This window comes from Spermophilus citellus (genome assembly GCF_964194105.1).
Source record: "Spermophilus citellus genome assembly, chromosome: 3".
Lineage (NCBI taxonomy): Eukaryota > Metazoa > Chordata > Mammalia > Rodentia > Sciuridae > Spermophilus > Spermophilus citellus.
The window spans coordinates 175,992,761-176,114,656 of NC_138184.1; the positions used below are offsets into that span (position 1 = coordinate 175,992,761).

Genomic DNA, 121,896 nt, shown 5'->3' on the forward strand with positions numbered 1-121,896 from the left:
CATGCATGAGGCCCTGAGTTTGATCCCCAGCACCACACGCATGCATGCAGACACACAATGTTTATAATATATATCAATATTTAAAGGGAAGTAATAAAGATCTCTTTTATGTGCAAATCATCATGGATAGAGGAACTTAGGTATTTCCTGGTGGAGCAGAAGGAAACTAATAGTTCCTGAGCCAACTTTGTACTTTTAACATATTGTTTAATATAATATACACATGTCATTGCAAGGTATAGAATATTACATTTTACAGACAGAAAACTGAGGCTTACAGCAGTTGAATAATTTGCTCAAGTTCCGAAAAGGAACCAACCAAGTCTAGCTCTTCCTTAACTCTGGGATTTTCATGTTACACCTGACTGCAGTGGAGGTTATATATCTGGCTTTGCCAACAATTTTCCTTCTGACCTTTGTGATGATCACTTCACCCATTCATCAAACATAAATAGCTACATACATCTCAGAGATCTGGAAGCATTCATGAATGCTGCCAGGCACAGCACATAGCACCACCCTGCACTCAATAAATATCTGCTGAATTTGTATTTGTTGAACTCGTGATTTGGCTGACACTAAGGGAAAGGAGTATAGGGAAGAAATGCTTAATTTATCACCCCCTACGTGACTACAAGAGAGAGAGAAAATAAAGTATGAAATGCAATTACATGATTATGTAGTTGGGTATATAAATACGGGCAAAATAGGATGCAAAGCAGGATTTAGAGATTAGAAGAAGTTGGGCTTCTGGAAGAACTAACGTAAGCATTATGTCAATCATTTCCAAAGAATTTTTGTTTTTGCTTTTGTTAGCAACAGAGCCTTTCTTCAGAAACCTTATTTTGAAGCCCAGTATAGAAAACAAATACAGAGTTATTCTTAGCCTTGCTTTTTGGTTTCCATGGTGTCCCCTAAGGAACTTTCATGGAACCCTTTAGGCCAGCTCAGGGCATGGTTTGAAACTTCCTGCTCTTTATGAGCCTCCTTCTCAACACCCAAATCACCTGCAGTTGGTAGGGGGGGAGGGTGAGATATTGAGGATCACACCTGAGGCCTCCTGAATGCTGGGCAAGTGCCTTATCTCTGAGCTATATCCCCAGCCCCAGATATGTTGACATTTAAGGAAGAGTTGGTGTCCTCTTTCTCTTCATAACAGAGATCTACTCTGTAGTGTGCTTTCCAGTTGATGACTGTCACATTCTGAGGCCCAGGTGACTTTAGCATGGTTTGATCCAGGCATTAATTTACGAAGTCAGGAGTATTTATCTCTCTATTCATTGAGACTGCATTCTCTGTGAAGTTCTCATGCTCAAGCAGATTCTTCCCACCTGTGGCAAAAATAGCTATGGGCATCTTCAATATTCTCAATAATAGGACACATAGACAAGAGCCAAAACCAATTATTTTGGCATTTTGTCCAACAAGGAGAGAAGGGAGGATCTGCAGACTTCTATCATCCTTGGTACCTGCAATTTCAGGATAGAGTAACTCCCTTGGTAGCACAAGTCCTTAAAAGGACTTGAAAGGCTCATCATCAGTCATGTGCCCATCCGGACCCAATTGCTGGTGTTGGAGTAATTCCCAATTATAATTGGCCAGGCCTGGTTCATGTGCTCACCCATGGAGCAGGGGCTTAGACTAGTTAGATATGGATCATAATCCCAAAAGACATAATTCCAAAGACCATAATCCTGAATGTTGAAATTCCAAAAGATTAAAATCCCTAAAGTCTAAAATCCTGAAAATTGTAATTCTGAAAGATTAAAATCCTAACTGTTGAAATCCTGAAAGCTGAAAATCCCCAAACCATTAAATCCATGGGGGAAAATAAGCTCTATGAGAGGTGTATAAGTCAAATGCCAGGAAAGGGATTGACCAGGTAATAGAGCAATGAAGAAAACATCAGTTTAGAAATGCATCATTTGTCGGCACCAACGTTCCTTCTAGCTGACAAAATTCAAGGGGTTTTTAATGAATTAAAATTGCATTTGCCTGAATACATCAGAGAAACCACTGACTGGTTCAAAAATAATTATGTGCATAGTGGCATAAGAACAGTGCTGCTGATCAGTCACCAGCAAATCTTTCATCTTCACATGATGCATAGGTTCCTGCATACCCAGAATATAGAGCATGACACAGAAGGTGGGAAAATTTAATAGAGAATGTTCTTGTCTGTGTATATCAAATCACATAAGAAGTTCAAAAAGAAAATAATTGTGAATATATTCTCTGAGGACAGCCATGCCTTAAAAGTAAAAATTAGCTTTTTTTTTTTCCTTGTGCTGGGAATTGACCTGAAAAAGTAGCAATTCACTGCAATTCAAGACTTCAAAATATTATTAATGATCATAAATGCTGGCCAGTTCTTATAGACTATTATTGCCAATAATCTAGTCTTATAATACACATTTTCATATGTCAGGTTAGTGTTTTGGGGGAGAAGTTCTTTTTCTTCCTTTTTAAATTTTAGGTTTTTTAAATTTTTCTAACAATTTTAATTGTCAGCCTTACTTTTTACAGTTCAATGTGTTATGTTATTTTATCTCCATATCACTTCCAATTTGGAAGGAATAAATTGTGCAAAGTTGGACTGCTAGTTTGTTTTGTGCACCTTGTTTTTTTCTTTCTTTTGCAAATTTGACTTAGTGAAAATGCATATCACAACAATGGTTTTGTGTGTAAGCATTGTTCATATTCATAAAGTGTTGAAACTTCCTCAGTAAGTGAAGAGATGTCCTTTTTGTACATCTGCATTTGCAAAAGATAAAATTTCTCACTGGGTACAATGGTAGATGCCTGTAATCCTAGGGACTCAGGAGGCTGAGGCCACAGGGTCACAAGTTCAAGGTCAGCCTCGGCAATTTAGCAAGGCCCTAAAGTTCCTGTCTAAAAATTAAAAATTGAAAAGGGCTGGGGATGTGGATCAGTGGTTGAATGCCTCTAGGTTCAATCCCCAGTACCAAAAATAAAAAGTAAAAATAAAATTCCTTGAGATGTTGGTACATTTATGTACCTTTACAAAAATGTCATTTAAATAATTATGAAATTATCTTACCAAAATTTTATTTTGTGCATTGTGATTTGGGGAGCATGTTAAACTTTAGCAATTTTGGCTTTTACAGATTTGAACCTTTGAGATTATGGCATTTGAGATTGCATCCTTTTGGATTATGGCCCTAATCTAGGCCAGTTCCACCATGACATATGGATTGACAATGGCAAGCATGAAGGGTAATGTCCCAAAATAATCCTGAGCAGGCCAGTGATTAGGACATGAAGTGGTAAGCAAGCCCAAGACAGGAAGATTTGAAGACCAGGTGGGCTAACAGGGTAGGACAAGAAAAAGGCAGAAGAAGTCAAGAAAGAGGAAGAGATAAAAGATGCGTCCTGTCCATGGTGTGGACTGTGCTTCCACAGCAGTCCCTACGGGAAAGCAGAAGAGATCATAAAGCCACCCAAAGGACTATTTGTCATCAGGAAAAGATGAAAAGTAGTCAACAAGTGCCTGCATGCGGATGTTGTGTGGGAACCCAGATTATCAAGTCACTAGGGAAGACTTCAAGAGACATTTTTTGCAGTGATTTGGTTGCCAAGGGTGAAAGAGCAGAGCAAGACTTAAGCTTTACGAGTACAGCGATTTCTCGTTTATTTTCTTATTTATTTTGGATAAAGTAGCTAAAGGGCAGGATTTAGAGCTTTTGGCTGGATGCAAATAGCACTTATCCAACCCAAGAGGAAAACCACTTCCATGGCAGTAAGTTAGTAAGCACAGTGGGTAGATGTACTAGTTCTGGAATCAAATATATCTAAATATTTGACTCCTTTACACATTTGTGATATGATCTTGACAAGTTGCTTATTTTCCCTGGACCTTAGCATCCTCATCTAGAAAATGAGGATAATAGTAGTTTCTAGCTCCTGGGATTTTGTGATTTAGAGTAACAGAAAATGTCTGCAAAGACTCTGTACAGTGGCTAACATTTAAGTGCTATCTAAATGTTGATATTTGTCTCAGTCTGTTTTGTCTTGCTATAATAAAATACCTGAGACTGGGTACTTTACCAAAGAAAAGAGCTCTAAACTGATGACTGGAAAGTCCAAATGGTAGCACACTAGTGTCTGGCTAGGGCCACTGTGGTTGCATTATACCATAACAGGAGAGCAGAAGAAGAAGTGGGTTTGAGCTAAAAGAGCTAAAGGATGTGCCAGCCTTGCTTATGACCACCCATTATCAAGGTAACCAACTCAAAGCAAGAACACTTTTGAGAGAGGAGAATTAATCCCTTCTGAGGCTGGTGTCCCCTGAATAGCCACTTACAAAACAAACAACGTTAAAGGTCTCACCTTCATACTAGGGACCAATAATCCAGCATAGGAGCTTTTGAAGGACAAACCATATCTAAACCCTAATAGTGATCACATTATTTAGAAATAAAATGGTTGCAATGTGCAATATAGATATCTCATAAATTATGACATCAGAACAAGTAAGAAACTACATTGTCTCAGAGGAAATAAATTGACATTATAGATAAGGAATAATAGACTAGAAAAGAAACGAGCAGAATAGTTGAATTTTTAACTTGAAATGGAGATGTTATTACAGTATATTTTTTCATTCATTCATCCATTCAAGAACTTTTTTGTTAAGAGCCATTAAGTGCTTTTGTATAATAATGAGGGTCTCCCTCCATTTCCATGCAATTTCCCTTTTTTCTCCCTTTCCCTCCCACCTCATGTCTCTGTTTAATGTTAATCTTTTCTTCCTGCTCTTCCTCCCTGCTCTGTTCTTAGTTGCTCTCATTATATCAAAGAAGACATTTGGTATTTGTTTTTTAGGGATTGGCTAGCTTCACTAAGCATAATCTGCTCTAGTGCCATCCATTTCCCTGCAAATTCCATGATTTTGTCATTTTTTAGTGCTGCGTAATACTCCATGGTGTATAAATGCCACATTTTTTTTTATCCATTCATCTATTGAAGGGCATCTGGGTTGATTCCACAGTCTAGCAATTGTGAATTGTCCTGCTATGAACATCGATGTGGCAGTATCCCTGTAGTGCGCTCTTTTAAGGGAAATGAATTAAAGTAGATGGGGTAGAGAGAGAAGATGGGAGGGGAGGGGACGGGGGATAGTAGGGGATAGGAAAGGTAGCAGAATACAACAGTCACTAATATGGCAATATGTAAAAATGTGGATGTGTAACCGATGTGATTCTGCAATCTGTATTTGGGGTAAAAATGGGAGTTCATAACCCACTTGATTCTAATGTATGAAATATGATATGTCAAGAGCTTTGTAATGTTGTGAACAACCAATAAAAAAAAGAGCCATTAAGTGCTAGGCAATATGTGCAAGCTGCTAGGCATACAAAGATAAAGAAGATAAAACTCCCTCCCTTAAGGAGCTCATAGGCTAGAGGAGGAGAGAGGGAGATAAAATCACATAGTGGTGTCAGCAGCATCTCAGTGGGGAGCGCTACATTGAGGTGTGCTCAGAGTGTGTGCTGGGAGCAGAGTGGTGGGCAGTCAGGTCCACCTGGACTTTCTGTGTCTCAAGAGAATATTTGAATATGACCTGCTTCATACTCGCAGGTCAAAGGTATAGAGAACAGCTCAGTAATACATAGCCTTAGATTGCCACATCCAGAAACAAAACTAGCAAATGTTAACAATGGCCAAAGCTGATAGGATTTTTTCCTATTATTCTCCTTACTCTTATGTGCCTTCCAAAATTTACATTATAAAACTATTTTTAATAGCAGGTCCAATCTAATTTCTCAGAGCCAGAAAAGAGCCGTCAGGCAAAGAAGTGGTTGGCAGTAGCCACCACCAGGAACGTACAGGTATATTGTGCCTCCCTGAACAGGGGTGGCAGGGTGGATGGAAGAAAGGGAAGGAGGAGTGAGGACTTGAGAAAACAGTGCAAGGGAAAAGATGAAAAGACAAATGGAAGCCAGAATGGAAAAGCTAATTGCCAATGTCTTGGCTGGGCACAAGATCACGAGCCACTCACAGCTTTGTAGATTCAAACAGCAATTCTTTATTCCCGAACTCACACCGGCCTCTACACACGTTCTGGGGAAATCCAAGTTCTGCCACTGCCCAATTCACCTACTCCACGAGGCTTTTTTCCCAAAATACTTTCTGAATCTCACAAGAACTCAATGGGAGCTCAGGTAGCAGGAACGCCCTATTTCCAGCAGCAATAATCTTCAACCTCCAACTTCCCTAAAACCCATATTGTCTTAAACCGGGATGCCTTAAACTTGTCTTAAACCAGGAACGCCCTAAACCCAAGGACCGGGATACTTCCTCAAACCTGATCAGCTCTAAACCCGGATCCGCCCTGGTCCTTGAGCAAGGTCACCTTACATGCAATGTCAACAGCGAAATTCCAAGGCAAGTCTATTTAACATGGGGTACGCTGGCAAGGAAATTTCGATGCATCATTCCTAGTTGGCAATGGCCCTCAGCAGCTAATAGAAACCAGAAAACCTGAATAGCCACTTACAAAACAAACAAACAAAAATAATAACCAAGAAGAAAGAAGAAGGAGAACACGTGATCAAAGCAGCCCTGGATAAGAGCATTTCGGTGAAGCTAAATGAAAAGGCAGAGGCACAAGCAAAAATTATGAGATGAAAAGGGATTAGGATTCCACTTCAAACAGTGGAGCAGTGACAGATAACACAGAAGGGTGCTCCCTAAGGTAACCCAGTACAGAAGAATAAGAGTTCCAAATAAGCTTCACTGCAGAATATTGATTTAAAGAGCTTTTGCCGAGTGAGGATAATTTTGGAAAGATCCGCATACACACTTTGACAAGTTGATTCATTCATTCATTCATTTTCATGCACAGTTATTAAGATGTCTTAATAACAGAGCTTAGAGCCTAGCGATGGAGATGGAAAATTCAACAAGCAATTATAAAGAACTGTTGCCAGGACAGGGTAATTGCGGGGTCTGGGAGGCACGTGGTAGCTCCTCACAGGCCATTTTCATTCCCATGCACAGTGTCCTCCAATCCAGAGGCTGTTCCTGGGGCTCTGTAGGTACAGAAATCTAGCTTGTTCCTACCTCTACATCCATTTCTTGAAAATGGATGTAACTTAACCAAGCTAACAGACATAATCTCCAGAAGACCAACGTATTAATTTGTAGTAAGCAAAACAAATGTAAAAGATCTGGATATTTAGGTACTCTGATCAGTACATTATTTCATGACAGACAAATCTAGGCAGGACAGATTACCATCAAAGGATTGCTCAGATCGAAGGAAGTGAGCTAGATGATCCTAACGCCCAGCATCAGCAAGCAGTGATAGCCCAGTGTGTGCACCTGCACTCTATGGCCATTATCTGCCTCCCAGAAGACATCTGTGATCCTGAGTCAGAGCCATCTCCTTCTGGATACTTCTGGAGAACCTGTCTTCCTCAATATCCCTTGATAGAGCACCTGATTGTTATTCACACATTAGACAGAGTACAATAGAATTAACTGAATAGAACTTTCCCTCAACATAATTGCAACTCAGTTTCACCCTCCCGAGGTGATACACAGATAATTCAGATTATACTGGGCACTCACAACCTGTTGGGTCCTCTACCTAGGTCTGACTGCATCCATCATGTTTTAATAATCTCTATGTTCATGTTTGAAGTGTAATTTCAACCTCATTTTGGGAGTGTGCTACCTCTTTTCTACTTATGAGATTTATTCTGTAGTCAGTTGTGGTTGGGTTGGGCCAACAAATGGGATGGCAGAAGGAAAAGGAAAGAGAGAAACAAAGTTGGAATATATACTCCCTCAGCTCTCTCCCATGGGGTCACTGCAAATAGGCTCCATCTTTAGGTAAAAGGATGCAGCCCTTGTCAGTAGTTCTCTCCCTGTGACTGAATTTCGGTGACCTCTCCCTTTTCCTATTTTGGGCTCAGAATGGTAACAGTTCCTTGATATTGCAGTTTGCAAGACATTGCAGTCCTTATAGGTCTCCTTAAATCTTGACCCCACCATTGTAGATAGTGTCTTTATTAAACCATCCTGGATTATCCACCTTAGACATGTTGTCTCTTTTCTGTTGGGACCCTGATGCAGGTGGGACATTCATTTTAAGCCCGCATATACTAGTGGGAGAGAAAAGTAAATAAGGCTTGAACAAAAATCTATGGGTAACTAGCTTTTATACTGGTTGAGACCCGCCAAAATTAAGAATTTCATCTTTAGAGCTCCGAAAGAACAACTGTTAAGCAATATTTTTTTCTGAAAAATGAATATAGGAAATGAAATCAAATTGTGAATTTAAAAGGAAACTTGAAGAATTTCTGCAGTTTAACAATGAGTAAAATTGAGACAAATAAGTGTTTAACCCAGGAATACAAACTTTCTTAAGTATGGAATTGAGAGTAAATTTGGTTTTTCTGGTTCCTAGACCTCTGCTGCTGTCTTTCTACTAAGGTATTATTTGGATGCCTTGGATAAGAGAGCAAACTGCTGCTTTACAGTTCTCTTTCATCAAATGAAAATTTCTATAAAAGGAGGGAGAAGGAAATACGTGCAATTCCTTAAGATGTTCACAATTCTTTAATTGAACATTTTTCAGATGTTCACAATTTCTTTAATAATTCTTTCTCTAAGAGGAAAAGCAAGGTTCTTCTTCTGGATATGAGTGGGATTTATCGAGTTGCTTCTAGTGAACAGTACATGGCAGGGCAGTTGGTTTGTCACTTCCAAAACCAGGTCATAAAAGGAAACGTGACTTCCTCCTTGCTCTCTCTTGGACACTTTATGGGGAAACTCGGCTGCCATGTTATGAAGGAATGAAGAGGAATGAAGGCTTTCTGTGTCCACCAGCAGCCCTCTGAGTGAGTCCACCTGGAACCTGACCTTCAGTCTCCACTCTGCTTTCAGATAAATATAGCCTGGGAGAACCATTTAACTAATCCGGAACCAGAACCACCACCCCTAGCTGCTCCTAAATTCCTAACCCCCATAAGTGTGAGATCATAAATGTTAGTTGTTTTAAACTGGTAAACTTGAAAATAATTTGTTACAGGGCAATAGTTAATTCATTTAATAGGGAAGAGGGAAGAAGAAAGAAGACAGAAAAAGACCAACAAAGAGGGGAAAAAGTTAGAAAAAAATTGCTGCTTGTTAAACATTCTTATACACAACCAGTAAAAATTGTTCAGAAAATAGGGCTGGGGATATAGTTCCGTTGGTAGAGTGCTTGCTTCACATGCATGAGGCCCTGGGTTCAATCACCACACACACAAAAAAAAAATTGTTCAGAAAATAACTAATATAGAAAGTTGATGAGTTGGGGAGATGCTGGATCAACATATTTGGAGCACAGAATATCATGGTTTCTGGAAGAAGAAAGGAAAAAAATGCTTCACAGTTGAAAAACTTGCACAATGGCACTCGGGTCAAACCATGGTCTATATAGGTTCAATATTCTATCTATGATAGTAGAACAAGATTTTGTAGAAGAATATGCTTGCTAGTTATAGCACTGATCTCCAAAATCAAGAGAATACTTGCACCATTATTAATTTCACTACACACACACACACACACACACACACACACACACACACACCTTTCTTCTTACTAAGTACAGATGCCTCCCTATGATGAGCCTCTCTTTGTGGGCTTGATGTTATATTTAATAATGGGTGAGGAGATCCACTGAAATTTTTGCCTAAAGGTCCCTAGTTCATTCTGATATTTTGTGAAAAATATTCATTCTAACTATAGGTTAAAATTTTTTTTGATTCATTTTCTTTCTACTTTCTTCTTCTCAGACTCATCAACAACAGACAAAGATTTTAGGAGAATATCAAAACTAAAGAAGTACAAATATCATAAAAAGAAAAAAAACTGTGAACACTGTAGTGTGAAAGAAAATAGTTTGCTCAAGACAAGCAGGGGTAGGTGGTAAAGAGTAGCTGCACTTTGTGCTTGAATCAGAGTCGTGTGGAAAATGCCTGATAGATTAAGTGAGATTGTGGGGAGAGGTCAGACCATGAGAAAAAGATGGCAAGGAGGGGGAAGGCAGGGTCTGGAGTGGAATCTGTAGAGCACAACAGTCAAAAGGGTGGGAATCTATCAGGGAGAAGATGAATTCACTGATAATGAGGAAGAGAGGAGTAGGCACGTTTATGAAAGGTGAAAAATGGCACAGTCAGAAGTAGAACTTTTACTCAAAGGCATACTCAAATATGTACGTCAGATAAAGGAGAAAATAATCTTTGGATGGATAAATAATGAATATCAGTAAAAACTAAAGAAAAAAAACAGTAGGAGACGTTGCCTCATTTTGAAGGGGAGGGACAGGGGACTGAACTCAGGGGGCACTCAACCACTGAGCCACATCCCAACCCTATTTTGTATTTTATTTAGAGACAGGGTCTCGCTGAGTTGCTTAGCACCTCGCTTTTGCTGAGGCTGACTTTGAACTTGAGATCCTCCTGCCTCCACCTCGTGAGCCACACCTCATTATTCTTTTTGCCCCTGGAGAAAATAAAGCTCTGCAAGAGCTGAGAGTGACACCAAGACCCCTATAGCATGGCCATGTCCAACAGTCCAGCTCTGCAGAGAGCCTCTTAGGCCTATACAAGGAATAGGGATGAAATAGGACGCCTTCTAATGCTCTGGGATTATGCCATTTATTTTCCTAACGAGAGACTGGATTTTAAGTGGCAGAGGCAAACGTCTGAGAGTTAGAAAGCATAATAAAGTTCATGAGGAAAAAAGAGAGTTCCTGGAACAGGCTGGCTTATCACAGCATTTGCAAATAATTTTCCCCCTGTTAAATAAGGATTCAGCAGACAAATCAGTTAGATTCTGGGGAAAAGGGAAATAATAAAATCCATTATACTAGTGCTTTTTACAATCTCATTTTAAAGAAACTCATAAGAATAGCAGTAATTGGAGACGCTTGATGGGCTTGAATTTAGATTAAATTATTTCTATAATTTCATTGCAAAGACTAATGGTAGCCAGGGACAGGAAAATACCTCTGGTCTAAAATTATGCTATGAAAGAAAGATGACAGACTAGACTTTCTGTCATCTAAAAACTAAAAAGTACAAAGCTAATAACAGAATGACTAAAAAGAGCTTGAACTACTGTTTTTGTATTAGAAGACATCAACACAATGAGGCATATGTCTTTTAAAAATAGGGCCAGCATATGGGTTATCTTCTAACTGTGTGAAATGTACAAAACTGCTAGGCCAAATGTGATTAGAATTCCGATAATTCTAAATGGATAAAGCTGAAAATAAGGCAAGAATATTCATGCAACCCTCGGCAATATGCATAACAATAGAAACTGAAAATACACTGCACGGGAAATGCTAATGAAACATTAATAAGCAAAAATTTCTATGCAGAATCAGTGAAAGTAGAGGGTTACTGGAGATGAGAAATCTATTGTTTATGGAAAAGTGAAGCTTATAAATAAAAAGAGGAGAGAACGAGAAATGACAGAGGTAATCTTTTATTTTAGCAAAACATTAGGAAAAAGAAATAAATAAGGTATGACCCAAATTTTATTTTAAAAAATAATAGTGTTTTCCCTAGATACTGGGAATATGCAAATTTCTGTATTTTTCTTTGTACTGTTTTATTTTTCAAATGTCAACTCTTATTGTTTAAAATATTCTTATTTAAATATCCACTCTATTGTCATCAACTCTTATTGTTTAAAATATTATTTTTAAATTTTTACTTCAGATTTAAGGTTAGTATTGTGTATAAACAAAGGAAAGAGCATATGTAAGTTGTAGCCTATAAAAATAATTTTATAAGGATGACAGGAACAGGTAGATTCTGTTTCCATTTTGGTGACAAATATGTAGTTCTAGATTTAGTTATGAACAACTATAGAGAGATTGAGCAGAAAAAAATGGGAACCATAAAAGGACTGAGAAAAGAAAAAAATAAATCTTCATTAGAATCAGAAGAGTGTAGTTTTTTAGATAGTAAAATGGTACAAAACAAAAACTAAAAAGGCTATTAAATAAAGAGTATTGAGAGAACAGAGTTGACTTCCTGCAGAGTTTTAAATTATAATATGCATATGCACTGTATAGGCTTTAAGGTGTTTATATTAAGAAATAAGTAGAATCAAGAACTCTAGTGCTAAAAGCAATCTTAGAGACTTTCTGGTATCCAGTTCCTTCACTTTATAGGACTAGATGACCCCAGAGAAGCAAAGTGACCCAAACCTAGTAAAAGTGAGTTTGAAATCTGAACACAAGACCTCAGTATTCAGAACTCCTTTCATCTGATTTTATTGTAGTTTATGTTGTATGTGAACAAAATAATCATCCACCTACAACTTCCAATAAAGAGAAGGAGCTGCATTTAGGTTGGGCCACGATGCCATAAGTACAGTCTTCCATCCTTCCTCATGTTCAACCTTTCTAAAACTGAAAAGTATTGGGTAACTAGAGGGGGAAATAAATACTCAGAAACCAGTGTTTTGTTGTTGTGTTGTGATTTGTTTTGTTTTGAGGTGGGTTTTTTGTTTTTTTTTTTGTACTGTGGATTAAACCCAGGAGTGCTTCACTACTGAGCTACATCCCCAGATCTTTTTATTTTTTCTTCTGAGACAGGGTCTCACTAAGTTGCTTAGGGCCTTGCTAAGTTGCTGAGGCTGGCCTTGAACTTGCCATCCACCTGCCTCAGCCTCCCAAGTCTCTGGGATTACAGGTATATACCATTGCCCCTGATCAGAGCTAGTTCTTTATGGAAAGCCAAATAGCAGAGTTTTCTGGAAGCTTCAAACTGAAAACAGAGGGTTAATAAGAGTCCTTTTGCTCAGGAAACAGTTACTTAAATAAAAAGTAGGAAGTAGACAGAGGAGAGGCAAGCGGGATACATGTGACAAAGAACATAACACAAGAGCACAGACATGATCTGGAATGTTTAAGGATTATTTGACTCCCATAGTGCAACCAGATTTCAGGGAGAAAATCCTTTTTAGTGAATAGAAATAAAAATTCATAATTAAGAATGTGTAACAAGTAGGTTGGGATATTTATATCTAGGTTTCGCTCTATTGACAATAAACGTGAACTACAAACAAGAAAGAAACTCATTGAAAATGCTTATATGTATTTTTTTTAAAAGAGAAAAGAATGGTATTTGATCAATACAATGGTTATGTTTTACATTTCCTCTTTTTTATATCACCCAGAAAAAAGCATTTTAAATGAAATACATTTATGAATTTTTATGAATAAAGCCTTGACAACTTAAAAGTTAAAAAAGAAAATTGTTAAGTATATTTTGTCAGGACTCATGCTGACCTGTGGCCTACTTCCTGTTGGAATCATAGGCTCCTCCAATTATGCAATAAAGCCAGCTGGGAGGAACAGACAGCAGCCCTGCAAGCTGTGGAGAGGATAGATGTGTTTCAAGGGAGGCAGCCTATGGAGAATGGCTGCATTTTGCTAAACTGCTTTCTTGGCGGGGTGGGGTGGATCTGAGCCAAGGATCTGTTAAATGGTATCAGCTTTTCTCCCTATGGCAGCCCTGCCCATAACATTCTTGTGTTCTACTGAATAGCAAATGATGGACCCAAGACCAGCAATCAACAAAGAGGAAGCATTTCCAATTTATACTCTCTCAGCCTGTCCTATATTTCTTCATAATTATGGGATTTGCTCCCTATTTATTTATTTCATGCTCATCTCCCCAACCTCAATATAGGGATGGGAGCATTTTATCTCTATCCTAATCATCCCTTTTGGTAACCACAACTACTTGCCTGGCACCTTGCACAGAGTAGGTGCTATAAATAATGTTGACTTCATGTGTGAATTCTTTCTTGAAGAACCACTGCAAGCTATTAAAGGAAATGTTCCATAATCTACATCTAACAGGTAAATTTCCACATTTTTAAACCCTGGAAAATGGTTGCATTTAAAATATCTATTCTCATTCATTTGCTTAGTACTACTCTCAGCATTAATATTTCTGATTCATTGGGATATGCATCAGAAATAGGAAGTCTAATCTAAATACATAAATTGGCAAAGGAAGTAGCATCCCAGACATATAACTATTCCTATTGATGATAAACTCAGGTTTCAGCTCTCTACCCGGTAGCTTCCCATCCTCCCTGGATTACTTCATGCCAAAAAAGGCATGCTTCACAGAGCTCTTTAAGTGGCAGATTCTATTTAAATACGTAGATAAGCATTGTCAGACTGTGTTGCTATTAAGAGTAAACTACTAGTGTAAATTAACATTGAGGGAAAAAAATCAATATTTTTGCTAGCATTCTGTTTCTTTCATTCCTCCTCATTTTGTTGGAGACCTTGTGAACTTACTGCCTGACTTATAAGAAATTAAAAAAAAAGGAATCAAGAACTAGCAACAGCTAGAAATGACATCTTAACATTAATTTTTATCACACATGCAAGTGTACCCAAGCAGTGAATATATTTGATATTCTAAAATATTGCATGATCTTGCTTTGATATAGTCCTTGAGAAATCCTGGGAAATACTATTTATGTGGGTTTTTCTAAATCTTCTGTCAATCCCTTTAAAATAAGACTTTGGTGAATAACACATTTCCTGAGAAAATGAAATCTTTCACAGTTTTGTACCAACAGTACCTACAGGAAAGAACTCATCGAGATTCAACCTCAGGTGTCCTCCCTGATTTATTGTAATTCCCTTCAGAGCTTCATTTTCCCAGTGACAGAGTAATGTCTTAGGAAAGGATGAGGTCACTAAGCTGCTCTGTAAATACGTCTTTCCAATTGATACTGATTACGTATAATCTGCTGATTCTGTTTCTGCTACCAAACAGTTGGGAAACCTTGGGGAAGTAATTATAAACCCCTCTTTGTTCTTTCTCTTTTTCTCATCTAGAAAATGAAGATGTCGAATGAAAGTGATGGCTTAAAATATCTAGCAACAAAACCCTTTCTTCAAGTAAAATATTGATGAAACCTGAGGCGTGGAATAAAATACAACTCCAATCAACATAGCCTGAAAAACACTAATATAAACACTATGTTATATCCATTTGACTAGGATATATTATAATTTCCATTTATAGATTCATGGTTCATATTAACAATATACTCACTGGATGCTTGCAGTTATTAGACTCTGTAAGTCTCCTGCAATATTTTGTGAGTAAACCAGACCATGACATTTCTTCCATAAGATTATTTTTCCGAGACAGACTAAATGATTCCACACACACACACACACACAAAAAAAAAAAAACAAAATAAAAAGTTATAATATGCTCAGTGCGGTGGTGCATGCCTGTAATCTCAGCTACTTGGGAGGCTGAGGTAGGAGGATTGAAAGTTTAGGCCAGCCTGGGCAATTTGATGAGAACTCATGTCAAAAGTAAAATAAAATAAAATAAAAATTGCAAGTATAAAAATAAGTGGTTTGCTTCTGGCCAGAAGATCAAAGAAGTCTTTATGAGGATGTGGCATGTGACAAGGACCTAGGATGTTTGATTGGGGAAGGTGATGGTTTCCAGTGGGGTAAACATGGTAAGTAACGGTTTGGAGGTGGGAAGTTTGAAGGCACTGTTCAGAGGAAGGCAAGGGAGTGATCCAGTGTGGTTGTGGTATAAATGACATGATGGGATTTTGAATTAAAGCAGAGAAATTGGTTGTAATCAGATTATAAAAGTCCTCAGATTTCATCATTATAGGGTTTGTCTTTATTCTGCAGGAAATAAAAAGCTATTGGAGGTTTTATTGTTTTGATTTTTTTTAAAGCAGAAAGTGACATAAGCAAAAATGTTCCTAGAAAAGATAATGCATAACTAGAAATGGGAGAGACCGGAGACAGGAGGGTTTATTAGGAGCCAGCAGTCCTGGCAAGAAGTGACTAAGACCCATTCTAGGACAGTGTTACAGACTGAATTGTGTCTTCCACCCCCAAATTCCTATGTTGAAGCCCTAATCCCCAATGTAAGCGCATTTGGAAACAAAGCTGTGGGGAGGGGTTATATTAAATGAGAACATAAGGGAAAGGTCCTAATCCAATAGAATTGGTGGCCTCAGGACAAGAGGAACAGACACCAGAGCTCTTTCTCCCTGTGCATATGCCAAGAAAAAGTTAAGTGAATATGAGCCAGGAAGAGAGCCCTTACGCAAACCTGACCATGCTGACTCCCTGATCTTGGACTTTTTTCCTTCAAAATGTTAAGAAAATAGATTTCCGTTGTTTAAGCCACCCAGTCTGTGGTCCTTTGTTCTGTCAGCCCAAGCTAAGATGCACAGTGACATTAGGAAGGCAGGGATAGGAGAAATGTCAGCAAGACGCCATAGTGTTTGGATCAACAGGACTGGACGGCTTGTCCACTTAGGTATGTGAGAGACAAAAGTCAATGGTGGCTTTGAGAGTCTAGACCACAACCTAGATGATGTTATAAGCAAATAATAGAGGGGACAGAGCTTGATGTTTGTTTCTAATGCATTTTGTTGTTGAATTTGAGGTGTTGGAACTTAATTATAGTCCTCCAGATGAATGGAGTTGTGGCCTTTGTGATTAAGAGAGGAAGACTGACCTAAAAGTCTTGTGAATTTTGGAATCATCTGTCAAGGAATAACACCACAGTCTTCTCATGGATGAACAAACAATGTATAATGTATAGCAGATGGAAAGATCTAAATGTCCAGGTAAAAATGGTACCTATTTGTATGAGTGCTCATGTAGCTTGGCTTATGCATGTTTTCACAAGCTCCAGAACTCAAGCACTAAAGGAGAATTGGAAAAGGTAGATCTGCCTTCAAAATAGTAAATAAAAGATAACTTAGACACTCTAAGTATCCCCTTCTATTCTGACACATGTGTAATTTGTTTCTGTGCAAGAGAAAGACCAAACAGAATTTAGTAGAGCCTGCATTTCAGCAAACAAGAGATAGCATGACCCTGAAGCAGGGTAAATGGCAAACTGTTCTTCAAATAAAGCACACATTTGCTCTAAGAAGACTGAAAGTAAAAAAGGGAACATTCTACTCCGTAGGGATACAGATTAGCAAGAGAATTCTACACCTGGGAATCTTGAGTTTTGACTTTCACAAGTGCAATGGAGTTTAAGTTGAAGAGGGGAAATGAGGAACAGAAAAAGAAACCACTGAAATAGAACAGGATATTATAAAACAAAGGAAAGCTTCATAAGCATTCAACTAAGTAAGACAATAAATAGGATAGTTAGAGAATACCTTGAAGACCTGGCCTGTACAAAGTGGTTCTCTATTTAAAAGCCTCTGATTTATTGAACTCAAAGAGCTTGAAGATGCAGATTTGGAACTTTCCACTAAACATTTAGCCCACTAAATATAGAAACTGAAAAAAATCTCAGCTATATGATCCCCTAAACCCAGAAATAAAGGAAAGCATTGCATGAAAGGTGGGAATCCTGGTAACCTGCCATAGAAATTCAGACTCTTTAATTTAATCAAAGTAGTATATTTTTTCTATTTCTCAGAAGCACTTTGAATTATGTATGCTACATCTCTTGCTACTTAATGTCATTTTTTCTAGATGATATATATGTTGTTATTCTTGATTCTCTGATTTTGTATTTCCATTGACTGTTATGGAAGAGGATTTAGTGTTCTTTTCCAAGTTCCCACAAATATGCATGGACACACATACACATACAGATACGGACCAACACAGGCACAACCCATATATACTCTTCCCTTTTTTTCTTCCCAAAAAAGTCATACCACACTTTCTGGTTAGATCAGTACTCTTTTTTCCCTCTATTATTATGACTACATAAATACTGTTTATGGCTAAGCCATACCGTATTCTATGATTTTTTTTTTCTTTTTATTTAACCTGTTTTCCCTGGAGTGAACTGCTCTGTTTTCAATTGTCTAGTTTTCTCAGAAACTATCATTTATCATTTATTCATTTCCCAAATGCTCTAACAGAGTTTTTCTCAGTATAATCAAGCACTTTAGATCATTCATTGCTTCCTTTCCTGTTTCCTTGGGGACTTCCTTTGATGTGTTTTTGATTTCCTGCTCCATTGAACCCAGATGATCTCTAGACTTGCTGAGCCTCAGCTATACCATGGCTTCTTCACCATTATTCTAAGAATCATCTGCATATAAATGGTATTAAAGTCACTGAATTAGAGGAGATTGCTAGGTAGTGAGTTCAGAGAAAGAGGATGTCTAGATGCTTCAGTGTTTAGAGCTCAGGAGGATAAGACATGCCACCAAAGGAGACTAAAAAGATGTGGACAAGGAGGTAGAGGGAGGCAGGAGTGTAGCCTCCACTTGGGCACTGTTAAAGAAAAAGACTACATAGGTACTCAAAGCTTGAGATAAATGACAGGAGGACCTTCCTCAACACATCCATTGTTAAACAAGGAAATACAGCACTGGTGCAAGCAGATCTAACCACAACTGCATACCCAAAGTAGCCAAGACTCTCATTTAAATGCATTTACATACTAAAAGATACACCCAGGAAGGAGAAAAGCACAATGCTAGGCACATTTTGAATCATGTGCAAACATTTTTGGCAGAGTCCGAAATGACCCAGGCACGATAATAACAACATAGCTTATGGATATGTTAATTTCTAGCTCCCAAACATATACAGCCTAGGTGGTAGCCATCTTTGCTTGCTATTCTGCCTAGGGGATAGCCACCTTGCTATGTAAAGAAATGCAATAAATCATTCTTACTTATCCTCTTTTTGTCAGTCATGTCTGATTTCTATTCTGCATAACTCACTAAGCCAGTGATAGGAGGAAAATAAGGAAAAAGTGGCAACTTGAAAGCTAAGGGGAAAAAATGTTTCACTTGGGCTTCCTCAGCATGGCTGCTTACATCAGCAAGCCAGCAAGGAAAACCGCTTTCTTCTGTAGCTGCTTTCCCTGATTAAGTCAGGCCCTGGATAATCTCCTTTTTGATTAACTCCAAAACAACTGCTTTGGGACCTTAATTCATCTGCAAAATCCCTTTCTTTTGTCATATTCTATTAGTAGAAGAAAGTCTCAGTTACTACCGCACTCAGGGAAAGGAATTAGACAGGGCTTGAATAGCAGTGGGTTGGAAGCAGATCACCCTGGATCTGCTTATCACAGAACAGCTCAGTTGCAGAACAAACAATGATGTAAGGTGAGAGAGGTGACACTAGCAGGAACAATTTCTCAAGAGGGTCAGGGAAAATGGGAAGCAGCATTTGCTTATATAGGGTAGATAGGGGTCTGAAAGTGAAGAGTGTTACCAGCACCTGGTACATTTAGCCAATCCTCTCCCCTTCGCATCCCTTCAGAGGCACCCAGTGTCTTCAGATTCCATGCTTCTGCACTCTGTGAGACAGATGTGATCTTGCTTCTTGTTGGCTTCCTCTCACTGACCCCTCACCCAGGCTTAGGTTTCAGCATTCTCTGGTTTGCTAAACTTGTTCCAAAGCTTTAGCAGATAACTTTCATCAGCTGTTGTCTTTTTTCTTGATCTTTTTTAAAAAATAAACATTTCTTTAAAATTTTAAAATTTTTGATAAAATATACATAATATAAATTTTGCCATCTTATCCATTTTCAAGGGGACAATTCAGTAACATTTAAATATATTCACATTGTTGTGCAACCAGTTCCAAAACTTTTTCATCTTACAAAACCGAAACTCTTTACCCATTAAGCAACAATTCTCCATTCCTCCATTGCCAGCCCTGGCAACCACCGTCAACTTTCTGTTTCTATGACATTTGGCTCTTTTAAATGCCTCATAAAAGTGGAATCATACAGGATCGATCTTTTTGTAACTGACTTATTTCACTTAGCATAATGTCTTCAAGCACATGTAAGAATTTCCTTCCTTTTAAGATTTAAATTTTTTAAAAAGTATTTTAATTTTTATTGTGGCTTTCCTTTTGTTTTAACTTATGAATTTCCCCTATTCCTTTAGTTATTATTTTGGTGAGCTTTCAGGAAGTAGAGATTTTAAAAAGTGTGTATCCAATTTGGTCTTCAAAAAGAAATCCATATTCTATTTGCAAAATCTGGTGTTTAAGGAGATATTCTTTGATGCTTTTTAAAAAATGTCTTTAACTTTTAAAAACCCCTTAAAGGAGAATAAAGAATGAATTTGCATTGTCTTCATTTAGCCAGAGGAAAGTTTATGCTTTGATGTTAAGCAAAATGTTACTTCTAGATGCTCCCTTTTCATCATGAGTATAAACTCCTTCATAGGGAATCTAGCACCACTTTGGTTCTCAAAGTGGTTTTTTCAGACCCACAGTGTACACATCACCTGGGTATGTAATAGAATTCCCAATTTTGGGGTCCTACCTCACACTTACTGAATCTAGGGGTGGGGCTTAGCAACTATATTTTAACCAGTCTTCCAGGTGTTTCAGATGTTTGCCACAATCTGGGAACTACTTGTCTTCTGGAGGTACTTCTTTAAAAGCTAAATCTAGAGATTAAACATTTTAATCCAAATGTTTAGTCTAAATGTTTATAAGATATTCAAGCTATGAAACTGACCATTCTTTAGCAGACATTTTGTTAGGTACATTACCATTCTGGTCCCAATGTTTGGGGCTTTTCTCTGCTGAAGAGGTAGATCTTGCTAAGTCTATACTACCTGACTGATTTCTCATCCTACACTCCAATGGCCTCCCTGGACTACCCCAGTCAAGGCAAGGCAATCCTTAGGATAGTCAAGACCAGCTTACTGGACTTACTCTCTTGAGAATATTAGAGACACCAAAACTGTAGTCAATGTTGAACTGTATATAAAATATAAAGTACATAAACTTACCGTGATGGCTTCAGTGAGCCTTAGGCAAACATAGCCCCTGTATCCTGTCAACTACTTTTTTTTTCTTTTTGCCTTGAGTGGGTATATATTTCTTGCACCAGAAAGACTTTATCAGAACACATCTTAACTATTGATAGGGAATGCTGCATGATTGACAGGTTGTAGTTATTATTCTGCATTGTAAACTTGTCCAAACTGTTGGCTTGTTTTTGGTTTGGCAGCCACATACATGCAAATTGATATCTCTGTCCAATATGTTTAATTTCTCTGAGTGAAAACACATTTGTTAGAACTCTTATTTCACTGTTGAGCTCTTTCACAGTCTGATTCTCTGAGAAACTAACACAAATTGCTTTGTAAATCAACAACCAAAGAATCAATACCAGGGATGTTCTTTTAAAGAACTCAGGATAAACAGTACCACTAAGTCACCATCACTGCACTCTAGGGTTCAAAAGAAAATATTTTGAAAATGAAAGCAAAGAAAATCATACAATATTACCAAAAGGTTATGTGATAGTAAATAAAATCCAGAACATGATTTGAGAAGTGTTTGTTCTGGAAACAATACTAACATAATGTGAACATCAGGATCAAACTTTACCTTTTCAGGTCATGGTTATTGATTTAAGAATTGATGCAAATAAAATCTTTTTTTTTTTTAGAGAGAGTGAGGGGGGAAGAGAGAGAGAGAGAGAGAGAGAGAGAGAGAGAGAGAGAGAATTTTTAATATTTATTTTTTAGTTCTCGGCGGACACAACATCTTTGTTGGTATGTGGTGCTGAGGATCGAACCTGGGCCGCACGCATGCCAGGCGAGCTCGATACCGCTTGAGCCACATCCCCAGCCCCGCAAATAAAATCTTTAGAGAAGTGTTTGTGAAGATATTTTTCAATGTAACATATCTTCTTTTTAATATTACACTATTGTAAATCTCCTGGGATGCCAGAGACCAGTAGGTCTTCTAGTCCAATTATACATTTCATGCTTGGTTCATTTCTACATTCCTAAAGAAATGAGAGTCTCTGTGGCATTGTGGTTGATGACAGAGGGCCATCTACCACGTCTTATAAATCTACCAAAAGAAATTAAATGAATTTGGAAACAAGATGTAGAATGGCACTTTAAAATAATGTTTGGAAGATTATTGTTAATGTTTGGAAGATTAATGCCTTCTTTCTTGTGTCCTTCCTTGGGAAGAGGTGTTAAACGTTGTGGCAGAGACTGACAATTGCCCCAACTCAGTTCTAATCCTCAAATAAATCTTTTCTTGGCACCTAACAGCTCAAAATAAAAAGTTACATTCCCAAACTTTCCCTATAATCATGTGTTTCTGATACTATTGTTGAGTAACCAATTACCCCCAAACCTAGAGGCTTAAAATAACCTTTTCTTTATGTTCATGGAATCTGTGGGTCAGGCCTTTAATAAGGCAAACATCACAGTGTGATTTCCAGCATGTTCTGTTGTTCGAAGCAGTACACAATCCCATTTTGAGGAAGTAAGACTTTAGCTCATCATGGGAGACTTGCAAGGTCACACTGTAGAAGAACATATGCAACAGGAGATATTGTTGCTGTCAACTTTGGAAAATGCAATCTGTTACACTTACAGGTGTGGTCATGTTGACTAAATTCTGGCCAAGGGAATAGATGAGGACTTGGCAAGAAAGTGTTCTTAAAGGGTATATGTTGAGGAGAAGGGGAGGTTCTCTTCTCTTTTTCACTTTTCTCTTAGCTGACATATGGACAGGGTAACTAGCACACAACCATTTTGGACCACAAGCCAAGGATTACAGAGCAATAAGATCAAAGGAATCTGAGTCCCTGATGATCATGGAGTAATCTACCAGCCTAAATGGCCTACATTTACATTACAGAGAAATAAGTCTCTCTTGTTTAGTTACGATATTTTGTGCCATAGGTGGACGAAATAATCATAACTAATATAAATATCAACTAATATTGTGTCAAAGAAGTCATTTGTGAGGATTATCATATTTTATAAAAGTTTACTTCTTTAAAGTGCTTCACTATTACAGTCAGAAGGACTTTAAAAACAACAGAACATCAATATTATGAGGTTATTAGGAAACCAAACTAGAGAAATACATTCATTCATGGGATAAATACAAGATGCATCTTAAACACAAGATTAATATCAAGATGCACTTTTAGAAAAGGGAGTAGTTATATTTCTGATTTATAGTTTTTGAGTTTCTTATGTCATGTATTTTCTCATTTGTGTGGGTGAAAAGAAATCAATATAACTAAGTGAATAAAATAAAACTAAAAAAAGAAAAAGGAGTGGCTGGGGATATAGCTTAGTTGGTAGAGTGCTTACCTCACACACACACAAGGCCCTGAGTTCAATTCCCAGCACTGCAAAATTATAATAATAATAGTTAAAAAAAAAAGAAAAAGGAACAAGTGAGCTTGCACTTGAACTACTTTATTTACAATGATATGGTCACTGTAGAAAATTAAGTATGTGTGTATTTAAATAGTGTTTAATTGACAAAAGACAATTTTCACTACTCCAAAAATGTAAACACTTGCAGAATTAGCCTCATTGCTGTCAAGGTGACTTTAAAGCACAAATTTGCAATTTTATTTCTCTTTATATTGAAATATTCAGGGTTTTTTTTAGTTCTAATTGAAAATTACTCAAATCATAAGGAAAGGTTTTAAAATAAACAATTAGAGACTAATCAGGCAAAGCTCTTTTTTGCTTTAGGACCATCTGCCCTGACATTGTACACAAATTGTACTGTCCTGTTTGAAGGATATCAACTAACTTTGATAAGTGACTCCCACTAAATGGTGCCTTTGTCTCAGTAATAGTGCATCCAAGGCACAATGGAAGAGCATCAGCAAGACAAACCATAATACATAGGATGATTAGGGAAAGGTTGGATGAAACGTGAAAGAAAAATGAAGATGTCACGAAGATGGGATAGGATTTCTTTGACCAAAAGAGAACCAGTACCACTACCTGACTTTAGACAAAAGACGTCACCATCTCTCAGTGCAACTAGATTCTGAGAGGAAAATAAAATGTCCCTACTGAGGTGGTGGCTGCTTTCAGGACAAATCGCAAGGCACCAGCTCTGAGTGGGTTTCCCCTGGTGAATGACGTATAGGAATTCGGATCACTGTCCCACGGCTCCCAGACTTGCAGACAGGTGGACAGCGGGGCTGCTTCCCGGCGCCTCACGCGGGAGTCCCACTCCCTGTTAGAGCGCCAGCGCCTGTCAGCGTCCTCCGCCCTGCAGCAGTCTAAGCGGCGCGTGCACAGCGCTCGCCGGCGGGGGTTGCCATGGTTTCTGGGGGTCACGTGGGCGCGCCGCGGCGGGGCGGGGGCGGGGCGCCGGGCGGAGGAGAGGCGCGGCCGCGGTAGGAGCGGGAGGAGCTGGAGATGCTGCCAGCCCTCCCGGGGCCGCGCTCGCTCACCCTCCGCCGCCGCACGGAGCAGCCGCGCGCCGGGAGCCGCGGGCCGGGCCAGCCGGGCCGCCGGGGCCCAGTGCGCCGCGCTCGCTGCGGGTAGCGCCTCCTGCACCCTCGGCGCTTGCTTCGTGGCCGCGGGGCCCGAGATCGGATCAGGGAAAGGGGCGAGGGCGGAGCCCAGGTGCCCGCCCGCCCGGAGGCAGGATGAGTATCGAGATCCCGGCGGGGCTGACGGAGCTGCTGCAGGGCTTCACCGTGGAGGTGCTGAGGCACCAGCCCGCGGACCTGCTGGAGTTCGCGCTGCAGCACTTCACGCGCCTGCAGCAGGAGAACGAGCGCAAAGGCGCCGCACGCTTCGGCCATGAGGGCAGGACCTGGGGGGACGCGGGCGCAGCCGCCGGGGGCGGCACCCCCAGCAAGGGGGTCAACTTCGCCGAGGAGCCCATGCGCTCCGACTCCGAGAACGGCGAGGAGGAGGAGGAGGCCGCGGACGCAGGAGCGTTCAACGGTGAGGACCAGACACCTCCACGCCCCCGGGTCCCCTTGCTGCCCACTAGCATTCCCCGCCTTTGCTCTTGAATCATGCAGCTTCGCTCACCCACCTCACCCCGCGTTCTCCACCTTCCCTACCTTCCCATCTCGCCCACCCCCTCCGCATCCATTTCTGTCTCTCCCACTCGCCCACCTTCCTACTCTGCTCTCTTGTCATGCCCTCCCCGTCTTCCCCGCCTCTGGAAGTGCGAGAGCTGAAAGGTTATGGTTCCCTCGGCCCATCTGCCTGCTCTCTTCCTGGTCCGGTTTAGGGTGGGCATCCGTTGGGAGGACAACTTTCACTGTGGTTGGAGATATTTCGCGTGGAGGACACCATTGTGAATAAAGGAACCTGGCCCACTGGGCATCCTCTTTCAGCCCTTGAATTTACTATTGGGGTGTCCAAAGAGAAAAGGCAGAGAGAGTGTTCAATGTGATTGGTTTTGCTGTTGTCAGGACTGTAGATTCACTAAAAGGAGCGTGGAATAGGACTCACTGGGGTAATTCAAAATTTGTGGTAATATTTGTGACATTCTTGGAAACAGTAATATATTATTTTCCAATTTACCAGTATCGTCTTATGTTATTTTTGGACACACAACAAAGGATTATTTTTAGCCTGTAACCCAAGGGGTCTTTGGAATGAGGAAATGGACTAATGGCTTGTTGTTTTAATATAAAACACATATTGAATGATTTGGTGCTTTTTTAAAAAATGAAAAGTGTGTGAAAAACACTGTAGGAAGTTCTGAAAGCTTGTTGGTTGTCTTTAGAATGAAAAGCCAGTGAGTAATTGTAAGGACTGTGCCAGACACTGAAGCTAGAAAGAATGAATGGGAAAGAAAAGGAATTTTCTCAAATAGCTGCTTTTGGCAAGTCCCACCCCTTCTGCTTACAACCCTCTTTGCCTAACACACGCAGACACACACGCACCTTCACAGCCTCCTGTATTTAAACAATATGCCTAAATTCCATTTTTATGGTATCCCAAGCTAAAATAAAATACTTGTGCAAATGTGCAAGTGTTTTCTCTTTGTGGTGTAAGGCAAACATACATGTAGCATTGCACCAGCTTTTATTTATTTATACTGTTGTGGTTTGTGCATCCACAGTGCATTTTGTATAATGAAAACATTTTCAAGTGTCATTTCATTTTCTCATGTCCCTTCCTAGGAAGATGTTTCTTTTCTTTGCAGAATTAATCACACATTTAAATGAGTTATAAAATTCATGCTTTTTTTTAGCTTGTCTAAAAGAATCACAGAAACCTGGAAATTAGTCCACTATGAAGATAAAAGGGAAGATTGTTACTTAAATTTTAAATTGTGGGTACTTTTTAGTGTTTCCCAGGATAGGGTAATCATAGTCTTAATTGTTCTTTTTGTGTGTACACACACAAAATTAATCAAATGCTTTTCTTATTAGAAGCAAGAGAAAGAGTACTATTTTATGTAGATGAAAAGGAGAAGCCAATAATGGATGCCATAAAAAAGACAGAGGCATCTAATATTTCTTTTATGCTCCCGACACATCTGTGCACATGCAGGCATGCACACACAGACATGCACACACACAAAGAAAAGGAAAGGACCTGTTTCCCAGATAAGAAGGAGCTAGGAACTAAGAGTCTTGAACCTGTATTCCTATAGTATTGTTAATGTAACTAAAATATTTTGTTTGTATAATGCTCTTGAAGTACTGTGCATTGATGATTCCATATTCTCCCTATAACAGTGGGTATTTGTGCACAGAAAAGATGTAATTTTCATTTTGTAATGTAAGAAACAAGCTGTTAACTTGTAAGCAGCAGGATATTTTATTTGGCTTTATATTTTCCAAGATACTTTTACTGAAAAATTATTCAACTGGAGTTTTAGTAAATACTTGTTAACTGGTTGTGCTATTTATTCCCCCTGCCTGACCCTCAAGGACTTTGAAAACTTTTGACTGCAACCAAGTACAGTTTGATCATTATGCTGTGGACATACATGTTTACATGTATTCCTGAAGCTTTGGCAACAGTATTCCTTCTAGGTGCACTGCTTTGTGATATTTTCTTTTCTAATCATTTTTTTAAAAAAGTAAATTGTTGGCTAAAATCACTTAATTGTAAGCTACAAAATATCTGGTACACTTTTTTGTAAAGTTCCAAATAATGAATATTTTAGACTTTGCTCTGTCAAATCAGTATCTCCCCCCACCCACCTTAACAACCTTTTAAACACACACTCCCTCTGGAGGTTGAGGTCTGCAGACCAATCTTGCCCACTGGGAGTTGGTGGATACACTGTGGAGGGAGTCAAAATACTTCCACTAGAGAAAAAAAAAAACATGTCAGGACTGAACCTAGACAACACAAAGCCATCAGTTTAATATCTGCATCCAGAACAGTGCCAAAGAAAACCCATCAGAGACTGGGGCAATTTTCTTGGCGTAGTAAAGAATAAATGTTGGGGAAAAAAGTCTTAATTTACTGACACAGCACAAGACCAGCTGGATCAATAAGTTTTGCATTTTCATGCGCATCTCAAGGAAGTTTGATTCAGAAATGAATATTACTTGGTACTATTCTTGGAGAGCTTTTGCAAATAAGTGAATAGGCTAGGGTGGGACATAGTTTTGGGGGTGTTTGTTTGTTTATTGATCACCAGACATCTCCAGGCATACTGAAACCTATAGTTCCTGACCATACTTTGAAAACCATTGAACACAGATGGTGATAATAATGCCTCCTTAATAATATTTATAAAGAATGCTGTTTGTTAACATATGCTGTGTACTAGGCACTATCTGAATGCTTTCGTTCATTCTCTTAGTTCCGTGAAAAAGATGAGACACCAGTTGACTAGTGTTTCATAGGTAGTGTGCTGTAAAACCAGGATTGGGACACAGGTGAGCCTGGTTTCATCCATGTGCTTTTGACTTGCCAGGCTTATCTACAAAGGGGGCTGGGGCTATCATAACCTGTGCTAGCCCCTTATATATCAAGCTCTTCTTGAGATTTTGAATGTGTTTTGTCTTTTTGGCTTTGGAAAATTAACTTGTCCAAGATGGTGTACAGAACCAGTAAGTAGCAGATACTTGTTCCATAACATCTGTCTTACCTTGAAGCCCAAGACATCAAGGAGTTCTTAAATGAAATTTGTTCCATGGGCTGACTCACAGGTCAAGTTTTCCTAGGTATTTTTCCAGTATTCATAATGGGTTTGCATTGTTGGTTCACATCTTCTCTCACGAATCCCTTTAGTATAAGTGATGGTATTTATAACACGTTATGTTGAGATTAAAAGAAGAGTTGTTGACCATGAAACTGGTGCTCATTGACTAGCATAAGGATCAAGCCTCTGACTTTGGCCTCATAATGTAGAGGTAGAATCAGAAAGCCAGGCACCTACAGTTCACTGGAAAAATCAGGTCTAGTCTACAGTTCAATCGATGGTCTTTGAGGGTCCAGTGCTGTGGCTGTAGGTGGCGCCAAGCCAGCTAGCTAGTCAGGTAGGTAAAAGTAGGCTTTACTTCTTTCCTGCCTTTCCAAAGGAATCTTTTATCTTAACTATATTGCTTCTCTATTCCAATCCTGTTCTCTTCTAATTTTATCAGTTCATATTATTACTTTCTGGTTACTATCATTCTAAAACCTAAAGGTCAACACATTGGCTTATGGCGATCCTCTTTAGGAAAACTCCTGATACTGGAAAGAAGCTATCATGGAGACTGCTTGGCATCTTCTCTGCGTCTTGCTTCCTTATCCTACAGGAAGCACATAAAGCTTGACATGGAAAGACCAGTGTCCTTAAGCCTAGACCTTATTAGAGAATTTATAGTAGCCCAAAGAGTTAAATCACTATTAATTTGAAGTAAAATCTATGGTGATTAGTAGTTTCATATAGACTTTATTGTGAGATCTTGTGTGGTTCACCCATTTCCTCAATGAAAAATGCCAAAATTAAAAATGAAGTACATACATTCAGATTATTCCTATAAATTGACAAGTATTAAACAAAATAAACTACATAGGGGTACATGCAGAGCAGTCAGTCTGGGAAATAATGTGGAAGAACTGATTTTTCTGTCTTGTGTATATATACAAATATTTGGAACCATACCAACAAGCACATCAAAGATATTTAAGTTGAGATTTACCAGAGAGTAACCGTGACCTAACCTTTTTAACTCTTACCAATATTTTGCACAATCTGAAGGATCACTTCTAAAGTCTCTATGTGTGTATGTATATATAGTTAGAGCTTGTGGTGGTGGGAGACTAAGAGAATAAAGTTATTTATCATGAAAAAAAAATCGTTGAAGAAGAGCTGAGAATATTCATGTGTCTAAGTTTCCTTAGGTGACTATGAGCAAATGTTCTTCATTTCTGTTAGATGCAGAATTAGGACCAAGTTTCACTGTAACTTGAATAAAAGTCAGAAATCTGTCTGAATGGTTTACATGGTTTCCCTGAAATTAGGTGGCAGAAGCTATTGCTTCTGATTGGCAATAGACTGATTGACTGCTCAAGAATTTGCTGTGAAAATGATCTTAACTGGCTCATTCTGTTAACTAACTATTGAGTTCATGGTCTGGTAGTAGGAAATTGTAGACAGTAGGTGTAACTTCAAAAATTGTTGGCCAATTTATTAGGCTCACCTCCTTATGCCCTTTTAAGAATTTGCTCTTTATGGTCACTAGAAGCTTTTATGAGACTAAGCAGCCAATTGTTAGCTCTTGCCTCCTGCAGACTGTGGCAATCAACATCTGTCTAAAAAAAGATTACTTTAGTAGTTATAGTTACCTTGTACCAACCAAAAGCTAAATATCTTTTTAATGTGTTATGAACCTCTCAAATACACTTAATTAGGCTGAGAAATGTCCATGAACGTTAGCTTTTTGGATAAACTATAAACATTCAGACATTAGTGTATGAATCACTGTGCTAAACACATTGGCATGTTATTGCATTAATATACCTACCTCATCAGGTGTGGTGGTGCACATCTGTGATCTCAGGACTCAGGGGGCTGAGGCAGGACAATGACAAGTGATACCTTAAGCCACTTAGCAAGACCCTGTCTCAAAAGGTCTAGGGATGTAGCTCAGTGACAAAGTGTCCCTGGGTTTGATCTCCAGTACCCATCCCACCACCACCACCCAAAAAAAAACCTACCTCAAGGTTGTCACAAGGATAAAAGGATTGATATTTGTAAGACCATTTAGACAGTAGACATAGCAAGCATTGAATACATTCAAAGAAATTGTTTAATTGGTATGAAACCTTGCAAAAGTTCAAACTTTTGTAGAATAGCAATTTCATAGTGTTTTATGGATGTAAATCTAATATTTGTACTTTTCGGAGAGCTGAAGTAGGAAATGTTCTCAAGCAGCAGCTCCATTTAGAATTTAATGTGAAATTCTGTTGCATAGTAATAAATTCCACATCCTTTCAACTTATAATTTGTAGCTAAGAGCTCCAGGGTTTTGTTATTAATGACACTGTGTAGTCTTCGGCTATTAGAGATTTACGTGATAGTTTCAAATCCTCTTGAAATGGATTACATCATTCATGACAATAGCTGAAATATTGAAGCCATTCTTTTAGTTATGAGCATAACACAGTAGTATTAGAGAAGATTTAAAAAATATTTTGAGTTAGAGATGGTAATTTCTGAAGTAGAATAGTTAAGAACATTATTCATTTAAATAGCAGTATTAAGTGGATTGCTTTAGGGTTGAAATTGGGACATCAAAGGACTTGAAATCGTGTTCTGTTCTTAACCACCTATTACTTTGGATTTTGGAGAAGGAAAGTAAAAGAAGAAAAGCCAGAAGGGGCTGGGAGAGAGAGAAATCCAGAGAAGCCACAGAAAGGGAGAAGGAAAATCACCGGAGACATGTGAAGGCTTCCTTAAGTCACTCATACTTTGTCTGAAGAGAGTGCATACTATAAAATCACCTAGGCAAAAATGGAAGCATTAGATACTTTAATTTTTTCTGCCTGTGTTAAAAAACCAAACTTATTTCATGCAAGACAGTAATAGCTTTTCATTTGAGGTCGCACATAGTGATGTGCTTGCTGTGTCTTGGTAGAACAGAAGTAAATACTGAATGGTTATTTATTGTTATAAATCTCACTGCATGGATTCCAGTAAATTTCCAGCTGTCAAGGTTGTGTTCCTAGCTGTGTTAAAAAAAAAAAAAAACAAGTATGTTTCTTTTTCACCTGCGCAAATACCAACAGGAGACCATTGAATCTGTCAATTAGGAGTTTGTTTATGACCCCTTAAGAAAGACATTTATCAGAGTAGTAACAATAAGAGAAGGCCTATGGTGGGAATTGTGGAATATTTTAGAGTGAGGAACTCAGTGAAGGAGATTGAAGTGGTTGACCACAGTGTCTGTGTTAGAAGTGTACAGAGTCACAATACCAGAAGGGGGCCAGGACCTGGAGTGGCCAATTAGGAGAAGGAATATGTAGAAGTCACTCACATTTACTCACAGTACAAATGTTTATTGAATGTCAACCTCCTTTTTTATTTTTATTTTTTTAAGAAAAAAATTATTAAGTTTGCTCTGTAGAATTAAGAAACAATTTCACAGAGTGTAGATATGATCTGTGAGACAGGTAAGAGACAGAAAAGTTCCTTCCTTAAATTTAGTAGGTCTTGGTCTTATAAATTTTGTTTTGCTCATAGAACTGTCACTAACATTTTGTGTTCTGTTTACATTAGCTTACATATTATGAATTTTTCCTGCCTTCTATTCAGGTGCTAGGTATGGTTTGAACAGCTGGGCTCAAGAAAAGTACTTTTGGATTTTGCCTTCAAAATTCCTGTTTTTTATTTTATCCCCCCCCCCCCCCCACTCTTCGATTCTTTTTTCAGGACAGTGAAACTTTGAATTAGACGGTATTTGACAGTGGAAAAGAATGGAGAGTGCAGCAGTTTTTCCAAGTTGGATGAATTACTGTTGTTGGGTCTTGTTCTTGTCTTTGCCGTCTTATCCACAAGCCCACTGCAAAAACCTCACTATGATGCTGATCATTATCTTTATTTTATGGAAGTGAATTTTGTGTCTCAGAAATTCAAAATGACTCAGACCATTCCATTATGTAATTATTTTGTGGAAAGAATTTGAGCTAAAATTTTCAGGTCATGGCTTACAAGAAAACAAAACAATCTAAAAAAAATCAGAAATATAAACACAGTTGGTGTAACATTTATAAATGTCTCAGCAATAGGTTCTGCCATTTGTAGCTTAATAATGTTTGAAAACAAAACAAAAAAAAATCATTCCAGTTGCTGCTACTTAAATGTTTCCTAATTTTTGAAAAAGACAAAAAGGTCAAAATATAAACACATGTTCCACATAAAAGCCAAGCCAAGAAGATATACTGTATACAGTTATTCCTGTATCCGTTTGGCTAGGGACTGACATTATTTAATTTACATTAGCTGTTCCAAGTTGAAACAGTTCATGGGAGTGATATTAAGGGGATGTGGGGGTTACAAAAAAGCACGCAAAAAAACCCCATATTTGCTTAAATACATTTTAGACTCAAAAAAGCATTTTTTTTTCAAAAGGTCATGTTGAATTAAAACATGACTCAGCCATTTCATTCCCATCTTTATAGAATGCTAATGTTTGTTAAATTGTGTTTTGTTTCTTTAGTAATAATTACTGTTAACATTTTTGGCTGCATATCCTCCAGATGTTGAACAAGGCCTGTTATGTACATCATTTAGTCTTTCCCAAAGTAAGTGCTGGAATCGGGATTTGAACCTGGCATCCTGATTTCAGAGCCCAGTTCCTGAACCATACATAAAGTACATACACTTCATTTTCAGTAACTCTTATAGCAATAACATGATTGAAAAGAACATACCAAAAAATAAGCTACATATTTTTTCCTCTAAAAACGTGTGGCCCAACCCTTTTACAACTGGCTTTTTCTGTCTATTCCACCTAGATTACTACTTCATGTACTTTAGAAATGCAGTAAAATATTTTAGAAGTAAACACCTCATATACTGTTTATTTCTCTAAACTTGTTTATTTTACATCCTTGTTAGCAAATATAAGTGTGGAATACACTCCCAATGTACTTGTAAATTTTATACATGTACCGGTTTATTACTTTATTGTTTATATATAAGCTTCCCACAATATTAATTTTGAAAGGAAGAAGCAAAAATTAATTGTGAGCAAGTACTAAATGTTGTCCTGGGCCTCAAAAGATTGCCTTATACAGTGGCTCAGGATTTATGAACTCCATTTTGGAAACCATAACTTACAATACAACTTAACTTGATCTCAATGTGTAAGATGTGATCAACTTTTGGTTGGTTTCCAGATTTAAGTTTCTAGATTATGAAGGACTTGCAGGTAGGCAGGGATCTAGTTGTATGTGTACACGCTCCTTTTTTAATAAACATTCATTAGATAAGTTAATGGACTCAACAGAAAATTTTGGTGGAATATAGAGGAAAATTCTCTAATGAGAAGGAAATAAATCATGTTACCTAAAAAAGGAAGATCCAGGATTTTTCTTTTTATTTTTTAAATGTCTTATTTATTTATTATTATTTTTTGCATTACAATTCTTAATACACCTTTATACTGCAGTTTATCATGTCTCTGATTGTATATAAGGTATGTTGACACCAAATTCACATCTTCATACATGTATTTTGTATAATGATGAGGGTCTCCTTCCACCATCCATGTTATTCCCCTTCTCCGTTCCATTTCCTTCCACCCCTATTCCCTATCTAGAGATAATCTTCTCCCTTGCTCTCTCTCCCAACCCCATTTTGAGTCACCCCCCTTATATCAGAGAAGACATTCGGCATTTGTTTTTTTGGAATTGGCTAACTTCACTTAACATAATCTTCTCTAATGCCATCCATTTCCCTGCAAATGCCATGATCTTATTCTTTTTTATTGCTGAGTAATATTCCATTGTATATAAATGCCACATTCTTTTATCCATTCATCCACTGAAGGACATCTAGGTTGGCTCCACAGTTTAGCTATTGTGAATTGTGCTGCTATAAACATTGATGTGGCTGTGTCCTGTAGTGTGCTGTTTTTAGGTCCATCATTTGACCCAGCTATTCCTCTTAGGATTTTTCTTTAAACTCGATTCCTGTATGCATCTTGGACTGTGTCCTAGACTGTAGATTACTAATGTTCTTGGTGCAAATTTTGTAGGTGGAGCCGGCCATTGTGGCACACTTGTAATCCCAGTGACTTGGGAGGCTAAGGCAGGAGGATTGAAAGTTTGAGACCACCCTCAGTAACTCAGTGGGACTCTAAGCAACTTTGCAAGACCCTACCTCAAAAAAAGGGGGGGGGCTGGGAATATGGCTCAGTTTTGTGGTACAGCCCCCATGAGTTCAGTCTCCATTAATGGGGAAAAAATGTGGATGGGACAAAGAGAATTATACAGTGTAATAAGTGCTATAGATGTTTAGGAATCACTAAATTGTGGGTTGGGGTTGTAACTCAGTGGAAGAGTGCTTGCCTAGCATGTATAAGGCATTGGGTTCAATTCTCAGCACCACATAGAAATGAATAAAATAAAGGTCCATTGACAACTAAGAAAAATCATTAAATTGTGGAAATGCCATTCAGAATTAGAAGAAAGTGTAAAGTTTAAAAGAATAGTTCTTTTAGTGTCTTAGGAATATCTCAGGAAGGACACCTTTGGGGATGGTACTTGTTAGGAGGAAAAGAGTTCACTATTTTCTGTTTTGTAACTTTCAAAGAAATGTTTATCATTCATTATATTACCTATTATAGTAATGTTAAGTGTAAAAAGACCTGCTATAAAAGCAATTCTTTTGTAAAGGTTCACTAAATGGCAAATAAAACACAATTTATAGAGACACATGACATGATTGTAAGTTAATATAGCCAAATATTCTCACTTAAGTTTTTCTCTTGGTCCCAAGTGTTGTTTTACTAAATCTCACTCTTTCTCCAGAAGTTAGTTTACAAACCACACCAAAAATTTTCCCAAGTTTCCCTTATTGATGTTAATAGTGCCGGTGTGGTAGGGTGAATAGACACTGTTGTCACAGTAAGCTTTGCAGATTAGGGGTCTTCACTGCAGGCAGGCAGGAATGTGGGTGCTCAAATCTTTTTACATGTAAAACTCATTTGAAAATTAAATGCCTAATAGTAAATGTTTATAAATGTACAGTGGTTGAAGCCTTTAGTCACACATATATTTTAAAATGCTAGTCTAGTAATCCTTTAATTAGAATGCATTTTAAAATGTTTTCATGAGATTTAAAATGCTTAGTCTTCAGTTACAGAGAAGTAAACTTCATTTTATCAAAAATGAGGCTTATTTTTAGACCTGACATGTGATCACTGTACGGAATGCAGAGAATAAAGGCACACAGGCTTGTCTTCCCTTTAAATTTCTCCCATTCCAATTGAGGTGACATTCTGACCCCATGTGAGCCTCTGATGCTATATGTCACTGCTTCTGCTTATGTGAACCCTGTGCTAAATCTAGTTTGGGGTTGTGTCCCAAACCTGCTTTGTCCACTCTCATCTCCGCCCTTGCGCGCTGCCTTCCTCCTTTTACTGCTCGGCTCTTTGGGACCCCAGTGTTTCCCACTAGCTCTAGCGTTGACCTCCCTCTGAGGATCACATTGACACATCCATCAGTTCTTCATTTGCATGTTCTTCAGTGACCTGCAGATAATTTTGTCCTAAACTGCATGTTATCGTCTTCCTCCTATCTTTTCTGTACTGTTATTTCATTCTTTTATTTTTTTCCTCTACTGATTTGAGAAATGTGTCTCACAATTCTCACATGCAGTAGTTCACTGTTACGGAAATGCACACAAAACAAGATTGCTTTTAGTTGCCAAAAATTTAAGTTTCCTGGCATGAAAAATCTGAAATAATGGAAAGTTGTTTTTTTTTTAAAGTTTGACTTTAATTTTGGCATGGACTCTGGGTTTGAATCCTAGTAGTGCCATTTATAACTTTTGGGACCTTTGGCAAGGTACCTTATGATCTGTGCCTCAGTTTCCTCATTTATGAAATAGGAGTAATGACAGTATCTATGCCAGAAGACTGTTGTAGTAATTAAATGAGCTAACAGGGCCTGGAATGCAGTAAGCATCACTTGTGGGTCGATTTAAAAAAGAAAGAAAGAAAAGAAACAAGTCACACGTTTTAGAAGTTAGTGAGAATGTGACAGTTTTTTTTTTTTTAAATGAGGTTTGATTGGAAACATAATAAGCTTGCTCTTAAGGCACTGTAGTAGTAGTACTTTAAAAAATTATTAATGGAAATATAAAAATAAAATCTTTGAGTCTTATAGTTGTCTCAATTTTTAAAACATCCATTGTTCTGAAAACTCAGGGCCTCCTTTAATTCCATTTCAAATTCAAGGTAGTTTGACTTAAAAAAAATTTAAAAAGCGATGGATTAAAGCTTTGCTTTGTTTTCACACTGTTTTTTCCCTTGAGAATAACTGTTAAACTGGTAGAATAAATAAAGTTGTATGTATACAGTCTCCAAATTTATGGTCTTATTTAACTTCTACGAGTCAGTTTTAAACAACTTAGGACAGAGTAGGTAGGAACACTGAAAATAGTGCTCTATTTAAATGAGGCAGATGCTTGCAGTAGAAACATGACCATGTGCCTGAAATATAAATTAATTGGAAAAAATTAGTTGCATTAAATTGACAGCTTGTTGCCTTTTCCTCAAGTCATAATATTTATAAAAGTAAGCTCTTGTGGGGCAAATTTATACCTCTCCAAGTTTTACTTTAGTTTGTTGCTTAATTTCTATAAAACCAAAATTCTGTACTTATTTAACTACAAATTGCTAATGTAATTTTTTTTAGATGGCAAAAAAAAGACAATCCTTTTGTATATTTATTTTCACATTGAATTGTTCAAAGGTCTTCAATTTTTTTTTTGTTTGACTATCATTAACAAGTTTACCGACTAAGCAGTTTTAGGACTTTTTGTCATATTTTAAAATAATAATTACCTTATAATTGTTTACAAAGAATATAAAAGGTATTTTAGTGTTTGTATTTTAACAAAAACTCATTTGTAAAAAGGATATGGTGTGAGGGCTGGAGTTGTAGGTCGATGGTTGAGCACTTGCCCCGCCTGCGTGAGGTGCTGGGTTCAATTCTCAGCACCACATAAAAATAAATAAGTAAAATAAAGGTATTGTGTCCATCTACAACTAAAAAATATCTTAAAGAAAGATAATATATGAAAAATACTTTAGAAGCACATTTAGCATACAAATACAATGTGAACTAATCTCCTTGAACTGATTTTACCCGCCCATACTAAATAGAGCAGAGAATTATTTTTTCTCTTTTTAAAACTATGAGGTATTTCCAGTATACAAAGAGATACAAAGACTAAATAACACTTATGAAAGCCATCCCCTAGCTCCAACAAAGTTTGACACCCTTCAGTTTTTTTGTGTTTTTTCTTTTAAGAATATACCACATATACAGTATTTGGTATTTATATTTCCTGTGCATTATTTTGCACAAGTACTTCTTAGGCATTTATTCATTAGTTAGAAATAGTGTTATTTTAAATTTAGTCCAAGTTTGTATAAATTTCCCCTATGGAAATTTATTTTATGTATAGTATTATCCTTTAACTACTTTTAATTTTATTTTTTACACAAATAGAGCACAACTTTTCATTTCTCTGGTTGTACCTGACGGAGAGTCACACCATTTGTGCAATCATACCCATACATAGGGTAAGAATATCCATCTCATTCTACCATCCACCCCTTACACCCCACTCCTCCCTCTCCTCTGCTCAATCCAGAGTTCCTCCATTCTCCCCTTGCCCATTATGGATCAGTATCCACTTATCAGAGAAAACATTTGGCCTTTAACTTGTTTTTGAGAACAGTATTTGAGATGCTAAATTGATTCATGCAGCTCCAGTTTATTTATTTTAAACTGCTAGGTAGTATTCTCATATAAATAAATACTTTATTCATTCTCTGGTAAATATTTTGGTTGTTTCCAATTTCTTATTCTTATAGTGCTGTAGTGAACAGTGTGTGTGTGTGTGTGTGTGTGTGTGTGTGTGTGTGTGTTATGAAATTATACTAGTTTTTGAAGACTGTTTTCAAAGTATGGTATAGAGACCCCAGAGGGCTATTTGTCTCCCACCCCTAGACCTTTTGAGGAGGCTATAGGATAAAAAGTAAAATAATACTAACTTGATTTTTTCTGTCATGCTTTTAAAAATATACAGCATAATTTTCTGGAGGGTACATGAGGTATGACTGCACAGATTGAATGCAGGTGCAGATATGAGAACCTGGCTGTCTTCTAGCAGATTTGGAAAATGTAAAACAAAGGCATTCTAAATATAACTAACTTTTGTTTCATTTGGAAAATGTAATTGTTTCTATCAAAGTATGTTATTTGTGATAACAGGCAACTTTTATTGTTAGATTTAAATTAAATATTATTTAAACATTTATCAGTTTTTAACTTTGAATACAGTAAATATTAATGAATACAATTCACATAAGCAAATAGTTCCCAAAAGTGTAAAGAACTTTTGAGACTTACCAATTTAGGATACACTTAAATTTTGTGGAAAATATTTTACTGGGAGTTTTATTAAAGTTACATTGCATATATGAACCAAGTTGGAGAGAAAAGACATTTAATAATTTTTTTTAGTTGTAGATGGACAAAATACCTTTATTTTTTATTTATTTATTTTTATGTTGTGCTGAGGATTAAACCCAGTGCCTCACACATGCGAGGCAAGCACTCTGCCACTGAGCCACAACCCCAGCCCAGAACAGACATTTTTAATTATATTCAACCTTCTATTCATGAATGTGGTCTCTTTTCTTTTTCTTCAATAAGGTTTTGTAATTTTGTCTTCACAAAGAATTTTTGTATCCTCTCAGTTTCATTCCTAAGTAACTTTTCATTTTTATTGTTATTATATCTGGGACTTCTTTCTATTATATTTTGTAATTTATTATGTATAAAAGGAACTAGTAAAACTCAATAATAAAAAACCCTAATCAAATTGAACACTATTAGGGGCATGTCAGTAAAGAAGAAAGAAGAAAAGCATGGCTGATAGCACAGGGAATGATGTTTTGTATTTTAGATATCAGGAAAGTGAAACTTGGTACTACAGAGACACTATTAATATGAGAATGGCTAAAATAAGACATGCCTTATGTTGGCAAAGATGTGGAACAACTAGAACTCTTCTAAGTGACTAGTAAGAGCATAAAATGATACTAATGCTTGGGAAAACTGTGGACTTATTTTAAACATTCATCTACTGTAACCAAGCAATTTCACTCCTAGGCATTAAACCAAAAATAAAAGCATATGTTTACAAAACTTCTTGTGTAAGAATATTTATAGAAGGCTTATTCAAAATAGTCCAAATTAGAAACAAGTCAAATGTCCATCAACATTTGATGAATAAATAAGTTAAAGCATATTCATGCAAAAGGATGCCACTTATCAGTAAAAATGAACAAGCGGTTGATCCTTTTAACAGCAAGAAAGAACCTCATATTTACCTGAAGCTCAAAGACAGTCAAAAGTAAACCATTATGGTAGAAATTGTCTCAGTAATTGCTTATAGGATAGTGGGAATTGACTGAAGGGGGCTTACAGAAACTTTCCAAGATGTTGGAGTGTTTTTTATCTTCATTGGAGTGTTGCATATGTGAGTGTCAAAATTCACTGAATTTTGTATCTCATTATATGTCAATTCCACTCAGTTAAGAAGAATTGGAAACATGAATGCTATTGAAGTCCTCTTTTCCATACTTTTGAGAAATACTGTTGCTTTCTACTCTCTTGTGAAATCTTTTTTTTTAATAACTTTTATTTATTTTTTTTTATGTGGTGCTGAGGATTGACCCCAGTGCCTCATCTGTGCTAGGCAAGTGCTCCACCACTGAGCCCCAGCCCCAGCCCTTCTTGTGAAATCTTTTATCATCATCATCATCATCATTTGGAGATTAAAGTCCAGGTTATATTTTCATGATTTTTAAGCACAAATGAGATTGCTTTTTTTTTTTTAGTATTAGTCCATTTTTTATTGTGAAACAGACTTAAAATATAATTGGTTACAACTGCACATACTTTCTCATGAGTCTGTGGTTGGTTGTGATTTGGGTGATTTCAGATGGACATGGCTCCAGGCTGTAGACCTGAGTTCTGCTCTGCCCCTCATGTAGCCTCCTTTTGGAATAAGTGATAACTGGAGACTTCCATTTCCCGGTGATGTTAGAAACACAAGCAGCCTGGCTAGAATTATCCAAGCACATTTGAAGAAGACTATGTGTTTTTTGTCTTGCTAACTTTCTCCTGGCCTGAGGGTCACATGCAAAACACAGTAACTGTGGGGAGGGAAATGCACTCTACCTCTGGAAGTGGGAGGTACTGCAAAGGGTATAACATATACTTCCAGAGCAGGAAAAATGTGAGAAATTGAGAACAGTAATACGAAGTGGTTGCTTTTTGCTACTTGGGGGGAAAAAGCCAAAGGCTAGTCAATCTCTACTATTTTAAAATCAGTTGTATGTTTTCATCCAATACTGTATTTTAATTGATGAGTTTCACAAACTTAATACTTGTGTGAATATCACATTTGTCCAAATGATTTTAGGTGTCAGGGAGTATCCCCTATTACATTAGTTTTTCATTAGCACTGCTCGTGTATTTAAACTACTATATGTAATTGCATGTAGTGTTCTAAGTACTGGGGTAGTGTAGTGAAGCACACTGACAAGGAAACCCTACCTTCTTGGAGCTTGTAGTCTAGCATGAAAGGAAATAGAGGATAAGTGTAAAACACTAGAAATTTTTAGATAGCTGATCACCCTGGAGAGAAGGAAACAGGATGGTCGGTTTGAGAGGGACTGGAGGGGCTACTTGTTAGTTACACAGGTTGTTCAAGAAAGGGCTTCCTGAGGAGAGGACCTGTGAGCCAAGGCTGGAATGGCAGGAAATTTTTCATTCTGGGAAAATACAGGGAAGGTTTTGTATACTATTTTCTATAACTACTTTTATGAGTAGAGTGACTCTTATCACATCCCCTAATTGTTGTCTAAGTTGATCTTCATTTCAAAGCTTTCATATTATTCTAAATTTATCCTTGTCTGGAAAGTTTTGTTGTGATTTTGTAATGTGTGGCAGAACATTGGCCTCTAACAAATCTGTCTTTCATGTGTTGTATCTGACAATATAGTTTTGGAAGAGACACTTTATCATTTGGAGAAATAGATACTGAGTTTGTGTAGTTTTGGCAATATCCCTTTCCTATTTCCTTCTGTATTTAAAAATCCAAAAAATATTTAGGAACCTTTCTCTAGGCATCGTTATTGCTTCACTCTGTGTGTGGTTAGCCACTGTGGGACTATTTTTTTTTTTTCTAGCTGTAACTGTATTTTTCTTTCTGTTTGGAAGAGAGCATCATGGGTAAAATCCTCATGAATTAAAAAGTGAAGCATCACATTCATTCATAAATAAAAGTAAATGTGTTGTTTCTGGTTTAATCATTACACTTTATTACCCTAATATTTTAAAATATCAGTTACATTTTGGGGAGTTTGGTTTATAAATTGAACAAAAATATGTATCTTTATAGTGATCATTAAAAATGATACTTTGTAAAAGTCAGAACATCTATACTTTGTGTCACTGTGGCCCATCTCAAGCCCTGATCCATGTGAATAGGTGGGTTGGACATGATCTCAGTTCCTCAGGTTGTGTAATCAAAAAGGCAATAGAAAATTGTCCCCTCCTCCAAGCCTGCCTTTCACACAGTTGCCATTATGTCCAGTGAAGTGCTTTGAGCTACATACATGTTTTACTTCCAGAGTCTCCTTAGCACCAACACCTGGAAGCTCTGGAGTATATTCTCCAATTAATTCTGTCCTCCAGAATTAAACCATAGCTCGGATTCTTAGGTGTCGTGTATCTGGAATACAGCTCAAGGTACTGCAGGACAGTAATGAATATCTCCAGTTGTTTCTGAAAGCAGTTAAGGCTCACCATCCTTTAACAAAAATGTAGAAAATAAGTGGTGTTTTCAATACCAATAATTGAACGTGTATAAAAATGTGTGCAAATTGTGTGTTAGGTTAATTAGCAAAACAGTTAAAATTTTATTTTGTTATTTGCTTATTTGCTGTTGATCTATTTTAAAAAGTTAATTCTTTCTTGGGTCAGGGGTGATCTTCATTTCAATTTTTGAAGCATAGGCATAGGAAAAATTAATTTATTCTGAGATTAGCATTTATTTACTCTGTCAAAAATAATTAGCTTACATGGTTTCAATTTACAGTTTCTACAGTCTTTTATTTAGGCAGCTAACAGATTCAGAAAGTGTTTATTGCTTGTAAAGCCAGCTGATAGGAGGACAGGGATGCTAATTATTTGGTTGAAACTAAGGTTGTTGTATGTATTTAACTTCAGGACATATGAACACCTTTCTGTAAAAGGCCATTTAGCTAAGGTGACTCCAGTAGAGATAGGGTATATTCTTTTAATGGATTTTGTTTGTTTTTAATTGTGTGTGTGTGTTCATGACTTCAGATCACCACTCAGAGCTCTTATTTCTTCAACTTGTGATTTCTCTCCCCATTGTGCTCAAAGATACAAACTACTTACATGTACTGCTGTCCCCTGGGCTTCCTTTTAAAAGGCCAGACTTACTGCTTCATGCTTTCAATTGATTGCTTTTATTTTTATGAACTAGCTTAAATTTTTTTAGTCTTCTGAAATTCTCTTTCACCTAATTTATTTATTTATTTATTTTAAATTTAGGTGGCCACTTGCCAGGGTAAGCCCTGAGTCCTTTCTTTCGTAAATAGGACCAGGCTTGGTTAAGCCCTTCTGTGTTGCGGTTCCAGTGCTGTCCTCCTCACTCAATATGGCCAGAAAATAAGTGGGGACAGGAGGCTTGCTCTGTGTACTTTTCAATGTTTATTGATTCACTCTGTGGTTATTAACTCAGAACCTGCATGAAGAGGTGAAAGATAAGCAGTTCCTGTTGGCACTGTGGGGAGCTCAGTGCAAACAGGTGTGGGAGGCTGTTTTCACCGATAGGTATTGAGAGACTCCTTCAGTTTATCCAAAATAAAGGAGTCTTTTTCTTCTAAGGATCCTCAAGGATTAATGAGGACTTGAATTATACTTCCAGTCTTTCAGGAGCTCAGCAAGTAAAACCAATCTACTTGGATATACTTTGGCAACTGAATGGATCTCTGCTCATACGGTGTGAAAATACTCCTAGTAGCACACAGGACTCTCAGGTATTTGGGAGAAAGTCAAACCTACATAAATATTTCTGTATTTGTCCTCAGGGATTCCCTAAGATCTTAGGTTATAGCTTTTGAAAATGTAGGAGTTTGGTATATCTTTAAATCATATTTGTTTCTCTGGACATGTCCTGTTCTCTAATATTCTCTTTCTCCTTCCCCAATATATGTGTGTGTATGTGTTTTTGGTGAATATATGTATATATTTGTATGACACATGTGCATATTCACAGAATATCCATGAGTGAGAAAATCTGAAGGTAAAACCAAGATTCCTAAGAAAACTTAATTTGACTTGTCACATTTTAGAACATCTTTATTTGTAAACTTTCTTTTATGACAATTTATATTGTTGTTTACTTAGTATGCTTTAAAAATGGTAATGTTGGTGCTGGAGTTTTGGCTTAATAGTAGAGCACTAATTCGATCCTCAGCACCACATAAAAATAAATAAAGGCATTGTGTCCATCTACAACTAAAAATATTTTTTTTAAAAAATGGTATTGTTAGTTCACAGTAAATAAGCATCAGTCCTTTACATTCAAATAGGAGTTTATAGTTGACAGGCACTTTAAAAAATATGTTTTCTTTTTTCTTTTTTTCCAAAAAAATCCTCTGAAGAAGAAAGACAGGTCTTAGTATCCGTATTTCATGAACTGAGAATTTAAGTTACATGCACTATCCTCAGTTTCATGGGAGGCTATGGGGCCAGTAGTGGCACCCACGGCTCTTGCCTGCTGTCCTACCCACCCTCACCACCACCACCAGTGATGTGGAGGGTCAGAAAGGTGGCAGTACTGACCTTACCTCACCCCTGGCTCCCTTCCCTGACTTAGGTCCCTGAGGGAGAAAATGACAGTGTGGACAGATGCACATATCTTTATTTCCAGCAAGGCCTCTACCCTGAATCAACCTTAATTCCTGTTTGACTAGCTAGACTAAAAAGCTATAAAAATTGTGTAGGTTTGTATTCTTAATAGTTGCCATTCTGACTGGAGTGAGATGAAATCATACAGTAGTTTTGATTTGCATTTCTCTAAGTGCTAGAGATGTTGAACATTTTTTCATATATTTGTGGATTGATTGTATATCTTCTTCTGAGAAGTGTCTGTTCAGTTCCTTGGCCCATTTATTGATTGGGTTATTTGTTCTTTTGGTGTTAAGATTTTTGAGTTCTTTATATATCCCAGAGATTAGTGCTCTAACTGACGTGCTTGTGGTAAAAATTTGTCCCTAAAATATAGGATCTCTATTCATCTCACTCATTGTTTCTTTTGCTGAGAAGAAGCTTTTTAGTTTGAATTCATCCCATTTATTGATTCTTGATTTTAATTTTTGTGCTATAGGAGTCATATTAAGGTAGTTGGGGCCTAATCCAACATGATGGAGATTTGGGCCTACTTTTTCTTCTATTAGGCGCAAGGTCTCTGGTTTAATTCCTAGGTCCTTGATCTACTTTGAGTTGAATTTTGTGCATGGTGAGAGATAAGGGTTTAATTTCATTTTGTTGCATATGGATTTCCAGTTTTCCCAGCACCATTTGTTGAAGAGGCTATCTTTTCTCCAATGTATGTGTTGGCGAGGATGTGGGGAAAAAGTCACACTCATACATTGCTGGTGGGACTGCAAATTGGTGCAGCCAGTATGGAAAGCAGTTTGGAGATTCCTTGAAAACTGGGAATAGAACCACCATTTGACCCAACTATCCCACTCCTCAGTCTATACCCAAAGGACTTAAAAACAGCATACTCCAGGGACACAGCCACATCAATGTTTATAGCAACACAATTCACAATAGCTAAACTGTCTAGGAACCAACCTAGATGCCCTTCAGAGGATGAATGGATAATGAAAATGTTGTATATATACACAATTAAATACTATTCATCATTAAAAGAGAATAAAATTATGGCATTTGCAGGTAAATGAATGGAGTTGGAGAATATAATGCTAAGTCAAGTTAGCCAATCTCCCCAAAAAACAAATGAAGAGTATTTTTCTGATATAAGGATGCTGATTCATAATGGGATGCGGTGGGTGGGTGGGGGAGCATGGGAGGATTAGAGGAACTCTAGATAGAGCAGAGGGGTGAGAGGGGAAGGGAGGGGCATAGGGATAGGAAAGATGGTGGAATGAGATGGACATCATTATCCTAAGTACATATATGAAGACACGAATGGTGTGACTCTACTTTGTGTACAGAGATATGAAAAATTGTGTATGTATAATATGAATTGTAATGCATTCCGCTATCATATATAACAAATTAAAACTTAAAAAATTTAAGAAAATGTCTAGGTGACCAAACATACTGTACTGGTATTCAAATAGCCCAAATGACAAATGATGTTGCAAGTGGCATAGACTTCCTGAAAGAGTGAACATCTAGTAAAGTGTAATTCCAATCAGATTATAAAAAAGAAAATGTAATTCCTTTGATTTACATAGTTTTGTTTGAGAAAATTTGATATGTATATATATTAAAACAGCATAAAGTAATCAAGTACATATGTAAAGCAGTGTTAGAATCAGGAATGCCCTGTGGGGTATTTGAAAGTCATATGGGATGAAAGCTAGGAATGTAGGACAGTTCTTTCTAGTGTAGGACTGTTCTGGAGTTTGCCTGCCAAATGCCAAGGGTGTTTTCTGAATTAGTATGACAATCGGAATTATCCCTAAAAATTTAAAGAGCTGGGGGCCTAGGATATAGCTCAGTAGTAAAGTACTTGCCTGGCATGCATGAAGCCCTGGGTTCAATCCCCAGCACTACCAAAAAGAACAAAAAGAACAAAAAAAAAAAAAAAAAAAACAAGGGAAAAGAAGGAGAAGAAGAAGGAAAAAAAGATGTTTTAGATGACAGGGCCATTGGTGCAGGAAGTCCTCTTCTTCAACCACTTCAGATAGATGCATAAACCTAAGGACTCAGGAGAACAGAGATTTCCCACCATGTCTAGCCTGAAGCTCATAGTCCTGTGGTTTCATCTGGACAGGAGGGCAGCGAATATCTACTTTTATTTTTTGCCCCAAGCTCTAGATAGGGTTTTAGCCCTCATCTTTCTTTATCTGAGGTACTCTGTTCTGCATTCTATGGTTGAATGTCTTTGTACATTGTCTTTTGTCACTGTCCTTATATTCTGCAGGGGAGACTCTCTTTAGGTTCCAAAAGAGTTATGAAAAGGGGGATTAAAAGCATCCAAGGAAACTGAAGGACCTTTGTGTTTTAAAATACTTGCAGTATTGAACTTTTTTTGATATAAGTAATTTTTGACTGTGCAAATACATGGCTAAATTATTTTGGTATGTAAATAATAAGAATTTTTTCTCTATCAGTCTGGAGGATATATTTTGCTGCAAACTCTATGCTATTTTAATAATTGGATTTGTGGATTATTTAATGAAGTTAATCTTTAATGACAGTGAAGATCAGTATGAAAGAAAGTATTTACTTCCTATGATGTGATTTCGGGAATCAGTGTTTTCACTTCTGTTCTTTCTAAGGGATTGTTTTGGTTCTAGATACTCCTAGGTTCAAATTCTCCAGATTTGCTACAGGGTGGTTATTTGATTTAAAACAAATTAATCAGTTTCTCTAAGCCTTACTATAAAACTTAATCATCAGTAATATGATGATGCTGATGTTTAATAGCATGTTTGCAAAGATGAAGGTAAAAATCTGATGCGGTTTTCTCCTGGTACTTACTCTTATATATTCGTCATGCAGTGTGACCACAGTACTGTTAAAAATTATGTCTTTTCCTTGACCCAAGTGAGTACATAGTGTAAACAACTTTCATAGTTGTTCTTTTGAAAGTATTGGAGTACTTTAGTAGACCCATGACATTCTGCAAATAAAATATACAGTATAATATGTGAGGTCTTGTCTTATATAATATGAACCATAAATTTACTTACTTGTCTCAAGAAAAAAAAAAAAAAAGAGCCCTCCACTTGCGATAACTGTGTCAGCAAACCTAAGCAGCAGCACAGAGCTGAGTTGAGTCAGGCATGTGGGCAGACGGTAGGCTTGCCAGCTGGGTGATGCACGCAGCAGCCGGGAGTTGCAGCTTTCAGTGTACACATTTGCATGTCATGGACATTTGGGTTGCACAAAAATATCAAAACCACAAATATTAAATCAGAAATGTTCAAGGATATACTATCCTTCACCTAAAAATGATCTCTGTATACATGAACACTTTTAGCTTTGTTTCCTATTTTTTTCAATTTTAAAATGATAATGCGAAAAGTGTTCACATATTGTTTTCCTCTTCTCTTGTAGCTTTTTTAAGAATAAATCTCTAAAAGTAGAATTACTCTATCCACAAACATAAACCTTTTTTGGTACTTGATGTAATTGTCAGATTTTCTATAGGTAATATATAGATTTACACTGTCCCAGTTAAGTAGTTTCAGCTCTCTCTAACCAGGTGAATTTTCCTTAAAGTGTTTGGGGAAACTAATTTAATAGGTAAAATATTGATTTAAATTGCATTTCTTTTGTATTTCTTATATTTATTCATTCATATTTTCTCTGTTTACATTATAAGATTACTTACTAATCTGAGCCTTTGTAGGGGTTTGGAAAAATCAGATTTTTAATCTAATTATATTTTTCTGCACTTTTCTTTTAGCTCCAGTAATAAATCGATTCACAAGGCGTGCCTCAGGTAAGTCTGATTCTACTATGGCTTTTGCTTACTTATGGGGACATTTACAAAATGGGCAAGAAGTTACAAAGAATAATTGCTGTAGATTAATAACTTCTTTGTCATTTTCCCAGAAATCAAAACCATCTGACATAATCATGAATTAGGAAATAATTGAAAATGTTCTCTGAGTAACTAAATATATAAGTTATGCTGTAGCCTAAGCTGATGTACCTTTTAAATGGAGATTCTCATCCCAGTGTGTTACTTCTACATTTTGGTAAAATTACTACTTGCATGGTTCTCTGATTTACCAGCTACAGTTTAGAAGCAGTGATTTTAGAAGATGGGTGAAGGAGACCTAGCAACAGTGATGAGTGAGAGTTTTTAATTAGGGGCAGGAAGACTCTTAAAATGCAAATTGAAGAACTTATCATTATGGAGTCATATAGGATAGGAATATATTACTTTATATTTGTTAATGTCCTGAGGCTATTGCTGTCTTTAAATTTGCCACAGTAACCTTATAGATAGTCATGGGACAGCCCTATAACAAGTGCTTAAATTAGGTTCATTATAGTGTTCTACCTGAACTGGTAGGGAAGTATGGGATGTAATTAAGAACAATTTCTGTCCAAAATAGTTTAAGTAAAGTGAATTTGGTCATTGAAATGAATAAGCTATTATTTGAGAAGTCATACTGTGGAATCCCTTCTTCTCTGAAGATGGGGGACAAATGATGTACTATTATATTTGGTTTGAGAAAAATCATGTTCCCTTGTAAATATAAGTAGAATTATTCTTTTGAAAAACTAAAGGTAAACATTTCAAACAGGTGACCTTTGGAGCTTGAATATTATATATGAATAACTTATTTCATAAAATTACCTTATTTTCACCTGTGCTATAATAAAGATGCTTTTAGGTTGAATTTTATTTTTAATTTGTTAGCAGTTTCTGGTTCAATTTAATCTTGCTATATAGTGATCAGGTCTATAAAGACAGGAATGAGGAAAATTTGCTACATTGGTATGGTATGTACATTGCCATTCTGAGGTTTTTGTAATATCAAAGTGTATTTATTTTAAATGGTAAAGAAAAAGTATCGATTGTAATGCCTTTTGTGGAATGAGTTATTTTATATCAGTAAGGCATCAAATTTATCTCAAGCAGAGATACCAAACTTGACCTTTATGAACAGTGATGGAAACATGGAAGGAAAAATAAGAATCAGTATCATTGTGTCTTAATGATGTGAAATCCTTTCAACAGAAACTTAGGAGTCTTAAAATAAGTAATCTCCCTTTCTGCCTCAAACTGTATGACATGTGACTTTTATTTCTGGGTAAACTCCATTAGTATTTGTATAATATATTTATCATTAATTGATAGATCAGGGCTCCAGTGTATAGGTTAGTTTCAAAAAACCATTATTCCATTATTTTACATCCCTCTTCCACCAAATATGTTTTCAGTATATCTCATCAAAACTTAGCTGATAATGTAAAGATGATGGGATACTAGAAAAAAAATTAAAATTAAAAATCAAATGTTGCATTTATTCCTAGAGTGACATATATTTAGAAATATTAATTAAATACAATAGGATACAGTTTGATATAAATCAGGTGATACAAATTCAGGGGTCTTGTTATACTTAAAAATAAGCCTTTGGGGCTGGGGTTGTGGCTCAAGTGGTAGCTTGCTCGCCTGGCAAGTGCGGGGCACTGGGTTCGATCCTCAGCACCACATAAAAATAAAATAAAGATGTTGTGTCCACCGAAAATTTAAAAAAAATTAAAAAAACTTTCTCTCTTTTAAAAAAAATAAGCCTTAATGGGTAAAATTGTTATCTAATAATGCAGAATGTTGGGAACCATAATGAAAATGATTTTTGACAGTATTGGAAGGAAAAGAGAACCAATTTATGGAGAATACCTATGCTAAGCATTTTAAATACATTATAAATCTTTGGTTATAGGAGAGGAAATTATATTTAGTATCTTAGATAAAAAGAACAGTGGTATAAAAAGCAAAAAACTAAATGGGACCTACTTAATTATCTACACATCTAAAATTTATATTGGCTTTCTTATTTTTCTTATGAAAGTTTGTCTACAATTATTATTATTATTATTATTATTGGCAAAGAAGGATATAGGAGCCATCTTAAGACATCCTAAAGAGGATATTCTACAGCTCTCTTTGAAAATTTGATCTAGTGGCTAAAAGTGAGGTTTAGTAGAGGAGATATACATCAGCTTCTTTGAAAGTAACATTTCCAGAAAATTTTAAAAATAAGTGATTTCTCAATTGTGATAACTAAGAATATTTCTTAAGATATCTTTTACTCATCAAGTTTTATTTGAGAAATATTTTCTTTTCCAAAGTAAATTATAAAACTGTAATATAAGAAGTAAAATTTAGGGGAAAAAAGTCAGATAAATCAACCAGAAGTCTGTATGTAAATTTGTTTCTTATTCATCTATTTAAAAATAATAATTCAAAAAAATAAATGCTAGATTGCCTGTATTACATAGTACATAATATATGCTACATATCACAATAATAACTTTGTGGTGCTGAGTATTCAGTTACTGCTGAAAGAATGAAAAAATGTTCTAAGTTTCCTGAGTCTTTGAATTTTTGGCTTTTGATAGTTGTACTGCATCTATTAAAATTTTCAAACCTGAATAATTTCAATAAAACATTCCCCACCTTTTTGTTCCTTTTTCTTTTGTTAGCTTCATGAAGAAGAATCTTTTAGTTAGGAGATATTTACCAAATACATTATTTAGGATTGCAGTACTAATAGTACTATTTGTCCTAAACTCTCCTGTCTTTATGCATTTTCAGTGTCTGCCCATAAACCTGTCAGTCATCATTTTTATAAGTAAAAAGATCAGTTTCTCTCAATATTTCCAAACAGAACTTCTAGAATCTTTAAGAATGTGTAGAGGTGTTAGGGTTTCATGAGCTAGTTTTCCATTTTGTGCAGGGATGAGAGGCATGGGGTGGAGTGATTAGTGAAGAAAGGTGCTGGGAAAACAGGGCCCCACCCCCCAGGTTAGGTCAGGCAGGTTCTGCAAAACTTGAAGAATAGCAGCTGGACGCCTTCTGAGATGCAGCTGTATACATCCTCCTGTGTCTTCCGACAGCATCTCATAACCTTAGTTTTGAACAGCACTCCAGAACCCCATTGTTAAGAAGAAATACTGCTTTTGCTCCCTTAAACCTATTTCAAGTCTTAGTAATCATTTCTTTAAAAATACAGAGAAATATAAACATAAAGTTATTTACCTCACTGAGGTTTCTTTTCATTTTCCCCCCTCAGTTTGGGACCTTAACACCTATATTCAAGCTTGCCCTGAGAGCTAAGTTAAATGGTTTCAATAAAGTTCCCAGCCGAGTGTTGAGTCTCTCAAAAATGTTCGGGCTCAGCTCTCTTCTCCTGAAAATGGTTTAAAACAAAACAATAAAACCCTTAGTTTTGTATGTGAGCCTGTCAGAGAAAAGCCTTGGAGAGTTATAACATGATTTGATATTAATCTTTAATAAGGGCATCTCTTTTATATTGTTTGTCTACTACCAATTTTTAAAATGTCTACAGAATGGTTTCCCTCTGGTTTTGTCTCTTTGAACTAACAAAAAAGAGAAAGAAAGAAAGGCCTGATCAGTCTGGAGACAATGCCTTGCATCACAAGGTCAGGCCTCTCTGAAATTTTTTTATTACAAGGTTTCATTTTGATCACAGTCAGTCTTGTAGAAAGCTTTAAAGAAGAGCTCAGGGAGCACCTTTACCTAGGTTCCCCAGTCGTTAATGTTTTGCCACATCTTTCCCCTCCTTTTTTACACACACACTTTTATTTTTTTATTGAGCCTTTATGGAATCCTAAATACTGGAGAATATAACTCCTGAGAACAATATAACGTAACACTCAGGGAATTGAAACTTGCTATGATAAGGTTGGCTAATATACAGTTTAGAGTTAGATTTCCCTAGTTGTCCTAATTGTTCTCTTCCCCTATTTTTATTAAGTCCATTCATGTATTTATTATTTATATTGCATTTAATTTTCATAACTCAGTTTTTCTCGTCTTTCAGAGATTGACTTCCTAAAATTTGCTTTTTCAAAGTTTTTATCCCTAACAGTGGAACAGTTTCCTGTATTGCTTGGCATGGGCCCAGCCACTGCCTAGTCAGTGTGCCCCATTGGCATCTATGAATCTTTCCATTGGCATTTAGTATTGCCTTTATGGACTACTGTTGAGCATTACTTGCTCTAAAGTAATTATTTCTTAGAAGTGAAAACGGAATTCCAAATTATGAATTGCGTGTTTTCATGTGGGAATAATTAATCCACTCATCAAAGTTTTACCATGAACAATGGATTTTAGAGAGAGAGAGAGAGTGTGTGTGTGTGTGTGTGTGTGTGTGTGTGTGTGTGTGTTTAAGATGGGCACAATGCCTTTATTTTATTTGTTTATTTTTTTATGTGGTGCTGAGAAACAAACCCAGTGCCTCACACGTGCTAGGCAAGTGCTCTGTACCACTGAGCCACGATCCCAGCCCTAGAGTATATTTTTAACAAAGTTGTAATTTTGTCTAAACTAGCCTTCAGAAAAACTCAGAGGTGAAATTAAAGCCTTTAAATCACACACTCACTGTGAAACATATTAAGAATCTCAGTAAAATCACCCCAAACAGAAAATGATTAGTCTCTGAGAAAGTAGTCAAATAGGAGAAGTTCAGATTTGTCTTGAATCTGATTCGGAGACCATATGCTTCCTTGATTCAGGGAACATATGCTTCCTTTTGTTTTGTTTTGGAAATATTTTGTAGCCTTGGTGTTCACTGTTTCTACTTTAAAGTTTCTTGATGATAAGAGCTTTTAATTCTCAAATTATCATCTCCCCCCTAGAGGTGATTCTCATATCATCAAACCAATTTGCCAGTATGATTATAGTTATGTTTATATTTTATTTTTTGAAATCAGCCTCATTTTGTATAACATTTTGAGCTTGGTGATCACCAGTACTTGACAATGCATGCTGGGAGCATACTACTTTCACCAGTGAGATTACTAATTGATTCTGCAAATGTTTACTGAGAACTGACTCCTTTGTGCCAGGTGTAGTTCTAGGGATGCAACAAGAAAAAGTTTGCAGCCCTTAAGAAGTTCACAGTTCAGCTGGAAGGCTGGCCATGACTCATATTGTGGTAGATACCATAATATCCATGAAGTGAAAGGAAAATAGCATGGTTCTCCCTGGACATGGCTCACAGAAAGGGTACTACTTGAGCTGGTCTTTAAGCTTTTAACATGCATTTCACTGGGAAAATAAGAGAAGGGAATATTTGTGCTTTATTGCTAATAGCTAGCTATTTTTATTAAGTATTATTGTATAAACTCCATTTGCACAGTACGTTGCTAGGCATTTTACCTCTGCTGTCAGGCACCTCTCACATGCAGTGAGTAGATAGATGACTGTGGCCATTGACAGCAGGGACTTAAGGCCTGGAATGATTTCTGCCTTTAATTCACCATCACATCAAAGTGTTAGCGTCTGCTTTGCCAAGGGAGGCCATATAGGCTCTGGATCCAGGTAGACCAAGCTCTCTTACTTAATATATCTACTTACTAAAAACGTGTGTGTTTGTCCTTAGTGACCTTTCTAAGCTTAGTTGCATTATAAAATGAAGATAATACACAACTCACAAGATTTTTTAAATTAATTGAGCAGTAGATAATCTGTGAAAAACATGTAACACAGTATTCTTTCCAGCTTAGTTTGACACTATTGGCCTGTTGTCTAAATATGTCTCACAGATAGGCAGGGGCCTCTAAGAACCCTGGGCTGGATGTGATCGTGGGTTAGAAGCAGCTTGTGTACTTCAGAGTTTGACATGAAGAATTAGATGGAAAGATGACACCCAAGGTAAGGGTCAGTTCCACTGAGGCAATGGATAAAACCAGAGCTGCCAGTATTGGGCAAGGGAGTTGAAAAGAGAAGTCAGAGGGTGGGGCCTGGAGAGGTTCTTTGAGATGCCAGAGTCCAGGTGCCTGGGTCCAGGCCTCTTCCTCATTGGGGATAGAAGTCCATTAAGGGCTCCCAGCCATTTCCTGCACCTGTTAATTCTATTTCCCCAGATTAATGTTAAAACATATTCTTCCTTGTAGTCTTGTTGCAACTAAAAGAAAGTGAACGGAGCAGGTGCTGCTCCCATCTCATCTCCAGCCACTTGTCTGTCCTCCATACCCTTGCAGCCCCGATTTACTCTCTAGCCAGCCTATCTGCCTGCCTGCCTGCCTTTCTACTTTCTTTCCACTGAGTATTGAACCCAGAGGCACTTTCCCATTGAGCCACATCTCCAACCCTTTTTATTTTAATTTTTTTAAAATTTTGAGACAGGGTATCCCCTAAGTTGCTTAGGGCCTTGCTAAATTTCTTTGGCTGATCTGAACTTGGGATCCTCCTATTTTACCTCTTGAGTTGCTGGGATTACAGGTATGCGCCATTGCGCCTGGCTGATATTTCTTAAGCATATTGTGTTCTTCTGCATCTTAGCATGCTGGGGGTCTTGGAGCCCGGTGGAATGTATGGAAGTGTTGAGTCTCTGGTTCATTTTTGTTAGGCCTAGAAATGCTGATTAACTTTTCCAAGGCTAATGAGGAATTAGACTATCTCTTTAACTTCCCAGTATTTCTCCCAGAATTCTCCTTGAGCCTCCAGGGCAGGGAGAGAGAAGGTTAAACAACTGGATCACTAGTTGAGGTGGCACAGGTGGGATGGGGAGTATCTTTCTATCCTATAGCCTCCTCAGAGCATTCTCACTAGTAGCTGTGCCAGGGGATGCCAAGGGGCTTAGAAGATGGCCTGGGACATATGTAACCCACTGAAACCCTGTCATTATTCCACTGCCGCTGGAGCTGGGGGAGAAAGTCAGGCAGTCAGGTAGGTATATAAAACAGACATGAGTAGACAGAATGGAAATTTGGACTTAATTCAACCATTCTTCAGTTATTATTGAGTTTAGGTTTCTACTTCACAAACTCTCTGTGTAAAGGACCAGATTTTTTCTTTTTTCTGAGTTTGTTATAGACCAGCATTGTTATAAGATATAAAATTGCCACAGATATCAAATTGCCGTAATAATTTCTCAGTAGTCTTAATCTCTGACTTTTATGGACTTCCATGGCTTAAGTGACTTGACCTTGATATGATCTACATGAAATATGACAATTCTCATGAAAACCTTTTATAAATTACAAATTAATGTAAAACAACTGCTTTAAAAAAAAAGATAAACATTTATTTTTACCTTCTTGGCATTTTGGTAGAATAGGCTGCAGTGTGTGAATGGAGCCCCTTGGAAGAGTAGGTGATGGCATGTGGCAGCTCTGCTGCAGGTGTGCAATGCACGCGCCATTTCGAAAGCCTGGCATATGTGCCTCTTCCTGTTTGGAACACTCCACAGGCTTCTCTTGCCTGGTCTTAATACAGTTTAATTTGCAACTATATTCCCTATCTTTAGCATTTTTTCTTTTTGGCTGCCATCAATATATGGAGCCTGTACTTATTTTACTGTTACACATTATTGATACTATAGTTTGTTCACATGTCTCTTTCCCTCTACTAAACTGTGAGGTTTATCATTAATGAGGTGAGAAAGATATATTTCTGAATTAAGTCCAAATAAAAATGGAGGGCTGGGAGTGTAACTCTGTGGTAGAATGCTCACCTAGCTGTGTGAGGCCCTGGATATTCCATCCTGAGCACTGTGAGATTAAAAAAAAAGAAGGGAGGGGTAAGGAAATGAGAGTACTAGTAGGATGGGAAAATTTGGTCAGGTGCCTGTGTAGTAAGATTTCTGAGGAAGAATGTTATGGCATAAGGACAGATGTGACAGTAGTTACAGAATAAGGATGCTGAAGCGGAGGTTGGATGAAGTTTTATTGGAATATCAGAAGATGAAAAAAATGAAGGGGCTGGGGCTGTAGCTCCATGGCAGAGTGCTTGCCTACCATGTGTAATGCACCGTGTTTGATCCCTAGCACCACACAAAAATAAACATATAAAAAAATAAAGGCATGCTGTCCATCTACAACTACAAATTTTTTTTTTTTTTAAATTGAAGATGGGCTCTCAAATTGTTTACCAACTTGGACATCAGAGTCTTAGGTAATGATGGCAAAATTGGAGTGGAAAGACAACTAGATACTATCAGGAAGGGTACCTGAATGACACAAATCTCAGAGGAACACAGTGTTTACATGGGAATACCAGGTCGTAGACTGGATGCCAGTGGGAGAGCCGCAAGGTGCCCTTACTGCCTTGCAGATTCACTGTGTACAGGAGTGGTGGCCTCCAAGGGAAATAATGTTCTTGGAGCAGAACCATTTCTCAGCTAAGGCAGAGAAATGTCAGAAATGTTTTATGAACGAATTTGAGAATGAGGGGAATATGTTGAAAAGAAGGGTAGCAGTGGACAGGAGGAATCATGGTCAGCAGTTCAACTGAGCAAGTTACTAAGCAATACCATTCCCAGGGGCTGTATTAATGCCCAGCAATAAGTACTCTGAGTTCTTGAGAAACTTAAGTCTAACTGGGAAGCTTAATGAGTGGGGAGATGAAATGGGCAAAAACATGGTTGTCTGGAGGGTCTGTATTTTGTGGATGATCAATGGCGACAGAACAGAGGACATAGTTAGATCTAATGAGGTTTAGGTTATAATTTATTCACCATAAATGCTTATTAAATTTAAGCTTTCCTTAAAACTATCTTTGTCAGCCTCCCAAGCAGCCCTTCAGCCTTCTGACACTTCCTTTAATTTAGCTTACGAAAGAAGTTTGATGTAGAGTGAAGAGGTTGGATTGGGGGCCATTTTTTCATTTATTGAGTAAATAATTCATGAGGGCCTAGACTGGGCTCTGAGGAAGACAGACATAGTTTATGATCTTAGGTTCATTGTTTATTAGCTGTGTGACTTGGACAAATTGCCTAAAGTGTCTTCTATAAAACTAGGTGGTTGTAGTAATTCATGAGGAGAACACACAAAACTTTTAGCATAATACCTGACACATAGTGAGTGCTAAATAAACTGTTATGGGTTATTCAGCTCAGTTAATCAAATTTTAATTTAATAAAATGCCCTAATATTAACATCCCTGTTTTTTTTCTCCTGTAATTTACCATACTCAATTTTAATTGGCCAAAATACATAATTTTGTGTGTATTTTACCATGAACTCCCCTACCCCAAATGTGGATTGGCTTATCATTATATTAGTATCTTTGGGGCAGCAGGGATTTCTCTTAAATCTAAAAACAACCATTAGATGTTTTTAGATAAGAACAAAAGTACAATCTCATTCTCCTTTAATTTATCAGCTGGATCCACATTTTGATTATTTTGAAAATAAATTGATCTTCCTTTTAAAATTTAGCCTGTTACTACGAACAGGTATATATAGATACAGCCACCCCCTTAATCAGTGTGAACCAACTGCTGCTTTGGAGCTAATTCTTGGAGAATGTTACCATTACTGGGCCCTGAGTCCCTGAGGCTCAACATGTATTTTATGCTAATTAATCATTTGATCATGTTTTCCAATATTTAAAAAATTAATAATACAACTGAAAAGCAAAATATGTGTTCAGGTCTTCCCTTTTATTTCCGGGTATGAAATCAAGTTATTCCTACTTCCAGCTACTGCAACCCCAGTATTTTCCCCTACCTTCAGTCAGGTGTTACTAAAACCAGAGAACATTGATTTCTTGATGTTTTATGGAAGACAGTGTAACACTGCCAAAAACCTGAAATATAAATTTAATGGTATATGTTTTCAAAATGATGGAAATGAGGGGCTTTTTATCAGAAAGACTAGTGAGCTTAAAAAAAAATATATATTGTTAGACCTGTTTCAAGAAATTCTGAATGTTTTCTTTACTGACGTTCACCAGAAAAGGAAGAACTGACATTCAAAAATATTTTAAAGCAGAATTCCAAGTTATATCTTTTTTACAAACAGATGTAGATGGTTTAATATTCTTGTCATATAAGTTAGAGTCATAGGGGACACCCGGCATGTGTATGTGGCTTCTTGTTGTGAGGGCGTTTTCTGAACTGAGACTCCCCAGTTTCTGTGCTGAGTTTCAGCCGCTTGCTGAGTGGTAATCTGTAGCAAAAACTGAAAGCTTGTACTTCCTGTATCTATTCAGTGGCTTTCTGAAAACTAGCTACTTTCAAATTGCCTTTCCATTTGGCATTTTCTCTCTATTCAGATTTTGTGAACTTGCTAGAATATATTTTTTCCCCAGCACATTTCTATGAGGGGCTCTACTTAACATACTTTAAACATATTCAAGTAGATTTGAAAGCTTGTTTTGGAGTTGGAATGATGAAAAAGAGTTAAGATCCAGAATTACATGTTATTGATTAAAAAACATGACGTATTACACAGACCACTACTTAGGAGTTAAATAAAATTAGAAGTTTCCTTTAATGAAGTGATACTTTTAGAAGGGATCCTTGAGGTCAAACTGCATGGTTGGTGAGAGAGAAGTCCTCTGGATGGAGGTTGTAGCTGCAGGAGTAATGCATAATGTACTTTCTTCTTCATGACACATTTTGAGCAGAGATCCTTAGGAGATTTTTATTTATTTTATTTAAAAAAATTTTAAGTTGTAGATGGATACAATACCTTTATTTTATTTATTTTTATGTAGTGCTGAGAATTGAACCCAGTGCCTCACATGTGCTGGGCAAGTGCTCTTCCACTGAGCTACAGCCCCAGCCCAAGATCCTTATGAGGTTTGAAGGTGGCCTGTGAGTTCCATATGTTTTTTCCTGCACTTTTGTCAAAGAGTAAAATTCTCTAATGGCGTAGCTCAAAAGTTTGAGTAACGATGGTTGTTTTGATTATGAACCTGAGCACACAATTTGTGAAAATAGTTTCTCAGCTGTTTTCCCCATGATAATGTAGGAGAACCTCTGCCACAACATTTGAAGGAGGATCTCTTCACTTTATAGGTGTAGAAACTGAGGCAAAGAGTTTAACTTGCCCAAAGTCATGTTTTTATTTTTAAAATCATTAGCCGGTTTTTTAGTGTTATTAAAACTAGTTTTAAAATATTAAGTGAAAGTATGGACTAGTGAACTCTAACCATCTTGGATACCTCGAAGTCAAATCAGACAGGTATTTGTAAATATTTTACAGGACATCAAATCAAATCATTTCTAGATGTTTTTATTGGTTCTTTTTAGTTGTACATAATAATAGGATTCATTTTGACATTAATTATAAAAGCATGGAATGTAATTTGTATGAATTCAGTTCCTAGTACTTCCCCTCCCCTCCCTTTCTTCCAACCTCTGTTGTCTTCCCTATACTTTATTGCTCTTTCTGTTATTTATAGTTTTTTTAAAATTAGTGTCCTATGGATGTACATGATGGTGAAATCCACTGTGGTACATTCATATATGTACTTAGCAATGTTGGGTCAGTTTCATTCCTCTGTTTTTTCCCTATTCCATCTTTCCTCCCTACCCTTCATTTCCCTTTGTCTACTCCAATGATCTTTCCTCTTTTGGGGACTGGTTTATTTCTCTTAGCATGATAGTCTCTAATTCTATCCATTTACCAGCAAATGCTGTAAAGTTATTCTTCTTTATGCCTGAGTAATACTCCATTGTGTATATATATCACATTTTCTTTACCCATTCATCTGTTCAGAGGCTCCTAGCTTGGCTATTGTGAATTATTCTAGCTATTTTTGCTATGATTTTTCCTGAATTTTGAAACTATTACACTAAATTCAAATAAAAAAGCAATTGAGTACTTTCTAGTGCTAGCATTGTTTTTCTGCACATCTTATAGGTGAGACATTTAAATTATGTTATTGTTTAGTGTTTTAAAGATGTTCTCTATATTTTAATCAACTCATTATTCAAAATTTCTGTATCCAAAATTATAAAATAGTTTACATTTTATTCTTTTAGCAATCGATTTGAGTGATTCAGATTAATTTTGATCTAAATTTAAGTGTCATTCCTTTCCCTTTACAGTCAGAAGTCTGAAAATATCATGTTGCTACCCAAATTAATGGATGCATATCTAGAAATACTTAGAACTACAATATTGTTTGTTGACACATGGACTTAAGTATATTTCTAGAAATGATTTGCTTGTAATTTATTCAGGTTTGTAATTGCTCTTTGTTTCTCCTTGGAGAGGGAGAAAAACTTTTAATATCGGGAAAATTCATTTAAATTGATATAGTGACTACCATCTCTATAGTTTTCAAATGTCTGAAAATCAAACAGGTTGATACAGGTACACTGAAGGATAATGCTAGGACCTGCATTAGTCAGCTTTGCTTGGTTTGTAGCATTGTAATTATTAAATATTATATTCCTTTGTAGTTACAGAGCCTATAAAAAATGAAAAGATCCAGTTGTATCTGTTGGTATAACCTAGAAACAGATAAGACCAGCCCCCTAAGCACTCTAAAAGCCATATGTGCTAAGTGCTCTCTGGTGATTTGGAAGGAAGAAGAGGAGGTGAGGAGGAAGGGCATGGAGGTGGACCTGATGGAGGGAGGGATGAGAGGGGATGATGGTTGTGTTCAATTTCTCCATTTTAATTTGAAATCATTTCCAGCTTCCATATCTTAAGCAATAATAAGTCAGGATCTTTTTAAAAAAATTTTTAATGATGAAATCATATTTCTAACTATAAAGTTAAACTATCAAAATTATTCCAGCTGAAATCTTTATGAATCAGTATCCATGTTTTTTATAGTTGTGATCAGTATATAAATATATCTTTTATGTCATTTAAAAATTTAAATATTCAGTCAGTATGTATTTTGTAGTTCAGAAGGGTATAAAATGAAAACAAAGGGTGCTTGTCTCCCATTATTCCCAGTCGTGGTCCTGGAAATAACCACAGCTAACAGTTTCTTGTGTACCTTCTTAGACATTTTTATGCACATACATATTTAGTTGGAACTTACATGTCCTTGTTCATTTAACTGTGTTTTGTGAACTGCTTTGCATATCCTCCCTTCTAGAGCTACCTCATTCTTCTTGGGAACTGAGCAGTGTTTCATTACATGGATGCTTTATAGTATCTATATAATCATAGTATCGTCATAGTATCTATATAATCATTTGGCTTTTCTCTAACAGGGGTGTTGAGTTTAGCCACTATATTTTTGTGTAATTGTGCAAGTGTATCTATAGGATATATTTTTAGAAGTAAAACTGCTTAGTCAAAGGCATAAGCATGTGAAATTTGTGTAAACATTGTCAAATTGACCTTTAAAATAGCATACTAATTTATATTCCTGTCTTATGTTTAACACAGTGTAAAACACTCAGCATTACAGAAGTTTTAAATGTTTCTCAGTTTTATAGGTCAATTATGTTTGAGTTGGCATTTCCTTATTTATGGGTGCAGCTTAGTTTCTCTTCATTATTGTTGAGCATTTTTTTATGTGTATGTATGAACTGCCTGTTCCATTTGAGTGTGTTTTTTTGTTTTGTTTGCCTTTCTAATTTGTAAGTGTTTGTGCTCTGAGATTAGAAGGCTGTGAGTTCAGATTTAGGCTTTGCTATTCACTAGTTGATTGACTTTGAGAGGGAAATTCAGTTTATTATCTGTAAAATATAGTGATAAAAGTCCTTAAACTCATGGATATTATTAATTGATTAATAAGATAGTGAATGTAAAGTACTTAACATATTTCTAAAGTATGGGGAGAATATTATATATGTTTGTTTAGTATTAAGTTTTTTTTAGAAATTAAAAATAGAATTTGTGAAATGTCTTCATTGTATCTGTATAATCATTTGGTTTTCTCTTTTAACATCATAAAACAGTAAGTTGTATTAATATATTTTGTGGTATTGAACTATCCTCATAATTCCTGGAAAGAACTCTGCTTGGTCAAACATTGATTATTAATCATGTTCTTTAAAATATGATCATTATTATCCAAAGTACATGTATGAAGACAAATTCACACAAATTGTATATTATGTGAATATAGTTTGTATACAACCAGAGATATGAGAAATTGTGCTCTATATGTGTAACAAGAATTGTAATACATTCAATTCTTAATAATAAAAGAATTGAATACATTACATAAATAAATAAATAATTAAAAAAACTAGGAAATTAAAAAATGTAACTAGCATGTAACAACTATTGTTCAGCACAAATCAAAACATATTTAAACACAGAATTCAGTTTTGAATTTTAGGCAATTTCAGAAAGTATTGTTAAATGAGCTTTCCTATTTTAAGTGAATAATTAGTGATCAGAGCTAAGAGTTATCCTGCTAGAAACTGTTGAAGCACCTACTGATTACCATAAGGGGTATTTATCATATGTCAGATGTGCTAATTAGTGTGTATAACGAGCAGCCATTGTTTCATTCATACTGTGCAGCAGGAAGCTGCACAGATAAGTGACACTTTGTGTCTGCCTCATTTTTAAGCATATGAAGATTATACCTACATCATGGCTTTTAAAATAATAATCATGGTATAGTTTTATAAAACTGCAGAAGAGTTTTTTTTTTGAAACAGAAAGTGTTACATGTTCTAATTTGCACCTTTTAAGAGCATACGCTCCTCTGAAGTAGTATATTATTTTGATGAAACGAGTTCTATTAAGATTAATTTTAGATTGGGAGAGTGGCAGAAAAGTGAAATACAATGAAAGTATTTGTGCAGGTCACGCCTTATGATTTTCTTTCCTAAAAGCATTTTCCTCCATCAGATACTCTTATTTCCTCCTTTTTTAACTTCAAAAGTACTAAGAACATTGGAAATAGTAGTGCACAGGATAAAAGGTATTTTATAGTTTCCACGCTATGAGTTCCTTTTGCACACAAACTTGTATATGATTAGAACCTGGCATTCCAAATAAACACAAAATGGGAAATACTTTGAATAACTGCAAACTATTTAACTATTCAGTACTTTCCATGAGAACATTTCTAACTGCTTTGCATGTATAATTCATTTTGTTCTTTAAAGCAGTTCTGTGCAACAGGAACTAATATTCTGCTAATAACATGTAAGGAAACTGATTCACAGAGAGGATAAGTTCTTGCTCAAGGCACTGCCACTAAAGACAGAGATAGAATTCTAATGCAGGCAGTGTACAGAGCCTGAGCTCTTTTAAAAAAAAGTATAACAAAGTTTGTGTCAACATCAAAAACTTAACAAAGGTGGTCCCTTACTTTATAGGTGAGAAAAATTGATATTCATAATGTTTAGTTATATGCAAAGGTCACAGTTATTAAGTGGCAGAGGAAAAAATGACACAGCTGAGATAAATCTCAGTCTGTCTGATCCTGTGCTGTTTTCCCATATTGTAAATCAGTCACTTTAAATATTATTAGGAATAATGATAGTTGTCCTTAATATTATTATTAATAATAAATTTTTCTCCTGCCCTAATAAATGAGTTTATCTTTGTAGCCAAATTGTAAGTGGGTAAGAGCCCAGGGACCCTATGGTACTGGCCTCCTTCATAAACATCAACCACAGCTTTACACCAAGTGGTCAGTAAATGTAAGCAAAAGTAACCAAAAATGGAAGCAGACCTCAGATCAGCAAGCTGTCTTTATTGAGCAGCAGTGGCACATTTTCAGTGGAGAAAATGGCAACTGGTTACAAGAGGGGTCTGTTTTTAATAGGTATTAATGAGAGTTAATCATAGCAGAATGTTTAGTGTGACTTAATCATTAGAGACTTGGGACATGCTGGCTGGGAAGTCAGGAAACTAGTTGTGCAGGTTAAAAAATCTAACCCAGGGATACAGTTATAAAAGCCTGAAACTCATTGTTACTGGGATAAAGCCCAGAGCCCATTTGTTTTCCTTCCCCTCCAGAACTCAGTGTTACTAGGAAAGGATGACAGACCAGAGCCCAGAACCTAATGTTTACCTTCTCCCTCCCAGAACCCATTGTCCTCCCTCCTCCCTGGGGGGTGTCTTCCCTTTTTCTTGAGGGATGTTATTTTCCATATCCTTTAGTAAATAAAAGTTGTTTTCATGTATTAGTTTTGCTAGAGGCATTTCAGAGCGTTTTACATATGGCAAACAAAATCTTATTAGGTCAAAATTGAATTATTTGCAGGTTACATTCATTTACTAAAAGTAAATGGGGATGCTGGGGTTGTGGCTCAGTGGTAGAGCGCTTACCTAGCACAGGCAAGGCCCTGGGTTTGATCCTCAGCACCACATAAAAATAAATAAGTTAATTGAAGATATTATATCCAACTACAACTAAATATATATGTGTGTATAGATAGATAGATAAATAGAATGGTTCTGAAATCCACGGGACACAAAAACTAAATCGAAGACATAAGACCAGTCTTATTTGCTTGGCAAATTTCTTCATTTGTTTAGCAAAATTTGATAGAATTTTTGATAGATAATATTGCCCATTATCTTTATATTCTTATATTAAAATCATTGAAAAACAGATTGTGGTGGGTACTCTCAACAGAACACACATGCACCTTGGGTCATGCATTATCCAATTTTTGTGGTTTTAATTCCATTGAATGGTCACTGGAGTTTAAATTTGTTATTTTGCAATACTACTTCCTCATTAATGACTGTTATGTGATTTTATTCTTGGTTATTGTGCATAATTTGTTGAACCTTTATTATCTGTTTTCTTTCTTGTCTTGCTCTTTGTCAACTAGTGTTCTTTTTAACTCTTGAATTCTTTCTAACTTTAAGTGAATCTCATATTAATTCAATTAATGAAGCAAAGTCTATTGAGATGTAGTGGGTGTGTGGGTCTCACAAAAACACCAAGCTGGAGTACCACTGGACTTCGGGAGCCACTGGAACTGGTTTTTTAACACTTTCCATCTCTGGCCTGATTCTCTCTTGCTTTAGGCTGCCGTGGGAATAATGACCAGCACAGCTCTGCATTTTATAGTAGTAGCTGCCAGAAAGAACTAGACCTCACCTTCCCTCTGATTCAGGCACCCCAGTATCCCAGGAAGAGGTCTAGCCATCCTGAATTGATCTGGAGTTGTTGTATTTACCCATCTGGGGTCTGCTTTGGGACAGGGCTCAGAAATCCTGACTGTGCCTGGGACTAATTTTGGCTGACCAGTGTGTGATTATTAGAATCATGTCTGCTAGCTGATTATTAGTTCAGATTGGCTGCCCTGAAGAAGCCCTGAATCTATCTTTGTCATTGGTAGTTATGTCTCTTGGCCTACTGAATTTCCAGCCTGAGGGGACATCTGCAGTCTACTCAGCATATTTGCAAATAAAAGATAGCTGATGAGTCCTGAGCTCCTTCTGCAGGAAAACTCAAGTCACCTGTTTGACCACCTGCCCTGTACTACTGTAGGTGACCCATTTGGATGTCTTTTTCTATTAAGAAACATTACTGTTTATGAGAGAACAGTACTTCACATAGAATGACAAATGTCACTTCGCTTTAAAGAATGGGGCAGTTATCTTACATATGTGTTCATCTAGTTACTGATGGAAAATTTCTCAAATAATACTTTACATTTATACCACAAGTTTTAAAGACATAAAGTCAGATGCTGAAGGTCACTGTCATCTTACATGTTACAAAGTATTTCTTTTAATATTTTTAGTTCTAGAGGGATACTTTATTTTTTTTAAATAGTGTTATTTCTGTTTTTTTTTTTTTTATGTGGTTCTGAGGATCAAACCCAGTGCCTCACACATTCTAGGCAAGAACTCCACCACTGAGTCACAACCCCAGCTCTTTATTTATTCATTTTTATGTTGTGCTGAGGATCAAACACCGTGCCTCATACGTGCTAGGCAAGCACTCCACCACTGAACTATAATCCTAGCCTCCACCTGGTTTCTTAATATTAGGTATTGGGGATTGAACCCAGTGGTGTTTTACCCCTGAGCAGCATCCCCGGTCCATTAGTGTTTTGTTTTTTTTTTTTTTTTTAATTTTTAAGAGAAGTTCTTCCTAAGTGGCTCAGGCTGGCTTTGAATTTGCGATCCTCTTGTCTCAGCCTCCAGAGGGTAGCTGGGATTACATGTGTGCACCACTATTCCTGGCCAAACAATTGCATCTTAAAAATCAGATTGCATGATTTTTCTGGAATTGTGAGAGTTTCTCATTTGTAAGATGTCAGATCTTCAGGCAAAAATGTTTGTTTGTAAAATGATGGTACTTTATAACTGTAGAAGAGATGTCTTTATCTCTCTTGGATTGTGCTATCATTTCAGTTAAATTAAGAAACATTTACTTCTCACTCACTATTTGCAAGACACCATTGTATGCACTCTTTGAGATTGTTAGAGGTAAGGAAGATACAGCTTGTGCCCTAGCCCTCAGGAACAGCATGGCAGAGTCACATCATGAATGTCAGCTACCTGCTTCACCTGTAAATACTCCACACACAGCACAAGTGCAGAGGAGCCATGTCTGAATTCTGCTTAGTTGACTTGTGAGGTGGGGTGTGAAACAACCTTTCCTGCAGGCTTGCTAGGTTCCTGCTTGACTCTTGGAGCGTGAGTGTTCTTGGGTTTCAAGATGCCCATTTTCCATACAGTGAGACTGCTAAATGTAAGCTAGCAGTTATCTCTAGTGCTCAATAGGAGAAAAATTACTTTTATGGTGAAGAGAAAAGTCCACTTTTTTAGACGTCTGGGACCACATGTCCATCTCCAGTAACCTATGGGATTTTTCAGGAATAAAATTGGCCATAGAGATTTTTGTTTCATATCATGTTTAGAATTTAGACCCTCACAGAATATGAGATTCCACGGAAATAGAGAGATAAATAAGGTGCATTCTGTTTCAGCCTAGAAGGGAGTATTTAATCCTAACTGGTGTATTTGGGGGAAAGTGTCAGGTAGGATATGGCATTTGAGCAGAGCTTTGAGGGAAGGGTAGGTTTAATAGTGGAAAGAATAGATTTCCAGAAGAGTAAGTCATGTAAGGTGCTATGGTGCTCAGGGAGTAGTGAATGGTCTAACAAGGCTCAAGTACCTGGGCTGTCTTATGAGATAGTAAGAGGAGACATACTAAATTGAGGTCTGGATCAGATCTCTGGGGAGGGACCTGTGAAAGCCACAATGGTTAGTTTTTATTCTGCATTGGGAGCCAATAGTTTTTTTTTTTTTCCAGAGAGTGAAATTAGTAGATGTATCATCTTCAGGATGATCAGGATGGGATCGTAAAGTTTCAAAATAGGTCCTTATAGTCCTTCCTGTCCCTTGTCTCTGGATTATTTTCCAGGAAGCAGTTGAGAGGAGAGGATCTCTTCCAGAGCATAGATGCATACAGTGATCAGACTCTTCCATTGTATGGTTACTGACTGTACGTTACCTATGTTAAAAACCAACTATTTAATGTCATAATTATTGTTGATGAATATTGTCTTTTAAAGAGAGTAGCAAAAATACATTTATAGAGCCTCATATTTATTCACGTATTTATCACTTAAAACATCTTAAAAAATTATTACTTTTTAACATAATATAAAATTTACCATTTTAACCATTTTTTAAAGTTTCCAGTTGTGTGGTAACTACATACATTCACCTTGTTGTGCAACAGCCATCACCATGCATCCACAGTTTTTCACCTTCACAAAGTGAAACTCTGCACCCATTCAAAGTCAACTCCTCAAGCTGGGACGTGGCTCAGCGGTAGCACACTTACCTGGCATGTGTGAGGCACTGGGTTCTATTCTCAGCACCACAAATAATTAAATAAAATAAAGATCTATCAACAACTAAGAAAAAAAACAAAACACTTAACTCCTCATTCCCTTTGACCCCTGGCAGCACCACCATTCCACTTTCTGTCTCTACATTCGAGTACTTTAGGTACCTCGTATAAGTGGACTTGTACAATATTTGTCCCATCGTGACTGGCTTATTTTAGTTTATTGTCTTCAAGGTTCACATGTGGTAGAATTTCCTTCCTCTTGAGGAGTGAATAGTATGCCCTTGTGAGTACATACTGCATTTTGTTTATCCATTCATCTGTTGATTTTGCACTTGGAATTCTTCTACCTTTTGACTATTGTGAATAGTGCTGCTATGAAAATGGATGTACAAATGCCTTTTGGGGCCCTGTTTTCAGTTCTTTGGGGTATATATATCCATAACCGGAATTATTGGATCATATGGTAATTCTGTGCTTAAGTTTCTGAGGGAATGTCATACTGTTTTCCACTGTACCTGTATGGTTTTATATCCTTACCAGCAATGCACAAGGATTCCAGTTTTTCCACATCCTAACTAGCACTTATTATTTTTCTGGATTTTTAAATAGTAACCAACCTAAGGAATGTGAGGTGGTGTTGCAATGTTGTTTTGATTTGCATTTCCCTAATGATTAGTGATGTGCTAAATATCTTTTCATGTGCTTATTGACAATTTATATATCTTTGGAAAAATATTGATTTAAGTCCTATGCTCATTTTTTAATTAGGTTGCTTGTTTTTCTATTGTTGAGTTATAGGAGTTCTTTTCTCTGGCTGTTAGTCCCTCATTAGATACATAAGCTGCAAATATTTTCTACCATATTTACCCTTTCTGGTGTTTTTCATTTTTTCCTGTTGATTTGAGTTTCTATCAGGTGTCATTTCCTTTTAGCTTGAAAGACTTTTAAAATTTTCTCTTTAGGTACATCTCTCAGTGTTCGTTTACCTGGGAATGAGTTCATTTCACCTTCATTTTAAAGGATAGTTTTGTTAGATATAAAATTCGCGGATGGTGTTTTTTTCTGTCAGCTGTTTGTAGACATCATCTCACTGCCTTCTGAGGTCCCTTGTTTCTGATGAGATTAGTTACTGTTCTGTTGTTCTGTGTTGGAGATATATCATCTTTTCTGCTTTGAAGATTTTCTCTGGATTTGATGAATGGCAGTTAGACTAAAACATGTTTAGATATGGATTTCATTGTCTTTATTCTATGCTGAGGTTCATTGAGCTTCTTGGATTTGTAGAGTAATATTTTCATATAATTTGAAATGTTGTTGGCTAACATCTATGACAATTTTTTTTCTGCCCATTTCCTCTTTTTGTGCAACTGCTATCACACACCGGCTAGTGTGCTCGATGTTGTTTCACAGGTCTCTGAAATGCTTTATTATTATTCTTTTTCTCTTTGTTGATCAAATTGAATAATTTCTACTGAACTGTCTTCAGGTTCCTTGGTTCTTTCTTCTGCCAACTCAAATCTGTTGAGCCAACGTAGTCAATTTTTTTTTATCTTGGTTGTACTCTTTAAACTTCAGAATTTCCATTTGATTCTTTTTTTCATAATTTTTGTCTCTTTGTTGAGTCTTATTTGTTGAGTCATGATCATTATTCTTAATTGATTAAACATGGTTTCCTTTACCTCTTTCAACATGTTGTAATACTCTTTTTGAAACAAACAATCAAAAAAGACTAGACAAGTCTAGTTAGAGACAATTTATGCTGGCTGCTTTTTTCCTGAGTATGAGTCGCACTTCTTGTTTCTTTGTGTGTCTTATAAGTTTGCTGAGAATTGGACATTTTGGATATATATGGTAGCAGTTCTAGATTCTGAATTCCTTCCTGTTCAAATCATTGCATTTTTTTTCTTTTTTTGGTAATTTGCCTGTTCTGTATCTGTGTGCTGTGTGTCTCTGCCATGGTATACGGCTGCTGATGTCTCTGATTTTTGTTGGTTTGTTTTTCTTAATTCTGGCTTCTCTGGGTTCACTGTGTCTGTCTGACTTGGCAGTCAGTGATTGGTCAGAGGTTATACTATATCTAGAGCTGATGGATTTTGTGTGAATTTGGAGACATTGAAATTTCAGGCAGATTTCAAGTATGCCCTTGCTGTTACTTTCTGCCAAGCCATCTCATAACTCCTGTGCATATGCTATAGCCTCATGGACAGCTGGAGAAAGGAATGACTTGGGTCCTGGCCAGTCTCTCCTGCATATACTGCACAGCCTTCCAGGCAACCATGGATGCTTGCAGAATTTATCAAGCATCCATGACTCTCTCAATTTCTGTTAAATTTCTGGTTAGTTTTGGGGTCTTGTTTGCTGTAGCCAGGAGCACAGCAGTAGGCTGTCTGAGCTCCTAGCCTCCCTGCTTGTCTTTGACCCAGGTCACTATAACCAGCAGTGCTGCAGGGCAGGGTGGTTGTTGTTGAGTGTGTGGTGTTCTCTGAACACAGTTAGCCTCCTCTGCAGCAGAGCTAGTAGAACCACCATGCTGGCCAAGCTCGAGATGAAGGATAGCAGCCCTGGGCAGGAATGCCATAGGCTCCTGATATTCTAACTTGAAAGTTGGTGGGTTTTCATGATTAATTTCTTCTTAATTTGTTGTATGCCTTTGGTTGATTTCCAGAGCCCTGATTTTTTTTTTTTTTGGGGGGGGGTGTAGTTTTGTCTTTGTTTTTGGTAGAAAGGATTTACCATACTCTTCACCCTGTGGTACTAGTATACTTCTGAAGATGGTTTTTAAGAGCTGGATGTGGTGATGGATGTCCATAATCCCAGTTACTGAGGAGGCCAGAGCAGGAAGATTTCACGTTCAAGCCCAGCCTGGGCAATTTCATGAGACCTTCTCAAATAAAAAATAAAAAGGACTCAGTGGTTCAATCCCTGAACCAAAAGCGGGGTGGAGGTGTGGATGTGGGGTGGGGGGAGATGGTTTTTAAGTCTGCAAGGTAGAGAAAAGGCCACACATTATTACAAGATTGAGATAGACATTTTGTCTTTTTGTTACTGAAGATTGAGCCCAGAGCTTTGCACATGCTAAGCGCACACTCTACTGATGAGCTATAACCTCACCCCTTATTCTCTTTTATGTGAATTTTTTTTTACTATAAGTGGAGTTTTTAGTTTTACCCATAGCATTGCTAATGAGATATTTTTCAGAACTGTTTTTAAGAAATTTTAACATCTTGATTTTGTTAGTAATGAATTGTTTTTAGGAAATATTAAATTTAAGCTAATTTTGAAAAAGGATTAGATAGATTTTCTTCAAAGATTGATTATTAGCAAGAAGCCCTTTTTATGCTTTTAATCCCTTTTAGCATTTGAGATGTGAATGTTTCAGGGAATTTTACAACCATTCTCCCTTTGAGATATGAATGTTTAAGGAGTTTTGTGATCATCTCTCTTTTTTTTAATTCCTTTATTTCTGATTATAAGCATAGTACATTCTTGATGAAAATGAGGAAAACTGTGGAAGGCACAAAAAGAAAGCAAGAGTAATCACAGTCTTACTATCCTGCAGCAGCTAACTGTGTAAATATCTGCATCTATTCTGTCAGGCTTTTTTCATGCATATTTTCTGTGTTCATATCATGCACCTATCTTGAAAACTGCTTTAAACAAGAAAGAAAAACTTAGCATGATTTGATAACATTTTCTTTATTATTATATATTCCTGTGGAAATTATTTTTGAATGGTTGCATAAATATCAATAGTATATGTGGCTATATATCTTTATATATTGTTGGAAATTTAGATTTCTTTCTTTTTCAGCTGTCATTTCTTCAGACAAAATTACTTGAAAAACACTTGATGAATTAAACATGAAAATTTCCAGAGCTTTTAATAACATTTCCAAACTGATCTCTCCATTTCTACCCCCATCCTGTTTAGAGTTTTACCAGCAGTTATGACAAAGTACATTTAAACAATGCATCTTCTCAGGGCGTGGTGGCACAGGCCTGTAATCCTAGCAGTTTAGCACCTCACCATTACTGAGGCTGGCTTTGAGGATGGAGTTCAAAGCCAGCCTCAGTAATGGTGAGGCACTAAGCAACTCAGTGAGACCTTGTCTCTAAATAAAATACAAAATAGGGCTGGGGATGTGGCTCTGTGGTCAAGTGTACCTGAGTTCAATCTATGATTACCCACCCCCCCAAAAAAATAACAAGTTTGCTAATTTATTAGACTTAAAAAGTGTTTAGTATTTTGGGCTGGGGATGTGGCTCAAGCGGTAGCGCGCTCGTCTGGCATGCGTGCGGCCCGGGTTCGAACCTCAGCACCACATACCAACAAAGATGTTGTGTCCGCCGAGAACTAAAAAATAAATATTAAAAAAAATTCTCTCTCTCTCTCCCTCTATCACTCTCTCTCTCTTTAAAAAAAAAAGTGTTTAGTATTTTAGTTTACTTTTATATCTCATCTTGTTAATCATTATATAACTTTAAATTCAAATCTCATTTGTCATTTACCACCTGACAAATCTTGATTCAGACCCTGATCAGAAGAAATAATAGTGTAAAGAAAATCTGAATTATCAACAAGGGATAATTAAAATAAATCTATTAATATTTAATATATATTAATAATTAATATATCTATCAATAATTAAAATAAATATTCATATTTATATCTATAGATTTCAGTGTGACTATTTGAAAATTATGTTTTAGATAAATAATCTAATAACAGAGAAAATGTTCACCAAATCTTATAAGTTTAAAGCGTTTTTCAAGAGATTGTGTGGTTTAAATTCAAAGAAAATATGCACGAGAAAAGTCTGATGTGTTCTCCTTTAAATAATGGAAGTATGTCTTTTCTTCAGGAAGAAAATCCTATTATTTAGATGGATTTATTTCTTTTGATTTTAAATAATGAATAAACCAGACTGAACTGCATTTTCTTTTCAATGTGTTCTATATTGTGAGTCTTTGGAAATTAATATGCTGCCTACTGTCATAATTGGGTAATAATTTAATAGCATCAAAATTCTTACTAGACTTCTAATAATCACATGGAAACATATTTCCCTAATACACATATCTGGTAGTTTTATTTCTCACTTTGAAAGCTAGGAATTTACTAAACTATTAAGCCCATAATCCTGGTTATGTTTCAGTCCAAATTTCCTATCCTAGAACAATCCAGTTAAATGATACTTGTTCTGAAAATTTATTAGTAAATTATAAGAATATCTGTAGTGTTTCTGTTCCTATAATTCTCTCATTACATGTATGTTAGGCACTGTTAGTCTCACAAACACTAAATAAATAAAATATTTCAAAAGCCTTAAGTGTAACTTTACTATATATTTGAAGGGCAAAATTGTATTTTGGTGAATGTGGCTATATTGTTTACTATTAGATAATATTTATATGTAATTTAATTAAAAGTTTCAGACCCAACAAAATAAATGCCATGAGATGATCACAGCATTTGAATATTCAGAGTATTTGCACATACTCTTGGAAAACTGTCTGTTGGTATTTAAACCAAAGAATCAGAATTCATTTTTATTTGTCCTTGGCTATTAATTTCTTAAAATGCACAATATTCATCCAATACAATGCTCAGAAATCTTCATTGGACCATTTTCAGAAAGATGCAAATACAATTCCTATTGCAGTACTGTTCCCCAGTACAAATTGATCCATTTGCTCTGTCTGCTGCTTAACCATGTTCTGGAGAATATCATTCTTGAATTCTGATGATTAGTAGCAAATACATAACATAGGCTTTAAAAAATTAATGCTTCTCTGAATATAATCTCCTCATTTGTTCTTCAGGCTCTTTTTGCTATATTATTTATCTTACTCTTGATCATTTGTGTGTTTTTACTCTAAAACAATGTTTGCTTTACTTTGAAGAGTACTTACAACATACCCAGAAATTAGGTTCCCAGATTACATGCATCTGTCTTTTCTTGTGGTTAATTTTCTTACAGCTTTTTATAAAGAGCACTGGGAGTTACAGAGCCCTGTTTCATTGTGAAAGGAAGTGAAGGTCCTTCTGTCCTTTCCTCTTGTAATCCCCAAAGCTTTTCATGATATTTGAACATTGGAATCATGCTCTTAGAAATGTCCCATATTGCTGGAATTCTTTCTGTGGACCTGTTGAATGCTTTGTTCTCTTAATGTGCCATGCTGTAAATAAATTTGTTTTTTAAAGGAGTGGTTGATGTTTTATAGCCTGAATGCATACGTGTAGATATGCATGTGATAGGAAGAAAACATATTGGGAAGAGAGCCAGTGATGTAGTAGACATGCTAAATAACCAGTTTTAAACTTGTTGGAATAAAAATTTACTTAACAAATATCTGTGACTTTTGTTTTTCCTTTGGAGACCTTTTTTTAAAAACAAAATTTGAAATGTTTTGGCTTATTTAGCTTTAATAATAGGAAAATAGCACACGATGAGCAAAATCTTACTTGTTTGAAGTTTTCTATTGCGCTCATGATGTATTTTTTAGCAACACTCATCCCAATAGTGTTCCGAATATGACAGTTTATTTGTGAGTTGTCAGTGATTCTTGATGATGCAGTCACTTAAAAGAGGAGTGGTTTATATGAAAAGGAAAATTGTCTTTGGAAACATATAATCTTAAAAGGGAATCAACCAATTTTGTAGTTTCATTATGAATACGTCTCCTGTTAAATGGCATAAAAAATCGTAGTTTTGAGATTGTGGCAGTATAGTAAAATACTTGACGTATTAAACATGTTAGGACACAATAGAATATGATATAGAGGAAGTTACAAGAAAAAAGTTTTGAGGAATTTTTTAGGATTATAATTATGTATCTGAGGTAATTTAGGATCTACCTGAGTATGAATGTTTAAAACAGTGTTTTATAGGGAAATAGAAGGTGGTTTGTGGATGGCTGATTCTTAAAGTGCCATTGATAACTTGGGGGAAAAGGCAGAACATTCTAGATCCAGAGGAAAATATTTCTGTCATCTCATCCAGACAGGGTCATAAAGGTAAATGCTAAAATCTTTGGCTAAAATCTTTATAGTAAAAGTCTGCTGACATAAACATAGCTGATCTGGGAATTCAGCATTCACTTAGGTACTATTTAATGAAAAGATGCCAAAATTTCTGCAGGATAGCTAAAGAATACATTTATATTGCTCTTTTTGTAGTTAAAATGTAGTCAATAACAGGGTGGATTTTTAAGAAGTTAATATTTTCATGCAGGAAGTAGTAAAATATTATTATAAATTAAATAACCAGATATTAAAATTGGAGAGACAGTTTTGAGAAAATTTTAATAATTCTGGTCAGAACTTATAGGACAGCCTTATTCTATATTTATAGGTTAAGATTCTTTTTTAACCTTTTTAAAAATTAAGAATTTTTTAATTTTAATTTTTATTTTTCATGGGATTGAGTCCAGGGCCTTGCACATGCTAGGCAAACACTCTACCACCGAGCTAGGCCTCCAGCCCTTCCCCATTTTTATGTAAATTGTGAAGGTGATTTCAGTCTTCCTTCTAAGCCTGGGGTAGGGGGTGGGTAGAGAGACACCTTGGGTGGGGGCCATCAGCTGGTTTAGTTTGCTGGGTTTCTTCCCTGGTATAGTCAGGGTAATAGTGCATTTCCCCATTTCCTCTCAGTTGGGAATGGGGATGTCACATAGCCAGTGAAATGTGATATATATTCCTTCTTGGCAGAAGAGGCACAAATCACTTCCAGGCAGAAATGTTCGGAGCCAAAGAGCAGTTTGTCACTGCCTTAGGGATTGGTGGCATTCCAGACTGTGGAGGCTCTGTCAACCTGCAGCCCTCATTAAAGACCACATGGAACAAAAGACCACTGTCCTGAGATGGATGTACCATGTGAGCAAGAAATAGACTTACTTGGTTTAGAGTCACTGAGATTTGAGGACGGCCTGTTCCTGTTGTCAAGCCAGTCAAACCTGATGTGCAGTTTCTCTATGTCCAAGAGTAAGGAAAGGACATCTCTCACTAAATAAATAATAATAATTTCTTCCACCATATTGTTAACATTTACTGTGTGCCATTTATTACCGATCTTTGTGCTAAGAATACAGTGGGGAACAAAAGGCTTTCTCCTTTTGTCGGTGAACTTCTTCCCTTTCTTCCTTAGCTATTTAGGAGACTCCCTCACTGGGAAGCCTCCTTCTCTCTTCCATTCCTCTGGTGACTCCTTTCTCCTCGCACAACGTACCTCCATTATGATACTGATGCTATCATGATGGTTCTATTTCCATCTCACTTTCTCGGCTAAAACATATTTTACATATGGTATACATTTATAACATTTAAGGTAACATGTAATGTACAAGAAGAGAATTTGTTTATGAAATCCCATCCAATCTCTTATTTGATCATTTACATACTTATTTAACATTCCTTTATTCTTTGTGTTCTTCCCATATTAAAAAAAAAAATTACACAACATTTTTTTTTTAAAGAATAAATAAAATTTCCTGTGAGGACTTCTGCTTGAATGTGATTTAAGACCAAAATGTAAACTTCCGTGTTTGGGGCATTTTCTCTAAATGTCCCTACTGTGTGAATTCAAGTTTAAGATCATTATGAATGGGTGAGACTAGATTTATATCAAATTACCTGGGCAGAAATATGAATGAACAGGGGAGGGGAAGCTTGCTGGCCTCATGGTGCCCCCTTCTTCACTAGCTGTAACTACTGTGTTTTTATACCAGAGTTCCTCGGTCTTTTTTCCATTATCACTCTCCCTCACTGTTTTTAGACATTATTTCTACTAATTGTCCCAATAAAATTTTACCACCACAGATAGACTGCATATCTGTGTATTTAATGTGTATTTGTACTTTATACCAAAAAAAAAAAGTGAGTAACATTTTTTTTTGCCCCCTAAGAACCATTTTCTTCGTTGAGATGTATGCCTTAAACTCTTGTTTATAAAAGGTAATTTTTTCCTTTGTAGGAGGGTATTTCCACTTCAATAAGTTAAGTTTAACTATATTGAGTCTGTTGTTCACACACCTGTGCTTTTATAATCACTTTATTTTAAGCTGATTATTATTTAAATAAGCATGCTAAAGTCCTAGTGTATTGAAAGCACTGGAGAAGTCACTTTTATATATTGGTATAGAAGTCAGTTTGGGGCTAGATAGAAGACCTCTGAACTTTGTGTAAAGTCTTTATAAATTTGTCTTTTATTCTTTTAATAAATATTTATGGAGGGTATGCTGTGTGTAAAGAATGTGTCAGAGTTGAAGACCCAGTGGCTTATAGAGTTTAGTCTGGTTCCTTTTTTCTTTGCTAGATAGATTGCCACTAGGATTATATATACTTGAGGAGTGCAAAGTTACTTTGACTGCACTGCTTTTCAACCATTAGCAACAAAATGAAGCATGTTCTTAGTGGAAAACTCTGGGAGTTGGCATAACCCTTTGTCTACCACACTACTTATATATAGTGCATGAAAAGATTGAGGGCCAAGTCCCATAAGATGCAAAGTCAATATAGTTCTTACTTTCCTGTCTGTTCTGCAATCTGTGACAGTTGGCTATACCAGTACATATTACTCTGTCTGCAATGTGGGAATCTGCTTAAATTTTTGGACTATTCTAAAAAACCAGTATCTGAATACAGATATGCAGGATATAACAGTAAAACTTTGATATAGAGTTTACTTAAAGAATAGGGCTCTGTCTCTTACTACTATTTAATTGCTAAAGAATGAAATATATAGTTTCAAACTAAATTTCAGATTGCCTAGAAGATACAGGGCAAAAACATTTCAGAAAGAATACAGGGCAGAACAAGTTATCTGAACACTTTAGTTTGACCAGATATCCAGACATAGATCCTGTCATTCATTTTATCTGTTGCACAAATATTTACAGAACTCCTAACCTCTGTGCTGGGCCCTTTTTGAAAACACAGAAGACCCTCAGTTTCACTCATCCTCTCAGTCCCCATTTCATGAACAAAAAGTGTAGGGTATTTTAACTAAGAGCAACTTGTCACTCATTCATTCATTCATGCATGCATGCATGCTTTCATTCCATGTGTCTGAGAGTCTGTATACAGATACATTATTGTGAGACATTAAAAAGAGATATCATCTCTGTCCTCAAGAATTTTCTTGTTTGTTCATTGGTCAGCCATTCATTCAAATGTACATTGAGCCAGGCAATGTGCCATGTCAGTGCTAGGGGAATAAGAGATAAACAAGGGCATACTGTAAGTCCCTGAAGGGCTGCAAGTCCCAGCCTGGAGAGGCAAACAAATTGTAACATGTTGGAAAAGTACAATATGGTAAGTGATAATAATGAGCTCTACTCACTGTGTTGGGTGAATGCAAAGGAGGAGCACAGAAGTGGAGTTTCATAAATTAGCTTTGTGTAAGTGAGAGGTCAAGATGTGACTCTTTCATTTCCCTCAATGCTAGGGATTGAGCCCTAGGACTTCATGTATGCTAGGCAAGTGTTCTACTGTGCTACATCCCCGGCCCAAGATACACTCTTGATATGACTTTTTAGTTGGAACTGGAGATGAGAGATGGTTTGGAAAGGAGAATGTAGGGAAATGGTTCCAATTAGAGGAAAACAGTTTGACTATAAGGAGTTATAAGGCTCTCTGGCAACTTAGTACAACTCTAAGTGCTTTATGTTGATCTGGCTATAGGAGGTGAATTCCAATCTAGGAAAATAATTGCAACACATAAAGGCCTAGAATTAAGTCCTTACAGTACTGGAACAATAAATGGTTTAATAAAACAATCCAGACACAAACATACATACTGTGTGATAAAGTAGGTATCACAAATGAGAGGGTATTATGTAACACACAACAGTGGGACAGCTAGTAAGCTATTTGGAAAATAATAGATTCCTACTGTATATGATTTTTAGTCAGAACTTAGTGGCTAGAAGTTTAGAAATTAGAGAATTAGGATCTTTCTGTGAATTAAAATTTCAGATCAATATTAATGGGTCAGAAAATATATATAAAATGTCACCTTGTTGAATGTGTTGGTCATGTGAACTGGGTCACCTTCATGGGCCTCATACTCATCAGGGCTCTGCATTTGGCTTAATTCTCTGCTGTTATTGTCCTCTGGAAAGTCGTAAGTTTTTGAACATGGGCCCATATTTTCTTTTTGCACTGGCCCCTACAAATTCTGTAGCAGTGCTGCCTGTGAGGTTGGTCATGCATGGGGACAGAAAGTTACAGAGCCACACTTTAGACGTAGATTTCCTCGTGCCCTCTGGAGAGTTGTGGCTAGCCCAGTTACAGTTCCTGACCACAGTAGCAGGACCATCTGTATTGTGTGTGTGATGCCTCAGGCTGTTCAGCCTTATACCATTAGTCATTCAATTTATTTGACAAACCCTCTAACTCCCCATTTCCTTCTCATCAAGCAATCTTTTAATTGTGTCTTGGCTGCTTCTTTGATTTTCCTGCAGGGAGAGAATTGGCTGGTCATGCTGACTCCATACTTCATCCTGGAAGTTAGTTATTAAATTGACATTCTGGTTACATGCATCAGTGAGGGTCTTTCATGTGAGCCTGCTCCTGAGAGTCAGGTCTGCTTCTGCTGGATTTCTGAGATATCAGGCTGAAGTCCAGGCATTGTTCTGGTCAATTCACCAGAGCATTCAAGTGTACAACAGGGGTTGAGAGCAAGGGTTTTGGAGTCTTGAGTCAGGCAATCTTGGATCAGAAATGGGTCTTGTTACTTATCTTTATTTTTTTTATATTTATATGGTTCTGAGGATGGAACCCAGTGTCTCACGCATGCCAGGCAAGCGTGCTACCACTTAAGCCATATCCCCAGCCCCGGGTCTTGTTACTTATAAAGTTGTGTGACCTTGGCCTCTGTATGCTGTAGTCCGTCTTCTGTCAATTGATGACATTATCATTAACTATAGGGTTGTGAGATTGAGTAAGATAATATACATTAGGTCAGGGTTTCTGCCTCAGTGCTATTGACATTTGGGGTCAGATAATGCTTTTTTGGGGGTGGAGGTGTATGGACTGTACAGTGTGTGCATGGTAAGATATTTAGTAGCATCCCTGACTTAAATGCCAGAAGACTCACCCCTCCACAGGTGTAACAATCAAAATGTCTCCAGACATTATTATCAGATGTCCTCTGTGGAGGGAAAAATTGAACCTGGCTGAGAACCACTGTTCGTAGCCAGGTACATAGAGAAAAGAGAGCCAAAGACAGATTTTATAGTAATAATGGTGATGATGCTACCGACTGATGATAACACTCCTGATATCATACTGAGGTCCCTGGGAAGATATTTGTCAGCCTTTCACCTATCCTTTGTTCCTCACTTTCTATATTCATGATAGAATAAATACCCTGTGGACTAAAGAATAAATGTAAAAAGACGTAGTTTCAAACAAAAACCTAAAGAAAAAGCAAGTAGCAGATCTTCAGGTTTGCAAATAAGAAAATGGTGTCCAATCTCAAAAGAAGGAGGTACTCCTATAATATTTAATGTTGGGTTTAAGTCATACTGGGGCATTTTATTCCTCAATAGATGTCACTATGTTAAAAATATACATGCATGATCTATAAAAACATTGTAAAACTCATTAAAAAGCAAATTGGATAAAACAATTCATATAACAGTTAACATTGGATTAAGAAACTGGTTAATTTGAAAAGGAAACCAAATATTCCCCCATAGATAAAGACAAAGGAGGAAATATGGTCAGCCTATAAACACTAGAAAATTGTTCAGATTTAAATTTTTTTTAAAGAGGAGCCATTTTTTTAAAGAGAGAGAGAGAGAGAGGGAGAGAGAGAGGATTTTTTAATATTTATTTTTCAGGTTTTGGTGGGCACAACATCTTTATTTTTATTTTATGTGGTGCTGAGGATCGAACCCAGTGCCCCGCGCATGCCAGGCGAGTCAGATTTAATAATTTTGAAAAACTTAAATTCTTTTTTTTTTTAATTGGTGAAGATTATAAACAGTAACATCTAATTTTGTGGTAGAGTTCAAGGAGCCTTTTTACACATTCTTTGTAGGATAATGGGTGGGTCCAACCCCCCTGGAAGAAATATGATGATAAATATGCCTTAATATTCGTCATGCCTTTTAGCCCCCCAAAATAGCACTTGGGAGTAACGTCTACAGTATAATCTGAAATGTAGACAAATATTTATGTATGAAGATGTTTATTGCAAAGTTGTTTTAATAAAAGCCAGCTAAATGTTCCGTATTAGGGAAGTAGTTAATTATAGCATTTGATAAATAATCTTCAGTCCTTAAAAACAATATTTACTGCTTCTGATGACATGTGAAATTCTTATGGTGTTAAATGAAAAAGCAGGTTTTAAAATTGCATATGCACTATAAACAATAAAGATGAAGGGAATATGCAAAATATTAGTAATATTGTTCTTGAAAGGTTAGAATATGGATAATTTATGAAAGTTGTTCAGCAATATGATTAAATTGATAAAATTTCACAGCAGACTTGGACTTTTTTTGAGTGTGTCCTTTAAGGTAACTTTTTAGGTTTTAAGCATTTCTTTTGCCTTGGGAATGAAGACAAAAGGATTTAGGCTTTGAATGAAGGAAAGCTAAAAGCACTTGTCAGTGTCTTAAAATACAGCATTATATTCTAAGAATTTCCTTGTAAATTATGTTATAAAATCAGTTTTAGAGGGTAGACTACTTGCCCTGGAATTAATTTTTTTTTTTTTACAACATGGTACTCTTTGTATATTAGCTTTTTAAAGATGTATTTATTGTAGTATGTTTTTTAATGAACAAATCTTTAAAAAGTTTGTTTTTATATTTATAGTATGTGCAGAAGCCTATAATCCTGATGAAGAAGAAGATGATGCAGAGTCCAGGGTATGTCATTTACTGAATTAATTCATTTTCGATTGATATTCATATAAAGAGTAATAGAAAAGATGCCAGTGGGCATACAGGTTAACAGGAGACATAATGGAATTATTTTGATTATTACATTTTCAAGTCTTACCTCTGATAGCCTACTTCTGTTTCAAATTCTTTGGAATTATTTTTATCCAAAAAATATGTCTCTTTGGATAAAAGGAAAGATGAACATATTGCTCACTGTATTTCTGGTTTTACTTCTTTTGCAAAATACATCCTGGTGATGAAAAATGTTTTCAGCTGTCTTTCTCATAGTGATAATGTTATTTTTTTAGAAAGTGCTTCTAGTAAAGAAAAATGCTGGAGAAGACCTGCTGTTCCTATTAGTGATAACAATAGAAGCTTACTCTGAAACAAGTTACAGTAAAATCACATAGAAGGTGTCAGTACAGCAGTTACCATTAAAAAAAAAAAAATCTATGTGTTGATTATTTGCCCAGCAAATGATTTCTTGGAGGCCCTAATGTTTTTGTAAGAACTTGTCCAGTGTAGTTTGACGCAGTTTTTAAGCTGTGTCCTTTAACTTGGTTCTTCTTTTATTTATTCAGTCGAAAGTAAACTAAATAAGAGATTAATGTGCCTGGAAATGAAAAGTAATAATTTTTTTTGAGTACATGCTTTGTAAATGTCCCCCTTTTCTCTTTAACCTTAAAAGGTATAAATAAGAACCTATTTCTGTAGCTCTGAAAACTACTTCAATTAGATTGAGTTTTAATAAATAAAATCAGATGGTAGGTCCCTAGTCATTACATCATGAAGCTCCCTGAAATACACATGAAATCCAGTGGTAGAAAGATCAGGAGACTTGTAACACAGAAGATCTTGAAGTCTCATTTCACTCCTGATCCTGTGAATATTCCCAGCGCTAAGTATTATTTCTCACTACCAGAACTTCAGTTATTCTGATGAAGTCCTCAAATCCCAGCCTGGGAATTATGTTGCCTTAGAATCCAGATATTTTTGCTAATCTGTGACATGCTATTTACCACTCTGTGAAGTCTGAAAAAACCCTACCTTGTGCCTATCACATACCTATCCGGCAGCATTTGAAGACTGCTCACATTCTTTATATTTGTAAGTAAATGATTATGATAAAATATAATAATAAAGGTAAGTTTGATGAGGCAGTTTAAATTAATAAAAATCTAAATTAAAGAGAATTTAGCAGTACAATTTAAAAACTGTGCATTGTCTCATTGACTCAAAAATTGTGAGATCTTGAGAGGAATTTTAGCTTCCATTGAACCTATGAGAAAAATAAATATTGGCTAGTTCAGTCTAACTAATTGCTAACAGTTTTGATGGGGAGGCTCCCTGTGTTAAAATTTGCTCTGCTAGCTGGGTGCAGTGGCACTTGCCTGTAATCCCAGCAACTGAGGCAGGAGGATCTCAAGTTCAAGGCCAGCCTGGGCAACTAACTTAGTGAGACCCTTTCTCAAAATAAAAAATAAAAAAGGGAGTCGGAGAATGGATACCTCACTAAAGGAGCCTTTGCTCCTGGGTTCAATTCCCAATAACACACACACACACATACACACTCACTCACACACTCACATACACACCCACCCTTGGCTGCATAAAAGAGCCCATTCACACTGAGATGAACACACAAAAAAGAAAATACTGGGGAGAGCTTATTGGACAGTGTGTAGAGATCTTACTCAAGTTCAGAAAAAGTTCAAAGGCCAAGCTGTAACTAGCAGGTAACCTACCTTTGGGATGTTTTCAGCAGCAAGGGTACCAGAACTGAGTGTTGTCATTGAAAAATACCCAGCTTCCAGTCTCTCTTTATTCCTGTATCTCTCTGCTCAAAATTCTAATTTCCCAGAAGTTTCTGGGAGAACCAGTGTTGGCCAGATTGGGGACAGGATTAGGAGGTCAAGTTGGTTACTCAGAACAACTTCTATAAATAAGGGCAGTCAGTTCCTAGAGAAGTTTCTAGGGGATTCTTTGTGGGTTTGGGCATTCACTCCAAGACTTGTCCACTATAATACCTTTAAGAATTTTTTTTTTAATATTTTTTTTCAGTTGTCCATGGACCTTTATTTTATTTATTTATATGTGGTGCTGAGAATCAAACCCATGCCTCACAGATGCTAGGCAAGCACTACACCACTAAGCCACAACCCCAGCCCCACATTTGAAATTTTTTGGTAATGTATTAATAATGTGTTAATGATTTTAATAAGGTGCTTTAGGTTCTCAGTCATTCTTAATATTCTCTCCTCTAAACATGTTACTAAAACTTCACCTTTTTGTCATAGAAACTATAAGGCAAACTGCCCTTAGGAATGATTACTACACATTTCAACATTAATTAGATCTAGGCAGATATTGGAAAATGTTTGTGAGAAAAATGTATACTGTTTAGAATAATGTTTCATCTGGACATTTTGTATTATTTCTCTATGTAATACCAAATTTAAGACTATGTACATCACCAAATCATTAAATCTCTAGTATAAACAGGCATCTTCTGATGTGAATTCAAAGAAAATCTAGATACCAAAAACTCATTTTGGAAAATAACAGATTTCAGTTGGAATACCTTTAATACCTGAAAATTTAAGGATTTTATATATCTAACATGTGGCTGCTGGAAGAGTAGAGCTGATAAATTTAAGAGTTGAGGGTTTCTTTGTTCTGTTACTCCACAGATTTCTTTTGGAGTATATTTTGCATATCTGCCTAGGTGCTAGGTATACAACCGTGAGCAAAATGATTAGGCCCCCGCCCTCTTGGAATTTAGAGTCTAGGGGCAAATGCAGACAAACAAGTAAATTAATGAATAATTACAAACTGTGAAGTGCTAACGGGGCAATAAAACAGTATAAGAATTAAAATCCCCTAATGCAAACAGGGGCCCTGTTTTTCTGGAGTGGTTGAAGGCCTTCTTGAGCTGAGACATGAATGGGGAAGGATCTGGCCAGAGCTAGTGGTGCATTTTGCCGTGAGCTGACTATTAGGAGGAGTATGAGGTTCCCAGTGAAGGCAGGGGTAGCTGGATGAGTGGCTGAGATAGGGTGGAGAAGGAAGGAATGGGGGTTTACTTCTCAACAGATGTGATGGATGGAGTCCATTGAGGTTTAAAGCTGGAGAAAGAGGTGTTCTGACGGACAGTTTTAAAAGATGATTTTCAGCTCTTTGTGGAGAATGGATTAGACAAAAATGAAAATATCTTCTACAGATTTCTCTTGCATAACAAGATACTTAGTGCTCTTTAAAAATACGTGAGTAAACCTTATTTATTGACTGTGTTGTAATTCTTCTAATTGACAGGCAGCAGAGCCTTAGAGCAGGAGCTGGCAAAATTTTTCTATAGAGGCTTTTTTTTTTTTTTTTTGAACTTTGGGGGTTCTAAGGTCTCTTGCAGCTACTCAACTGTACTGTTGTAGCTAGACGACATATAAATGAAAGCATGTCTGTGTTCCATTAAAACCTTATTTATAGACAATTGAATTTGAATTTTATATACTTTCTATGTATTGGAAAATATTCTTTAATTTTTTCCCCATATGTATTGGAAAATATTCTTTAATTTTTTTTCCCATTCATTAAAGCAATCCTTCACTCAGAGGCATAGAAAAACAAACTTGCCTGCTGATCCCTGGTTCAGAAATCATTGCCTGCCTGCAACAAGTCCTAGCTCTGCAGCAATGGACCAGGAGATGCTGGAGAGGTCATTTGGGCAAGGTCATTTTCCTGCCTCTGAGTTGGTGCCTGCTTTATGGGGCCTGTTACTAATAGGAAATGAGTTGGTATTTGTAGGGCTCTTAAAATAGCAGAGTACTTGCATAGCATGTGCAAGGCCTTGAGTTCTGTCCCTAGCAAGCAAGCAAGCAAACAAACAAACAGAAAAGAATAGGTGTTTTGGTTTAGTGAGCCTTCTGCTGGTCAGAAGGAACTTGAAAGTTGATGAGCCACTCTTACAGAGGACATTCTGCTGTCTTTGTCCTCCTGGAATAAAAATTTAGTGAGACTATAATACGCCAGCATTCTTTGGATTCACTTTCTCTGGAACACACACTGCTGTCTTGAATTGGCAGTGCATCATTGCTTTCTCCCTTATGAAAATCCCACATCTAATATAATATATAGCTAAGAATTTATTTGCTTCTAGAAACAATGTTCATCAAGTTTCAAAGGAAAGTGCTTCATCTTAAAAAGAGCATTAAACTCAGAGACAGAGTAAAGGCAGTCTTTAATTTTTCTTTGTAACATGTTTTCCTTTTGTACTTACCCCTGTTGGCTGGGAACTTTGGAGTCTTTATAGCCAGTCATGAACGTTTACAGAATCAACTTGCTAACTTTAGGGAAACACTCTTTTGAAAAATGCTGGAGTGCTGTATTGATGACTGTATACCACCCCCTGAGACAAACTGTATTGCTTTTCCTTACTTAGTGGGCTGATAGTTACTAGTCATTTAAAGTGAACACCTTTGGGCATTCCTGTTAAGATTTTAATTTGTTCTCACCACTGTCTTTGTTTTTCTAATTTGGTGTCCTTTTAGATTATACATCCCAAAACTGATGATCAAAGAAATAGATTGCAAGAGGCTTGCAAAGACATCCTGCTTTTTAAGAACCTGGATCCGGTAAGATTAATCTTAATAATAGGAATGAGTTTTTTGTTTGTTTGTTTTCTTTTTTCAGTGCCAGGTTCAAGAATTGTTCAGTGGCTTCAATTTTACCCTCATTTCAAGCTAACATCATATCACCCTGGGATGATGGCAGAGGTGACAGAGGCCCCAGTGTGTATACCTGTGCATGCAGTGGGTTGTGCTGTAGGAGAGGGATACTAAATTTGGGGAGTTATACACTGTCACAGGAAGGAGTAAGATAGCCTGGGATATTTAGGGGGAGACATTCTCTTATCCCTTCAGGTTGCTTCTTTACAAATACAACCTTGAGAAATGATCCAGGTAAAGACGGGACAGGTCCTTGCATTTTGAATGCACCCAGCAGGGATGTGCAGGGATACTTAGGACCTATGTTGGAGGGCCTCTCCTAACAGCTAATAATAGTAATTATATTTGAATATTTTATAAAAATGTTACTTTTAAAATATAGTATGGAATTTTATTAAAATTTTCAAATGAAAAATTTTGTATTACATTTTTAAATTAACATTTTACTTGGCTGTAAAGTAGGGGGACTTTTTGTTCTCTGTAGGGATTTTGAAATGTCTAGTCTTTGATTGGGTATTTCTACCCACTCAGTATGAGTGATTGTGTACTATTTACGTTTTGCCTTACACTCTCAACCTGGATGTTATGCTTTCTTCGTCAGAGATTATGCATATATTCGATACCTCATCATTTAGGAAAGAATTCTTACCGTGTTCCATAGTGAAAACTGAGTCACCTTTTGTAATTACCTCTATATTTTGTGTTTTTTGTTTTCTTTGGTCAAACTTTGCATCTTCTAGGTTTCAGATTGATGCCCTAGAGGAGAAAGCATTAAATCAAGAATTACTCTTTTTTGAGATGTCTTCTTAAAAAGGACTTTTTTTTTAAAGATTAAGGTACTGCATCGTACCAATTCTTCTATATTAGGTAGTCACAACCCGTGTGACATTTACTCAGTTTCCCCAATCTAGGGTGGTGAAGTCAGATTAGAAATATTAAATGTATGAGGAATTTAAGAAATAAGACACAAAAATAAGCCAAACAGCTGGATCCCATGGGGATCAGCTCTAATGGAGACTGGGTCTAACTTCCCCCCAAAGGGAGTTTGTGGGCTTTATTTATGAGTGGGAATACCAGTGGGACTCAGTGTAAAGAACTTCCTGAGGAAATAAGAAGAATATGGCAGAAACAACTGGCGGGAGCTTAGCAGGTTGGGCTGCCTCCTCTACCTCTGGGATGGCTGCGTTTGAACCAAAGGTGTGAGCTAAGGCAGGGTATTAGCATAATCTGGGCATTCTTGAACTGGGGAATTTCACCCAGGAGTTCCCAGAAAAGCAACCTCCCTGCCTTGTGATAGCTCATACAAACCCATAATTCATACATGGCCTCCTACACTAGGTCATATTTATACCCTGAAATTAAAAAAAAAAAAAAAAAAAAAAAACCTCTCCATTGGTTTCTAATACCTTTTATTCAAGAACATGAATTACATTTTGTGACTTTGAAAATCTCATTTGTAAGGCCTTGTGTTACAAGTTTGTATGTTCTTCTCTGAGTCCAGATTATTTTCTCTGAAAGGCCTGACCTGACCATGCAAAAGATCTATCAGTACTTCTGTCCATTTCTTGAGGCGCGAACTATGTCTTTTCCATCCCCGTCTGTCTCTTTAGGTAGACATATGCTACTCAGAGCTTTCTGAACGCTCAGTCTCTCTGAAAAAACTTGGAACTAAAATAGGAATGTTTTGAGTTGTTCTTTCATATTTATCTTGGTGTGCATATTTAATGAATAATATTTTTGATAGATTTATTATTTGTAATAAAATGATGACATTTAAATATTGTTTAACTCAAATCTTGTTAAAAGTTACAGTGAAGGTAGGCATGGTGGTTCATGCCTGTAATCTCAGTGGCTCGAGAGGCTAAGGCAGGAGGATCACAAGTTCAGAGTCAGCCTCAGCAACTTAGCAAGACCTGTTTCTAAATAAAATATTAAAAAGGAGTTGGGGATGTGGCTTAATGGTTAAGTGCCCCTAAGTTCAATTACTGGTACAAAAAAAAGTTAACAGTGAAACATAGAGCACTGTTAGACTTTCGCATTATGAATTCCGCTGTTCATATACCACTGTTCACATGCCCTAGTATGTCTTTGTCTACCCAAGTTTGTTGAGTGAGTTCTGTCACCCCACATTCACTTGTACCATCACTGAACTAGCAGTGGTGGTCAGTGCTGAGGAAACAAAGACCTGTTCAACATCCTGAGCTGGTGTTAAAGCTAGCCTGTGGATCAGATGTTCTCTAAGACAAGGACCAATTAGGTGTTTGATTATTTGGTTCTAAATGCACCCATTAGAGAGCTCTAAAATCAATCCTTCCTTTTATACCTAGGGGTAGGCTCCCATTAAGGGTTCCTTATTTTTTTTGACTGGGATTTTAAATGGGAAAATTTCAAAGGTCTTTAAAAATAGTGCCTGCCAAACTCTAATGTGCCTTTATATCCTCAAGGGAACTTGTTAGAATGAATTCTGATTCAGTAGGTTTAGAGTGGAGCCTGAAGGCCTGCATTTTCCACAAGCTCCCAGGTAATGTTGATACTTCTGGTCTGCAACATAGTAGTGAGGACTACTCAGCTAGATATGAAAATATTCAAGTTCAGTATTTTGGTACAGCCATATGTTATTTTGTTTGTAATCGTTGAGCTGGAATTTTGATGCTTCAGAAGTGACTAAGCAGGGATATTTTGGTTTCTATACACTAAGTGGTAAACAAGCATGAATGAAATAGTTTCTAGCTATACATACCTGGGATCCTTCCTTTCCTATCGTCTAAGTCAAATTGATTTACTTTGCCATTTCAACTTAAACTCTTAGAGCATTGTGAAATTATGGTTGTATTTTAAACTATTTTTAAAGAATTTTGCTAGTGTAGTTTGGGAAGGAGTATCTTTACTTAGTTAAAGTGATTATTTTTATAAACACAGGATTTTTTTAAGAGTTCTTTTACTGCTCTGCCAAAGATCTTCTATATAAATTTTAAAAACTAGTTCATGGACAGAGGAGGAAGAGACCCCAAAACATGAATTGTTATTATGGAATGTTTTATAGGCAAGAAGCAGACATATTTACATAGTTGTTTCCAAAGGATCATTTTAAAAATTTGAGCTTAATGGTACCAAAACAGGCGGGTGGACCAATGGTACAGAATAGAAGACACAGAGACTAATCCACAAAGTTACAACTATCTTATATTTGATAAAGGGGCTAAAAGCATGCAATGGAGGAAGGATAGCATCTTCAACAAATGGTGCTGGGAAAATTGGAAATCCATATGCAAGAAAATGAAATTGAATCCCTTTCTCTCACCATCCACAAAAATTAACTCAAAATGGATCAGGGAGCTAGATATCAAATCAGAGACACTGCGTCTGATAGAAGAAAAAGTTGGCTACGATCTACAAATTGTGGGGTCGGGCTCCAAATTCCTTAATAGGACACCCATAGCCCAAGAGTTAACAACAAGAATAAACAAATGGGACTTACTTAAACTAAAAAGTTTTTTCTCAGCAAGAGAAACAATAAAAGAGGTAAATAGAGAGCCTACATCCTGGGAACAAATCTTTACCCCCCACACCTCCAATAGAGCCCTAATATCCAGAATGTACAAAGAACTCAAAAAATTAAACAATAAGATAACAAATAACCCAATTAACAAATGGGCCAAGGACCTCAACAGACACTTCTCAGAGGAGGACATACAATCAATCAACAAGTTCATGAAAAAATGCTCACCATCTCTAGCAATCAGAGAAATGCAAATCAAAACCACTCTTAAGATACCATCTCACTCCAGTAAGATTGGCAGCCATTATGAAGTCAAACAACAACAAGTGTTGGCGGGGATGTGGGGAAAAAGGTACACTTGTACACTGCTGGTGGGGCTGCAAAATGGTGAGGCCAATTTGGAAAGCAGTATGGAGATTCCTGGGAAAGCTGGGAATGGAACCACCATTTGACCCAGCTATTGCACTTCTCGGACTATTCCCTGAGGACCTTAAAAGAGTGCACTATAGGGATACGGCTGCATCAATGATTATAGCGGCACAATTCACAATAGCTAGACTGTGGAACCAACCTAGATGCCCTTCAATAGATGAATGGATAAAAAAAATGTGGCATCTATACACAATGGAGTATTATGCAGCACTAAGAAATGACAAAATCATAGAATTTGCAGGGAAATGGATGGCATTAGAGCAGATTATGCTAAGTGAAGCTAGCCAAGCCCTAAAAAACAAATGCCAAATGTCTGCTTTGATATAAAGAGAACAACTAAGAACAGAACAGGAAGGAAGAGCATGTGGAAAAGACTACAGTAAACAAAGACGAATGGGGGGAGAGAAACGGAGAGAGAAGGGAAAGCATATGGAAATGGTAGGAGACCTTCAAGGATACATAAAATTATAAGAGGCTATGAGGGGCAAGGGGGAGGGAAAAAAAAGGGAGAGAATTGAATAACAGCAGGGGAGGTAGAGAGGGAAGATGGGAGGGGAGGGGAAGGGAGGGGGGATAGTAGGGGATAGGAAAGGTAGCAGAATACAACAGACACTAATATGGCATTATGTAAAAATGTGAATATGTAACAGATGTGATTCTGCAATCTATATTTGGGGTGAAAATGGGAGTTCAAAACACAATTTGAGTCTAATGTATGAAAGATGATATATCATGAGCTATGTAATGCTTTAAATAATCAATAAAAAAAAATTAAAAAAAAAAGAAAAAAATTGTTCAGTTCACAAAAAAAAAAAAATTGAGCTTAAATCAGCTTTATTTATTCTCCTACTATCTCAGCTCTTTTTAAAAATGATGCAGGATATAAAAAAAGTAAACATTTATTTTCCTCAACAAATTACCACCTGGAGTAAGAAATTCAGCCTTCAACATGGTAGATTAAGATTTTAGGTTGATCTCATAATTCAAGCAGCCTCCTAGGTTTTTTATGATACACTTTATTTCTAGTAACCCAAATACATTTTTATTGAATTACATAGACAATGTGTATTCTGCATATCATGTAGCTCCTTTCCATTCAATTTCTTGACTTCTCACTGTGTTTCAATACTTGTATAAGCATTGTCAAATGGGGAAAAAAAGATGACAATGACGTTTAGACATGATTCTCATCCTCCTGGGATTTATAATTTGAAACACACATACACAAAGCCCGGCCATTATAGATTCTGGTCCATAGTCAGGGTTCTAAGAGTGATGCCGATAGAGCCTAGGGGGATACCATCCAGTGAAGGCAGCTAGGGTGTGGGTGAAGACCAGTCATGAAGGACCATTCCTGAATGCCATCCTATAAGCAGTGGGCATAACTAAAGTTTTCGGCAGAGAATACTGCATATTTTGTAAAACCACTCCTTTCTGTCCCTTTTCTCCTTTCCCTAATTCGGGTCCATTGTTTTTCCCTGAATAATTTCATGGCTTCCTTACTCCATTCCTTTCTCACCCAAGTCTCTCATCACTCTCCCCACTTTAACTCTACCCTCTACACCTCCACCAAAGTTAGACAAATACGACTATTAACAGACTTTGGTATTTAGTAGTTGAATTAATTGGGGCCTAAAGGAAAGTCTAAGATGACTGCCAGAATTGGAAAACGTGAAGAAGGAAGGAGAAATAGTAATTACTAACTAGCAAGAAGAATGATCTTGACTTTGTATCTACTATTTCATTTGAATTTCCTGACATCATTGTTTAGCTTGAAAATCTTGCACTTCTTCAACTTCAGAACATTTTTTTTCTGTGGAGTACTGTATATTCCTACATTGAGCCACAGCATTTATAATTATCAATCTCTTTGAAGATATTCTTTTCATGAATATTTTAACACTTGACTCAGTAGGCCATTTTCCTTCTGAAACATTTCTAATTTGAGACTAAATGAAATAATTTTCCTATGGTATATGATAGGCTCTTTCATTAATGCAGAGTAAATTGTTATTTCTTACGTGAGTCAGAGCCCTTTACTGAGTTCGGTCTTGAATTTGCATTCTGTAGGAGAATTAGATGTGGATTTCATATAGCAGTTGTCAGTCATCATGATAAGCCTATGCATATTAAATATTTCCTAAGTTCTCGCTCTGTGCATAATTACGGGGAAATTACATTTTGATTGAGTAGAACAGACACCTGTCACACAGAGAAGTGGTGAAAGAAATAATTTTTCTGTATTTTATCAGAAATTACTTTTTCATATATCCAGGTATGAATTCTCAACCTTTATAATTTAAAAGCTGTATAATTTAAAATTCAGCTGATTCTAATAACCAAAAAATTTACTACAGCAATTGATTTCATCTTTTTTTCCCCCATTTGACATTTAGAGTGGAAACTAATCAATAAAGTTAATATTCCTCTTTTACTAGAAGAATTGAAATAGAAATAGCAAGAGAAGTAAAATATTAGTAAACCATTTAATCAACCTTCAGAATTTTGATAGGTGACCATATGTTGCTTGAGTTGATGAAGTCATTTGGGTAAAAGGGTGCCCATGGGGCCAATTAGCACCATATCAAGAAAGCTCTGTTTTACTGTCACTTTGGCTTCATCTTCAGCCCCTGGCTGCTGGCCTACAAATAGGTGCCAGAGCTCACACAGGCACCCAAGGAGGGGATGGTTTCCTGCAAACCTGTCATCATCATTTTTCCAAGGTTTTCTTAGTCTACATGAAGATGTAAAATTATCTTCTCTGCTTAAATAGATTTTTGAATTTTTAATTAAGAAATTTAAATTTGTACACATACAATATTTACAAAAATTCAAAATGAACAAAAGATAGTGAAAGGAAATCTCCTCTCCATCTCCGTCTCCCAGCAACCCACTTTCTCAGTAGCCAAGTCCTTTTAGCACTATTATGTACATTTTCCCAGGGTTATGCAATGCATATAAAAATATATTCTTTTTTTAAAATTTTGGTGGCAGTAAAATCTACACAAGTGTTCTGCCTATTCTTTTTTTACTTAGCAATATATCAGATTCCATGGAGATATGTGGACATAGATTCTTTACTGGAATATATCTATGCCAATAGAGGTTTTATATTCCTTCTAAATTTATTTTTCAATCAATATTAATTTATTTATGAAATTTTGAACTGGCAGCTTTTATGTATTTTAGAGATAAGCCATGACAACACATTGGTATTTAGCTGTTGTCCACTGTATTAAAATTGTATACATATTAGAGGAGGCTTCAAGTAACTGAAACAATATTGAAAAAGAACAGAGTTTTAGAACTCACATTTCCCAATTTAAAAATTACAAGGGGCTAGGGTTGTGGCTCAGTGGCAGAGCACTTGCCTAGCACGTGTGAGGCACTGGGTTCGATCCTCAGCACCATATAAAAATCAATCAATAAATAAAATAGAGGATGGGGTTGTGGCTCAGCGGTAGAGCACTCACCTTGCACATGCGAGACCCTGGGTTCGATCCTCATAAAAATATATGAATAAAAGATATTGTGTCCAACTACAACTAAAAAATAAATATTTAAAAATAAATAAATAAAATAAAGGTATTGTGTCCATCTGTAACTAAAAAAAATTTTTTTTTACTACAAGGTACAAAAATGAAAACGGCGTGGTACTGGCATAGGGATAGACATAGAACAATGGAATGGAATTGAGAGTCTAGAAATAAACTTACACATTTACGGCCAGTTGATTGTCAACAAAAGGGTAGAGACCTTTCAATGGGGAAAGAACAGTCTCATCAACAAAAGGTGCCAGGGCAACTGGATATCAACATACAAAAGAACACAGTTGTACTCCTGTACACACCATATTAAAAAATTAACTCAAAATGGATCAAAGACCTGTAATATAACTATGAAACTTTTAGAAGAAAACACAGGGTTAAGTCTTCTTGACCTTGAATTTAGCAGCAAGAACAAGAAAAGAGAGAGATTGGACTTTATAGAAATGTGAGATTTTTGTATATCACAGGATATTACCAAAAAGAAAGTGAAAAGATGGTCTACAGAATGGAAGAAAATGTTTGCAGTCATAAGTAACCAAGATCAATGTCAAAAAGACAAAATCCATTTTTAAAATGGGCAAAGCTCTTGAGTAGCTATTTCTCCAAAGAAGATAAACAAATGACCAACAAGCAAAAGAAAAGATTCTCAACATAGTTAGTCATTAGGAAAACACAAATCAAAACCACACTGAGCTGGGTGCAGCGGTGCATGCCTGTAATCCCAGCTGCTCTGGAGGCTGAGGCAGGAGGATCTCAAGTTCAAAGCCAGCCTCAGCAAAAGTGAGGTGCTAAGCAACTCAGTCAGACCCTGTCTCTAAATAAAATACAAAATAGGGCTGGGGCTCAGTGGTCGAGTGCCCTGAGTTCAATCCCTAGTATCTAAAACAACAACAACAAAGCCCACAATGAAATACTGTTCCACTCCTTTATCCCCTTTGGGACAGTGGTAATGAAATACCACTTTTCTTTATTATTAAAATAAAGAAAAATAATAAATGTTGGCAAGGATACAGAGAAATTAGAACCCTCATACATTGCTAGTGGTAAAGTAAAATGATTTGGCTGTTGTAGAAAATGGATTTTTTTTTTTTGGTACTGGAAATCTAACTTAGGGGTGCTTTAGTAGTGAATTATATCCCAAGCCAAGTCCTTTTATAATTTGAGACAGGGTCTCACTAAGGTGCTGAGGGTCTTACTAAGTTGCTGAGGCTGGTCTTGAACCTACGATCCTCTTATCTCAGCCTTCCAAGTTGCTGGGATTACAGGTGTGTGCCACTGCTTCAGCTAGAAAACAGCTTTGTGGCTCCTCAAATAGTTAAATGCAGAGGTATCATATGATCTAGTAATTCCACTTATAGATGTATGCTCAAAATAATTGAGAACAAATACTTGTACATAAATGTTCATGGCAGCACTATTCACAGTAGTCAGAAGGTGGAATCAACCCAAATATCTTTTGACAGAGAGTGGATACACAGACTGTGGAAATGTTATTCAGACTGAAGAAAATTAAAGTGTGATACATGCTACAATGTGGATGAACTTTGAAAACGTTATGCTAAATGAAATAAGCTAGAAACTAAAAGTCATGTATTTTATAATCCCATTATATTGAAACATCCAGAATAGATATATCTATAGAGAAAGGAAATAGATTGATGGTTTATAGGGGAGAGGGGTACATGAAAATGGCAAGTGACTGTTTAATGGGCATAGAGTTTCTTTGGGGGGTGATGAAAATGTCTTGGAACTTCATAGGGATGGTGGTTACACAACTTGTGGCAATTGCATCATTCACTTTATTTTTTATTTTTTTTTTAAAGAGAGAGTGAGAGAGAGAGAGAGAGAGAGAGAGAGAGAGAGAGAGAATTTTAATATTTATTTTTTAGTTCTCGGCGGACACAACATCTTTGTTGGTATGTGGTGCTGAGGATCGAACCCGGGCCGCACGCATGCCAGGCGAGCGCGCTACCGCTTGAGCCACATCCCCAGCCCGAATCATTCACTTTAAAATGATTAATTTTATATTATGTGAATTTTATCTCAATAAACAAAAAAATATAGTTCCCTCTCACCATTGTTTTCAACACTGTACTGGAAGCCCTGGGTATTGTAATAAGAAAATTAAGTAAAAAACAAAACAAAAACCATATTTGCTGAGAAGGAAGAAATATAGCTATCTTTGTTCATTGATGATGTGATTATCTTGCAAGGTTCCACAAAAGAAGTCTCCCAGCTAACAGTGATTAGAGCAAGTTTGTAGGGTACAAGGTTAATATATAAAAGTCAATCACTTTATAATATATCAATAATTAACAAGTAGATTTTGAAATTAAAAACACTGTACCATTTACAATCACACCCCCCCAAAAACAAAAGATAAATTTAACAGAAATATGTATCCAGTCTACATGAGGAAAATGATAATACTCTGATCATAAAAAAATTACAAAGAACTAAATAAAATGGAGAGATATTCCGTGTTCATGGATAGGAAGACTCAATATTGTCAAGATGTAGAGTCTTCTCAATTCAATTTGTGGATTCAATACAATTCCAGTAAAAATTTCATCAAGTTAGTTCATAGATAATGACAAATTGATTCTAAGTTTATACTCCAAATAGATACATTTGGAGAGATTAAAGACCCAGAATAGCAAATACAATACAGAAGGACAAAGAAGACTTATACTGACTTCAAGACTTAGGGTAAAGCTATGATAATCAAGACTGTGTGATTGATATTGGTAAAGTAATGTATAAACTGACCAGTGGAACAAAATAGCCTCCAAACCTATCCACATATGTTAACTGATCTTTGACAAAGGAGCAAAGGCAATGTAATGGAGCAAAGATAGTCTTTTTATTTTTATTTTTAATTTTTGTGTCCTGGAATGACTATACTTGCAAAGAAAAAGGAATCTATACACATAACTTACACCCCTCAAAAAAAAAAAAGAACTCAGAATGGATCAGAGACCTAAAAATGTTCAAGGTTTAAAACTCCTAGGTGGTAATGCAGGAGAATATCTAGATGATCTAGGAGTAATGATGACTTTTTATTTACATATAATATTAGAGGCACAATATATGAAAGAATTAAAAAGCTGGATGAAATCCAGAAATTTCTGTGCTGCAAAAGACACCGTCAACAGAACGAAAGGAGAAGCACAGACTGGAATAAAATATTTTCAGGAGATACATATGATAAATGAATGTTGTCTCAAAATATATAAAGAACTCTTAAAATTTAAGAGTAATAAAATAACCTGATTCAAAAATGGACCAATGGCCTTAACAGTCACCTCATCAAAGATGATGAACAAATGACCAGTGAGCACATGAAAAGATGTGCCATCTCATATGTCATCAGGGAAATGCAAATTAAAGCAACAATGAGATACCATTACCTACCAGAATGGCCAATATTCAAAACACTGACACCAACAAGAGGTGGTGAAGATGTGGAGCTACAGGAACTCTCATTTGTTGTTAATAGGAATGTATGATGCTATGGACACTTCAGAAGATACTTTGTTAGTATCTTACAAAACTATTTTCATCAAAAACTCAGAAGAAATCTTAGAGTAGTTTTGATATGCATTTCTCTAATTGCTAGAGATGTTGAACACTTTTTCATATATTTGTTGATTAATTGCATTTCTTCTGTGAAGTGTCTGTTCAGTTCCATAGCCCATTTATTGTTTACTGATTGGGTTATTTGTTTTTGTTTTGTGTGTGTGTGTGTGTGTGTGTGTGTGTGTGTGTGTGTTAAGTTCTTTGAGTTCTTTATATATCCTAGAGATTAATGCTTTATGGGAGGTGGATGTGGTAAAGAAACTCCTGTCAGAATAGCAATCATCAAGAATCCAGGCAACAATAAATGTTGGCAAGGATGTGGTGAAAAACGTACACTCACGCATTGCTGGTGGAACTGCAAATTAGTGCATCCACTATGGAAAGCAGTATGGAGATGCCTCAGAAAATTGGGAATGGAACCACTATTTGACCCAGCTATTCCAGTCCTTGGTTTATACCCAAAGGACTTAAAATCAGAATGCTGCAGTGATGCAGCCACATCAATGTCTATATCAGTTCAATTCACAATAGCTAGACTATGGAACCAACCTAGGTGTCCCTCAATAGATAAATGGATAAAGAAAATGTGGTATATATACTCAATGGAATATTACTCAACTTTAAAGAAGAGTAAAATTATGGAATTTGCCAGTAAATGGTTGGAGTTGGAGAATATCATGCTAAGAGAAATAAGCCAATCCCACAAAACCAAAGGCTGAATGTTTCCTCTAATATGCAGATGCTAATTCAAAATAAGGCTAGGGGTACTAGGGAAGAATAGCGTTACCTTAGATTAAGTAGAGGGAAGTGATGGGGGAGGGGAGAGGATGTGGGGATAGGAAAGATAGTAGAATGAAACAAACATTATTACTGTATGTATATATGTAACTGCACGGCCAATATGATTCTGCAACATTTACACTCAGAAAAATGAGAAATTTTATCCCATCTGTGTATGATATATCAAAGTACATAAATGTAATCTACCATAATATATAACTAATTAAAACAAATTTAAAAAATTAAAAACAAAACAATTATTTAAAAAGATCAAGTAGCTCATGTAGCAAGCATTAGGAAAACACATTGGCATTGTCTGCACCAAGTTACAATGTATTTGTTCTATGCAAAATTCCAATTGTTATCAATTATTTGCTATTGTGTACAACACTGAGATGTGTAACGGTATATTTAAAGTAGAACTGTTCATCCCAGGAAAGCAAAAGGAAATCAAGTACCACCCCTATTATCAATTTTTAGAAAGATAAATGGCAATTATTTCTGTATATTCACATAGTTGAATACTATATATAGGTAAAAATAAATGTGCTGTGGCTCTTATAAAAAAAAAAAACTCAGAAGAAACTCCTTGGTTTCTACATAGAGAAGTTGAAAACACCGATGTGACAATCTGTGTATAGATGTTTGTAGCAGCTTTATTCATAATTACCCAAACTCGGAAGTGACCAAGATATTTGTTAGCAGATGAATGGATAAAAAAAGCTGCAGTATATCCAGTCAATGGAATGTTATTTTCCAGTAAAAAGAAATGAGCTATTAAGCCATGAAAAGACATGGAGGAACCTTATGTGTATATTATTGAGTAAAAGAAGGCAACCTGAAAAGACGACCTACCTGCTCTGTGCTCCCAGTATTATATGACATTCTGGAAAGGGCAAAACTATGGAGACAGTAAAAGGGTCAGTTTGCCATTAGTCAGGGGGAAAGAGGGATGCGTAGGTGAGGTACCAAGTATTTTAGGGCCATGAAACTATTCTGTGTGATACTGCAATGGTGGATGTGTGTCATACATTTTTTGGTCCCAACTTAGCATACCCAACAGCGAGAATACACCCTAATGTAAACTGTGGACTTTGGGTTATGAGGATATGTCAATATAGGTTCATCAAAGTGTAAAAATTGCCACTCTGGTGGGGGATGTTGTTAATGGGGAGGCTGGGGAGGTATATGGGCAGTGGGTATATGTATGGGATATCTGTTCATTGTGCCTGTGAACCTAAAACTGCTCTAAAAAGTCTAATATCGGGGGGGGGGGGATTGGCAATCATGTTTTACATTTCCAAGCTACACTTTTTGCTCTTTTTCTAAATACCTTTAAAAAAAAATCTCATGGATATAATATCTAGATATACAAGCAGAACTTTCTAAATGCTCTCTACTATTCTTGAAATAGCCACCCCATGTGGTGCTCTTTTGCTGTTTGTTAGTCTTGTAGGCTGCCAGAGGGGCAACAGAGAGGGGACTAGAGCTCTGGTAAGCAGGGCAGGCCTGTCAGCTGGTATGCTGTGCTGGCTGCACTCCTGTGGAGCCCGCTGTCACACTAGGAACCCCTCAATCCCAGCAAGTGAGGACGTTGGTGCTCGGGCACCGGTGTTCACATCATCTGTTCTAGTTTTAATTTGTTTTCTTGTCTGGGAAGGGTTGGGTCAACACTTGACTGCTAGGCATTCTGTGTTCGGAGTAGGCAGATTTTGAAGGAAGATATAAATCCATCCTTGTAGGGCCCTAACCATTGAACTTGTTTTCAGCTTTGTATTTCAGTCCCATCTTGATAGAACCAGGGCTTTCCTACTTGGGACCTTTCTGGGTGTTGGGTAGGCACATTGGTCCTTCCACACTGCAGCCCATCTCTACTGCTCTGGATAGCTCCCTCTGCCACATCTAACTCACCGTCTTTGCACCGGAATTCTCACCCATCAAGTACCCCTTCCCATACTCTGTACTGTTGTAGATTCAAATTTTGACATCCCCTATAAAATTGGAATGGAGACTCAAAAGGAGGAGAATCACATGTGACTTGTTATCCTCTTGATCCAAAATGTTTTTTTTTTTCCAAACTCTTTTCATTTGCAACCCTAATCTCGTATCAGCTCTTTAATTTGGTTGTAATAATAACTGATTTGGACCTGGGCAGTAAGTGATACACAGCTTTTTTGTATTCACAGAGTGACTTGGCCAAGAGCTTAGAACTTAGAAGTGGTAGAACACATACACCTCTGGGCTCCTGACTTTTCTGTTACTATTGTACCATGTTCTCCTCCACATCTATTTACTCTGTCTGTTCAGATGTCTGAATTGTTCCTGTATGTGTTCTGAGGAAGGATTTCTTTTACCTCCAAGTTTATTCTCATTTGTTGAAGTTTATCTTTAATTCTTGTCAATTACACTTGAGACGGATAAAAATTTTATATAGTTTAAGTAGTTGTTGAGTAACAGTTTGATATTTCTGATAGGTCTGCCCTGGTGAGGTATATGGTTGCTTAATGATAAAGAATAGTAATGGAATATTTGTTTTGTTTCTATTTTGTTTTTGATGCTAAAATGAAAAGAAGGATTGGGATGAGGATCTAAGTTCATCAAATGTTTGGGTAATTTTGACATAAATTCTAGTGACGATTAATAGGAAGTTTTAAAAACAGGTATCTTTGAAAGCATTTTGAAAGAATTCTTTACCAAACTGGTCATTTTAGTTGCTAAAATTTAATTTTCACAACATATATGGTGATTTATTTTTTATTTTAAAGTGGTGACACTTGCAAATATTCTGAAAGACTAATTATAATTAACTTTATTCAAAATTGAATCTGAGATTGACTGTATAATCATCTTATTTGTATGCAATACAGAAAACTATATAGTGAGTGCATTTTTCTGACAAGACTTAATGGCAATGATGATATTTCTACTTCTTTGAGATCATTCACAGATGTAAAGGTAATTGTGGTCACTTAAGAAAACATTCTTGATAAATATAAAGATTATATCTTATTTTTTTTAAAAAAATAGGAGCAGATGTCTCAAGTATTAGATGCCATGTTTGAAAAGTTGGTCAAAGAAGGGGAGCATGTTATTGATCAAGGCGATGATGGTGACAACTTTTATGTAATTGATAGGTAAGTTTTATCTAATTCACTACTGAAATTTAAAGAACCTTTTGTGTAGAATCCTAGCAGTTATTATGACAACTGACAAGTTAATATATGATAGTTGCTATTGCTTCTTTATTGTTATTAGTACATATTAGGCATAGTAAACCTGAACCTGCATTGAAACCGCACTGGATCCTGAAAAGAAGCTTGGTTTATAGAGGAACTGATGATATTTGGTTAATCCCTAAATCTTAGTCTTTAATGTGAGCTTCCTCATTTGCTTGCTTGCATTTGGAAGATAGTGTGTAATAGTATGTAGTAGATGACTATTATAGTGAGATAGAAGTAAAATACAAATTAATATTTTTACAAGTTGTTTTATTAGCTATAAAAGTAAACATCCTCAGGTTGAAAGAATTCAGATATTTTGAGGGCATAAAGTTAAAAGCTGGTCTTTTCTTCCAGTTGCTTCAGTATATTTATTCAGTACAGTGCAAAGTTTGCGTGTACTTCCAGAAATTATTTGTGCCTTATTATATTTGTCTATAAAAAACTTTAGAGAAATTGTTTTATTAAAACAAGAGTGCACACATTTGAAAATCGAATGCAGAAAACTTGAGTTTTACTTCATCAAAGAACATTGTGCCTTATTCATGAAACAAATGAGAATGGAAGCTTAACGGGAGCAGTCTGGGCTGAGTCCTCATTTCTTCGCTTTTGTAAAGTGATGACAAAGTGTTCATGTGATAGTTGGTGTCCCTAAGCTCTCCAGTTTTGCATGGAACACAGATCATCTCCCAGCCGATTTGTTGGATTACATCTGCTTCTCTGGGTAGAGTTATATTCAGCTGAAAAGTCTTTCTTTCTTCTGTCTCCTCAGGCCTCATTTCCCAACCTGGGCTCTGTGGGTGGCGTCTTTTATACATGAATTGTGCGTGTTGTTTGAATCAAGGTTTCCACGCATTTCTCCATTCCCTTATACCTGATGCCTGGGTGACTTATTGCCAAAACACTAGCCAGGATTTTGGAATAGAACAAAACCAGTTATCCCATATGTAAATCAAAGTCATGATTTCTGTTATTATTACCAGCTTTTATCAATGAGTAGCTTAAAAATTCATTCAACTGTGTTTAATTTAGGGGAATATGGGAACTCAAACATGATGATATTAGTCTTTTTTAAATGAATATATTTTACTATAAAAACTGTCTTATATTTGACAATAGTATGCTCTTTCTTCAATTAGATCCTAATCATCCTTTGAGAGGTGAAACATTCAGGCCCATGGAAGTGATAGGGTTAGGTTGCCCAGATGGTCAATGTGGAGCCAACCCCATAGCCCTCTCTCCTGGATTCTCAGGAAGGAGACCACGTGAAAAGCAACCCATAGTTTTTTTTTTTAAACAGACAGTAGATTGATGTGATTTCAACTGAATTGGTAACTTGTTTTACTTCTCATTAGCACATTGTACATTTTGTCCTATTCAAAGTGGTAAATGTAGAAAACAGTTTCAGTGGAAAAGCATAAATAAAATAAGTAGAAGAGTTTGATCTATACTTAAAAAATAATTATCCATAGAATAAATTCTAGAAAGTATCCTTAAAATAGTCATTCTGTCCATGAAATATATTAAACATCACTTGCTTTCTTCCTTATTATTCCTACATTAATATCTTTTATTTCTTTATCATTCATAATCCTTTTCTAATATTAAAAGCATACACACACACACACACACACACACACACACACATAAATCTCTACCAAAATAAACAACAAAATAAAGCCAAAGTATTTTTCTTGTGTGTCCTCACAAGTGCTTGAGCAAGTCACATTCTCTCTGATAAAGTACAGTACATGGAATGACAGTCACCTATATGACAGATAGTTTATATAGTACTGGGCCTGGATAATTTGTAGTATGGTCCCATGGTGGTACATGCCTGTAATCCCAGTGAGTCAGGAGGTTGAGGCAGGAGGATTGCAAGTTTGGGGCTAACCTCAGCAACTTAATGAGACCCTGTCTTAAAATAAAAAGTAAAAAGAGCTGGGGATATAGCTCAGTGGTAAAGCATTCCTGGGTTCAATCCCCAGTAACCCGCCATCACCAGAGAAAAAAGGAATGGAAAAATAATGTAAAAGTCCAGGATCAGACATTTAGTATGATTTTTATTGCTTTTTAGCTTGGGCGGGGGTTGATCTGAAGTAAAGGGACATATTGTGTAGAGGGGCCAGAGAGTAAATTTTTGAGGCTTTGAGGGCTACTATGGTCTTTGTAACTGTTCAGATCTGCTGTTGTAGTCAAATCAGCCATAAATCAAGCATAAAGGAACAAATATATTTATGTTCAATAATACTATTAACAAAAGCAGGCAGCCAGTCTGTGGACTGACCCTTGCTATAGATTGTAAAGGCCTCTACTGTAAGTTCTATAGAGTAGTGGATAACTAAATTACTATAGATGTATTTTTTAATAGTCATTTTCTTCTGATGACAAAAGTAATACATGTTCATTGGGTCATCCTGGAAGTCCTTCACCGTTCTATGGTCTGAGATGAGTAATAGTCAACTTGGTATTTGTTCCTGTAGGTGATTTTCTAGGCATCTACTATATGGTTGTAATCTTATATTATTATCATTTATTCTCTTAAATTTTTATTGGTTAGTCCCATTTTTCCCAGGAGGCACATATGTGGCCCCTACCCTTGTCTAGTTGATGGTCTCTTTATAATGTATTGATCAACATATTGATCCCCCTTTTTTATTTGTCTCCAGAGGGGATAGACAGGACAGAAGTAAAGTTTTATTGCACAGGGTTCTTCTCTGAAATAATGTCTTACTGTAATGAGATTTTCCTTGAATTATTTTTATCTCTAATTTACATATGTCCAACAGAGGAACATTTGATATTTATGTAAAATGCGATGGAGTGGGAAGATGTGTTGGTAACTACGATAATCGTGGGAGTTTCGGCGAACTGGCCTTAATGTACAATACACCCAGAGCAGCTACAATCACTGCTACCTCTCCTGGTGCTCTGTGGGGTTTGGTGAGTAAAACAAGTTGTTTGACCTGAAAATTACTATTTGTAAGAGTTGTTACATTGAGTGTTAATTCTAATAGATAGATTTATTTGAAATCATTAGTCACTAGGGAGTTTTTTTTTAAGCACCTTATTAAGCAGTTTATTAAGCTGGATGCTGAACTGTTGGGCACTGGGACTAAGTGCTAAATCAGAATTTCATGTCCTTTTCCCCACTCCTCCCGTCGAGTCAGGAACTTGGGATCTGCTGGCCCTGGGACAGGAAAGACACTCACTCGAAATGCTCCTCTCTTACCCACTCTTAAAAAAACAACCAGGCACACAGTCTCCAGTGCTTTTTCTCAGATTGCTCTCTGAGGTATATGATCCAATAAATTAGTGTTCTCAAAGTGTGCTCCCTTGATGGTGGCATCTGTGTCGTCTGGAACTTGTTAGAAATGCACATTCGAGGGCCCCACCTATTGATTTTGAATTTCATCTCTGGAGATGGGGCCCAGCAAACTATTTGAGTAAGTTCTCTAGGTGATTGGTAAGTGCTCTAGTCTAAAAACAAACAAACAAACAAACAAAAAAATACACACACAGACACACACACACACACACACAAAAAAAAAACAGTAGAAATTGATTCTCTTGGGATCCATTGATGGATATACCTTTTATTTAAAAGCAGCTATATAAATAAGGCTAGGGTTGTAGCTCAGTGGTAGAGCACTTGTCTAGCGTGCGTGAGGCACTGAGTTCAATTCTTAGCACTGCATATAAATAAGTAAAAGAAGGGTCCATGAACAACTAAAAAAATATTTTTTTAAAAAAGAGTAGCTATGTAGAGCAAAAATACTTGTACATGTGCTTCTCATCTGGCTACACATCAGAATTACCTAGGGTAATTTTAAAAAATCCTCTTGACCCAACAAATATATGAAAAAATGTTCAACATCTTTAGCAATTAGAGAAATGCAACTTAAAACAACACTGAGATGAGAGTTCATCTCACTCTAGTAAGAATGGCAGTTATCAAGAATACAAATAACAATAAATGTTAGTGAGGATGTGGGGGAAAGGGTACACTGATATCTTGTTGGTGGGACTGCAAACTGGTGCAACCACTCTGGAAAGCAGTAGAGAGGTTTTTCCAAAAACTAGGAATGGAACCACCATATGAGTCAGCTATCTCACTCCTTGGTATATACCCAAAAGATTAAAATCAGTATACTATAGTAACACAGCCTCATCAATGTTTACAGCAACACAATTCACAATAGCCAAGCTATGGAGCCAACCTAGGTGCCCTTGAACAGATTAATAGGTAAAGAAAATGTGGTATACATACACAATGGAGTATTACTCAACCTTAAAGAAGAATGACCTTAAGGCATTTGCTGGTAAATGAATCGAGCTGGAGACTACATGCTGAGTGAAGTAAGCCAGTCCTAAAAAGTCAAAGGTAGAATGTTTTATCTGATAAGCAGAAACTAATCCAAAATAAGCCGGAGGTGTGGTGTGGGTGATAGAAGAAAAATCGTGGAGCAAAGGGGAATGAAGGGAAGGGAGGAGAGATGGGATAGGGAAATACAATAGAATAAAACTGACTTAAATTTCCTATGTTCATATGTGAATATACCACAGTGAATCTCACCATCGTACATCCATAGAGTAGTAATTAAAAAAAAAAAACCAAGTAAATAGCAGAAAGATCAATAGAGTAAATAGAGGGAAGGCAACAGGGTGGGAGGAAGGAAGGGGAAGTACTGGGGACCGAATTAGAAGAAGTTACATTCTGTGGTTTTATAATTATGTCAACATGAATTCTGTTGTCATGTATAACTAAAAAGAACCAATAAAACATAAAACAAGAGGCATGAGAAAAACGGAGGAACTTTGATTGGGCAATGGGGGTTATGAATTTTGGGCACACAAACATTTCAGTCCATCACACCTAAAGACTTTCAATACATACTAGAATTTTTCTCTGTCACACTAGAACATTTAAATTCAGCCTTAATACGTCTATTTCAGTTTTAATTTTAGTAAAATGCTTGAGATCATGTAGTATAAATATAAATGATAGGACTTTAGGCCATAAGAATTAGATAAAACATGATAAGCTCTAGAATTAGATCTTATTCAAGAAAATTTAGTTTCTCTGAACCTTTACATTTAAAGAAACTCCATCATAATGTGGATGTGAAAATTAACCTAGAGTATATAACTTTTCAAAATCTCTGACTTTGTAATTTCTTTATGATTAAAATTTTGTTCTATTGTTTTCCATATGGTTTTTACTTTAGTCTACAATAGGAATATCAAAACCAGGATATTTGTGTCTGTGTATGATTGAGATAATTAACAAAAAAAAATACTTTACTACAAAGAATGTACTCCACCATTTTCTGTCCTACTTTATTTTTTTAATAAAAATTCTTGTCATGTCCTGATTTTGCAATCCTCTAAGGTTGCCATCCACAGGACAAGAACATACTAGTATATGTTTTTAAGATAGTTTCATAGTGCCACCTTGTGGTGTATAGCACAACATGTTAGGTGGAGGAACAAAAGTAAACCTTCAAAAAAAATGCAGATATTTTATATGGTTCTACATTAATTTTGTGCCTGAAGAAATCAAAATATGAAATGAGTTAAATTAAAGTAAAAATGATGTTGTTAGTCTTTTATCTTGAAATCTTCAATTACTGTTTATTCTATATGGGGGATAGAACTATTTATTCAGCTGTGCACGCTGATGTATATCTGTAATCCCAATAATATATGTAATCTAAATAAAATATAAAAAAGGGCTAGAGATGTAGCTTAATGGTTAAGCACCCTGGGTTCAATTTCCAGTACGGGAAAAAAAAACCTATTTATTCAGATTTTTTTTTCTCCATAAAAATCTGCATTTTAAGTCAGACATAGTGGCATATGCCTGTAATCCTATGATTCCAGAGACTGAGGCAGGAGGATTGCAGATTTGAGGCCAGCCTCAGCAATTTATCGAGTCCCTATCTTAAAATGAAAAAGGGCTGGGCATGTAACTCAGTGATAGAGTATCCCTGGGTTCAGTCCCCAGTACTACACCACCCTCCAAAAAACCTACATTTTAACTTCTTTGTATTTGATATTCTGTCTTCAGGACAGGGTAACCTTCAGGAGAATAATTGTGAAAAACAATGCCAAAAAGAGAAAAATGTATGAAAGCTTTATTGAGTCACTGCCATTCCTTAAATCTTTGGAGGTGAGTGTATTTATGCTTTTATTCTGCTTTAAAAGTTTATTTTATTAGGAATAATTAGTTCTACACAAACATTTCTTTGAATAAAGAAAAAAAAAAGACTGTTGAGTTTTTGTAACTCATCCTTTTACCACCTATAACTGCATTTATTTTGTTAGTCATGAGTAACAGGCTCCTGTAGCATATTTATATGTATTCTTTGAGAACAGACTTAAAATAATCATATAAATACCAGTAAGAGCCACTAGTTTTACCTTACAGGGAAGAGTTATCTCTTCTCCCTATCAGTTTCTCCCTATCAGTCACCTTTGCTGTTTCTTTCTTTTCTCCTTCCTTTTTACAATTAGCTTTCCAGGCCTCTGTCTTTGGTCTCTTCTGTATTTAGGCTTGGTGCACATGTCAAATTCCATGGCTTTAAATATTGTCTGTAGGCTGATACCTCCTAAAATTGACATTATCGCCAACCGTTTATCATCTCAAACCTAATGTGTCCCAGATCTCCTCCTTTCTGTTCCTTATCTTCATTAATGGCAATAACATCCTTCCAGTAAACTCAGCCGTTTTCCCCACCCATGTCCAGTCAGTAACCCCATCAGCCCTATCTTCATAATTTATCCAGCATCTGTTTCCCACCAACTTCACCATTATTACCTTCTGTCTGATTCATCATCACTGTTTGCCTGGTTTATATCAGCTGCCAGCATAATCTTTTTAAAACCTAGATCCTAACAGACGTTTAGGGTTTAAGATCCTAACAGGGTTTAAGACCCTTCTCATAGGCCTCTAAGACCCTGTGGCCCAGCCATGTATCCCTGGCTCCTTTTCTTACTGCTCCATGCTCCTTATCCTACCTAGACATACAGCTTCCCGCTGTTCCTCTAGCATGCTGACTCTCCCTGGCTTCAGGTCCTGTGCACCTGCTATCTGTCTGGATGTCCTTTTGCACAGCCCCACGGCTCGTTCCCTCATCTCCTTCATCAGCTGTTTTTATCTTGAATGGTAAAAATTTTCCAGAAACCATGAGAGCTTACTTTATATACTTCTTTGCTAAGCTCAGTAATTTTCTAGATATCCTACTCTCATATTTGAAATAGTTTGAGATTAATGAAAGAGGGGAACATATATGTACCCACAGAGTCTTATAAAATGGCAAATATCAACACAATAGTGCTTTTCCTTTCTAAAGTTAGATGGCTGGTTTGTTCCTGGTAGAATCTTGGCCACCTTTCATAATGCATGTTAGAGAGCTGATCTTCTCCAGCAGCATATCTCCTTAAATAGAAGTAGAAGGGATGCAAATCCAGCACCTTCTGAGCTAGGCAAGTAACAAAAAGGGAAGGGATGGTGACAAGCTAGAGAGAACATGTACTCCATCTAAAGTAACAGCTGCTATTCCATCATAGTTTTATTACTGCCATACGAAAATATGGGCTGAGAGTTCCTGAGTCTTCTGATTTCTCAAGAGAAGCTAGAAATACAAAATTTATTTTTAAATGCTACCAGCTAATATAATGAACATGTAATCAAGTAATCTACACACTGCTCACTTAGCCTCTAGGATGCTACTTTTTAAGATGTAAAATAGGTCAGATTACCCAATTAGTCTTTTTCTTCTTAGTAACTATCTTTTTTTCTTTATAGGTTTCTGAACGCCTGAAAGTGGTAGATGTGATAGGCACCAAAGTGTACAATGATGGTGAACAAATCATTGCTCAGGTATGTATTTTTTAAGTGTAATTCACTTTGGGGTTATATTCCAAAAGGTTTTTTATACATTTATAAATCTTGACAAACTTTGTCACTAAAATTAATAAGCAGTAATGTATGCAAATGAATATTATTTTATATTATATTATATTACATGAATATTATTCGTACTAAATGACCTGTTAAAAGTGGCTTAATTAAGGCTGGGGTTGTGGCTCAGGGGTAGAGCGCTTGCCTAGCATGCGTGAGGCACTGGGTTTGATCCCCAGCACCACATAAAAATAAACAAATAAAGGTATTGTGTCCGTCTCTAACTAAAAAATATATTTTTAAAAAAATTGGTTTAATCTACAGCCATTTATCTATTTGAATAGCTTGTTTATATAATTAACTCCTTTTTTTCTTTATTTTTTCCACATTTTTTAATAATTGTACATACTCATGGAATTTATTGTTACATATTTGTACATGTACACACTATAACAATATAATTTGGCCGATATTACTCCCCAGCACTAGTCACCCCCCACCTCTTGGTTCCTTTTCCTCTATCAATCTCCCTTTGATTTATAGGAAATCCATCCCTACCTTTGTTTTCCTTTTCCCTCTCTAGCTTCTACATATGAAAGAAAACATATGACCCTTAACCTTCTGAGTTTGACTTATTTCACTTCACATGATGGGCCCTAGTTCCATCCATTTTCTTGCAAATACCATAATTTTATTTTTATATATGGCTGAATAAAACTCCATTGTGTGTATATACCTCATTTTCTTTATCCTTTCATCTGTTGATGTGACACTTAGGCTGATTCCATAGTTTGGCTATGTGAATTATGCTGCTATAAACATGGGTATGCATGTATCATTGTACTATGACTTTAATTATCCAGGATAAATACAGAGGAGTGGTATAGCTGGGTCACTTGGTGGTTCCATGCCTAGTCTTTTCAGGAATCTCTGTACTGATTTTCATAGTGGAAATACCAACTTCAAGGTATACCACAGTATAAAAATGTTCCTTTTTCTCCACATTCTCTCCAGCATTTGTTATTGTTTGCATTCTTATTTATAGGTATTTTATTTTTATTGAGACTTTTGTGAATGGAATTGTTTTCCTTCTTTATTTCTCAGCAGATTTATTGTTGGCATATATGAAAGCTGTTGATTTTTAGAATTATCTTCATAGTGTCCCAGAGGTTCTGATCTATTGTATCACTATTTTGTATCTTATTTGAGCCTAAACATTTTTAAATTTCTCCTATCACCCGTTCATCTTTTAAAAGAGTATTCAATCTCTGTGTGTTTATATAGTTTCTATAGGGTTTGGTTGTGCTCATTTCTAATTTCATTCCATTATGATCCAATAAGATGCAAGGAATTATATCAGTTTTTTTGTATTTGCTAAAAGTTGCTTTGTGGCCTAAAATATTATGTATTTTGGAGAAGGTTCCCTGACCTGCTGAGTAGAAAGTGTATTCAGCTCTTGTTGGATGAAATAGTCTATAGATGTCCATTTGACTTATATTAGTTCATGTCTAAAGAGTTTTTACTGAGTTTATGTCTGAATGACCCATCTAATGGTGACAGAAGTGTGTTGAAATCATCCAGAATTATTGTACTGAGGTCTACCTGGAACTTCAATTTGAGTACTGTCTCTTTTATGCAAATAATTGCACCCATGTTTGGGGCATAAATGTTTATTACTATTATATCTTATTGTTGGATTGTTCCCTTTACTGATATGAAGTGACCTTCTTTGTCTCTTTTGATTAATTTTGGTGTGAAATCTTCTTTGTCTGATGTAAGAGTGGCTACTCCTACGTATTTTCTGGTTCCATTTGCATGGTATATCAATTTCCATCTTTGCACTTTTAGCCTGTGGTTTTCTTTGCCTGTTACTTGCAAATAACATATATGTTGGTCTTTTTAATTCACTTTGCCAGCCTATGTCTTTTAGTTGGAGAGTTGAAAGCATTTACATTCAATGTTACTATAGAGAGATGTTTATTAATTCCTGCCATTTTGAATATCGATAATCTTTAATTTGGTCCTGTTTCTCATTTACTTAGCTATTCTTCAAATGAAATTTGTTCTTTTGTGAGCTTTGAAGTTTTTAAATATCTTCTGTGTGCAGTATTTCTTTAAGTAATATCTGTTTAGTAGTCATGAAGTCTTTTAGTTTATGCTTATCTTGGAAGGTTTTTATTTCATATTCAATTTTGAATGATAAAGTGTTGTGGAGAGGTTCTTTTTTGATCTTGTCTACTTGGGGTTCTGAATGCCTCCTGTATCTGGATGTCCATCTCATTCTGAAGGTTTGGAAAATTTTCTCTTATTTCCCTGAAGAGTTTATCCATTCCATTAGGTCATATTTCACATCCCTCTTCAAATCCAAATTTGGTCTCTTCATGTTGTCCCAGAGTTTTTGTATTCTGATCATGGTTAATTTTCTTTTTCTTTAATACTGTCTGAATGAGTAAGGCTGGCCACTTTGTCTTACAGCACTGAGATCCTGTCTTCAGCATGGCCTATTCTATTAGAGAGACTTTCAAGTGAATATTTTATTTGATTTATTGTGTTTTTCATTTCCAAGATTTCTGTTTGGTTCTTTTTCTACATTTCTATCTCTTTACTGAATTTCTTTATATTCTATACTGACTTCTTTAATTCATTCAGTTCTTTTTTCCTACATTTTCTTGGAATTCATTGAATATTTTTATAATGATTTTTTTTGAAATCCTTGTCTGATATTTCCTTCATTCAATATTTTGGGGGTTGTTTGCTGGTGAATTATGAACTTTAGGAGGTACTGTTAACTTGCTTTTTCATATTTCTTGTATTCATTTGTTGGGTTTTAAACCTCTTTTGCATCTTTTGGAAGGGATTTCTCTTCCATTATTATGTATAGACCTTTTTAGGGCACAAGTCTTCGTTTGCCAAAGTGTCCTAGAGTGGTCCAGATTAAGACCCCCTTATAGGTGTCCACATCATTTGTGTTATTTCTTTCTGGTTTTGCTATAGTAATGGATGTCCCTCAGTTTTCTACTTGGGGCCTGGTTGTGAGTCTGGCTTTTTGTCTCTTCTATTCTTTGTATTAAAGTATAGCTGAAGATCGAGTGTCATTAATTTGTGTGTGGAGCAAGGTGTGGTGTCTTTTGGTTAAGTTTAGTTTAACAGCAGAGTTTCTGTCCTATGATCTTGTAGTGCCCCTAAAGGTTCCCAGCACCTCAAAGAAAGGAGGAATTCAAACAATAGCAACAACCAATACAAAGAATATACAGCATTAAGCTAAATACTTGGTTCCTACTATGACAACTACAATGTTAATTGCTACAAAAAACAGAAATGGTAGGGTCAGCAATTGCCAGCAGCAAAAATAGAAAGTAACCCTGAACTATGTTTGCTATTAAAGTAAACAACGGGTGTCAAATATGTCATACACAATAACTGAAACAGCATTAATAACTGGGGCAAGAGTTCTATAAGCCAATTAGTGCTTAAAGGTGGTAAAAAATATGTCTATAATACCAGCAGCTTGGGAGGTAGAGACAGGAGGATCTCGAGTTCAAAGCTAGCCTCAGTGAAAGTGAGGCTCTAAGCAACTCAGTGAGACCCTGTCTGTAAATACAATACAAAATAGGGCTGGGGATGTGACTCAGTGGTTGAGTGCCCCTGAGTTCAATCCCTAGTACCAAAAAAAGGTAAAAATACAATTAATTTAGATAAAAGAAGATGTGATAGGGATAGAAAAAAGCTCATAATTTCAAAAAATTAATGCAGAAGAGATGTAGCATGTGATTGTTATAAGGAGGAGAAAAATAGAAATAATAAAGAGAGAATGAAAAATAATAATAGAATTTGGCTGTTAGCAGAAAAGAGAAACAAGGAATACACAAATGAAAAACAATACAAAACCAAACCCAAATATACTAATCAAAAAACATAAACCTCAAAAGACAAAGCAACGGAAAAAAATTTTTTTTAAAGAGAGAGTGAGAGAGGAGAGAGAGAGAGAGAATTTTTAATATTTATGTTTTAGTTCTCGGCGGACACAACATCTTTGTTGGTATGTGGTGCTGAGGATCGAACCCGGGCCGCACGCATGCCAGGAGAGCGCGCTACCGCTTGAGCCACATCCCCAGCCCAGCAACGGAAAATTTTAAAAATAAAATTAAAAAAAATTTTAAATGCTAAAAGTGAACAAAAAAGTAAAAATATGTATATGTATCCATGAACCAATCAACACAGCAAACACAAAAACAAAACAAAAAAAGATTCTCAATGAAAACTTAATTATTTCCACTGACGAGGTCAAAGTAGTCAACTAAGAACAAATGGATACTGTCTATCTTGGGCTGTGTTCTGCGACTGAGAACAAGGGCTGGGGGTTGTTAAATCCTTCGTTTTGTGTTGCTCAGCAAGCTGCCACTTGGATTTGCTTAAGACTGAAGCTGGCTCAAATAATTCTGTTTCTCTTCTCCCTAGAATGAGGTAGGATGGGATAGGAAATACTGTCAGCTGGGAGATTTTTCTGTACGGACCAGATAGGAATACTCCCAGGGTGGGGCCACTGCAGAGTTCTGTGAGTGGAGTTCCTGCAGTTGGGGCTTAGCTTAGTTCTAATTGGGACTCAGGGGCTTTGTTGGGTGGTGACTAATCTGGAGAAATTAGATCACCACACCCATGGGGCCTGGCAGTTGCTGATCATAGCTGGGAATCTGGATCTAGTGAGCCTCTCAAGGATTCTACTCATGGACTTGGGGAGTCAGACCTTCACCCCCTCTGTTGTTTACCCAGTCTTTCTGGGCTTCCTAGGTGTAGTCCCTGAGTGTATTCACACTACCTGTTCAGATTCCTGACTGCTTCAGTTGTTCACATGAGCCTACAGACTCAAAAGGGGGAAGGAGTTGGGTAAAAGCCCCCCAGGGTAAAACAGTCTCTTTGTCTGTTTTGCTTCCAATTTGATAGGCAAACCCTAGGCTATGGGGAAGGTGCTTGCCAGGACAGTGTAGTCAACTTGTCCAGATCTCCCAGCTCCTGCAGCAGCAGCAGCCTCAGCGTGGCCACATCAAGATGGCTCCCCCCTCAGTTCTTGGCACACTTTCCAAGCACCAGTGTACAGTGCAGCCCCTAGATCAGCTAAGGGCAGGCTGCTTTTCTCATGTCAGGTTTTTCCGTACTAAAGCTATCCATTGGGTTTCTGTGTTACTCTTCCTTCTGTGCTGAACCAACACTGACAGTGACACAGCTAGTTTGGCTCTAGTAGAGTCTTTCTTCTTTAAGTCACTCAAATTCTTATTTATTTATTTATAGTTGGACACAATAACTTTTATTTATTTATTTATTTATTGTTATGTGGTGCTGAGGATTGAATCCAGGGTCTTACACATGCAAGGCAAGTACTCTGCCACTGAGCCCCAGCCCCAGTCCAAAGGTACTCAAATTTCTAAGTCTCTAAGACACTCTGACTGTCCAATGTTGTTCACTCACTCACTGAGAAGCAGTACTCCTGCCGCTTGAAATCCAAGCTTCAGAGCAACTAGGAATGCAGCTTTCCTCTAGCCCACCATCTTGAATACTTTAATGAATACGTATTAAACTGTCAAATGGCTTTCTGCAGTTTTATAATATGTGACATGAAATTTCACATGCATATAGGGAATAAGATTTAATTTATAAGAGGAAAAGGTGAGTGCTCCCTGAGATTAGTAAGAACCCAGAAGTCCTTTGGGAGATATTGTGGAGTTTTACACGATCCGTTCATGATGAAACCTCCTGCAGCTGCTTTTAGATAACAGTCACCAAGAAGGGGACACATTGCATCATAATCTGTACTGGCTTCCAAGCACTAAATGTTTAAATAAACACGTTCTTTAACCCCCAGTGCTTTTCTAAGATCCTGGTTGGAACCAATAGCATTGCGTACTTCAGTTTGCTAGGGCTACTAAAAAGCAGGATTTATGAAGACAGTTTAAGTTCATAGGTAAAACATACTTACAGTGTTGCCTTATTTCTTAGTTACATTTCTGAAGCATTGAGCAAATGATTTAAGTGGCCTTTTTGATTGATTGCACTATACAGCACAGTGCTCTTTATCTGAATTATTGTCTTTTCCTTTAAATGTGAAACAAGGTTCTAGGTCCGAGACTGAGGAAGAAAATCATTGTTTATAAGGCAAATAAGTGAATCTCTCAAAATCTGTGTGTGGGTATACATACACCATGCAGATTACACAGTTAAGGATTGGGAAGAAGTGGAGTCAAATCGGAAAACAAGACTAAATTTCAGCTATGTAAATTGGTAATTAAAATATAGGGCATTTTAAAAATGCTTATTTTTATTTTATTTATTTGTATATATTTTTTGGTGATAGGGATTGAATTTGTGCATGCTAAGCACAAATTCTACCACTGAGCCAGCACCTTACATGCTGCTTTTTTAGTTTATTTTGAAATATTCACAAGAAGTTAGAAAAATAGCACTGAAAGGTCCCATGTACTCTTCACCTGTTTTTTCCCAATGCATCTTGCATCATTATTGTACAATATCAAAACAGGAATTGGCATAATCCAGAGTTTATTCGGATTTCATCAGTTTCACCACATAAATTTGGAGTATATTTACACAGCAATCAAGAGACCTGTTATTCATAACACTTAAAAATTAGGGCGTAGCTCAGGTAGAGTGTGTGCTTAGCATGCACAAGGTCTTGAATTCAATCCCAAGCACAAAACAAGGGGGGCGGAAGATATGCTATACTTAGAGTTTAAATAACTATGTAAGCATTTATAGGCATATATATATATATATATATATATATATATATATGTATGTATTGTATATGTACTACATTATAGAAATATAGATTCAACATTTTATTTTAAATACCTGTTTCCCTAGGGTCACTTTGAAAAGCTAAGTAAAAAATAAAATGTTATTATTTTACATAGTGTACTGTTTTACTCAGAAATTGTCATTAGAAATTAAAACACAGTTGATTCAGAAACAGAAACAAGAAAAAACATGTATGTAGTGAGAAACAGCATCACTTTTTAGAATTTTAGTAGTCTTTTCAAAACCTCAATGTCAGTAGACTGGCATCTCAGCATAGTCCTTAACTGCTGTAAAAACACAAAAGCCATAGGGACTGCTTTGCCGCAGTCTGGCTGGGCACAAATAACCGAGCTGCCACAAAGCCTTGTAGGTTCAAACAGTAACTCTTTATTCCCCAACTCTCTCCTGCACTCTACACACAACTTCCCGGGAACACACTCCCTCCACCGGGCTCCAGGAGCCAATTCCCCCGGAATCCCTCAGGAACTCCAAAGTAGTGGGCTCTGGAGGCAGCGGGATCGCCCTAATCCCAGAGCCCCCCTATTCCCAGCAGGATCCGCCCTAATCCCCAGTCGCCCTATTCCCAGAGCAGGGTCACCTTTCAACCATTCCCTCTAGCAAAATGCCAGGCGTCATTCCGACTAAACTGTGGCTCTCAACACTGCTTCCTAATGCACCTAGGTGCTTTGGGTACTGTCTGCTTTATTTCTGCCAGGAGAAATAGGACACGCTGCACATCCTAGCACTTCCCAATGATCACAAGATGAGCTGACATATTCCTGTAGAGTGAGGGGATGCTGCAGTTGGGACATGCAGCAGTGTTGCCATTTCTAACTCTTATGCTGTTATCCAGGCTGAAATTTGGAGGAGATTCTTACCTGTTATTTGCCATATTTTCTTAGCTGTTAGCAGAAATGCTGTGGTAGAGAGTATGTTCTTTCAAATAGCTTTACAAAGGAAACTGTTACTATATAATTATCAATTATAACCTCTTGATTTAGAAAATGAAATGGCCTGTTCCTGGGGAGTTTCACTTTTTAGGCAAATATCTATATACTGGGATTGGATTGATTTCAAGGGTATGATTTCAGAATTGTCAAATTTGCATTTTCATCCTCTTTTTGTTTTATTCTGATAGGGAGATTTGGCTGATTCCTTTTTCATTGTAGAATCTGGAGAAGTGAAAATTACTATGAAAAGAAAGGTAAATATTCTGTCCTAAAAATTCACATATTAGCAAGGAACATGTTTTCTTTCTGATACTGAGCCTAAATTTAAGTTTTATTTTCATAAGCTGAGCAAAAGTTAATATTTTTAATTCCTTGTCAGGGTAAATCAGAAGTGGAAGAGAATGGTGCAGTAGAGATCGCTCGATGTTCTCGGGGGCAGTACTTTGGAGAGCTCGCCCTGGTAACTAACAAACCTCGAGCAGCTTCTGCACATGCCATTGGGACTGTCAAATGCTTAGGTAGGAATCACAATAGTGAGCATTGAAATTATGTCTGCATTTTATGTATTCATGTTGTATAAATCATTTGGTTCAAAAATGTTGTGAGGTCCCCACAAAATGTAAAAGCACTGCATTGTAAAATCAATTTATGGAAGCCATTTTTTTTCTTTGAAAATTTTCACATGCAAATATATTTTGTTCTTTTGTGTATGTATGAAAAAACATTATTTTAATCATTGAAAGAAAAACTTGCAAGTGCCAAGTTTTACATCTAACCCATCAAATAACATATGCTATGTTCCTTAGGAGAAAAAGCTAAAATAATAATTTTGTAAAGTTCATTATTAGGCTCTGCAAGGTAAGTTGGAATATCTGTGAAAACACATACTCATTGAAGCACAGGGATGCCAGAGTTTAGGTTTATCAAAGTGTATCAACATTCTGTTGTTCTGCTGTTTATTCCTTTCTTCTATCAGAGGATCTTGGCAGAAATGCCATCCTCAGCTGGAAGATGTTTGTTATATATCTGAGGTTTTATATCTGAGAAATCAATTACCATAGTAATAGGAAAATGTAATTCAGGAAGCAGCAACAAAGATGGCACTTTAGAAAACTGATTCCACAGTAATTAGCCTCTCTGTGCTCTTATCCACCGTTCAATAGGATAAAGTTATTTTCTGTGTTTTTAAGAATTGCAGGGCTCTACAGAATTAACTTCTTAGAGAGGAACTTTTTAAAAAGCTTTAAATAAGTATATTAATCAGGTAATATATTGGATGAAAGAGAAGACAAGTAGACACAGGCAATTTTGCAGAGTAGAGCTATTAGTAAGAATAAAGGTGATATGAGTGAAATTCTTTTAATTATTTATTTTAAAAAATCTGCGTATTATCAGAAATGCAGGGAAAACTAATAATCACTGAATCACCCACTATACCATCACCACTCAGTGATTTCTATTATTATAATTCTTTTTTTGTCTTTTTATTTGCATGGGGTTTCTGTTTAAAAACAATTTTGTAAAATGCTTTGTTCATCCATTATAGCTTGGGAATTTTATCATTACATCAAATCTTAGCATTCAGTTTAGGTAAATATATACATGATAAATCATTCAGTCACTCCTTACTGGTAAATATTTTATGGGTTTTAGCTCTAAGTTTTTGTGTATATGTGTGTACATAGATGGCTTTTCCATATCTAGAAATTTTCCTAAGAAATTATTCTCAGAAGTGTTCTTTAAAAAATGGCTTGATATAGATCACTTTTAGTTTTACTAATTTATATGCTACTAGCATTGCATTCACCCCATTCCTATAAACTCTGCCTTTTTTACTTTTTCAAATTTGAAAGGCAAAGACATTTTAATTTGTATTTCTGTGATGGAAAGTATGATATTTTTCATCTGTGTATTGTAAATTCAGCTCTAAAGTACATGAGACAGGCAAGAAAAGTGATATAGGATATATTTATAGAAGTAAACAAAAGCATTATGTTGGCTGCCATTTTGGATTATATAGACAATGGTATAAGAGTAAAAATTTAGGTAACTTTTGTTCTTCACAACATGGCATTGTAAACCCTTAGACCAGACTAGGAAGTATTCCTTTGCCACCTTTGAAGGTGTTCATATTACTAAGGTAGCAACATCAACATTTTTTAAAATTCCAGGGCCTCCCATGACACTCACTCATTCTTTTCCTGGCCTAGACCAGAAACCTCACACCAACCTAGCATTGCATATTATCTGCTGAGGAATCCAACAGTGTAGCTTGAGAGGGCCCTGGCTGCTTCCTTTTTGAAACAGAATTTTAATTTTTATGGTTTTTCTTCATTTGACAGTATTGCTTAAAACTTACACTTGTATTATTCACAGTTGCAAAATAATGGAATAGAATAATGGAATGGATATTATATCGACTTGGAAATTCCACAGCTTTGCAAAGAGTGTTGTTTTTCATTTTTTCTTTTCTTAGCCATGGACGTGCAAGCATTTGAAAGGCTTCTGGGACCTTGCATGGAAATAATGAAAAGGAACATCGCCACCTATGAAGAACAATTAGTTGCCCTGTTTGGAACAAACATGGATATTGTTGAACCCACTGCATGAAGCAAAGTATGAAGCAAGAAGACCTATAGTGACAAAATTACACAGTAGTGGTTAGTCCACTGAGAATGTGTTTGTGTAGATGCCAAGCATTTTCTGTGATTTCAGGTTTTTCCTTTTTTTTACATTTACAATGTATTGGTAAATAGTAGTGATTTAATAGTCAATAGGCTTTAACATCACTTTCTAATTAGTAGTTCATTAAAACAACATTGATAAAATTGACTTTCTACTCCTCAAAATTATTTGACTTAAAGTTTTATTATAATGATTGTAATATATTGAAAGTATCCATGTTTGAGAAGATAATTAAAAGATACTATCATAGGCAATGCGTTTGATTTATTCAGATTGATATCAAGTTAGTGACTATGCCCATGTAAGAGAGAACTTGGCAATGAATCATGCAACCAGCATGGCATCACATTCTTTTTATAATTCATTATATAGTAAAATTTAATCATTTTCATAAATTTTTTTTGGCTTGATAAGTTATGTGTTGGCCTTGGCCTATTGGTGAAATGGTATAAAAACATCATATGCAATTTTAAAACTATATATTTTTGCAATAAAATACATTTTGACTTCTTTGGCATAATGTCAGTAACCTACATATTCCAGTGGTTTTAAGGAATGGCAATTTAGTTAATAGGGAAAAGAGTCTTTCTAAGATGAGTAATCATTAATGCATTTTTCCCTCATCTAACATGTATCTTTGTTTCCTTTTTTCATTTTGCAACTTCCTGTATTTTTTACTTTTAAGAGTTTGATTTTGATGTCACAAAGTTTTTTTTTTTAAAAAAAAGCTATTTAAACTTGTTAAATCTGACTTTTATCTTCTAAAAGCCTAAGATCTTATACTTAAAAGAAAAACCTTAGTCCTATACCAAAAATATGTTGAGAACCTTATTTACATGCCCACAGTACATTTCTTTATTCTTCACTTGACCTACACGATATGGTTATTTGCATATATCTGCCTTCACGCATTTCTGTTCTTCCTTGTGATGGTTGACAACACACAATCGTATTGATCGGCAGCCAGTGAGGTTTGCCTTTTTTTCCCTTAAAACCTCTCTTAGTAGGTTTAAAATTTGTAAGCAAAACCACATATAACAAAAAAGGAGTTTTTGTTCATACCATATATAACATCAGGCCTTGCCATTTGTGTTAATGTCTACTCATAAACTTACCAGATTTTCATTGATCACTGATATGCTTTTATTCTGACATATAAAACCTAATTATATTCAACCAAAGCAATATAATCTTATATGATTTTTAGGTTCCATGATCCAGTGTCTAAAAACATTAACTCTAACCAATATTCACATTTTGGGAAACATGTATCAAAAGAATATATACCTACATGGGTAAAATTATTGTGGGGCTATTGTCCTACTAGAGGATGTTTATGGTCCTACTTGTATATGAAAAAATGTTAAGAATTTTAATTGGATAATGTATATATAAGAAGTTAAAGTATGTAACTTATAACATCAGCCACATTTCAGAATATTGTTTTAACACTTTTGCAAAACCTTGTAGGGAAAGGGAGCTTGCTATATGAAGATGACTTGTTTTCTATTTAAGACTTTATTTTAAAAGCCATGTCTGTTAAACAAGCAAAAAAAGAAAATTTCTGGTTCATCATTCTGTATTCTTTATTCACTTTTTCCATTTATCTCTTTTGTCGCATAAGCTGATTGTTAACTATTCATGAAACAGTAAATAAATGCCTGTTTAATAAAGAACTTTGACCAAGGCTATAAATGCCAGTTATGTTATTTTCAGTATTGTTGGTTATATTTAAATTTTCCTTATAATAAAGCACACTTTTTTAATAAAATATGTGAATTACTGTTTTTAATACTTAATATGACTTGCAGCATAAAACATGATAGACATGTGGCATGTGAATGCAAATAAGCCCCAAGGTATAACTCCGCAAGAAAGTATGTTTTTTTAATGGCAGTAGTTATATGTGAAATAACGGTGGTTATGTTAATTTGGACTTTCAGGTAACCAAATAGGGCTAGTAATGTAGTTCAGTGGTAGAGTGCTTGCCTAGCATGTGTGAGGCCCTTGGGTTCAATTCCCAGTACTGCATCAAACAAAAAAAGCACCTAAAACGAACAAAAACCTTGGTGCTAGAATAAGCAAATAAAATAGGCTAACTAGAGAATGTATGTGTAAATTATCTAATTAAAACAGCTCAAGTTTGACTTGTGGTTGTCACTTTTTAGTCACTATCCAAGAGTCCTTACCAGGACTCTTGCAATATATTTGCAAGTTATGGGAATTCCTTGGAAGTTTTCATGCAAGGATGGAGCTTCCTGACACATCATGTATGGCTAGGGAAGGGGTTAGGAATTCTTCCTGAAGAACAAAGGTGCTTCCCCTTGTTTTTAAACCAATATAAAGGGTTATGTGTATTTCCTGTGTATCAATATGAATTAAGGCTTAGTACATA

General features: G+C 36.4%; 1 protein-coding gene across 2 annotated transcripts; it reads left to right on the forward strand.

Annotated features, from left to right (window-relative positions):
• The first annotated feature begins 24,186 nt into the window (after window positions 1–24,186).
• Window positions 24,187–121,266, forward strand: PRKAR2B (protein kinase cAMP-dependent type II regulatory subunit beta). 2 transcript variants are annotated; one of them, XM_081282900.1, is made up of 11 exons: window positions 24,189–24,753; window positions 47,741–47,776; window positions 81,309–81,361; window positions 85,921–86,004; window positions 100,963–101,069; window positions 103,943–104,096; window positions 107,224–107,325; window positions 108,964–109,038; window positions 117,005–117,070; window positions 117,196–117,334; window positions 119,293–121,266. In XM_081282900.1, the coding sequence occupies exons 1-11, from the start codon at window positions 24,450–24,452 to the stop codon at window positions 119,424–119,426; spliced, it is 1,254 nt and encodes a 417-aa protein (XP_081139026.1). In that variant the 5' UTR covers window positions 24,189–24,449; the 3' UTR covers window positions 119,427–121,266. The 2 variants fall into 2 exon arrangements, with proteins under 2 accessions (XP_081139027.1, XP_081139026.1); XM_081282901.1 differs by lacking the exon at window positions 117,196–117,334 and having other exon boundaries at window positions 24,187–24,753.
• The last annotated feature ends 630 nt before the right edge of the window (window positions 121,267–121,896 follow it).

Excerpts from the sequence above, each read along its gene's own strand:
- PRKAR2B (XM_081282900.1), top strand. The coding sequence starts at position 24,450 with ATGAGTATCGAGATCCCGGCGGGGCTGACGGAGCTGCTGCAGGGCTTC. Across the intron at positions 107,326-108,963 it reads CATTCCTTAAATCTTTGGAG|GTTTCTGAACGCCTGAAAGT; the intron begins GTGAGTGTATTT and ends TTTTCTTTATAG. Across the intron at positions 117,335-119,292 it reads TGGGACTGTCAAATGCTTAG|CCATGGACGTGCAAGCATTT; the intron begins GTAGGAATCACA and ends TTCTTTTCTTAG.